This window comes from Sceloporus occidentalis, unplaced genomic scaffold (genome assembly GCF_023333645.1).
Source record: "Sceloporus occidentalis isolate IW3139 unplaced genomic scaffold, rSceOcc1.0.p SCAF_87, whole genome shotgun sequence".
Classification (NCBI taxonomy): domain Eukaryota; kingdom Metazoa; phylum Chordata; class Lepidosauria; order Squamata; family Phrynosomatidae; genus Sceloporus; species Sceloporus occidentalis.
In genome coordinates, this window is record NW_028317067.1 from 451,232 (window position 1) to 595,410 (window position 144,179).

The 144,179-nt window shown below is 43.7% G+C and overlaps 7 protein-coding genes and 1 pseudogene across 9 annotated transcripts; 7 read left to right on the forward strand and 1 right to left on the reverse strand.

Moving 5' to 3' along the window:
- Nucleotides 1–377: 377 nt before the first annotated feature.
- LOC149284841 (mitochondrial adenyl nucleotide antiporter SLC25A25) lies at nucleotides 378–11,144 on the reverse strand. 3 transcript variants are annotated; one of them, XM_089496078.1, is made up of 11 exons: nucleotides 5,244–5,402; nucleotides 4,284–4,410; nucleotides 3,968–4,055; nucleotides 3,603–3,638; nucleotides 3,372–3,483; nucleotides 2,792–2,950; nucleotides 1,664–1,816; nucleotides 1,355–1,462; nucleotides 1,089–1,256; nucleotides 756–906; nucleotides 378–562 (listed from the first exon to the last, which is right to left on the reverse strand). In XM_089496078.1, exons 1-11 carry the CDS (start codon nucleotides 5,400–5,402, stop codon nucleotides 378–380), a joined length of 1,446 nt encoding a protein of 481 aa, XP_089352204.1. The 3 variants fall into 3 exon arrangements, with proteins under 3 accessions (XP_089352204.1, XP_089352203.1, XP_089352206.1); XM_089496077.1 differs by lacking the exons at nucleotides 3,603–3,638; nucleotides 5,244–5,402 and adding an exon at nucleotides 10,845–11,144; XM_089496080.1 differs by lacking the exon at nucleotides 3,603–3,638.
- A 726-nt stretch (nucleotides 11,145–11,870) lies between these two features.
- On the forward strand, nucleotides 11,871–13,655 carry LOC149284842 (nuclear apoptosis-inducing factor 1 pseudogene; annotated as a pseudogene).
- Nucleotides 13,656–23,043: 9,388 nt separating this feature from the next.
- LOC149284843 (early estrogen-induced gene 1 protein-like) lies at nucleotides 23,044–43,446 on the forward strand. The gene is made up of 11 exons (XM_089496119.1): nucleotides 23,044–23,189; nucleotides 36,000–36,120; nucleotides 36,900–36,929; nucleotides 38,119–38,235; nucleotides 38,552–38,598; nucleotides 38,699–38,838; nucleotides 39,039–39,143; nucleotides 39,686–39,872; nucleotides 40,954–41,075; nucleotides 41,778–41,847; nucleotides 43,401–43,446. Exons 1-11 carry the CDS (start codon nucleotides 23,044–23,046, stop codon nucleotides 43,444–43,446), a joined length of 1,131 nt encoding a protein of 376 aa, XP_089352245.1.
- An 18,320-nt stretch (nucleotides 43,447–61,766) lies between these two features.
- PIP5KL1 (phosphatidylinositol-4-phosphate 5-kinase like 1) lies at nucleotides 61,767–65,575 on the forward strand. Its single transcript, XM_089496016.1, has 8 exons — nucleotides 61,767–61,802; nucleotides 61,897–62,051; nucleotides 62,521–62,645; nucleotides 63,061–63,095; nucleotides 63,739–63,794; nucleotides 63,888–64,000; nucleotides 64,332–64,498; nucleotides 65,312–65,575. Exons 2-8 carry the CDS (start codon nucleotides 61,906–61,908, stop codon nucleotides 65,573–65,575), a joined length of 906 nt encoding a protein of 301 aa, XP_089352142.1. The 5' UTR covers nucleotides 61,767–61,802; nucleotides 61,897–61,905.
- Nucleotides 65,576–69,637: 4,062 nt separating this feature from the next.
- LOC149284845 (alpha-N-acetyl-neuraminyl-2,3-beta-galactosyl-1,3-N-acetyl-galactosaminide alpha-2,6-sialyltransferase-like) lies at nucleotides 69,638–71,847 on the forward strand. The gene is made up of 5 exons (XM_089496017.1): nucleotides 69,638–69,649; nucleotides 70,190–70,339; nucleotides 70,728–71,137; nucleotides 71,313–71,420; nucleotides 71,661–71,847. The coding sequence occupies exons 1-5, from the start codon at nucleotides 69,638–69,640 to the stop codon at nucleotides 71,845–71,847; spliced, it is 867 nt and encodes a 288-aa protein (XP_089352143.1).
- A 10,357-nt stretch (nucleotides 71,848–82,204) lies between these two features.
- LOC149284846 (alpha-N-acetylgalactosaminide alpha-2,6-sialyltransferase 6-like) lies at nucleotides 82,205–84,640 on the forward strand. Its single transcript, XM_089496019.1, has 5 exons — nucleotides 82,205–82,240; nucleotides 82,763–82,939; nucleotides 83,128–83,537; nucleotides 83,945–84,052; nucleotides 84,433–84,640. Exons 1-5 carry the CDS (start codon nucleotides 82,205–82,207, stop codon nucleotides 84,638–84,640), a joined length of 939 nt encoding a protein of 312 aa, XP_089352145.1.
- Nucleotides 84,641–89,284: 4,644 nt separating this feature from the next.
- Nucleotides 89,285–115,028, forward strand: LOC149284847 (adenylate kinase isoenzyme 5-like). Its single transcript, XM_089496020.1, has 14 exons — nucleotides 89,285–89,344; nucleotides 91,184–91,357; nucleotides 91,499–91,661; nucleotides 91,806–91,978; nucleotides 93,013–93,126; nucleotides 93,237–93,428; nucleotides 94,779–94,869; nucleotides 96,521–96,580; nucleotides 108,365–108,466; nucleotides 112,021–112,071; nucleotides 112,469–112,632; nucleotides 113,085–113,201; nucleotides 113,913–114,104; nucleotides 114,960–115,028. The coding sequence occupies exons 1-14, from the start codon at nucleotides 89,285–89,287 to the stop codon at nucleotides 115,026–115,028; spliced, it is 1,722 nt and encodes a 573-aa protein (XP_089352146.1).
- Nucleotides 115,029–132,789: 17,761 nt separating this feature from the next.
- On the forward strand, nucleotides 132,790–142,531 carry LOC149284848 (endoglin-like). Its single transcript, XM_089496021.1, has 12 exons — nucleotides 132,790–132,900; nucleotides 133,929–134,060; nucleotides 135,172–135,343; nucleotides 135,973–136,169; nucleotides 137,088–137,256; nucleotides 137,463–137,599; nucleotides 137,788–137,922; nucleotides 138,789–138,896; nucleotides 139,671–139,880; nucleotides 140,477–140,537; nucleotides 141,520–141,621; nucleotides 142,413–142,531. The coding sequence occupies exons 1-12, from the start codon at nucleotides 132,790–132,792 to the stop codon at nucleotides 142,529–142,531; spliced, it is 1,653 nt and encodes a 550-aa protein (XP_089352147.1).
- Nucleotides 142,532–144,179: the final 1,648 nt, after the last annotated feature.

Sequence of the window (144,179 nt, forward strand, 5' to 3'; positions counted from 1 at the left end):
GCACTCTGTGCCATCAGAGACTAAACAATGTATAAAAACAGGGCAGTGAGGGTTTGTAAAAAACAGATGACAACCTTAAAACAGAAATAAAAACAAAAAGAAAAAAACATACACAAATGTAAACAGCACTCCAGGTTGGAAGAAGCTACGGACCCCCATAGCCAGGGGTGGAAAGAAAGCAAGGGTCAATTGAGCTAATTTGTGGCAGTTCTAATGCCCACATTCTCACTTCCTTCTGTTTCTGGATCATCACAGCTTTACTCCATCGTTTTAGTGTTAAATGCATTCACAGAATGAAGACCGGACCTTCCGTATCCAGGGAGTTTACAACCCAAGACGGCAGTCTAATTTCCAACGATCGCTCTCGCCTGTACCCATCACCGGGACCTCACGCCAAGCGTCAGCTTTAGATTCTCATAGACTACGTAGCTGATGCTGACGGCAGGGATCACCTTCATGAAATTTGGGGCCAAGCCCCGGTACAGTCCAAACGCTCCCTCAGTCTTTACAATTTGCTTGAAGAGTTTGCACATTGTGGCTTGAGGAGCGCCCTCAATGGAAGCTGCCAAAGAACAGAGCGTTACTTCAAAATGGAACCGATTAAATATTAAATCCAATATTATATTATACAGATGGCAGATTCAACAGATCACAAAACTTGGCTTTTTAAGAAGTGGGTAGTTGCCAAATGGCACATTTTGGTGTCTTGTGGATAGCGATTTCCATTTAGATTATTTAGCGATAAAATATCTTACCCTGTGCCTGCATGCGTGTTCTGACTAGAGCCAGGGGGTAGCTGGCCAGTTGCCCGCATGTGCTTGACATGGTCCCGCAAGCCAACAAGACAAAGACGCCAGGATCAGCGCTGCTTGTAGCGTATCTCTGCAGCCAAGCGTTCTTCAGTGTCTGGGGAGGAATTAACAGTGAATTACTAGGAGCTCCATGGCAGCTGGAATGCTACACATTAAAAAATCCTAACACAAACTGCAGGCATTTACAAGCGCAAAATGCACAAGGTATCCTTCCCACCGGCATAATACACATAACCATGATGGTATTTGAAACGGATAAAGCAGAAGGGAGCTTACTTCATACACAGCCAAGTCAATGCCGGCATACGGGATGATCCCCAGCATATTTGGGACGTATCCTTTGTAAAAGGCCGACATCCCTTCTTTAAGCAGGATCTTTTTCCCACAATCCAGCACGCCTTGATATTGCCCAGTTTTGCGCAGCGCCATCCGTGTCTTCAGGACCTACAGCCAAAGGCAACAGAAAATGTTAGCGGACTTGGAAGGAAAGAAACAAATACGACCCCCAAAAAATTAACCCACCCTCCCCAAACGCAACTTACCTCCATGGGGTATATACTGCTTTGAGCAATCACACCAGCCAGAGATCCGGCCACCAGCCTCTCGCGAATCCCCAGTATCTCATGGTCACTGCCAATGAAACGCTTAATCTGCAGAAAACAGAATAGGAGGAAATTAGAGCAGATAAATGTTTATAACTAAACCGATATGACAAATAAAACAAAAATGTTTAATGCAGCCATCGAGACTACAGAAGTTAAGAGGGCGGCTGTATAAAGCTTTTAAAAGCCAAATTATACATATTTATAAACAGAAAGGCCACCAATATTCATATATAACGCCCGCCCTACCTGTTCGTATGCCATGAATTTGATTGCAGACTCTGGAGCAATTTTGATGACATTGATGCCGTTTCCGCGCCACAATGAGCGTAAGCCACCTTCACGGATCATGTGGGTGAAGCCGCCAACGATAGACATGTTATTGCTCCGGGAAGCGTGGACCTGGAAAAGCAAAGGCGAGGCACGTGATTAAAATTCGCCTAAATCCAGGGACAATGGCTTCTGGTTGTTTCAGGGAAGAACATGTAATCCGGACAGGAATGTTCATTAAATGGTTTAACAAAATAAGCAGCAAAGCGTACTTCGGGTAAAATACGGATATCGGAGCTGCCAGTGCGTCACAACTTTAATACCTGCTACCAAACAAAGCTAATAACAAAAACCCCAAATGCTCTCGGAGAACTGGGGACTCATTAAAATAGAAACAGTAAAGGGGTAAAAAAAATATCAAAGAATAAAAAAAAAAATTATATATAATATATATATTATACATACACGTATATATAAACATATAAAGCGTCAACATATTGTGCAGCACCATAGAAGGCGAGATATGTAAAACAGACGTTTCCTACAGTTATTCAGAGTAAGTCTGACCCGCACACTACAGAAAGTTACACAAAGAATCTGAGGCTTATGATGAACAAAGTCTTTTAGAGGTAGCTGCTGGCCAGCTGAGAAGAGAGCGTTCTTTAGTTTATTTAGCCAACGGGATGAGCTACTGGAAAGCCCTTTGGCACAGAACATGTTAGAAATCTGCTGTGGCAAACATCAGCTGGAGTCACGATATATACATTCACGGGACAGGATGGCAGCAAACTCCAGAGAGCGAAGATAAGGGCATCCAAGTTACACCACGTTCTTAACAGAGTGGCTACCGGCCAAAGGGAAGCGTGTTATGTTCAGTGTTCCGCAACATGTAAAGAACACACGGAAAATGCAGGTGCTTTTAAGAGCAAAGTCTACAATTCTTCCCTTTGACACCTTTAATAAAAGCTTACACAATTCTTGTTCAACAGTGAACTGTACAAAGGTATTGCGCAAAAGAGAACGATAACGGACTCTGCTTGCTATGTTTTACGCTGTGCCTGGAAAGTTTGGCACCCAATTACAAAAGATGCGGTCACGCAGACATACCTGCATGAGTACTTTGAGTCTATCCAGAGGTGCTGTGCAGGTCCGGGACACGGCACCCGCTCCTCCTCCAGCAACGAGGTGCCTCCACCACATGCCAGTCTGAATCTCTTCCACCGTAAACTCGTCCGGGACGATCAGATTTTCCCCCACATCGAAAATCTGCAAAGGGAGAAGAGACATCTGATCAGTGTTGCTTTGATCTGCGGTGTCTATCCAATAGATATAAGCCATGCTCTCCTCAACAAGCACGGTGCCGATAACTCCAAGCGCTTTACTTCCAAGTACTTTCATGATGCCTGTACTCGCATTACATATCTGGTTGGGAAACAATTAGCATCAACCATCCAGCCTTCTTAACGCGTACATTGGTCGCTCCAGGGGGTGGAAAAAAACCAGTGCAGACTGACTGGGACCAGTGATGGTTTGCTCCATTTGCATATCAGTTCCTGAAGATTCGTCTCCTGTCACTTGAACCGATTACCCCACGATCATTCAACAGACAACATGGCAAGGAGGTACTGTTTGAGCCCCTAGGTAAGGTTTACTAACCGCGGATCGTTCTATGGAGCACGACACTTACTGTAGAATGTTTCCAGTACAGGATGATCTCCGGAATGTTCTCTGCGGGATGCAGAAGATGATAGTCTCTCCACTCATTCCAGTCTATTGTCATCGTTCCGTTCTTATCCATGCTGCAAAATAAAAAGACAACCCCATATGTAAGAGAAGAGACGGTAAGAGCAATGAAGCATCCCCTAAACACGCAGCACAAGATGGGGGAGGGAAAGAGACAAGAGGAGAACATACTTACTGGGCAACCGGACCCCATCGGTGGCCCATCCTAATTCTGGCAGTCACACAGACAGAAGCAAGAGGGGAGGAAAAAAACAGGACAAGCGACACTGTTATTCCTTCCAGTACTAGACAAAGTCCAGGTGAATTGCTTTAAACAGATTGTCCAGAGCAATACACGTTAAAGCACAAAACACTATATGCCCAACCAGGCAATATCTGGGGCAGATTTTGGTTTATTGCACAATCCTGTTACCCCTCTCGGTAGGTCACCCGTATAACGCCATAGTGTAACATGAGACGGGGGGGGGTTCTCACAGACCGCACGACACAGGGGGAAAGGAAAGAGACGAAGTTGGATCTAATGAAGGCCGTCACACTGACCTTTTGAGAATCTTCTCTGCTTGCTGCTCGGAGATGTTCACTCCAAGGTCTCGGAGCGATTGCATTATCTCCTGGGCATCGATTCGGCCTGAGCAGAGAGAATTAGACAAAAGTTAGTAAAAAAACACCGTGCAACTAGAACAAGGTTACAACAAGAGGAATTACAGGAATAAGAAAGTTCAAGAGAAGAAAAAAATGCAACAACCGTACTGCCTGATCATTTTGTTCTCCACACTTTGACCCAAGTCAGTTGAAGAATAATTTAGTATATGCTGAATTACGTCAATAGATTATTTTTTCTTTTCTTTAAACGTACCATCATTTTTCTTGTCCAAACTCTTAAAAACCAGCCTGAGCTTCTTCTCGTGATCGCGAAGGTAATGCACAAACTCCTCAAAGTCCAGCTGCCCATCTCGGTCTTTATCGCCAGCTTTGACAATTTTCTGTTGGGAAGAACACAAAAAAAGCTTAGTTACTTCATCTAGGTTTTAGGCCACCTATAAAAAGGACTTAAACCAGCCCAAGCTGAAAGGGGGCAAAGCGTGCATTTTTATCGGTAAAGATATGAGCCTTTAGAGAGAAAATGAAAATGACGGGTGCGAGTCAAAGAGGAGATAAAGAAACCCTTTCAAGCTTAAACCAGTCTGAGCGATTGTCAAACGACCAACGGGTCTCACGGCAATGAAGGGGTTAATAGGATTAGGACTCTGCCATCTATAGGCTGAAAGGGGAGATTTGCGGTGACCTTTGTAAACTGTCTGACTGCTGTCACAGGACTCTCAGGGGACACGGAGTGCCGAATAGCTAAAGTTAGGCTGAGTGTGACATGAGGCAAGACCCGCGGGCTCCGAGCCAAGAGCTTCACGAGGAATGGATAGTGAAAGAATATCGGCAGAAACACGAAACCAGCCTGAAAATAGGAAAATGCAAGAGCCGAAGGTTTGGACCATTGCGTGTTATATCGAGTAGTTAAAACATCTCCCCATTCAGACCACAGTCCCCAGACACTTCGGGAAATCACACAAATCCTTAAGGTTTCAGTAGGTCCGGAAGACAGTATCAGGACCAACTACAAGCCATTAACATTCATATGTGTACAATTAAGCAGGTAAGTGCCTTCCTTGGGAACAGGTGGCCATAGACACCTTTTTAACGCGCAGGGAAGTCAGACATTTAAAGCGTTAAATGCATATAACATACGGCCCGTAGTCTATTCTGCACGCACATCTACAACTATGCTGCTCAGCAACCCACCAATAAGGAAAGCCCGACTCACCTGTCGCCACTGACGATAGGTAGAAAACTCCTGGGACGGAATAAAAAGACTGAGTCTAAAGATAGATTTTAGCTCCGCCGGCAGCCCCTCGGACTCAAAGCACTGGAATTCGGCCTGAGATTGGTCCAGCACCGGCACGTAGAGACTCAGACACAGCATTCTGGAGGTGCCGGTCACACCTGCGCAGAGATCACACAGCACGCTCGATACACTATCTGCCGAAAGCCGGCAAGTAGCAGCCCTAAGAGGCAGCTGTGCTCTGCTCCTATTGGCTGATGCCGACCAGCCCCACTCCTGTATAATGCAGCACAGGGGCCAGAGGCCCAGCCCTCTTAGACCAGCCAATCCCGTAAGAGGCGAGGAGAATCCCTTGTGGTACTCGGACACGTACAGAGTAACAGATACCGGGAGCCAAACGGCAGACAAGGGAACTCCCGGCAGACATCCTCGTGACAAAGTAATTCAAGGAGCTCATCGTATGCTTCCTTACAGGCGAACGCCGCTTCCCACCTAAATATTATGATACAGAACACAGCAGGCACAGCACACGCTGCATCTTGGACGAGGTTTCCACAACTTGAAGGGATATTAACACAACAGATACGAGCCCTCTTATCAAGCCCATCAATCTATTATTCAGGGGCGCTTAGCAAACGAGTTTATTGTCAGTCTCAATGACACGTGCGCACCCTTTCATTGCCGAACTGATCTGCAAAGGATCAACTACAGCGGATCTTCATTGAGCGACTCTCACCTTTCTGTGTATATCTACTGGGAATCTCTGGGGGTCCAGACACGGACCTCCAAGCTTACTGGGCTGGGGTTCTCAACTGAACCTCATGGATAAGGACCAGGAGAGGCAAAATGTATGGGGTTGTAGTTAGTTTAGAGCGCATTTGTAAGGAGACAAGTCTGATACACCAATGCTAGCACAGTCCATCTAATGCCACTAGCTTATGGGCAACAGAAGGATGAGCATGCAGGTGCCACGTAGGTTTTTTAATGCCAACTTTAGATTTCATAAAATCATAATATTTAGAACAGACATGAAATAGGGGAGATCCAACCCTTTTCATCACTCTGCAAGAGGAGTAACAGCACCCATACAGCACGTGTTAAACCAGTGCTTCTCGCCAATCTAAAATACAAATTGTATTATAAACGTATTGACAGGACCTTTAAATAGCACCCCCCCCACAACACACAAATGGTAAAATCCTACATGGCTGACACATAACGGAAGTCCATTGAGTTTTAACCCACTACGGACCCCTCCAAGTTGACCTTTTAAAAACACCAAGTGAAGACATCCGGAAGTCTGAGGAAACGGTCTGAGGAAGTGTCTCACCGGGGATGGAAAAAAGCTCTGGAGCGAGGCAGCCATGCTTTTTAATATTTCACTGCTGGCGGCAAGCTATTTTAGAATTTCTTACAATGATATAGGCTTTGACAAACAGAGAGAAACACAAGAGCTTACAATCTAAGCTCTGTTGAAGGAGAAGAAGAAGAAAAAAAAAAGGCATAGGCCAGTGCCCCCTGAGTTGGAACATGTATGATGTCACGAGATTGAGGAACAGCAAATATTGCAAGTATTTCCCTATAAAATCTGGAACGAGCTTTAGGTCACAGGATAGAGCTGAAGTTAATAATTAGGAGATGCAAGAGCTCTGATGCAAGATAAATCAAGATTACGCGGGCAGGTGACAGATAAGGGACAGATCAGTAATCCGCCGCATCCACGTGAGCTGCATCAACGGCTCTGCCAGGAATTCTCCAAACAAGCAGCGCAACCAAATAATACATCGAACATAAAAAATAAATACGTTAAACCAGCACTTCGTTATAACCATAAGGTGTGGGGAGGAAAGAGGTGATCCACTTAGAGAGTGGCTACTCACGCTGCGTTGAAAGGACCGGCGGGGCACTCCGCATCCCATTTTATTCTGAGCGAGAAAATATTTAGATGGCGAACAAGAAGAGTTCAGCAAGTTTTCACTCAATTATTGCAATTGAACCCCAGTGCCCTCTAGCGAGCAGAACAAGGAGGCTGTTAATTAGCAGATCAAAGGGAAGCTGGAGAGCGCCGGGTTCGTGCAGGAACACTATTTACCCTGCGTGTACACAAACAGCCGCACAATCCGCATATCTCAAGTGCCTGCTATACACACGGCCCGTTTCCATGGTTACAGACAACAGAGGGTTACCTGCTGGAAGGGCTTCTTAGGACCCACTACCAAGAGGATGATCCGGCCCTCGTCTTTTGATTCATCGGCTTCGGGATTTTGCCTTTCAGAGTCCTGAGGGCCGGTTTGGCTCTTTTTGGTATCTGGGCCCTTGCAGGACACCCAGGGAAAATATGCTCCTAGGAAGCGCCGGAACGCCTGCATCCTTCTGCCGGCTGTTTAAAGGCTTCGGAGCGCAAAAGGGATCTCAGTCTGGACGTACGGTCACCTCAAAAAGCCCCAACTGCCACTTTCCACGACGCAACCCGGAAAGCAGCCCCAGAAGCCCCGGCTTCCGCCTGAATCAGCAAACGCATAACCTGAAGCCGGCAGCACTTAGTCTGCATCCACACTGCAGCAGGGTCCGGCCAATCACAGCTCGGAACACTACCACATCCAGCACGCGAGCCAATGGAAATCAGGCAATTAGAGACATTTTTTGCATCTCTCGTCATTCATCATGACCAAGTGCATCAGATCGTTCAGCCTCTGCCACAAGTGCCGGCCAAGGGCCAAATAACTTGGGGGGGGGGGGGGCATCACAACCACCCAATGCTGCATCTCACGGTAACCGAATTGTCCCCATTGATCACAAATAGGGGGGATATTTTATGAAGATCCTTCACTTGGAGAGCCTGAATCAGCTGTCTTCTCCCTGCCCCCTTCTCAGGGTCATTAACAGACCAGTTAATTTTACCGATCTTGCCAGCCAAAGAAAGGGCCTGGACTACTTTACATGCGTACCGTTCCTCTTTCATTACAGAAAGCCTGTAAGTATTCTTATCGCGCAGGCCCTCTCCGACAAGGGACAATTAACCCATTCATTAACAGAACGGAGGGATCGACTACACTTTTACCAATTGAGGATTGCTGTGTCCTCTGCAAATGACCCCAACCCTGTTAATCTGCCTCACTGCTAGTCCATTCAGCAGTTTATAACCTCCAACAAGATTACCCCGCTTCTCAATGAACGGACGGGACTTGGAGGGCAGACGGTCTTAGCGAGGAAGATGACGGGGTACCGAGTGTAAGCGGTGGGGAGGAAATGGAAAAGTGTTTTAATAGGATCACAGAGGATTAAATGAAGGATATCATGACAAAAGATCATTAAGAAAGCCTCTTATCTCCTGCACACGAGACACTGATCCCTTGCTACCCTCAGCTGCATATAACGAGAGAACGGAAGGCCCTGACAATGACCCTTATGAATGAAATAAAACAGAGTTCTCTACAGAGCATTGACACGACCGCTCCAGGTGGAATCCGTTGGCAATTAGAGCTGCCCGTGAATTTATGACGACCTGGTGTCAGGAGCCGCGTCTCCTCCGAGGTCCCGTGGAAGCCCCTCTGTAGGCAGATCTCACACCCGGCCGCCCGTACAGGTTTATAAATGGGGATTTAAACTACACTGCTTAGGGGACAAAGCCCAGAGACTTTTAATGACTAATGATCGCCATGAAAGGCGCGGAATGCTGAAGTTCTGCATCACGCCGGCTCTAACTTTGCACACCTGTTTTAATTACGCCGGTGGCAGCTGATTTGTATTTCAGAGATTCCTTTCTCTCGTTGCTTGTGTAAGCAAAAATCTGAAAAAAGGCACATTTTGGAAATTGTCCAAATTGTGCTTCTTATTTCCCTGAACCAAAGCTTGAGGAGCTGAAGAACAGAAAAGTAAGGACTTCTCACGTTTCAGCAAATGTAGAAAGCGGGTGGATCTTTTATTTATTAAGCGCCAACAGCTTACGCAGCACTTCTTACGATACATATATTCAGGGTATATGGGAAGACTGACCAATATATCAGGTAGAAAGGGGCACTGGTTGTCTGTCTATACCCTTAATGTGCTTCACAAATTCCCTTGAATGTCATTATGCCCGGCGCTGTACGGAATGCCTAAGTCTTGTGGTGTCCAACCTGTGGCCCTCCAGCTGCTACATCTGCCATAATGCTCTTTCAGCTAAGGGGCTGGCTGAGGAGTATGGGAGATGTAGTCCTGCATCAGCTGGAGAGCCGCAGGTACATTGTATGATGTAGTTGGCACGTTACACCGGGCGACAGACAGAGGACATCTGAGAACATCAGAACTCACCAAGTCAGACCTTCTCCACTTAAAATCTAGCCATGTTTCTCATTTACTTTAAGCAGGGAAGAGCATATAATGTTTAAAATAAGAAAATATTAATATATAAAGCTGGGAAACGCTCTGCTCTCCAATCAAATAAAGGGTCAGCAGAACAGTCGTGGGGGGAGGGGGCATTAGCATCTTCATTATGGAGCTGACACACGCCAGAGATATTTCAGACATTCCTGGAATACAACGGCCCCGGGGCCAGGAAGCCTCGCAAGCACCTCAGGAGAATACTGGCAGGTAGAGCGGCCCCATTGGCAAGCGCCGTCACACCGCCACACAGACTGAACTACCCGCAGATCACTTATCTCAAACGGTCACCCCCGTCTCTGGAGCCATCCGCAGGACAGACAGACAAATAGAAACGCTGGACTTAAACCAACGTCACGGGATGCTTATTTTTCCACCTTTTGTTCTGCTGTTCCTTGGAAAGGACAACAGTGCTGTGTTTATCAGTGTTTGCCGAGCTTTACCGGGTAAACAGCTCAGAGCGTTTGTAAACAGAAGCACACAAAGCCAGGTTACGGGATCCACAGGGAGACCCCCAAACCACAACTGCGTGCTCCAAATCCATAACCAGCCCAACACCGATACAGTCAGGATTCCAACCCACTCAATCCCATCCTGACCTCAAGAGCCGACATTCTATTTGACGACAACCAAAGATTTAAGTCAGATAGCACGATTGTTTGATCACGGCCTCCATCACGTTTCTGTAAGCCAAATTGTTATAATATACACTAATGTTCCATCTACCCATGTACAGTGCTACAGAATATGATGGCGCTATATAAAAATTAGGCAGCAGCCCAACGCTCACATACCACCAATAAATACGCCAACGCATTTATTGCTACTAAAGCAAAAAAATATATATAATAAAATAGGAAGTTAGTCACAAAACAAGGTATGTTAATATACACAGAGCTGTACAAACTCCTGTGACAGATATATATATATACACAAATTGCTAGCGCTGTATAAGTAGATTATATACATTTTGTTTATATAGTCCCAACAATTCCTGCAGCACTACAGTTACAGTCCCTGCGTTCAAATAAACGAATAGATTCAGCGCAGACAGAGAAACGCTAATCGAGAAGAATCTAGAATAAAACAAGGAAAGCCCGCGCTTTGCAACGCATGTAGGCCGTAAAAATAGCATCTGTGGGCATTTACATCGCTAAAAGCTGGGACTCTAGACAGTAGAGGCCCGAGCCCTCCACCCTTGCCCCGTCCACTGTTGCTCACCCTCAGCTCCAGCTCTGTCCGATGCACCCCGAGCCGTTTAAGCCCCACAGTCAGATCGTTCATGCAGATGGCGCCATCTTTGTTGACGTCTAGCTCCTGGAAGAGGATCTGGAGCCTGCGTTCGTGCTCCGGGCCGCCACACAGAGCTCCTCCGCATAGGTCGGAGGCCAAGGCAGATGCCAGGGACTGCGGGGCTGATGCAGACGAGGCCTCGTGCGTGTGAGGGGCGCCTCCCAATGTGTCACACTGACAGAACACCCCGCTCAGCAGCGGCGACACCAGCGAGCGAGGACGGGCCATAGACAGTGGAAGCCTCAAAGGGAACCGGTTCGGTAATTGAAACTTCACCCCACGAGAAGCTCGGTTCCACACTCTATCAAACGCCGGTATATGGCGGCAGGAAACGCGTCAGCCCCACACCTCCCTGACGTAATGCATACCATCAACGCGCGCCCCCTTCCGGCAACTGACTAATCAAAAAGCCCTTTGTATCGGGGGCGGGACATCACACTGAGACACTAACTCAATTGGCTACATAGGTTTTGATTGGCAAGTACATTATTCAATGAGAGACTAACAATTAGGAGGGAAAAAAAGAACAGGACGAGTTTTATTTAATAATATAAAGATTCTTTATTATGTTAACGGCCCATATAATCATTGCATTACAGCCTCTTAATTTTTGCCACGAATATTGAAAGAGTCAAGCTGCCAGCAAAGCATTTTGCTAACAATATCCAATGAGAAGTTCTATTTTTTTGACAGACAAGAAGTATATCCAATCGCGTACAAGTCGTACTCCTACGATAGCTTGAACAGGGCATTGGCTTGACGAGCCAGATTGACGTTCATTTCTACCAATCGCAGTGTAAACCTTTTGTGTGGGGCTTGCCCCGCAGTCTGCAAGATTGCGTATAGAAACGATAAAGAGGCAGATTCTGGAAACGGTTACGCTGCGTAGATTGCTTGTTCATCAGCTTACGCAATTTACGTATTGCGGCCTATTCCACATTGTTGGCGGGGGCAATGGCTACGCCAGCCAAGAAAAGAAAGATGAATTTCTCAGAACAGGAGGTGGAAATCATCATGGAGGAGATGGAGAAACAAAAGCACATCCTCATTAACCACTTTAATGCTGGCGTGCCACTGCTGGCCAAGAGCAATGCTTGGCATGAGATTCTGAAGCGGGTTAATGCCATCAGCACGTGCCACAGAGAGTTGGCGGAAGTGAAGAAGAAGTGGTCTGATCTTAAGACTGAAGTCCGCAGGAAGATGTCGCTGGCACGTGCCGCAATGGAAGGTGAAGGAGAGGCTCTAGCCATGCTCACCCCGATGCAGCAGCGTATCTGCAACTTGTTGGGTGAAAGCACCATTCTCAGCTTGCCCACCCAAGACTGCCCAACGGAGATAGCGGGCCAAGTGGCCATCAGCTCGCCGGGCACCGTCACCCTTTCTCAGAGTGAGTGGTAAATGCTTCAAGGTACCCCCTTGGTAGGGTTGTCAATTATCATGGCAGTAACTTCCATGGGGCTTTCAGAAGCGGGTGTGATGCCGGCACGGGGCAGGATCTCCAGCATTACCCCAGGTGCCAAGAGCCCTAGTTACAGCTTTGATTTATTATAAGTAGGCCAATTGTGTCCATGGGGGAAAAAAATCAACATGGCTGGCATTGTTTGGAAAAGTTGGCATCCCTGCCTGAGATTCTGAAATCTTATTGGCTGGCGGCGCTTCGGTTAAGCAGGCCGAATACATCGCTAGTGCAGTTTCTACTTATGGCAAACCAAATAATTAACAACATTGGTTTTATTGGCAATTTTGTTTTATCCAATGTTTTCCCCCATTAATGAACTTCTACCGCAAAACAACTAGCCTAGGTGGGGTGTACAGAGATGTTTATTAGTTATGAATCTCTAGGTCATGAAGGGGAAATATTAGCTCAGGGCACATTGGGACAATAGTTGTGAAATCAACAAATTCAAACAATGGCAATTATCCTCTGTAAACTAGAATAACATTGCGAGGCCGTTCATATAGTGTTCAGGACCAAATCCTACACCGAGGGATGTATGAAATTCAGATATGACACCGGGACATAGACCGTTCTCTTTAGGCCACCAACTTCATAGGATGGTTTTCCATAATTGTGGCTTGGCTCTTAGAATGTGAAAGCATTTTTTTTTTCCAATCAAAACCTGTGATAGCCCCCCGTATGGATCAAACGGCCCAAAGGTCAAGAGAGCATGGCAGACGGCTTGTGCTTTTAACGGTGGGCCTAGTGATGCCGCAGGGACGCATTAGGGGAATGTTATGGATGCCTAAATGAAAACAGATATATTTATCTAACATTATTTTGCTCTTTCAGTCCCATCAGAAACAACGTATCACACCCTGGAAGACAACGTAGTAGAGTATTGCACAACGGAGACCCCTGCCACAGTTTCGTCCGAAACCCCTGTAGAGATTATATCGCCTTCTCCAGAAGTCACAGTTAAACCTCAGGAACTGAAGAATCGGATCGCTTTAAACTCAGCCCGGCTGCTACAGGAGCAGAAAGTAACCAACTTGCACGTGAAGGAGATCGTTCAGCACCTTGAACAGCAGAATAACATCCTGCAGATGATTCGCCGTTCACAGGAAGTGCAGGCCAGCGCCCAAGAGCGCCAAGCACATGCCTTGGAGGGAACCCAAGCCGCACTGAGTGCGCTCATCCAAGTGCTCAGGCCAATGATTAAGGACATGCGCAGGTATCTGCAGAGTGTTGTCCCCAACTCACAAGAAGGCAATGACAACTCTGGAACTCAAAATGGGTAGTCAGATAGCCCTGACCAGTGACAGGAATGGACCACCTAAAACCCAAACCATTACAATAGTGTCGTAATAGGAAAAGTAGAGAGGAGTGGAAGACCTTTGGAAGTGTGATGAGAGGGTAGAATGAATTGCCTTGTTTATTTCAGGAGTTATGAAATCTTAAGCTTGAAAAGCTAAAGCCCTTCCTAAATCCTGGGTAGAAGAAACAGTTTTAATAAAATTAATCAGTTTTTTTTACATTTCTGCTAGAACTGCTTGACAATTTAGTTTTCCCTGAAGTTTGAACCGTTTTGATAACCTCATTTTTTCGCAGCTGGACAACCTTCTGGTCAATATAGCATCATCCCCAATGTAGAGGTGGTTAAGGTGGACACCTTGTTCCAGTCTGGGTCAGGACACATTGTCTCCAAGGAATGTTATAAAGGAAGGCCTTCAGGACTTTGCATGTGAATACAGACATGGACGCCCTTTAAAAACAAGCAATTTGAATTGCAAACTATGTGGGTGAATGCAAAGCTGTTAAGAGGCTTTTAACCTCAATTTGCCTGTGTTTAGGGTTCTTTTATATTCCAAAATGTGTATTATGGGTGCCTGGGAAGCGCTACAATCACCCGTTAGTATCAAATCTTTAGTTCTAAATTTATTTTGAATGTTTTATTTAGTACCATTCATCAAGAACACTCTATAGATCTTTCTTTCTATGCAGATATATCAAGTAACCAAATGCCTTGTTAAGACCTCACTATGTCTGATCATCCTCAACGTCATATGAATACTGCTTGCGTGTTCTTTATATTTTTTTTAAATTAATAAAACCAGGCTGTGTTTCTCAAGTTGTTGCATTTCACGAAAATACTGATTGAATGACTTCTATAAAATGCCTCTAATCCAGCCCACTAAAAGGGAAAAAACTATATATATACTACCGTTTCAAAATGTGTGAACTTTTAAAAGAAACATTTCCAAAACGATCACATTGATTGAGAACCAAAATACAAAAGCTACACTATATGGACAAAAGTATTGGGACATCTGACAATTACACCAAAACAGGGACTTTGATGATGTCCCATTCTTAAATCCTCGGGAATACATGTGAGAGCAAAACTGACAAATTATATCTCACCAGTACATGCCCTGATGGAAAATCTACCCCATACACGGATTCCAAAGTCTGTAACACTGTAAGTATGATGCCCTTTATACATCTGTTGTTAAAGACACAACAAGAAAATACTTTGCTCGCAGTCGAAAACATCGAGCAACCTTTGCCCCGTGACTTCAAACCTCCAAATCTGACTCCAAAACATAATACATACGCAGGGCCGGCCTTAGGGGTGTGCGACCGCACAGGGCGTCATGGTTGCAGGGGCGCCTGACCGGGACTTAGATTAAAGCATCGGGGGTTTTTTTGTGTTTTTTTTTAAAAACTTTATTTAACATCATTCATGTTAAATAAAGTTTTTAAAAAAAACCGATGCTTAAATCTAAGTCCTGGTCAGGGGCGCCGAGCGGTTGCTCGTGAAGTTCTCGGCAACCGCTCGGCGCCCCTTACTCTCCGTGACTCCGTCGCTGTGCCGGCATCTCATATTGAGCGCCGGACTATTCCGGCTCTCAACATGAAATGCCGGCACCGCGGCAGAGCGAGAAGACGGATGCCTCCCGCTCTCACCGCAGGACTCCGGCAACAAGGTAAGTGGGGGGGGGTGTAGTTTGAAGGGGCAGAGGGGGGGGTGTAGTTTGAAGGGGCAGGGGGGGTGTAGTTTGAAGGGGCAGAGGGGGGGTGTAGTTTGAAGGGGCAGAGGGGGGGTGTAGTTTGAAGGGGCAGAGGGGGGGTGTAGTTTGAAGGGGCAGGGGGGGTGTAGTTTGAAGGGGCAGAGGGGGGGTGTAGTTTGAAGGGGCAGAGGGGGGGTGTAGTTTGAAGGGGCAGGGGGGGTGTAGTTTGAAGGGGCAGAGGGGGGGTGTAGTTTGAAGGGGCAGAGGGGGGGGTGTAGTTTGAAGGGGCAGGGGGGGTGTAGTTTGAAGGGGCAGGGGGGGTGTAGTTTGAAGGGGCAGAGGGGGGGTGTAGTTTGAAGGGGCAGAGGGGGGGTGTAGTTTGAAGGGGCAGAGGGGGGGGTGTAGTTTGAAGGGGCAGAGGGAGGGGGGTGTAGTTTGAAGGGGCAGAGGGGGGGGTGTAGTTTGAAGGGGCAGAGGGGGGGGTGTAGTTTGAATGGGCAGGGGGGGTAGTTTGAAGGGGCAGAGGGGAGGGGTAGTTTGAAGGGGTAGTTTGAGGGGCGGTAGTTTGAAGGGGCAGAGAGGGCGGGTAGTTTGAAGGGGCAGAGGGGGGGGGTAGTGAGGGGGGGCGCCAGAGGAGTAGTCCGCACAGGGCGCCACAACGCCTAAGGCCGGCTCTGTACATACGTGTTATCTATAGTAAGTTTTTGAACTATACATACGTGACATACATGAGTGTTACACCCAAGGCCGTGCTTTGACCTTCCTAACCCGCAGGATCTTCGCGTTCCTCGTATGTCACACAAGCATTTTAAATCCCTGAAGTTATTAGTAGGTGGCACTACCAGTAAAACGCAGAATGTATATTGCATTTCCTATCTTGCTTGTTTAAAATAAAATTAATCATTTGTGCTAAAGAAGTGTCCCCTTAATTGTTCTTCATAAGGTCCCCCTTTTAATTTCATTTGGCTGCAGTTTCTGCTTCTGAACTGAGGGGGGCGCTCTTAGACCAGATTAATCAAAAGGAACGTGGCATAAACTGCGTTAACCTCACACCCTTCACCCGGTTCCTCCACGCTTGATGCAAAAGAGGAATACAAACAAGATGATTAAGAAATCCTTGGCTTGTGCGAACAACGTACCGTTTAGCCATTTGGCAATGCTCTTCAGGTTTTTTTTTTTGTGCTGAAAATTGAATTATTGGAATAATAGTCATTATCTTAAGGTTGCCATGAGTAAAACCTCTCATGGAAGATGACCCCCAGTTGTTTTCCCAGATCAGTTAGTTGGGCCCTGTCCTGCTGTCCCTGGTAGTTGCTCTACTGTCCTGCTTTTGCGGGTAACGGGGAGCATCGGCTGCTTGGGGAAGTCCTCTCGTCTATCCTGGCCTCCATTGCTGTCCCCCACTTTGCCTCCTGACGACACTAGCTATTGACAATGGCTAGTTGGGTAAGGCGGGCAGGTGGGCCATGTCTCCCACCCCACCCACTTCCAAACTGGCCCTGCTTACTGCGACCCCCCCAACAAAAGTCTCCCAATTTGGACACCAGAAACGTTGGGACACGTCTCATTTCAAGGGGGGTCCACATACCTTTGGCTATATAGAGTGGATACAAAAGGGAGAGTTGGGAGGAGTGCAAATCCCTCACTTCACCATTCATTATGAAGGGCTAACAAGGGCTGAGCTGACCCTGCATAATGCATAATTGCTCAGTTGGTGAAGAGCTAAGGTTTTCACCCAGAGACTCCGGGAGAAGCGTCACTTCCCTGGGTCGCCACCAGAATACTCCGGGTCGCAGCAGCAGCAGCGTTCTGACGCGCCCCATTCCCAACCTATTTCCCCCTTAAACAGCAGCAGCGGGACCGCTTACCAATGTCTCGGGGGCTTCCTGCCCGCAAGGAGGGGGGCTTGGGGGAACTACTAGGTATGGTGAGGAGGGCCAGCCAAGCATGTCCAGCTGCAGATGATCACTGTGGTCGGACCTTCAAAATTAATATTGCAGTTGAGGGGGTAAAAACCACAACTCTCTCTTTAGAGAATAGTCATCGGTGTGGTAGCCTAACTCCAATTCCGGATTGGCCACTGAGCAAACGCTGCAATTGCCCGGTGAGCTGGGTCCTGATGGTGCCTCTAACTCGCCTTTATGCACCAGATTCTGTCCTTCGCCGTATAGCTGCTGGTTGTATATATTGTATATAGCCTTAATGCTGCCGCTGGCTGTATATATTGTATATAGCCTTAATGCTGCCGCTGGATGTATATACTGTATATAGCCTTAATGCTGCCGCTGGCTGTAAATACTGTATATAGCATTAATGCTGCATGCCAATACACAGGTCATTTTGCTGGCCACTGGCCTTAAAGTGCCAGCACTGACTTTAATGCCAAATTTGTTGCTTTTGATCTGGAGGCACAATCTCAATTTGCTATAGAGTAACTATATTGAGCAATAAGGCACATATCAGCTGTTCCCATATATTAGTGCATATATATGAAATTATACATCTGGGTAAGCTGTTGTCACTCATTATTTTCATTTGTTTTGCAGCGGCGTTATCCCCCCCCAAAGGACTGAGGCTCCCCTGTCCTATCTCCAAGGCGGCCCCAAGAAATTCAGTCAGCGCTTTATCTGGATAATTTTTAAGCAACCACCAATGAGGGAACGTCTTTACATGTTTCCCTCCAATCAAAACCTCGCACTGTCTGTTACCAGCCAATAGTCACCCACTGAATTGAAGATGACCAATCATCGCGCTGTTTCTATATCTGCGTCAGCGCAGCTCTGATTTCAGCGAAGAGAGTCGGTATTCTAGAAGATGAGCGGTTGGCGAAGTTACGGAGTAAGCGCAAATCCCCGAATAGAACCCTGTGGACGCTGTGTGGCGCCGTGGCGCTTCTCACGCAGATTACGTAGTGAGCCTGTGGTTGCCGTGGTGAGATAGCGGCTGGAGGTGAGAGACTGCACTCCGGGAACCCGAAATACAGCAACGCAATTAGGTATGTCACAGACACAGCCCCCGGGCACTGCTTTCAGGAGATTGGGGACGCAGTCGATACATTTTAGGGACAGTCACGGGTTTGGTGTAGGCGATAGTCACTCTACAGCGTTAGTGACAGGAAGTGTCCCTCACTGGGGGCCAGTCACTCACATACAGAGGCTGACACTCACAGTCTGGGGTTCTCACTCATTGGCAGGGAATGTCACTCACCCGCTTGTGGTGATTCTAACTGGCAGCGACTGTCACTCACATGCTTGCAGTGACTCTCATTGGCAGGAGCTGTCACCCGCTTATAGTGGTTCTCACTGCAATGACTGTCACTCACCTGCTTGTAGCGATTGTCACTCGCAGTGACTGTCACTCACCGGCTTGTAGTGATTGTCCCTAGCAGGGACTGTCACTCATCCGCTTGTAGCGATTGTCACCGGCAGGGACAGTCACTCACCCTGTTTTAGCGATTGACACCAGCAGGGACAGTCACTCATCCTGTTTTAGCGATTCACACCAGCAGGGACTGTTGCTCACACGGTTGTAGCGATTGTCACCGGCAGGGACAGTCACTCATCCACTTGTAGCGATTGTCACCGGCAGGGACTGTCACTCACCCGGTTGTAGCGATTGTCACCGGCAGGGACAGTCACTCATCCGCTTGTAGCGATTGTCACCGGCAGGGACTGTCACTCACCCGGTTGTAGCGATTGTCACCGGCAGGGACAGTCACTCATCCGCTTGTAGCGATTGTCACCGGCAGGGACTGTCACTCACCTGGTTGTAGCGATTGTCACCGGCAGGGACTGTCACTCACCCGGTTGTAGCGATTGTCACTGTCAAATAGCTCATCACTGGTAGACGGTCACATTTACTGGAAGTGATTCTCAGGAAGGTCAGTGGTCTTCAGCTTGCGGTCCCTTACTTTGGGGGTCTCAGGTTAATTATGTGGTTTATGATACAAACATGAACAGCTTTCTTTAACTCTTTGTTTGTGTTATCCTTATTTTTGATATTCACATTTATAAAATAGAAGAAAGAGGGCCCAGCGGGACTTTTAACAAAAAAAGTCAAATATTTAATAACAAATTAAGAAACAAGAGGTTTAAAAGTCAAATATTTAATAACAAATTAAGAAAAACAAAAGGTTTACATAAACCAAACAAACTCAATGTATCGGTCCCACCTGGGGGCTTTTATCAGGATAATTCATATATCTGGGCTGTTACATTGTTACAGATAGCGTTAGTAACCCTTTAGTCACTGCTATAGACTAGCTTTGGCATTTCACTTCGTGACTAAACATCATCATTGTCAGTAATCCATCTCGTGTGTCACATATGAGAGATGCCACTCTGTGCCATTCCTTAGGAGTCACTGTCACACACACTGAAATGTCATACTGCTTGGTTATGATGTCATTATTCTCTGAAAGATCAGGTTTTAGTTTCGCTATCAAAGTGCGGATCATCAGTCTATAAAAATCCCCCGTAGCCACGTCAGCTCTTACTGCTCGGAACGTGGAAATTCTAACACGGGTTGCGTGGGTTTTTAACTGGAATTGTTACATATTCGAGTTATATATACACTTTATAGGTTCCCGACCATACACTATAGGGGAAGCATGTGTGGAAAATGTGGAAAAATGTTCAGTGGCGTGGGCAATCGTTCTGTGCCAGAGGTACCCAAGTACCAAAATAACATTATAGCTGGGATAATCATACATGGGTCACAGAAAGGGCCACACTTGGTAAAAAAGTCCCTGGCCTTGTAGATGTACCACGTATAGTGTGAGAAGTGACTATGAGGGTGGGGAGTGCAGGGTTAGGGTCATCTGAAAGCCCCAAAACCAAACCAGAAAGCAAACTAACCTGTATACTGTTTTACTCCTGTAACCTTGGGTGGGTGATGTGGAATCTCTGGCACAGCGGCGGAGTTTTTCTCCAGCTCTGGCACAGCGCGGGGGTATTTCTCCAGCTCTGGCACAGCGCGGGGGTATTTCTCCAGCTCTGGCACAGCGCGGGGGTATTTCTCCAGCTCTGGCACAGCGCGGGAGTTTTTCTCTAGCTCTGGCACAGCGCGGGGGTATTTCTCTAGTTCTGGCACAGCGCGGGGGTATTTCTCCAGCTCTGGCACAGCGCGGGGGTATTTCTCTAGTTCTGGCACAGCGCGGGGGTATTTCTCCAGCTCTGGCACAGCGCGGGGGTATTTCTCTAGTTCTGGCACAGCGCGGGGGTATTTCTCCAGCTCTGGCACAGCGCGGGGGTATTTCTCTAGTTCTGGCACAGCGCGGGGGTATTTCTCTAGTTCTGGCACAGCGCGGGGGTATTTCTCTAGTTCTGGCACAGCGCGGGGGTATTTCTCTAGTTCTGGCACAGCGCGGGGGTATTTGCAGACTAAATAGACAATTGCTTGTAATTTCGTTCTTGACACGGCTCATAAACGGTTGTATAAACCTCACAGGCCCCCGGGTCTAGACTGTGTCTTTAAGGTATATGTGAACAATGATGGAGGGTAGTCCGTAACCGTTCTGCTGCTTCATCGCTGCAACTCTCATCACTCCTTTCAAGCCAAAAGTCAATACACGTAACAAGCCTGGCAATAATAATTTCATCCAATGTGCCCAGGAAGTAAACGGTTCTAATAATCTCATTTAACAACCGCATCTCAAGCTTCATGATATGACGTTATTATATTAGGCTCTCATAAACCACCAAGTGGAACAGCCTCCCAGCAGAAGTGGTAGAGTTTAGTACGGTGAATTTAAACACGCATGGGACGACTGATTAAGGTTTGAGTCTTTACAGCAGGAGAAACGGGTGACTAGACGGGCCGAATGGGTCCGATCTGCCGACAAATTTAGATATAAATCTAAAAAGGTATTCTGCTCGGCCTTTAATAACGTTTTAAAGCCTCGCTATTATGGAGGCTGCGGGTGGAGGAGTACAAGGGGAGCCTTTGTCCGTCCTGCATGCTGCAGATTATTATGCCGCTCGGATGCTGGCAGTGGAGGGTAAACGGGGGAGATTATAATGCAGATCTAATACGTAATGGTTTTAAGTACAGGGTCTGTCTTCGATTTTTTTTCTATTGCTTCTTCTCTTTTCCACATGCCTAACCCTTTGTAAACAAGAGAACTAAGCAACGGATCAGTTCAAAAAAGGGGCTATTTAAACAAGGGGATCTTGATTTTCATACCGGTTAGGCATAGACTGGAACCACGTCAATAAGCTGTGCTCCGCGTGGCTTGTGTATCAGTCTCGGGCTGCACGGTTTGTATGGTCTTTGTACTATTGATGAGGAATAGGATCGGCCGGTAACGGGTACAGACGGTTGCATTATCCGGTTCTCATATAGTGGCCGACATGTGACGCGCTTCCCAGCATTACTTATCATCGCGCATGTTATACCGTCACCTATAGGCCCTTCCCTGTATCCACCTACAAACTTAGCGTGTTCACAGTCTTTCGGATATACAAACAGAAACACGCGTGTTTGCGTGTCCCCGAAGATTCATCATGCTCTGCTCTCCTATACCCAGAGACATGTCCTCGTGCCTCTATATTTATACCTTTTGTGGTAAAATCCGGCGATGAGATCCTATTTTAGCCACTAGGGGCATTAAATTGTTAAAAACATTTCAGGGAGCATGTCGACGTTAACCCTTTTCGTCCCGCATTAGCCTCTTCTGGCATTTAACTTGTGAAGCTTTCCCTGTAGTGCTCAAGGATTTTTTTTTCTTCTTGTTTGAATATATATATATATAGTGTGTGTGTGTGTGTGTGTGTATATATATATATATATATATATATATATATATATATATATATATATATATATGTGTGATTTTATTCCCTGTGGCCTGCGAACAATTGATTTCATATTAAAACATATTTTCTATACGTGTGATAAGGCATCTTAATGTAGATGGAAAATGATATGGAAAGTAACAGATCTGTATCTGGGAACAGCTGACGTTTTTGTTTCCAACAGATAGTTTTTTTCTCTTCTGTGTGTTTTTCTGTCATTTTTTTCTCTCTCCATCCAGACAGTGATGTGTTTGTTTTGTTGCAGCTCTGGTGATGATGTGCGCTTGAGAAGGGTGCCGGAATCAGTGATCAGTGCTCTCCTCCCCCTCCACCTCCCATAGAGCCGGTAGAGGAGGAGTCTTTAGCAGCATACAGCTGAGTTCAGATTCCTGCTGATCACAGCCTCAGGAGGACATCAAGCTTCCCTCGTCCCGCCGCTCCACCGACCAACAGCCGCCGAATAAAAAGAACGGGGATTTGTAATAGACTCTATAATCACCGCTTATTGCTGAGAGGAGAGCGCCTTCGTCTTTTCACAGGGAAAAGGGCTGGAGAGAAAAGTTTTGAGGACCCCATCTCTGCTGGTTTGGAGCTTGCGGGTCCTCTCCTTCTACCCCTGGAGATGCTCCAAAGATTCTTCATCTCCGTGAAATCTTGGGGCATTCATTCCCAAGGGAGGCTCGGACACCCCAGGCACAGATACTTCAAAGTTGACGGAAGATAAATAAAACCATATTTGTAAGTTCTGAACTTAAGTTTATTTTTTTTTTTGTTTTTCTTTAAATCCAAGGACTAACATTGCTTCCTACCCCGAGCCATCTGCTTTTTTTAAACCCGACGACTTGAGGTTTTTTGTTTTTTTTCCCGTCTTGGGGTCACTCATGGCTTTCCTGACCAAAAAGAAGAAATTTAAGTTCCAGACCAGCTTTACACTGGAAGAACTGACAGCTGTCCCGTTTGTGAATGGCGTCCTCTTCTGTAAAGTCAGGCTGCTGGATGGAGGGGATTTTGTCTGCCTTTCCAGTAGGTAAGTACAGGCCACGTTGGGAATCAATGTTCTGCATGTGACCATTTAGAAACAATAAACAGGTCTGTCGTACTGGGATGGGTTGGTGGAATCATGAACTTTGTGCGGTCGCAGTCCCTCCTGATCGACGTGATAGCTCAATTAATTGTACGTAAATCTGGGTTCTTGTTCTCGGTCCATTCTGTTCCACTGACTTGATCTTTAAATTAAAAAAATAACAAAACAAGCAGCGAAAAGAAATTCAAACCTAGATGCTGTTGAGTTGCGTTTATGAAGTGTAGGCTCTGCAAACAGAGGCTGAGGATTTATATTAAAGTCACGAGGTTAAGGGTTTTGTTGTCTGCACACCAGGCGAGTCCACATGTGTTTCAGTACAAGTCATGTGTCTGCTTTGCATTAGGACTTAATTGAAATGGAGCATTTTAAGTATTGTGTCGATCTGAGTTTGAGTAAGCATCTCATGCAGTTGGTGGTGAGACTAGAAGTCCAGATGATAAAGAGGTACTCAAGGCCCTCGGCAACCCCCTGGGATTTTAGCAATCCAATACACTTCTTATTTTTAGACTGTACCTATCAAGTAAGTAACACGGCATAATTAATATTCATAACATCATCGTTTTGCCACAAAAAGGCTGTCAGAAGGAGACAAGTCGGCTGAAGTTCTGCCAGCCACAGACCCAAAAGGCTGCTCTGCTCAGAACTATGCGAGTAGAATACGATCTAGCTAAAAAATATAAAACAGGATACCAGACACGGAAAGGAATCTCTAAACAGCTATGAAGCTGACAGGTTTGTGTTATGAGTTATTTTAGCCATGCGTTCAGTGCAAGTGCCGTCACACTCAAACGGGATCGCTGTCACGGAACAACTCTCATCAGCCTTAACTAGCCTGGTGGGAGTTGTAGTCCACAAGCAGGTGGATAGTTGCTTTTTCAATGTACCTGCTCAGGTGAAACGGTGTACATTTCCATGACGTGCAGTTCACTGGCGTTAAGTTGTTCTGTACACGTGCGCACATGTATGGGCCTTGCCTCTGTTTGTACAGGTGAGGCCGGTACCTGCCGGTCCCAACCTGCCTTCACTCCCCCTGTTAGTTCATTCCACATCTGAGGAAGGCTCGGCCAGCGGCGGTCTGCATAGGAAGACATCTGTCATTCCAGGCATTTCTAACCTGCAAGCAGCGTTGCCTTGTTACCAAGTTGTTGATTATAGAACTAAAAAGACATTTTTGAGATTCTGGCAAGAAATCAGATGAGAGGAAAGAAGATATCGTGTGCTTTCAGTGTAAATTACACCTCAATACTCGACTTGTCAATCTGGCTTTACATTATAAAAAGTTAAAAGCCACATGCTTATAATATCTATATATTGGCATGACAAGTGCAATAAGGCTTATCCCTGAAAGTGAATGGGTTAATGGTGCTCTAACCACAGGAGAACACTATTGTCCTATTATTGTCCTCACTTACATCCTCTTTTTTTTAATTAGGTTCTTCATTGCCTTTTGTGTTCAATGCAAATTCTTTGGTCCTTTTTTTATTTGATTCCGTAGAAGGTTTAAGACAGCAATGGCTCCTAAAACTTTACTCTGCTGCATGACTTATATTTAATACATATTTGCCCAACCCTAGCATGTTTTTTTTTTTTTCTCAGACACTCCTATTATTAGGGTTTTTGTAAAAAATGTACCACTCGTTATAAACGACCTTTTTATTGGCATCTGCGCGATCGTTGCGAGAAGGGTGTACGCGGTTTAACCTATAAAACTCACTGCAATATTTCTTAACATTTCTTAGCAAGTGTTATTGCAACAACAGGTAATTACGTAACACATCGAGCCCTGAAAAATATTTGTTCCTGTTAACAGCTTCTCATTTATGGTCCTCGGCTGGTAGCACTGGATACGTAGTAGCGTTTCTACTTTCGGAGATTCAAAAGGAGATTATCTGCCATATGCGATCCATGTTTTACTCATTATGTATCAAAAACATAACTTTGGACCTCAACTCTGCTGATGTGGAAACCTTGGCATCCTTGTTAAAGTGGAATGAAGATGATTTCCTTGAAATATGGGTTTTCCAATGCAAATTCTTCCTACGCTTTAACTCATTTCTTCCCAAGCTGTTCTGACAGCAGGTGCTTCCGTTCTTCTGTCCGCTTATGTAGCGTTTTCACCGCTGTCGGGTAGGACCAAGCCAGGGATCTTGATATTTGACCTCTTTTAAATAATATATTTCTTGATCATTTTGTAACGAGCAGAAAACATCCTCTTTACCGTTTCTGTGAGCATTTTGTATATTCGAAGAAAAAAACATCCAAAAGGAACCTTTTCTATGTTGTATTTAAAGTAAGGGTTGCACAGTCATTATTTAAAGGGATTCAACAACCAAAGGTGAGTCGCTTACTGCGCGGCACCTTTTCTACCTGTCCCAATGGGCCGCGGCACCTTCTATCTGTCCCAATGGGCTGCGGCACCTTTTCTATCTGTCCCAATGGGCCGCGGCACCTTCTATCTGTCCCAATGGGCCGCGGCACCTTCTATCTGTCCCAATGGGCCGCGGCACCTTCTATCTGTCCCAATGGGCCGCGGCACCTTCTATCTGTCCCAATGGGCCGCGGGACCTTCTATCTGTCCCAATGGGCCACGGCACCTTCTATCTGTCCCAATGGGCTGCGGAACCTTCTATATCTGTCCTAATGGGCTGCGGCACCTTCTTTATCTGTCCCAATGGGCTGCGGCACCTTCTTTATCTGTCCCAATGGGCTGCGGCACCTTCTATCTGTCCCAATGGGCTGCGGCACCTTCTATATCTGTCCCAATGGGCTGCGGCACCTTCTATCTGTCCTAGTGGGGAGAACTATGCTGGCGGAGAACAGGGGGAGAACAGATGCTGGCGGTACAGTACAGTACAGAAGACACAAACCAATTTTAAGCAATTGAGAGCTCAGCGTCTGAGACAACTACCAGCACTAGATATTAATACCATGTAAAACGGGACACTCTGGGTCTTGGGGTTTGGCAAGGTCTGTATTGTATTAAATCAGTCTTGGCAATGCTAAGTCTTCTGAGATCTTTGTGCGGGAACATTCACAGAAATACCCAAGGGGGGGAAGTACATCAGTTCTTGTCCGCTGCAAGGTCACATGATTTGAAGATCTGACGTTGAGGAACGAAGGGAAAAGCTCAAGGCAACTGGTATAGTCGTTCGGTAGACGTGCCATGTCTGGGATATGTACAAGGCTATCCCGAAAAAGCAAAATGTATCAGGTGTGGAAAACCAGCTCTCTAGATTGTCCAGTTGTTGTCTCTGGTCCCATTTAGCTATGCTTCTGAACATGTTGCTAAGCTCAGTACGTGCTGAGTTTACAGAGGTGTGTTGGCAGGGCTGCTCATCACACATAATAGGTTCTGCACTCTATGTTCAGATCCTTAGATACCAGGCTGGAATACCTGACGTTCTTTCTGACGTCCTTTCTCATTCACCTTGAAGGTTTTTGTTTTTTAGGTACATAAGGTCCCCTGCCAGGGAAACCAGATACATTTGTTGTTTGATTCTCTCCGCACGTCAGCGAAGGGTGTAGCACCTTTGCCAGATTTAAACGTTTAGCAATTGTATGCACAGAAAGGAATCCTAATCTGGTACGTGCAGTTCTCCGATATAACGTCGATCATACGTGTCTTCCCCGGAACACTGAAGTGGTAATGGAATGAGGAAGGAAGGCGAATGAATTATTGGGGCAAATTGGTGTCCATCAAAAACCAAAGTTGTTCTTTCTCCAGAGTCAATGCATATTTATTAATGATGATATTAGACACATGTAATACATGGAATCATCTCAATAGTTATAGTCATACAGATTAGGGGGCCGCTAATGTATAGAAGGTAAAGTTATTATTTATTATTTATTGTTTTATATAGTGCCATCAAATTCCATAGCGCTGTACAATGGGATTAGAACCGTATTACCAGCATGTATATGCAAATATATGTGTGTGATCTGTAACTTTGTCCTTAAGTAGGATGAGTACTTTCATATTTGTGTGTTTATGTGTAACATTGTGGTTTGGCCTTGTTTGTTATGCAAAAGAGCAGCCTTTGTTTCGTTTACAAGTTGCATAGTCTTTCCTGCCACCATTATTTCGGTCTATAGAGCCACAAGTTATATACCACGTCCATGAATAAATGTGATGTGATACTGTGGGCTGGCTACGTACTATGCTGAGTAATACAAATACCGTTTTTTGGAGGATTTCCATCAATTTTTATGTAAATTACAGCCATTTTTATTTGTTAGACTGAATAATTGATCCTGTAATCAATAGAAGAGATGCCTTCTGCATTATTCAGCACTTACACCCCTTATTATACTACTGTTCAAAGGTTTGGGGTCACTTTGCTGTTTTCTGGCTGTAACATAATTGCAAAAGGGTTTTCTGACGATCAATTAGCCTTTTTAACTTAAACTTAGATCAGCGAACACAACGTGCCATCGGAACACAGGAGTGATGGGAGTGATCTTTGAACGCTAGCGTATAAGCTAAGTATCACCTTTTGGTGTCAGTTACATTTTCTCGCTTCTTTTTCTATGGCACAATGTCAAATGGAGAGATTGAACGCCAGAGTGTGGAGTTTATGGCTCCACGTGGGAAGTGTTGGCTATCCTTGCGTGACTGCAGAACAGCGGGCCGTACTAACCCCTTTGTACGGCATCATCCGTGTTATCTCTAACCACATGTTGATTAAAACACCACCATAAAAAAATAAACCCACCTAGTCTCCAGCGCCTCTGGGTTTTGCGTGTCGTCATTGTGTGCCTGTTGTGTTCCGTGCAAACATTTGCTATCTCACTTGGCTCTTTGAATTCAATCAGTTGTGTAACATATAAACAAAGTGCGGTGTCAAAGCTGTTTAGTACACAGGGCTCCTTTCAGCCCACCTGTCGTGGAACTAATTGGCACCTCTGGCTGTCTAACGTAAGACTTGTTTAAAAAAACGTCCTCTTGGGTCGATCGTATCGGCCCTTTTTTTTCCCCAGGACCCGTATTTCCCGTGCGGCCGATCAGCACATGTAGAGTGCTGCCCTGCCGTATGTGTGGTGCGTGTCGCTAAATAACCTATTCCCATCGGTGAATTCATACGTCCCACGTTTGTCGTGGAAAACACGGCTGATTGGTCACCTTAAAAGACACCAGATGTGGCCAGATGGGGATGGATTGCTTAACGGTAGGTTTATTTTCCCCGCTACGCTTGACTTCCCTCCATCAACTAGAATTTGCAGCCAACTGGGATGGTGAGGCCACGTTCATTCTGAAACACACTAATTAAAAAAAATATATATATGATATTATCAGTCCGATAAAATAAAGCCATTAAACCCAAATGTAGACAAACCTATTACTTTTACTTTCAATAAATGCTCGTCGGCTTTTTTTTAAACAAAGCCATGTTCTTAGATGTACCTTGCGATATTAGCATATCATCGTATTCATTCATTGTGTCGTTTCCCGCAAAGGTATCAAGTCTGAATGTATAGCCCATTGTTATAGTTTTATCAGTGCGTTTCCTTGAAGATAACTATAGATATATGACTGATACGTGCTGGTAAAAAAAAAGGTGATTAAACCTTTGAACGCACGTTGTAAAGTTTCAGGGTCACTCAGCTGTTTTCATGGAAAACAAGGAAATTTGTAACATAATTGTAAAAGGGTTTTCTAACCATCAATTAGCCTTTTAAACGTAAACTTGGATTAGTGAACACAACGTGCCATTGGAACACAGGAGTGATGGAAGTGATAAAGGGCCATTGGAACGCAGGAGTGATGGGAGTGATAAAGGGCCATTGGAACACAGGAGTGATGGGAGTGATAAAGGGCCATTGGAACGCAGGAGTGATGGGAGTGATAAAGGGTCACTGACACACAGGAGTGATGGGAGTGATAAAGGGCCTTCCATTAAAAATCAGGTTAATTTAACCAACAAAATGTGCTTTTCTTTACAAAAGAGGACATTTGTAAGTGACCCCAAACTTTTGAATGGTAGTGTGTATGTGATGCAGGTGAGCTGGGTATCATTAATGCTTTGCTAGAGGTGTCCAAACCCAGGGAAAAGTCCCACAACATCTCAGTCCTCTTGTCCTTCCTCCCTGACTTCCTGTTGTTTGGGAAGTTGCTGGCTTTATCATAAGAATCCTTCCTGCTATCCGGCCCCCGAACCTCGGGCCTGGGGGAGCTTATCTCAGGAATGTGCAGTCCCTATCAAACTAGCGAGCTGGGCCACCCCCTCCGCTGCTCTCCTACACGTATCAACACCTACGTGCATTCACAAAAACTCACACGCTACCGAGGATTTATAGGAAACCTGATGACTGGCAAGATGCGTGTTCCCTAAAGTAAAATCTCTCCTGGACTGAAGAAGGGTTTGCCCGTAGCTTGTGCCCTGCAGCGTTCCATATGATGTCTATAGGGAGCTGACTTTGATAGGAAGGGGTGCTACTATGTTTAGTTTCTACTTCCTACCAAGATCTGCGGCAGAGATTCTGGGTCCCGTTAAGACCGTGAAAACATCTCGGCAGAAGGACTTTGAGAGACCCTGACCTGTCACGAGTCACATAAATGCTGGGCATAGCCCGATTCAAAGAGAGAAACAAGTCCTCTCTGGTCCTAAATGGTCTGGGAGCCCCAGCTTAACCAGAGCAATAAAAGTAGTGCCTACCGCTGGCACTTGAGTCGCCTTTCTCCACTGGAACCCATCATGGCTGTGGAAAGAAGCCATTTATTGATCCAAGTCGCTTGGAGTGTTAATAAACACATGAAGTATGGAACTGTATGGACTACATCCTAAGGGGTGGATAATAGCGCACGCGGTGGTGCAGCGAGACCGTATATACAGGTAGCCTTCAGCCTGTGCTAATGTGAAAAAGGAAATGTATAGAACGGGGGGAACCCCACGTAAAACTTTCCCTTTGGGAATATGCAAATCATCTGATAAATTTTATTACCTAATTTTTTTCTCTGTCTGGACACGGCTTTCCTTGAAATTGCAAAATCATAATAATTTTATGGTAGGCAGCTAAATGAAGCGTGTTGCATGACACACCAGAAACGAATTGTATGCGTGTCCCAGAGAACAGCCCTCTCCAGAATTAACCAAAAGCTAACCGTAAAGTGGTTTGGATCCTCGGCTTGCCTTAATCTCTCTGGCTTCTTCTGTTCCTGTTCATGCTTTTTTCTTTCTTACTCAAGTGGCTTAAACCGATGCACTTTGGTAATATTGTGCACTTGTGACATCACCGTTTGCTTGTATAATGGCTAGCTTGGTATCATGGGCTATCAGCAGTTTATAATGGGCTGTTCATTATTAGGCATACCTGGGAGCATTCAGGCTCAAGCTACCTGGAGCCCTCTTTTTTGGGGAGGCTGTTCCATTGGCATCAGTCGGCAGTCCCGTTGGCATCAGTCGGCGGTCCCGCTGACGTTTCATGCAGGGCTAGCCCCACACTAAGGAAAAAGTGGTTGAAGGGGGAGTGTGCCGCGCCGCCAGTCCCATGTTTCAGCTTTCTTACCTGCTTTTCTTCATTGTAAATGTATTAATACTGGGAAAGAACTGAAGAAAGTCTGGATCTCACCCTGCAGATCAGAATCTTAGCTTCACCTATTGTAAGAAGCGCTGTGGAAATTGTTGGCGCTATGTAAATAAAAAGTTAATCATTGAACAAAGTACAGGAAGGAAGTTTTTGGAGAAATGTCACAAGGGGCAATGATCTAAAACTAGAGAGTCAGAGTCTTAGAAGTATTGTAAGAAAGTCTTACTTTACTGAGAGAGTGGTAGATAATGGAACAGCCTCCCATCAGGAGTGGTAGAGGCAGTTAGGGAATTTAACCATGCATGGCATAGGTCAAGTATGAATGAATGTTGGACTAGATGGGTCCTATTCTCTGTCAAAGTCTGTGTTTCTAGAGAACTAGTAGCTTTCCATCTAATAACCCACTCTAAATCTCATAATCCATGGTTCATGGGGGGGGCTGTAGTCTATTCCAAGCTGGAGAACCACTGATTGCCCCCCCCCTTTTTTTTTTTTTTTAGCAAGGTCTAGCATAGAGATCTGGGCCTAACCCCTCCAGATCAGAATGGAAGCGCTAAGAAATGTACCGACTGAAATCTGACACCGACATGGGGGGCTTGGAGGGAGAAGGCGAGAGCCAAACATCTGAATGCAATTAGCGCAACACAGCCCTGCACCTTGTAAAGCCCCAGCACCAGTGCAAAGCCTCCTCCTCCATCCGCGTGGGCCCAGTGCTTTGTTATCTCCAGCTATTTTGGTGCTAAATACCCAAAGAAAGGGGAAAAAAAGGTGAAACAGCAGCACAGTTCCAGTACAGCTCAAATCACCATGGTAACCAGAAAATCTCTTTGCGCAATCTCCCTATAACCCTTTCTATGCCATGAGACGGGTGGAGGATAGTTTCGAAGCTTTGTGCTGAGCACGAGTTAGGTTGGCCAGATCCCGCGCTCGTGCTATGGTGTTACAGTTTGCTAATCCCTAATTCTTGAAATGTAAGAACATCTCCTTTGCATTCATATTGTCCTTTTGTACCCATCTGTCACCTCTTTGTGATTGTACCCAGCCCCCTCCTGCTTCATGACCCCGATTCAAAGGTCCACTGGAAAGGTGTATATACGGAAGCTGAACGAAGACATGGCTCCGGAACGCTCAGGTTCAGGGCCGGATGGTATGATAGGAGTTCAGGGCATCTTTGAAAGGAATCCGAGAAGAAAGAAAGTTAATTATGTATCACGTGCCACAAACCTGTGGCCGACAGACAGGTTAAGTAACAATGTTGCTTGCTGTGTCACCATTGTGACCTGTCCTCTGGTGCAGTACTGTACAGGTCGTATAATCCATACTATTGTCATTACTCACCAAAATCTGCATATCAATGCATTCTTATCCTGGAATCCTCCTCCTCTAATAAGGTGACATATAGAACATCAGCAAAGGCTGAAAGGTCCAAGCCCTCTTTACACGTAAAGTGCATGTTGGAGCCACGCGTTTGTGGAGACGTTCCTTAGTTGTTAGATTATTTCATTTTTCTTACACTGTGTAAAGTATAAGGATCTCTACAGTATCAAGGCTGTTTTTACATCCAGAGATGTTTTGAGGCAGCGCTGTCACTTTAAATGGAAAAGGCGACGTTCGATGAATAATGTAGGAACTTTGTAAAGATGTACGCTAAGCCTCCGAGAGCGAGGTTCATTACACTTGGTGAGACCGAGCCACCGTCGGAGCAGTTAATGGAGCACCTGCTGTTTGGGAGCAGGAGCGTTCCTGAGTAGATATTTCCCATGGCCCCATCTGCGAGTACAGGGATCCCCGCTCTGCCGCTCCCAGTGGTCCCGTACCAGGCAGCTGCCCCCTCAGGTCCGCTCGGTCACACTGAGGGGATTGTGGCATCCTCCTTGACGTCCCTTTGTGTTCTCCAGCAGGAGGAGGGGGCTGTTATTGTTCTGCAAGTAGTTTGGAGAAATTCCATCCAGCTTGTCCATAATGTGGCTTTGTTTTCCCAAACAGGCTAGGCCAAAAAAAAAGATCCCACACATAGGACCGAAACAGGCTAGAGGGGGGCAGTAAGATTGCTGTGTTTATGGTGTTTCCAATCATCAAAGATTCGCTTCTGTAAGAATCTTGAATAGGCCAACCTTTTCTGGATGGATCCCGGCGGTCGGTAACAGGTAGAATGTCTGAATATGTTCATATCATGCGGTTTGGACTCGGTGTATATGTATGATCATATACTTTTCTTTAAACAACTTTATACTAAATGTTACAATTAACAGTTATCTTCTACTTGCACGTATTCCCTAATGCGTCTTTTATTATCTTACCTGCATCGCATCCTTCCTTTTCTAAACTCGTTGGCCTAGAAACTACCAGTCTACAGAGAACTTACCTTACTTACGGGAAATGCATCTTTATATGAGTGTATACATGCTTCTAGATAAAATAGTGAAATAGGGGTGTTCTATCGCTTCACTTTTCTTAACAAGAGCATGGAACCCCGTCTCACTTCTCTATACCGGCTTCCTGTTCGCTGCAAACCACAGAAAAGGCTTTTTTTTTTCTAGTCTCACATTTCAATGTCCTGTCCTTTCTCCTGCTCTCTGAGGTCGGACTTTGACCTTCTGCAATCCGTGAAGAATTTGAGGAATGTGTTCATTGGCAATTTGTTCCTCCTCGCAGCCCTAGGAATCTGGATTGTCCACCTCTTAAAAAAAAATACTGTTGATTTGGAAGGAGATCAGCTGGGTATATCTGCCTGAGAGAACCTGTTTGATTACGCGGGGGACATAAATACCCCCCCACACACACACACACACACACATCTAAGGTATTATGTTTACAGTTCTAGATCTCTCATGACTTCTAATAACACTTCAGACCAACGTTCCCAGCCATGTTTTAGCGCATCTATGGAGTCGGCCTTGACATCACCGGAGAAACAATTGAAACTGTTATGTCTTGTGCTAATTATATCAAAAACTGTCACAATAGCTCTTTGTGTAAGACGTCCACACGAAAAGCCTTGTGCTTCAAGCGTAAAGTATTATTACTATGTTAGTCCACTCAAAGGTATTAAGGATCTGGTTTGCTAAGTCAGCTTCAGGCTCTGTAGGACCAAACGTCTCCGTCTCAAGTCACCGGTCCGCGAGATGCTGTATCTTTGGGTCATTAATATTGTTATATATGATCTGATGTAGATAGCTTAACATCTTACACGGAATAAGAATCACCTTTCTTCACCAGGGTTCTGTCCCCATGTGTACAAATCTTATTTATTGATTGTTATTAGGAATTAACATATGGAATTCTAAAGCGAGGACCGTGCATTGTTCTCATACTAGCAGGGAAACTGGTCAAGGTTCTAGATTGCACAAGGACGGATATAAACACCGGGGTCTCGAGATGTAATCGCTTCTATATGATGTCACATCAACATGTTTTAGTGCTGCGCAGGCTCTGGTTTGATCTTAGCCCCATATCCTTGGCTTCTTTCTCTAACCGACCAGTTTCGCTGCTGAACTTTAAGACTTTTTTTTTTGTTCCCTCACATTTTCCATCACACGTTCTTCCTGCGAACAGACATGATGTTTATATTGATTCTGTTTCAGATGCTCATTAGCCGACTCTCCCCATGCACCCAAGTGTGTCCCTTAGCAGCGGAGGGAGGGCGACGTAGGCTCCTGTTTACGCTTCGCTGGGTCCCCGATGGCCGGTTGCATCACGTTGCCCTTATCTTATCTTTGTTGCTTAAAGGATAATAAGATAGATAGGGGTAGATATTTATTTCCCCTCCCTGATCAGAGCTTGAACAGCTTAACCCCTTTCGTTGCTAGAATTTGAGGCATCCGTTTTTCTGTTTTTAATCTTCTTTTTATTGCTTGACGTTCATGTGATTGTTAAAGAGACAGTAAAGTCCCAGAATGAGTAAGACTTATTGTGAAGGCAATGAAGGTTCCTATTTGTGTCACAGATCATGAAATAAACATGCGTAAATGAATATTCGTTATATATCGCTCACTTCTTTTATAAGCGTTCCTAGTGCCGGTAGAATAGTTTCATGTGACGCTTTATAGCCTCTCTCTCTTCGGCTCTACTTTTAGTATTCTCAGTTTCACCTTAATTTGGTACACATGGTATATAAATGAACCCAAAATGTATTATCATAATTTATTTAATAATAATAATTGTGCTGCCCGTGATGCTCCATTGACTACTCTAATGGTCTTTGGATGACCCGTCACGGTGGCTGCATCATGCGGAGGATCGTGCTGAGAGCAGGGGCTCTGCCGGCCGTCTGACGGGAGTATTTCTCACCTGAGATTGGAAATCACCCACCGATTCCTAGCAAAGGCCACAATTTATAGAGAAGGACAGCAGAGGTTGAAGCAGTCGCTGGGATCGAGATGTTCTTCTCAGCCCCTGTACTTGCCGCTAGCTGCCTGGTGGGTTCTCATGGGTTCATTGGCCTTATCAGGTTCCTCAAGGAAGTCCTGCTTAGACACGACTCGGCGGCCTCCCGTCACCTGCTGTCACGTTTCCGCGGTTTGCCGTTCATCGTGAACTTTGTCACCAGGCGGAAATAAACAAAAAGAAGCCAACATTTAGTGCGATTAACAATTACCGGTCATAATGAATGAGATAAGCAGGGGGAATGCCAGGGTCTGTCGGTCAGGATCTTGGGCAGAATTAAGCAAGCGCCAGATGATGTTACTGTTTTGTGTAAAGTATGTATATTATTAAAGATAACCGGATCGGGATGTATTTCTTTTCTACTTCTCCTTTTTTAAGGCAGCTGGTGTGGCAGCAGAGCCGCATTTTCACATCAGACCTCATTGTTCCGGAATTTTTACGTTTCGTTTTTTATTGGGCTTTTTCAAAAAGCAATTACAAAATTACAAAGTCTTGTGGTTTTGTGTAGTGACAGAAATAATGAAAATGCATATTTTTTTAAACTGGTGTTAGTTGATAACTTTTATTGAGCCAACATAGAAAAAGATGTAAAGCCGCATACGGACATTAGAGGTCTCCTCCTCAGATGGAATGACGTACGATGCGATAGAATTTATAAATAAAGGCGGTTTTTCGTATTTATCATCTGCCATTGGCCACACCACCTATTAATTTTGGACTCCGTTATTCATAACGCCCAAACGAGAAGCGTAACTGTATGTTATATTGGTTCTTGGCTGGTTAACCTGCTAATAGTTACCGCTCTTTGGCTTATCTTGTCAACTCTCACCCCAAATGCAGGGAAGAAGTGCAAGAAAACTGCGTGCGCTGGAATAAGAAGCTGACCTTTGTCTGCAAAATGAGCGCCAATCCGGCAACCGGCGTGCTGGACCCGTGCATCTGCAGAGTCTCTGTACGCAAGGTGAGCGTCCGCCCCGCATGTGATCCGGGGGGTAAGGGAGACTTTTGGTGTTTGCATGTCCAGGGGCAAATCTTTGGTCATGTTCCCTAAACAGTATCCCCCCCCCCCTATACACCCAACAGGGGATTTGAATCTGAGCTGAAGGGGCCTTGTACTCCACAATGGCATTTATTTATTTGTTCATTTTTGGACCGTTTCACTAAAAGTATATATATAATTGTGGCTGAAATTACCAGGCACATTTCCAGGGATCACGGTGAGCAGTCAGCACCACCGGTCCTGCGTCACCTGCTTCCAGTCCAACTCATTCAAACGGAAATCACTGTTTTTCGTGCATTGTGTGTTTTCAGAAATACCCCGGCCATATGTTTCATTCCGTTTCTGTTTATTGCTGTTCTCGGCATGTGTGATAGATTTATGTCCGTTGCGTGTTAATGGAATAAGCCGTGGCGAGATCTGTGTGGTGTTGGCAGGGTATGTGGTATTTCTGCGTTGCGTGGGATGCTTTTTCTATGATGTGAGGCGCTGCGTGTGAGTTGCTTTGTATTCGATGCGGTGCGTGTGTGATTATGTGGGTTGCCGTCTATACCGCAGAGATTTGAATGCGACAGAATTATTTAACCCATCGCCAGGGACCTCGCGTGCAGTTTAGCAGACCGTTCCTTCCCAGGCTCAAGCCCATATAACAGCTGTCCATGAAGTGTTTGGTGACGTGAAGTTCATGATGTTTACTGTGTGCTGTCACAATGGAAATCATAATCTGTCTTTTCCTGTTACAGGAACTAAAGGGTGGAAAAACATTTTCAAAGGTAAGAGGGGAGGCCATCAATCTCTCAGATACTCATTCCCAGTCCTCTCCCTGGAACTTATAACGTAGAATGCCCCATTTCCTACTATATGTGAAATACAAAAACAGCATTATTGACACACATGGCAGCTATAGGGTTAAATGCTTGCTTTGATTTTCAGTCCTACATGTAGATTTGTTCTCGTTGCTTTACGGTCCTGATGTCACAACGTGGAAGCCTTTCCACCTACACCATCCAGGTCGCTTGCATTTGTCATCCATAGCTGTCCAGTTAGTCACTCGGACGTGCGCTGGGTTATAGTAATCTCGGTGGGCTATGAGTGTTTACAGGGCTGCGAAAACAAACCAGAAAGGATTGTTGCGCTGCCGATTCCTACGGTGCAGGAAGGGTTAGCGCTCCACGTGAGTTTGTCACAAAGTCAAACAGCAAAGAACAGAAAAAAACCAGGGTCAGCAGCTTGGAGGAAGACGCTCAGGGTAGAGCATCCTTCCAGCACCGGCCTCTTCCTCCACGGGTTTCCTGCCAGGGTGGTGGATATCAGGGGCACGGTGCCAATAATACAGCGTGACGCAGTCTGGAAGTGGTGCGGAAGCTTACTGAGGGTATCCGTATATAAAGGGACGCTCCAACCATCGCATGCACTTGATATGGTGTCCCCCTTACTAATGCACAGGGAGATCCTGCAGAATCCCCCCCATATACATCCACCCCTCCCCCACTCCTCCAGCTATTTAAAATGCATTCTTCTTTGTTGGGGCATTAAACTTTCCCTATAAAATCATTGTCCCGCACACTCCTGCGAAGCCCAGCATATTTCTCTATATAATGACTAAAGCTACTTGTAGCACAGGGCTTCATCAGCTTGAAACAATCCGTCAAAATACCTTTGAGACCAAGGTAAGGGAGTTGCCCGTCCCCGTCGAGATTAAAACCCTAAGAGTTTAGGTCAAGGTCTGAGACATACCCGGAAGGTTTTTTGAGGTCTGGTGCTGGGTGTGAGTCAAAGAGAACGCTTTAACACCCCAGATTAGGACTGCACTGAGCGTCGTTTGATAATAGCACCGTTTCCAATCTCCTTGTTAAAAGATTTAGGGAGGCGTGACGCGCTCTGCAGAGGTGCTGCTTTAGATGCGTTCGGTTTACCTGCCTCCATGATAAATAACCACGTCTTTTGTGTTCGCGTTTGCAGCTGGGCTTTGCCGATTTGAACCTGGCTGAATTTGCTGGCTCTGGCTCCACCGGACGCCGCTGCCTGCTGGAAGGATATGATACAAGGAACACCAGGCAGGACAACTCCATTCTGAAGGTAACATAGGCCACTGCGCTGTCTTCCCCTGTTCTTTTATCATTCACTTTTCCTACCTATACAAGACCCGCTGGTTGACACCTTCTTCGTTATGAAGACAGTCTCTCTGTCACACCTATCCCAGGTCTCCCCCAGCTTATCTTATCCTGCTTGACCAGCCACAGTTCTTCTCCCGGTTTTCTTTTTTCCCCTGACCAACAACACTGTCACATACTCTTTTTCCTCTCATCACATTCTTTTTGCTATCTTCCCTTCTCTATATTCTATTTCTGAACCCAAACCCTCTCCGTGTAAACAGTACCCCTTTCTTTGGCAGGTCACCATTGGCATGTCGCTGCTGTCTGGGGACCCCTGTTTCAAAACGTAAGTAACTGTAATTTTATAAACATATTCAAACAAAAAAAAAAAAAATCCTGAAATTTAGCTTAACAAGTTTGTTGACTAAACTTAATTTATTTTCCAGACCTCCTTCTACAGCCAAAACCGTTTCTGCTCCAGGTCAAGACTCTTCGCTACAGATGACCTGCAAAGGTGAGGGTACAGTGCGTTCCACCAGCGGCACAGTGCGGCAGAACCGGAGTCGACAGGCCATACTCAGCTCGGGTAAGATGACTTGCCTACTCCATGTGCCCTCCTCTGAATAATCACCTTCAATTCCAACAATACATTCCAGAATTTTGTAGCCAATGATTCTGGGACTGACGCCAGATACACCAGCTGTATTCTTACTACCAGCGTGTTATTTCTTCATCTCTCATGTATGTTTTTTTTTTTTGTTTTTTTTTATTTATTTAACATTCTAGGGGTTTTTGAAGAAACAGATCAAAATCTTTCAAGTCCGGAGGAAACGTCCCACTCTGGACATTCTCGGAACTCCAGCCAGGCCAGCCAACAATCCAAAGTATCTGGTAATTAATGTGTTACTTTCTCAGAAGGACGGAATGTCTGCCAAATCTTTATATACAAACTGCAGTGGCTCCCAGTTTAGGGAAAACGCTCATTCTAGTATTTAAGGCACAATGTCGATGTCTATCATACCCTGAGGAGCATGTTGAATTAGACACCAAATTTTGGTGGAACTGTAGGCGTTAGCACCTCCCAACTGAAATAGCTGTACAAAAAAAAGACAGCACTCTAAAGTGACTATGATGGAAAATAAAGCTCTATAAAGCACGCTTATTCTTGTTTTGTGGTCCCTTTATGTAAGTGTAGATGGGGCAGTGCCTGTTGGCCAACATCCCTTGGTGGTTGGTTGGAAACCTCCTCTGTTTCTCTTGTAAGGAGCTGCATAGAACCAAGATGGAGAGTTCTCGATGTGGAAGGGATAAACTTTATATACTATCATATAAAGAATATTTTTACTTTATTAAATCTATTAATATATCTAAGCAGATGCTTTGTTCCTGTTGAATTTTGCCTTGATTATTGAAGGCCTTACGTGTCTTTGCAGGCCACAGCTCTGAACACTCCCGCTGTTCCAGTGTGTCGGATTTGACTCATAGACGAAACACGTCCACCAGCTCCAGCGCCTCTGGAGGAGTCAGCCTCACAAACGATGGACCTGATGAGAGAGAATCTAAGCCTGAGAAGCCTCCTCGGCCTTTGAGACCCCCGATTAACTTAGACAGACAGTCACGGTAGGGTATAGCAATTAGCGGCATGGTTCATTTTTAACCATTGATGTTAGTTCCTCTTCAAAAAAAAAAAAAGGAAGTACTATTAACTGTATCAATGAAGTACCCTAATGGCACATCCTAAAGTTCTTCAACCAGTACAGGTGGCTACTTCAATACCTCAGGGATGTTGTTCAGCGATTATAAGAAACTGACTGTTCCAGCTGTGCTCACTTGAGTAGGTCCTGTATCAGGTTAGCTGATGACCAATACTGAGGACTTTAATCCTTTTCCGGTTTAATTTGCCTAATGTGATTCGGCCTCAAGTCTGGCAGACCCATGACCGCTAAGTAACATAATTATTTTACTATTTAATTATTTTATCGGTAGCTGAGATGTAATTTTTACACCACCCAAGCTCTCTGCAGATGCAAGACTACAAAACATACCCTGTCTTTCAAATGTCAAGCCCGTGACAGGGCTGTGAGTGTTCCTCTCCGTTCTGAGCTGCTCTGTGGAACTTTTGATGTGACTCAGCCCTGCCTGAGTCAGACTGGAATTTTGGATGAGTGCTCCCTGGTCTCTCGAGCCAAGTCCCGTTGACACAGAACAGCGCGTGACTTTCTGTTTTGGCTTTTTAGTGACGGATCATATTATACGCTCCATACTGCCCTGAGGCATAATTTATTAATGCTGTCATGTCAAAGTTTAGGTTTTTTTTTTTTAAGCCATTCTTAAAAATTTTAAATGGATGTTAAAACCATAATGACCAGTGGAATTCTTCAATAAGCAGGAGCATTCTGTTGGTTGCTATGATTAGATGACTTTTACTTTGCACAACAAACACAAAATGTGTCTTTCTGGATAGAACGTGGAGTAAGAGAGTGCCTAAGTAGATACCTTAATGCTGTTATTGAAATCAATTTACTGAAATGTACTTATTTTACTGAAATTTGAGTTTGAATGTGTGTTCCTGTTGTTCGGTGGGATTTTGTGTGTCATTTCCATTGTTACACAACTCTTGAAGCTTTCTCTTTTTTAAACAAACATCTCCTTTTTTTATAGTTTTATTTTTAAGTTCTTTTTATTTTTTATACTCGTGCAGGAGAAAGAAAGATTCCGTGGAAAGTCACCCAAATAGGGTAGATGACACCAGAATTGATGCTGATGACATTGTGGAGAAGATCATGCAAAGTCAGGACTTTACAGATGTCAGCAACAATGAAGGTAAGCGAGTCAGACTAAGAAGATCCATAGGTTTGTGTTTAAATGTACCCTAAAGGTACTGTTAAACCGTCCTTTACCTCATTAACCCTTCCCTTTGCATTCTCTAAATGCTCGTTACCTTTGCTGTGATCCTTTTGGGTCGATGGCTGTCCCTGTAGTACTAGCTGTATCCTCTCCCTGCCCTGTCATATGAATAACAGTCGGGAATGCCGTTTCACCTGATGGATGTGTATCCGCAGTCATCTACAGGAACAGTCTGTAGCGAGTAGTGGCTGCAGCTTTTAACTCTGGAACGGAGAAGGGGGAGATCGGCCAAAAAGCCCAGGTGGCTATCACAGAAAGCTGACTTTTTACCTCCAACAGCAAAGTTCAGGCCAGGGCTTGTTGTCAGCTCTTGCCCCTTGTGATGATAACAATATTAAATGACATCACTTTTTATTCCAGGCTGAGATCCAGTAATTCTGTCTGCCTTTATGAATGTGTGTGGTAGAGGGTGTGCTTGGCAGTGCTGTTTCGTTTTTATTTCAGGTTTATTTTAAGGATACCCACATTAATTTTGTCTCCATCCCTCCCTTGCTTTTATTGCCAAAGCACCACTGTGTGTAATAGTAAACCATAGACCAATATCTTCATGCCTTGTTCATTTCCCAGTATCTCGCGTATAGGTTTCTCTCACAGCTTTGTATCTCTCTTTTTATTTAGACAGTCACCTGAGGCTGTTTGTAAGCAGAGACGGGTCAACCACGTTAAGCGGGATACAGCTGGTTAACAGGTAAACAGCTTCAATGTCCTACAGATCTGTAAGCCCGACATTAGACAAATACTAGTCTAACAGGCTTTCACGCACTTTGAGGCTTTTTCGGCAAGTGCTAAAGATTATGCAACTCTGGCTGTATCTGTCACTAGGTGAATGGAATATGGGTGACTAAAAGGTACACTATATGGACAAAAGTATTGGGACACTTGACCATTACACCAACCGGGACTTTGAGGACATCGCATTCTAAATACATAGACATTAATATGTCGTTGGTCCCCCTTTCCGCTCTTCTGGGAAGGTTTTCCACAAGATTTTGGGGAGTTTCTGTGGGATTTTTCCCCATTCATCCAGTAGAGTATTTGTGAGGTCAGGCACTGATGTTGGACGAGACGCCCGGCTCCCAATCTCTGTTCCAGTTCATCCCAAAGGTGTTCGATGGGGTTGAGGTCAGGGCTCTGTGCGGCCGGTCGAGTTCTCCCACCCCAAACTCATCCCACCATGTCTTTATGGCGCTTGCTTTACTGGGGCTCAGTCATGCTGGAATAGAAACCGATCTTCCCTAAACTGTTCCCACAAGGTCGGAAGCAGAGCCTTGTCCAAAATGTCTTGGTATGCTGAAGCATTAAGATTTCCCTTCGCTGATTCCAGTAATTCAGAGGTGTGTCCCAATACTTTTGTTCATATATTGTATCTCCCCAGCAGTTACTCATGGCTATTGTCAGCCATTAGCCGGCATAAGGTTTTTGGAGGATCATGGAAGTTGAAGTCAAGCAAGAAAGATCTGATGTTTTTTGGGGGTTTTTTGTCCAAAAGTAAGCCGGAGTAAAGTCAGGCTTCTCTCGCTACAAGAGCTATGAGAGGAACTCGATGACAGCATGAGAAAGGGTCAGATTGCAGTCTGTTTAAATCTATTAGCTAGAGAGAAAAAGACAAGCAAGGGTTTTTTTTTTTAATAAACACAAACAAGAAAGTACATTTGTTTCATGGTCTTATAAATGCTGCTTGAAAAGTATGGGAAGCATAAATGCTAAATATTCACTTCCATACTAGAGAGGAGTTTAAACGTTTCATCTGATTCTGATCGCCTCGGTAACATCCTTGCCTTCCGGGGTGGTTTTCCGCGGGGCAGCTAATTGCATTCCTTTGGTTTAAACATCACAGGATTCCCATGGGAAATTTCTTTTGCTTTCCCATAGTCCACATTAGTGACTTTTTTACTCAACACCTGGGTCATATAACACTTTTAGTGCTAGGAGGCCATACAAGGCAGTTCTTTAACTTAACCTATAAATACTAACTTCATGGACTTCCTCGAGTCTACGCAGTGTATATTGTGCCTCTTGGGCGTGCGCGTTCTTTGATTCGCTTGCGGCATTTGAAGTGTATGCTATCCGTAAAACAGCCAGGTTCCCATGCCAAGTTCTCTCAGGTAGATTGAACTAAATTACGTGAACCTAATATGGTAAAAAATGTCACCTTATGTATATGGAGTGGGATTCGCTGCCGCCAAGCAAGTAGTATGTAAGAACTTCTTGTATAAATGCCCTTTTCTGTCTCCCTTTTAGGATCTCTGCCGGAGTGTTTGAGCCAGTGGTGATTGAAATCCACTAAGTCCTGTGGAACCAGACAGCACTCCCAGAATCTAAATGTTACCATTCCGGGTGACGAAGCTGGGGCTTCTCCGCGGATGAGAAGAGACAGGACGCATCAGGCTTTGTGCTTTGTAGGGTTGGATCCCACCATAGGCCTCCCTCGCTCAGGTCCGCTCCTGGCACTCGTCCAGATGATGTCCACGACTCCCTCACGTTTCTGCTATCCAGTGTGTGTCGGCAAATCCGCCTGCTTCTAATCACTGTGAATCTAACCAGGCTTCTGAAAGAGCCGCTGACTCCAAATGCTCAGCATTCCAGACTCCACTCACAGCTCCTTACTGCCGTGAGCTGGGGCCAAGCATCCCATGAGCTGGGGCCAAGCATCTTTTCCCTGCATACCACTTTAAGCTAACACTTTCCCTTCGTATCTGGTTACTTTTTTGAGCGGTGGTTTGTAGGCAAAACGTTGCAGGGAACATTAATAGAATTATATGTGCACCGCGACGTGACGTTGCAGATCCAGGAGCTCTTATCAGTCCACAGAAGACAACCATCTTTGGAGGCAGGAAAATAAGGGAATAGGTTAATAAGTGTTCCTGGCAACAAAAACGATACACTCCCTGTCCCAGACATAAAGTTTAACCCCTTAAGGACAATGGGCGGTCCCTAATCCCATTGAAAACAATGCATTTTGAGCCCGTACATGTACGGGCTTTGTCATTAAGGGGTTAATGGCAGCATCTCATTGATTTATCTGCATACAGCTAGGAAATTTTTACAGATAATCACAGGTCAGGCTACAATTCTCAAATATCAAAAAATCAAACACAAGTGAGCCTTAACTGCAAAGGCAGTCATGGGTTAAGGCACTCCAGCTTTTAAATTTCACTGAAAATGCAGCCTTTCTGGAATCTTGGGTTAACAGATTCATTTCTGGGATATTAGCCTGCAGTTTATTAACCTTTAAGCTTTAGGTTGAGTTTAAATCTAGCCCGCCGCAGTAATGCAGAAAAAAAAAATGTCCGCGTCACCCAAAGTTCCTGGATCTGCAACCTCATCATTTTGGTGTTTGCTGTATAATGTATATATTTACTGGGGTTCACAGTGAGCGAACAGGTCAGCCTTTCTGCCTCCTCTTACTACACGGTACTATTCCATTGCTCCTCACAGCCCGGCTTAACGACTTTCTCCTTAACGACCTCGCCACAAGCTACAGAAAGAAGCCAGTGCAGAACAGAAGCAAATCCCTAAATATGTTAAACAGCGGGACTGTTAAGGCAATAAGGCACCCTCTGGCAGGGGCCGTGTAATACAGCTGGTCTGTAGACACCCTCAAGTAGGGGGGTCACATAACACAGCTGGTCTGTATTTAACTCCTAAGGACTCCGCGGGAAGGGGTAACGAGACACAGCGGTGCTGTGGACTTCCTTAGGAGAATGAAGAGAAAAAAAACAAAACAGCAGGACTGTGAAAATCGTTTAGGGAACAAGCTCCGGGGTGGCACGGCTGGACAGTGCAACCCCTACGTGGGTCTCTGGCATCTCTGGTCAGATGAGGAAGGTCCACTTATTCTGTACTGGAATCTCTCTGCACGACGTTCCACCAAACTAAAGACCTAAGAGGCTGCTGTCACCGGAGGTCACCTGTGCTGGCCACGGTTCCTGCCTCCCAGGTCTCCATCCGGCTTGACCGTTCGCACCGTCGCTCGTAAAACTGCGCAATTATTTCAAAAGCCAGCAGGCTGGTGGATTTTTTTTTCTTTTCTTCTTCGTTTCATTCCTGCTTTATGATCTAGATTTTCGATGTGAACTCTTGGTGAAACCTTCCTTGTTGGAGCTGCTACGGGCAGTTTTGTTCGTCTTGCTTCCAAAGCATTTTCACCGTCAAGGGAAAGGAAAAGGTCCTCCTTGACTAAAAAGTTGGGTTCAAAGTAATACACAGTGAGTCGCACTCTATTCCGGCCCCCGTGCTGTCTCGGGTGGTTTCTGAGACGGACACAGGGAGCCACCAAGGAATTCTCGTTTGTCAACCACATCTTGTCTCTATTGAGTGTCACCCTGAAACAGTCACTCGTTCCCACTATCTCTTGATGTTAAATTGTGTGTATGTGTTTCACTGACTCTTGGAGTGCTGGTGTGCGCATTTTTCCCCGTAACGCACCGGCACTTCAAGAATTATAACATGAACTGTAATGGAGCGGCATCAGTCAGCCATCTGCCTGTCCTCCTCGTTCCACTTAACGACCACTTTTACATTCTGGGCACTTTAGTAATTGTTGAACATGGTGCAGGGACTTTAATCGCGTGTTTAGTCCTCGACGTCTTATGAGGGTTTCGGTATAATAAGTTTGTAAGACTGCAAAATGTTTTTTTTTTTCTCCTTTTCCCCATCTTCCAAACTGCGTGGAGCTTGTTAACCCTTTAAAATAACCACCGATCCGCTTTGAATCAAAAAAAAGATTATCCACTTGCTGCCCTGTTTGGTGTACGTGAATATAATGTATGGATCAAATCACTGCCACCCTGTTTGCTTGGCAGGTATACTTTTATATTTGCAGTCTGACTCCAGAAGCATCTCTGTCAATCCATGCTACTGCTGGTTAACACAAAGGGTTAAGGCTGAAATACAGCGTTAAGGATTAATCTAATAGACCAGAGTTACGAAATAACATAATTATCGGGGTGTGGCGTTACAACACGTAATTACGCGTGGCTTCCATGTGAGAGCAGGACTCTGCAGCGGTAACCTTTGGATGTCCTTTAAGGGCAGACAGGTTAATGTCTGTAATATTCCAATTTATTCCAGTTTAGTTGTCATGGAAGTGCCAACCAGTTGTAATATATATATAATTTTCACCAGAAACCCAACGTTGGGGGCCAGCGGACCCCACAGCTGGAGAAGCCAGGTTCTAGATCACACGGCACATGCTTTCGGTCTAGCTCAAAAAACATCTTCTTGCCAGGCTTTCGTGTAGAGGGCGGCTGATCATTACTGATCTAATATGCTGATTTCCGCCAGTTTGGGGGCCGCTACGTTTATTAACGGACACCGCGGCGATCTGCTGGTCAGGCTGTGTGCTGATGATCGCAGCCATCCAAACCCATAACCTCGGAGATACCACTTCATGGCAAACAGAACCATATTCTCAGGACTTTATGGTCAGACTATGAATTTGGGTTTAACCCAAAAAAAAAAAAAAGGCAAAATCATATGTTAAAAAAAAACATACTTTTTACATACTACACACAGGAGCCTGTGTACCCTACAAATAATAAAAAAGTAATGTGACAAGGTAGTATTTCACTAAAATAGTGAAATTTGACAAAGGGGGATTCACCCTATTTCCCCATTATTTGGTCAGACATTAGTATACACACACAGCAATGATTCAGTGAGACTATATGTTTTACGACCGTAGGTTTTGTACATGGACTCCTTTCTAGAGCATAAATTATTAAATTTAATTAAATTCGCCTCATTCTGTACAATGATAAAAGTACTTTTGCATAATTGAGCGTTTCTGCTTATTAAAAAAAAGAGTATTTAACATAACCTTTGAAAATTAATGCCTAGATAAATCTCCTTTCAAAAATAATTGATGTAGAATCAATGTTTCATCTCAAAATGTAACTCTGGAGTCCGACCATTTCTCCCAAAACACAAAATGTATTTTTTTATTTTATTTTAATATTATCGTAATTCCGGAATTAAACACCTAGTTTAAATAAAATGCAGTATGTAAATCTGCACTATTTTTTTGGTTACTCCTAAATTCATACTTTATGCATACACGAAAACCACTATTTTTGTCGCTCACCTATTTTCTCCTTTTTTCTTAATTTAGAAATGACCAACAAGAAATTCCAATGAAAAAAAAATGTTTATATTCAGATGGTAAGATATATACAGAGAATATATAAAGGAAATAAAGCTATTTTTTGCAAAAATAAATTGTCCAGAGCTGCACATAATTCAGAATCTATTGGCAACGCGGAGAGAATCGATTTATAGTTTTTCACAAAAGGAAAATGTGATTTCTATTTTTTCAGAGCTTTTAGAAGGCTCAGAACGGCGCATTTCATGGTATCTGCATCTCGCCTGTCGTAATTTGTACCTCTAATTCCATTGTACCTGTGTGATCAGATATTGGTAGCCTTTGGGGAGAGGTTTAAGCGAAATAAAGACTTCTTTTGGTAATGTCCCTGCGGTTGTCTTGGTGTCTTTTTCGGATTTTGAGATTTCAGATGGTCGCCCCCAACGTGGTAACGTCAAGGACCCTGATGCTTACTAAGTCCAAGCAGATCAAGATACCCAATGCATCGTCCTGTCAATAATAAGTAATAATAATTTAACTTACCATTTTCTGTATTATTTTATGAAAATATTTGAAAAATATGGATTTTATTGATTTCTATATTTTTCTATAGTTGATTCTTTTTCCACAAAGGGGATAAATGGTAGAACCCTTGAACAGTGGATCAAATACATATAGGGAAGTATTTTATAGTTTTTTAATATATTTATAGGTGTTTTTGTATTCATAATCCTTGTTATCTCCCATATAAACCTTTTATTTAATAAGTGAATGTCCTGTTTTAATAATTCCTTCTCCTGAATCAAAATGTAATGCTTTCTTGATGACAATTTGTCAAACATATCTGCTGATGTTACACAAGGTTTTAATGTATAGTCTACCTGTCTCTTGGGGAGTTTACAAGTGAAATTATAATTGAGGAATTAAATAATACACGATCCGGGTGTCTTTAACCTGGGACAGCACCCTGAAAGTAAATTTACTCGGTTGCAGTTATTCAGCGTGTCCTTTTGATTACTTAATGTTGTTGGTAACAGACGCTGACACAAATAACTACATACCTAGGACTTACTCCACCCATGGGAGAACAGGGGTATTGTAATCTAGAATTGATGGCGGTAACCTAGCCCAGATATTTACCCTACAACCCAAGAACGCCCAACACCTCCGTCTATAGATAAAGCACATTCTTTAAACCGTGACGATCCGATCACCTCCGTTTCACCTTTGTATTTATGATTGCTATTTCTTAGGGCTAGGTGGACTCTCATTCCAGAGCGGGGCAGTCCAAAGGGTTCTATGTGTAATCCATTTCACCCTCAGTCCAACCGCCCTTATTAAGGTAATATTGAACCTATCTGGGCTATTAACCCCCCTTCTGTTCCAGCCAGGGGTAATAACTTTTTGTTTTTATGACTTACTTCCATTGTATTTTTTTAATTGCTGATTAAATACAAACAAGTAGACCATTTAATGTGACATCCAAACAGAAGATTGTGTTAAATTATCAAAAATGTTATCTGTGGTCCCTCAACACGTACATATAATGCATACATTTCTACACTGGAGTATTTGGTATGTTTTCCCCATCTGATCAAATCATTGTCTACACCGTGAAAGCGTCTCTGGAACTGCTGACCATCCGGCCCTTCCTAAGTGCGCTCTCTTTTGGGAACATAAAGCAGATCCAGCACCAGATGTGAGGTTCGGGGGAGATCTGGATACCCTCTGATGTTTGAATGGAACGCAGAGAGCAGGTACCTAAGTTCATAAGAAAGACGGGTATGAGTTAGGTCCAGAAATGTCTTCTTGGTGTTCAGTAAAAGCTAAAATTTAGCTTGTGTAACTTAAAAATATATTCATAAGAGATTTCAAACATTTATTTGCTGTCACGGCTCACAGGGGACTATTTTTTCCACCCTGGTTCCCAAAAACAGGGCTGGAAATACACAGAGCGTATTTTTTTTCCCAGCACTCGCGACCTTAGCCGCAGATACTGGGGTCAACCGGTGATGTCAATGACACGTCCGACTCCAAACTCACCAAACAGAAAGTAAACTGCGGTAGATAGAGCAAACATGATTAGAATGATGGTGGCAGGACCGACATCCTCGGTCTGGCAGCTGCTGGGACAGGCACAAGGACTTTCCACCACGATTTCCAGGATGTGAGGACTCGGAGTGTCCTGGAGGAAAGTGATGGAGCTGGTCGGACTACAGTTGAAATGGACAACGCTTTTCAAGTAGCTGGATGTTATATCTGGAAAAGTAAAGAAAAACAAGATCAAGTTCCCATCCATTAGTGTAGCCAAGAACATTGGTAGGTGTCCCTAAACATCATGAAAGCTTTCACTATGATTCTACTCAATAAAAGTATCACGTTGATTCTATTTGTGTCCTAGCAAGAATTTCACCGTGTTTCCAGGTATTGGAAATGGTTTACTATGGTATGGTTGGGCGTTCTGGCAATGATTAGCTAGAATGACAAGGCCAACCATTCCTGTTCAACCAAAGCCCAGCGATCACCAAGAACGGGCTGCGTAGAACACTCTGATGAACTTCACTTATTCTCGGTCATGAGACTCTGTCTGTACCATTATGTGCGCCTCCCTCCTGTGGCAGTATTTAGAAGTACTTTTACTTCCCACTAAACCATCGTTTGCTCAGATGACACCATTATATCTAAAAAGAAAAAGGGGACAATGAGACTTAACAATGATTTATTGCCCCAAACCTCAATATTTCAATCCTACTCAGGTATTTTGGTTGCGTTGTGTTCCCAAGAATAAATCATCAAACCGGTTATATTACAGAATTATGACTAATGCAAAGTTTGGTGTAACGTTCTTTTCCAAGACTGATTAAATTAAAATTTCCCCCCCAATGACGTATAATGTTCATATTTTAAAGTGTCATCTGCACATTCCTAAATGAATGAGCTACATATTACCATGTAGAACCTTCAAATACATATCTTATAAAAAGACCCTCTTTCTCTCGAGCCAAGTCCAGAACACTCCTCTCACCTTGATAGGTGACAGACAGGATTTTGCTTGCGTTGTCGTAGGAGAAGTCACTGTTACCCTGCTCTCCAAACCCCAGGTAATGGGGGACATCCCTCTGAGCCAGCAGATGTCTGCAAATGGAGCACGTTGGGAATATTGGGTAATTCTCAAGTGGCAGATTTGTCAGGCATTTGTAAATTAGATGAGACGATGAACATGTAAACTGAGACACACGCTATTTTCTAGTAATGCTTGAAGTCAGGGACTGTCTTATGTTACCTTGAGGGTCCAACCACACTGGATCTCCTGCATTCTGGTCCGATACTTGGTGATACTTTGTCTATCTTCATGCACAAATCTCTCTTTCTTATCTCAGAGGGCTTCATTCACCAAAGTCGGTGGCAGAATAGTTTGCAGCACAGTTTTGACTTCAACTACTTCACATCATTATTCATTGCGAAAGGGCCGACAATGGCAATATCTCCAGGAAGACGGGCTGAGCGGCCATTTGTAATGCATAACTCAGACAAGGAGACTTAAAATTCTCGCTGGTTTAACTATACATTATACAGGGCCAACCAAGGTCATCTTGCAGCAGAAGCTCATGTCAAGGAGGTGAAACCATAACTCTCCTCCAAACTTTACTGTCAGCTCTTCTTTAGTGAATAAACCCTACAGTGTCGCCCCAATATGCCAGGTGACATCATAACACTGAGAAGAAGGAAACACACAAGCCGAAATACAGTTCTTGCTTTACCCCAAAACAGCAATAGGTCGGAAATCACTCCTCCTAGTCTAACAGGTAAGTGAAAAAGGGGAGAGGGGCTGGAGGTCTTATAGCGCACATCCAGAGACGTATTATTACGCTGTTGGTTGCGCTTTGAGCCACAAAAAGCCATTTCCTCCCACAGTAAATATGTTCAGTAAATTAAGTGAGTCTGTTACCTGGTTTTAATACACAAAGCCACACGTGAGCAATTCACAGAAGCCTCTGGTTCGATGAAGAAGTGACAGGGGCTAAAAGTAACGAATTCCTCCACCTCGCTGCCCTCCGTTACACGCTGGAGCTTTCTATCCCTTAGCAGGAATCCTTCGGAGTCCCCCAGGGCAGCCAGGTTAATGACCCCTGACCCGTCCTTCATCAGACATTTGCAGGGGTTCACTTTGATGCAGCCAGAAGGTTCCCCCAAAACCAGCCCCACGCAACAAAGCAGGCAAACGAAGGAGGAATCCATCATTACGGGGACAAAAAAAGCACTTGGACCTCAAAGCCGAAAAATGTGTAGCACCCGAGTGTCAAATAGCAGGAGAAGACCCAGCCCTGGGAATACCACGAGGATGGACAGCGTAAGACTATTAACCAGGCACAATATTTGGGCGCTGGAAATGGGGGTCATCAGAGTAACACAGCAGAGTAGGGCAACATATATGAACCCACCGCTACAACCCACATTCCACATGCCCTTTACATACATGTGGAGGGAGAGACAATACGTGTATCATGCCAATCAACATCTAATAACATAATATATTATTTTTCTTAACGCTTGGCTATTGATACAATGTCACATTAAAGCCACTGTCCCCTCGCCATGCCTCTAACCGGACACCCAAAATCATGGATCATGGAAGTATGTGTAGGTACGAGATAGAATTGGCAATTATATTCACAAAGACGTTAAAAGCCGTTACCAATGATACTGACGCAGCCGGGCGTGGGTTAAGCTGGTATAGCGCAATGATGCCAGCAGCCTATGTCTATTAAATGCTTTAAATTTCTGTATCGACGTAAAAATAAGGGGAAAGATCTAATTTTAGCCAGAATTATTTTGGTGCATGTGGGCGCGTAACTCTGTGTTGGACGTGATTAGCTCCTTTGCGGGAAGAACCATCTGGCAGGAACAGGTTGAAAAAAAAGGAATCCTTTAATCTTTTCTTCTGCAGCATGAAAGCAGAAATTTGCCTGTTAAACGCTCAAAGGCTCCGTACAATTACAGGGAATTAAATGACTGGGTGCCAGCGCGCCAAAATTATACCCCACGCACACAGGGGGCAGCTCAAAATAACAGGGAAAACAAAAATAAAGCATTATTGCAGGTTTGGGATACAGAAGCAACTTGTAAGGATGATCATTGTAAACAAAGAGCATGGTGTCTAAAGCCTCACTATTAGTTTATCTAAAGGAATACCAGTATTCGTATGTTTAGATACATCGGGGTAATGGTAGAGAAGGGTCATGGTTGAAGGAGCTTACACTCTAGTGTAACCAACGAGATTTTATTTATTGACATGTAATGCACAGAAGTCCTAGTTGTCCCAGTTTTGGACCCATTCTAAAAAGTATCTCTCTAGCATCCTGGGAATCACCACCACCACTCGTGGCAGTTCTCTGGTTTTGCCCCAGAAGCATCATTTACTGGAGTTCAAAAGGGCTTTGGATGCCCTTTTGGTTTCCAGGGGGGGGGGTACAGGGGCTTTATTGCCCAAGACGAGTCATGTCTTCAGCTCCCCGCTTCAGCCTGCTACCAAAGAGGAGAACCTGGTGATGGCGCCCAGGCAGATCAGCTCCTTAGGCAGAAGCAGCAAACCAAGCCCCTTCCTTTTGCCCTCACCTGCACTTTATCTGCCCTCTTCCACCTAGCGCCACCACCCCTGTTTCTACTCTGTATCTTCCTGGCTGTCACATGGACAATTAAAGACGAGATGTCTAGGATGTCTCATTGAAGGTCACCTCACCTGGTGGGATGACAGGGGAGAGATAGCATCTTGTAGCCTGGGGATGAAGAAGCCCTGCCAAGAAGCCCAATAATATAGTTGCCTATAACCAGTGGCGTATTCACCTGAGGAGCTGCCCTATGCCTAACCAAGGGCAGCGATGTCTGCCGTCTCCTCCACGTTGCTGTCGTAAAGGGTATCGGGATATGACATCATATCCTAGTGACCCACCAGGGCAGGAAACTCTGGCGGACAGTGATGAGTCGGCACTACCTCCATGGTATTAACGGCCCGTTGGGGAGGTCAGCCCATTGGGTAGCGGTGTTTCAGGGAGCCGAGTCAGGCTGACAGACTTTATATGTGACTATATCCCACAGATACATAACTACATAGCAGAAGAATATGTTATGTACACCATTTAATGTATAAACCCATTTCCTGCTGATTCTATACACATTATTGGGGCTTTTAAGAACCCTGTTATACCCTCATACCCAGCAAACACTCTGCCCTCCTAGAAAAGAGGGGGCATGAGGGGAGGAAAAACGTACATTAGAGTTTGGGGACCAACATGGGAGGCATCCACCCCCTCTAAGTCACACCCCCGAGGTTCCCCTTATAGCCAACCTCAAGGCCAGGAGACATAAATTTAGTCTGTGATTGTTTTGATAGTTATTATTATTATTTATGCATGTTTCAGTGACCATAACCGCACATTCGCTGACAGCAGCTCATTTCCTTTCCACAGCCGAAAGCCATCACAGTTTTTACTACGTGGCTCAATCTATCGCGTCGTCCTCGAAACTACCACTCCCAAGATGCTCTGCGCGTCGCGGGATATGTGATTGGTGCTTGGATGAACCCGGAAGTGCGGAAGTTTCCTACGGGCTGAGATGGTGAGTCGGGTTTCATTGATTTATTGCTGCGTGTGTTTCTGTCACGGTCGTGTTTTTGGTGAACCTGCCGTCTGTTCCTTGTCTCTTACAGGCCACAGGCAGTGACAGGGCGGCGGGAGCCGGGCTGGTGGCGTTCAGCTCGCTGCTGTTTGTTTATTACACCGTGTGGGTCATCTGCCTGGTACGTGAAGCACAACTATACGGTGTAATGGCCTGTGTGTCATTCGCAGGGACACAGTAATACAACACAACACAACACAACACTGTATTACTACACTGCTTGTTACATGCAGCCATCCTTTGCATTAGTGCTTCTGCTGCAGTGACACGCTGGTGCAATGTATGTTTACACATGTATTGTTATACATTAACATGGACTTTCCCCATGTTAATGTCCTGTACAAGCCGTGCAATATGGATCCCTCGTACGGAAGCATAAATCACTATGGCAACCGCAATATGATGCCGGTACATTGTGTGGCACATCGGGGATTATTCACTAAGCGGAGAGCTGTGCTTTTAACTGCTCAGCTTCACTATGCGTTATGAAGGTCCAACCTTCGTGAGCTGCTTCTCCTGAAGGATGAGCTTGGCTGGCCCTGTAAAATGTATAGATACATCTGAGATTTTTGCTCCAAGTCTCCTTATACATTATACGGGGTTGTTTCGGGCCTTTTTGCTGGAAAACCTGCCTGTGCTGGCCCTTCATAATGAATAGTTTGAGGGAATTGAAACCGGTGTGGCAGCTACAGTAATGTGGTACGTTTTACTAGATATACCTGAAAACTCATCGATGTGGACCTTTAACTTCTGTGCGTTCACATCTGTTTGCCTCGGGGATGGTGGACACACGCAGCTGCGCATGGTCATTATCCGTGACTGTTTGATAAGACAAATACAGCATACGTGTTGATATTTAATTAACGGAATCTCTTTTATTTCCAGCCGTTTATTGACAGTGACCACGTGATCCACACCTTTTTCCTGCCGCGCGAGTACTCAGTCATATTGCCCTTGTTGGCTGCCCTGATTCTGCTGCTTTTCATTGGTGAGTGACACTCGTTTCAGAGTCCCAGCTGCTGAGTTTAGTGAGGATTCAGACCCTGAAGGTGTAACATCCTATTGATACGGATCTGGAAACAGTTCCCTTTATAGATGAGATAGCATTAAACTCAGCGGTAGTGAGCGGGAACTGCGTCCAGGTCGTAGGTTCTGATTTTTATTTAGGTTTCTGTTTCTGTAGCAAAAAAATACCCCAATCCCCTGTAGGATGGTAGCAATGCTGGTGAAACCCATTCAAGTTGTGGCTGGTATGTACTTTAAATGTCTATAATTTTTCTTCTTTAGGAGTCTTTGTGACGTTTGTCATGTGGAAAGGCCGGAGCTCAAAGAATAAATCAAACTGAAGGCGGGAGATCAGAAGTCCCTCCGTGTGTTTTTGATCTTGATGACAGACTTATATCTTATATGCTCGGAGACCAGATGTCTCATGTAATATGACATTCCTCATCTCAAATCTAGGGTATCGGGACCGCAGGACACCCCTTCCTAAATACAGAACTCCATCTTTGCTCCAGAACACTGCGTTCAGACAGCGAACGTTAGCCACATTTTGAAACCTTTGTTAAAGCGACACTGACACTTAGTGGTGAAACGGTAAAATCTCTACTGTTGAGAGCCAAACGTGGCTAGGAGTACGTATCTCATTTGAATGGTAGCTCATTGATCAAAGGATAGGCAGCATCTGTTTTAAGGTGCCATTAAAATACCTGTTTTTCTTTATGTTCTGCACTGAGAACAGGTAGCCCATATTTCTTGTGATAATGATAAATACGTAGGTGCAGGAGAATACAAATGTAAACCTGCGCTGCTTAAATGAGTAACATCTGCAAATTCGTTAGAAATCTTATAACTCAGTACATTAACGGTTTCCCATTGCATCATTCAAAACGTTACATAGAAATATATATGTTTTTGCTAGTGATACATCCAATTAAAGGCATAAGAAGTGTGAAGCTGTTGGAGAAAATACTTAAAAATCCTTAATACTGTATTTACTTTTATTAATAGACTTGTGTTTCTGTGTGTTTTCCTGAACAAGAATGGCTTACAGGAATTAGGGCGACTGGTGGGACGCTCACACTGATAGTTATCATGTAAAATAAGTCTTTTGGACTTTCCCGTGCGTAAAAAAAAACACGATAACGCATGCTGAACACGCGGTCATCCCCACCGTGTACGCTGAATTTCAAACCAAGCATCAGTTTGAAGGTTTATTTTACCGCCTGTGTTTTTATGGGAAGAGCAGTAAGAGATCATCAGTGTAATATGTTGGATAAAATACAAAGTAATATTTTTTTCCTGTTTTTCCCCCTTCTTTTGCATATATCTGTACAGGAAACAGAAAGCATTAAAAAATTAAAATTAGAAAGCATTGTTTAAATTTAAAAAAAGCCTATTCTCGTAGTGTATATTAGTTTTGACGCTTTTTATTCAATTTTCCCATCCTGCAAATATTTTAAAGATTTTCAAGACGCATGTCTGTTAACCGGGTGTTTTTTTTTTTGCTGATTAAACCATTGCAGAATTAAAGCAGGAGGGGAATAAACAATGGATTTGTAAAGAGTATTAAACGTTTGTAACTGTAACATGAAAATCCCGCACAAAAAAATATCCTTTGTAGGTGCCGTTATTTAAAAATAGAACAGTATGGGAGGTAATGAGCCAGGCGGCCCGTTCCCTTTTGCGTCTCTTTGGTTACACTCGGTGTGTCAGATCGCTCATTTGTACGCTGATTGCTGTAAATAAACACCGTATTATAGCGTCCCGCGAGACGTATGTAAGTGTTTCCTTGTGGTCTGCTTCCCCAACGCAAACAATGGAGGATTGTTAAAGTTTCCAGTTTTCTATTTCTTTTCATCCTTTGGCGGTCAGTGTGGTAAAAGCCGACATCTCGATCAGCAGTGAAGTCTTCTCCGTCTCTCCAGAGGTTAAGGGGGTCTTAGGATGTGGGCTCTGTGATTTAGGACTGCGTAGCTGCTGCTGTATTCTGCTTATTTATAGAGCTTGTTGTGCAGGTCCTGATAAACCCTCAGAGTCTTTTAGTTAAACACAGGGGAAGTCAAACAAACCAGTCACCTGGCAACCAGACACAAGCTGGAAACGCCATGCCGGCTGCAGACCCTGCCTCTCGCTCAGGACTCCCTTTAACTCCACTCTTACTCGTTCCATTTGAGCCTTGTCGAGATCCACCTGGGGTACATTGTATCTCAAGGTCCACATACTTTCTTCTGCATCAACAACTCGAATCTCCCGTCCAGGATCTCCCCAGTTCGCCTGCGTTGCCTTCTGCTCAATTCGCCTACATTTCCAGGTCCTTCCAAGTAGCTGAGGCTGATCTGTAGGTACCCATGAAGTCCTCCTTACATTTTATCTTCTTGGATTCTGCCCATTGCCCCCTTTTTTTAGACCTTGACATCTTCTACCGCCTGCCATCCAGCTGTCTATGGTGATAGTGAACCCAGAGAAATGGAAAGGATTAACAAGACGAGGTCCCACACTGGCAGCCGAGTGTCGGTAAGTATGGACCTTTTGGGCCAGGGCTACCTCTGCTTTGCTGGATCATAGAACGTCTTTATTACTTTATTACATATCTGCGCTATAATCATAGATGGCTTTTGGGGCACTTTCTATAATCATAGATGGCTCTTGGCAATTGGTGTATTAGTAGAATCATGTTCCTTTTGCCAATGTATTTTCTATTGTTACCTCCTGGCTGAATAGATCCCCTCCAGTCTATTTTGAGAATTGACCCATATGGGGCTGTTATATGAGGAGCGGATATGTATATAAAGTTCAGCCTTCACCCCTTTCTCGGTAAGGCTTGCCGTGTAAAAACTCATTAAAAGGATCTCATTCCCACTGATACATCCACACCTACAGGCATCCAGCCATCACCACTAGGACCATGTATCAATCTTCTGTATGATACGTAACCCATCGCTCAGCGCTAGAGAATGCCTGGCAAGCTTAGGTAGGACATCCCTGTGGTAAAACAACTCAAATATGAATGTAGGTGTGAATAACGACCTGTTTGCAGGCAGGGGGTTCCCCTAAATAATTTCATAAACAGCATTAGGTTGATGACGTTTATTTATATGGCGCCAGCAGATTTTCATCGTGCTTTCAGGGTTCTGATGAGGGTTATTTATATTCAACAAACAGATACCTTTGAGGTGTTGCTGAGTCCAGCCGGCATCTCTCACTGCTGCCGAGGGATTTAACCGCTTTCTGACGAAGCCGCCAAAGCATGATGGAACTCTGACATCTCCAGGCTTAGAATAAAAAAAAGATGTGTCCCAAGGGCCTGTAAATATACCCCCCTCACATTGTGGAAAACGTGTAGAGATGTACATCTACTCCACAGCCACTTAGAATTATTAGTGATCAAGAAATTGTTAATTATAAGTCAAGCCTCTAGTCTTTGATGTCATCATCGGTTAATGCCATCCGTGTTAAGGAGTTTGGGAAGATGTTTGATGAAACGTGTGGGTGCAATAGGCTGTCCAAAGGTGCAAGGTGTGTAACTGATTATCTTGACAGCATTGTACACAAACGTTAAACACGCTGTATCCATGTCTGGTCTTCCTGTTGCCTAGAAAGCCATTTACAATGGGAGTTACGATTAGGGTTACCTGGGTGTTAAAATCCTAGATGTTTGGACTCTGTATGTAGGAAGTAATGATAGATAATAAGAGAGAGTAACGGAGTGATTCACGGCTGTGGGCGGAACAGGAAGTCTGGCCCCTTGCCCCCCTTACCCAAATAGACACAAAGTGGGGGGCATAAAACCATAGGCTTTGAGGAACAGCCTCATCGCCAGTTCAGCCCTGACCAACACATTCACACTTACACACACTCACAAACACTCACACTAACACACACATACACTAAAACATACTCACTCCATCTCACTTCACTCAATCAATCACACTCAGGGCCGGCGCCACCTATAGGCAAACGAGGCGCCCGACTAGGTCATTCAATTAGCGCGGCTCGCAGTCATTATGTTGTGGGGGTGGAGCCAAGGGGGGCAGCAAAATTATGTTTTGGCTAGGGTGGCAAAAATCCTTGCACCAGCCCTGATCACACTACTTCTTTACCATGCCTGAATCTCTTCCTTATAGCAGCCTTGCTATTACAGTGGGATGCTGTGACCCTTCCGTGCTCCCACCTCCACAAGTGGGCCAGTCTAAGCTGGACGATCTCTGTTTGAAGAATGTTGGACCGGACCGTCCCTTGTCGGGAGCAAATAACTATTCATGGATCACATAAAAGGATTTGGCAAAGCCCTGCAGCCACAGCTATGACCCCCCCCCCCCCCACACCCCACAACAAAAGGGGACATTTCAAATGTTGGGAGATATATTACACTACAATTTTATGTGAGGCAGACCAGACATGTGCCTATAGTGCTCTTTTTTTATGGGGGCCATAGGAAGTAAATGGTAAGCGCTTAATTAATATACACCTACCTTGAGGGACCTGTGTTAGGGATGTGTGACAAAGACATGAGCGAGTGGGGCTGGGTGGCAGTAAGCAGGGCCAAGCACTCACCCTACCCAAAGTGCCATAGCAAAGTGTCTCGAGGTGGCCACGTGGGAGCTTTAATGGCGGTGTGTGCTGCAGAAGATTGATTTATTTGTCAGGGGAGAGAAGAGGATCTCGCTAACTGGGCCATTATTCCCGCTGCCTGCAAAAGTGTCAGAGTACCTGAAAAACAGGACTGTCCCATGAAAAATAGGACGCTTGGAAGGTATGATTTCAGTCCTGTCCACTCTTGCTTGTGGTCCACCAACTTTAAACTGTGTTCCACTCATTTCAGTTTATATCTGTCCATTTTTCGGCTTCTGGCCGAAATGCCAACCAGTTCCATGCTGGCCTTCCCCAAGCCATACCTGTTTGAGGGACACTAGGGGAGGAAAGAGGGACAGGGTTGTTTGGGGCCCAAAGAAGGACTGTCCATCCACTTGGGAGGTATTAAAAGATCCACAGATACTTTTTTAATTGTTACCCTGAAAAATAACACTAGGTCACCATGTAACTGATTTGGATGTGATTTTCTAAGATGGTTTAATGCTTAATTGTTAGCTGTGACTTTGCGAGAGATCTCATCTGTAGCAGAGCAGTCGCTCCCCTTTTAAATTATCAATGGGACATCTCTTATGTCATCCACTTCGGGCTGCAGGGATTTTAATGGAACAGTCTATTTCACAGCAGGGGGAGGCATGAGCTAGTGTTGTGAAGCTGCAGAATCAGGTGTTGCTGATTCCTCTCTAGCATTTAGCTCCCTAAATAAGTCCCATCTGGTCCCTTTAAAAGAGGATGATGGGCATACGTAAAGCTGTGGTTACGAGGAACCCTCTCAAAGCCACACATGGTACATGCCTGGCTGGAGTAATTGCCATCCAGTTTGCGCTAGGGGGGTTTGTGCAGTGGAATCAGAGACAGGGCAGTGGTGAGAGGAGACTGAGCCGGACAGGGATGTTTGGGGAAAATACTTGGTATGGGGCAGTAACCGTTTGAATAAGTATAGGAAGAAGGGGTAAAGCAAGGTAGTGACAGCACGAGCATAACAATGAAGTAACTATATGTAAGAGGAATAGTTGGGGGAGAGATAGTTAATGATACGGTAGACGGGTATGTGAGGACAGGTGGACTGGACTGATAATGGACGGGGAAGGAAGACATTGCTCAGCTAACACTGACATGGTGACTAAGCAGGTGAGTGTTCGGTGACCGTCTTGCTATGCCCTAGTATTTGCCCATCTCCCATATTTATTAATGGAGTGTGGACTGTGTGTCCTCTCTCATAGCTTCTGTAACTCACCTAAGCCTGACTTGAAGCCCCCCTTACTCCTGGCCATCTCCACGCCAAAGACTCCTACCTATGCTGTGCAGACAAGCCCCTATGCCTGCGTACTGGGTACAAGTTCTGTGTGTGCCTGCGCTTAGTATCTCTGACCCTCCAGCTTTTGCCCATATCTGGGCCGGCAGTTCCTGAAATAGCCCCAGCTACAGACTGAGACCTGATATGTTGTCTGCACCCAACCCTCTGAGCCTGTAGATATCCGGCCCCCAGGGCCTGGGTATAGCTCTGTGTACGGCTCTCATGCGCGAGTGCTTTGCTGTGATATATTTTCATTGTGTGAGCTTGGTGTTCGTGCAGAGAGCTGACACACCGCTCACATGTTTAGCTACGCTCCCTCCTACGAATCCTCCTGACTGTGCAGGACCAGCCCAGGCCCTTTGTATGTCTCTGTCACCTCCTCATTCATTGTCCCTTGTGCATGGAGGACTCTATGGTACTGCCACCCATAAAATAAACCATCTTCACTATATAAAATCCTGTTTTACTTTATTCCTGCCCTAGCAGTGCTGGTCTTCTACTATATCTCCACCTGAATGCCAAGGTTCCTGGCAGAATGCAAGCAGCGCTAATACGATGGTTACCTGGCGTTACCTGGCGTGTACCAATACTTCTTTATCAGAGTTCCTTTACTTCTTCTTTCCCTTCAGGGAGAGTCCCGAGGCAGCTCCAGGAGGCGCCGGCTCTTCTGGAAGCTTCGGCAGCGCTGGAAGCTCTTGGGCCTTTTCGAGATTGACAGAGAACATGAGTTCTACCCGTTGACATGTGATTTAAAGGAAGGACTTAAAGATGCCATTCAGGACACCATTTGCAGTGACCCAACGGTGAGAACCCATCCACGAAGTACTTATGTATATAAATCTTAGCAACTTCAGAAGCACCTTAACGGTGATCTTTCACCTGTAATCAAATCGAGTATTAAACCTTTATTGGAACATCTGTTACCTACACTTTTTTCTCTCTATAGCCAACACTCACAGATGAAGATTATAGTGCTAAGATCACTCAAGGCCACAAGGTAGGATGCTGGAACAATCAGTCTGCCATTACCCATTTCATGCACACACATTGATGACCCCCCCCCCGTCCCTCTTGCCATTTTCGTCCATTAGGGCTATGTGATGAGGACCTACGCTGGACCCGTGTTTGCTCATTTTCGACAGTCTCTTGGGCTGTCAGAGGACAGTTACCGTAGGTCTCTCTCCTCCTGTGGCTTGTACCTACAGTTCATTAGCAACTCCAAAAGCAAAGCTGACTTCTTCCTAACGTAAGTGTACATACACCTGCGTGTATCTCCTCAGAGTCTAGGTGCTCTCCACCTGTAGGAGGTCCCATCATCCTTGGCTAGAATCTGAGGTCAGTGATAATTGTGGAGGAGTAATTGTCCTGTAACCACCAAAATTCAGTTTCCTTATGCAGGGGCTCGGGAAGCAGTGAATTTAGGTCCACAGAGTTGGCTCCAGGCCAAAGAGTAGATTAGGAGAGAAATATATACAATGCGTTATTTTGTAGGTGTTGTAATAAACATCCACCTGCCTCCTGTAGTAGAATCCTACACATGTAAGGAGCAATGGTTGTAGCCACCTGGACAAAAAGGCACAATGAGAAATTATTATGTTACTCATGAAATCCAATTAGAATGGTTGGTGGTGCCCGGATAACAGCTGCCCTCTTTTTAGTGTAGGAACACTTTTATATGCCAACACTGTTCATTTTTACATATACTGCATTTTTAGAAACGACAAGAGGTTCTTCCTGAAGACCCAAAGCAAGCGGGAGGTCCACTTTCTTCTGCAGATACTTCCAAAATACATTCAGCATTTCCAGGCGTACCCACATACCTTACTTGTCAAGATATTAGGTGAGACTTACAAGCAAGGATGTGCCCGGTAAAGCACATGTAATCACGTTGCATGGCAGAGGCCTGCATGTCAGCCTTTTCCTAAGCTGGTGCTGAACTGCAAGTTAATTGTCTACGGAAAAAAAAAAATTGTTCCTTTGACAGAATGGAATGCTATTTTTTTACAGCCTGGGGGAAGCAGTTTTCTGCTGTACCTGCTTACTTGAGCACTTCCTGAACGGGAAGATTTCATATCAATGAAGCCAGCAAATGTATAGCTTGAGTTCAGACACTCAATGGCAATGGCTCCATCAACAACAAAAAACACAATGGAGAAAATATAAAATAATATTGCTTCCTCAATGCTTCGAGGCAAATGAGAAAAAGTTATATGTATATATATTTATAGTCCTCTAATTCTTGGTTTGTATTTTAGGTGTACACAGTATCACCAGAGCTCAACATAAAAAGGTGAGATTTTTCGGCCTTTGTGAAGCACTAAAGACCATCATTGAGTACTAAAGCAAAGGCTTGACCTACACAGATTGACCTATGCCTCCCTTTGTGCAGGTTACGAGTACTGTTACGTGATACCCATTCATAACCAGGTCATGCTCTTGATTAAATGTATAATTCCATTGGTGCCATAGGCTGCTCAAAGAGTTTGCGTAGGTTGTTTAGTATGATTTATCGTTTTGCTGCTTCTGGGGTTGCTTTTAAACCGGCTCTGTCCCAAGAAAGCAGCAGGAAACCAGACTTGACCTTAGGCTGCTTACCACTTGTTCTTCTGATTTTTACCCGTCCTGTCTGACCCTTAAAACACTCCTTTTGGCTGGTGTCTCTGTAGGTGGTCCCAGAAACGTTGGAGCGTCAGGATATAGTTGTTTGTTAGCGTTATCTGGCGTATTTAGGGTCGTTTAGTCGTCGATGTTCTTGGGGTCTCAGCTGGATGTCCAGTGTTGGGATTAATCATTGGGTCTCTGATGGCAAGGAACCCTGACATTTTCAACTTCATTCTGCACGATTCATTGTAGAAAATGCAAGTCTCAAGACATAGGACGCAAACACCCTATTTCCATTGTGTCATTGACTCAATTTTAAACATCTTCCCCAGAAATACTTCATCATCATGCAGAGCGTGTTCTTCCCGGATGAAAGAATCTTAGGGCGGTGAGTGCGCTTCATTTATTTTTCTGTAGCGGGTTCATTTGGGTTGTAGTTTGTCCATGACGCTCTCTGATGTTCTATTTGTCCTACCTGTAGTTATGATATTAAGGGCTGCCAGGTGAGTCGCTGGACAGAACCAGAGCTGGAGGGCAGCAGGGTGCTCCAGGTCTTTAAGGATCTCAACTTTGAAGGAAGCGTTATCTGTCTGGGTAAGTAAAACCTCATGGGGCAGACACCTATATAATAGACAATAATTTGTATCAATAAATAACCCACACAGTGCGAGACCCTGAAACCCACACTGTAGGGAGGTCCCTGGAAGTGACATTGAAATGTTCCATTTGAAGATCTCTTATTCTTCCAATGCTGCTTGCTTTCTGAACTCAAACTCCTTAATAAAGATTTCTAGCTTCATGTTTAAGTTAAAATTCCATTATTTCAAGCTCCTACTGCCAATGGAGGCATTACTCCTCACCATTCCCTCCTCACTCATGTTCCACGATTCTTCACCCCCTGAAGCTGTTGCTCTTTCTTTATCAGATCAGCAGCGTCAGTGGCTGCTGCGTCAGACCGAGCTGGACACTCGCTTCCTACAGAGTCTCAATGTGTTAGACTACAGCCTTCTGGTGGGCTTCCAGCCGCTGCACCCCGACGAGAAGAATCAGAGTTGGTCCCTTGCAAACCTCATTGTCAGGACAAAAAGGTGGGTAAAACCTCATGGGGCAGACACTCATATAATAGCTGAAACAAGATGTATTTTCATATATAGACTCCTCCAACCAAGTGTTTATCAGCTCTATTCTTCTGGTTATTAAATGAATGGGATTTTATATACGCAGTATTATATAGGATCGGTTTAGATTTTCATTTGACAAATAAGATTGACCTTTTTTGACTCAAAGTTCTAAATTAGTGTTCTTAAATTTTATCAATAAAGAACCCACAGAGTGCGAATGCACAAGATCTCCCGGGAACTGGTAACTTTTGAAATAGAACAAGTCTAGACAGGCAACAGAAAAGGCATGTGTTGGCGATTGGGCATGGAGATAATTAAATCCGGGAGGGCGCGGGTGGGTGAGATGAGTCCTTCTATAGGAAAAAAGGCACCTTCTTTTATATTGTGTATGTAAGTCTGAACTTGGTGACATCTGTGTAAAAGCTCTGTGGACGCAAAGGTAGAAAACAAAAAAAGCCAAGAATGACATGAATAAAATGGACATTTTAAACACTAAATTGCTCTACAAAATGGACACATGGGAATCTTATAGTTCTGAGTGATGTGAGATTATTTTGGGGTACAGATTCACTAATAATAAATAGAAGGGACATAAAGCCAAAGTGTCTCGTCAATCCTTAGGTCGATAAACGGGACGGGCAGTCCCACAACCTCTCACTGCGCATCCGTTCCTGGAACTGTAGAGGAAGAAGGCGATTCCATGGACATGGAAGGGTCTGAAGCCAGTGACGCCCCAGAAGCGCCACCTGGGAATCGGGTTCCCCTGAAGAAGATCGGGCCTCAGTTCAGCACCGTGTCGAATATTTCAGACGTTATGGCGCAGAATCGCAGACTGCTCCCAAATTACAAAAACCCGCTGCACGTCATGGACGGCCCGGAGTTGAGGTATTTCGTTGGTATCATTGACATCTTTACAGTCTACGGCCTGAAGAAACGGCTCGAGCATCTATGGAAGAGTATACGTTATCGGGGGCAGGAATTCTCCACTGTGAGCCCTGCGCGCTACTCCCGAAGGCTCTATCGCTGGGTGGAAGCTCACACGGTGTGACATTCTGCAGGACACATCACGCTACCGCGTGGCTTCTCCCTGCCGCCCTTCGACTTGTTTATTCTCCAAATGGGATTTGTTTTGCAACCATCAAATATAAACATTTTACGATGGAGGTAGACTTCAAAATCACTTTTTTTAATGTAAAATACAGAAAATAAATATCGTGATTAAAACAAAAAAAACCATGTTTGTTAAAAATCGTTATATTGCATTTTGGATCTAACATAGCAAAAAAAAAAAAAAAAAGACTACTCGAAACAAGACAAAAACTATGCATGCAACCTCGTGTTGTAGATATATATAAGAAATATGTGCCTGATTACTGATTATTTGGAACGCTGCTTGCGACTTGCTTGATATGATGCATTTAGAAGAACAATAACCAGAGGAGAAGTTTGCATTTACCTGCTCCTCAAATAATCCAAACAAAAGTTTGATGGGCTAATGAATTTATTTTCTATACATTACATCTAAAGCACCGAGGTCACCATTCCTGTTTCTTTTTTCACTCACAAAACATCACAGGAAGACCTCCTTGTAAAATGAATAAATAAATAAAATACCCAGAGCACAAGCCTCCCTTGACTGGATTATTTCTGTTTTGGTGCTTAATAGGTATGGAGTCACTAGAAAGCAAGTGGGACACATTAATTAGAGCTTTAAGGAGCGTCACAAAAATCTAATTTTATATATATATATATATATATATACACTGATAAGATGCCTCCCCTGGTTCAGCTGTCAGTCCATACTACCTACTGTTGGGTTCAGTAGTGGATCCAGTTCTTAATGATGGACCATGGATGCCTACAGGCTAAAGCAACCCTTGTTCTTTGCTTCTCAATGACTTGGAGAAACCTTCTAGACATATAAAAGCACTCCATCCAGCCTTTGCGCCCAAAATGCAAATGGCGGTGCTGTTACTGGCCAAAATCAGCTCTAGCTCAGATGGATACCATTATCTTGCCCTTTTCACCACGCAGGTTGCTAAGACCATCTAAGCGTACCAACTCCTACAATCTTGAGAGGTCCGAGAACAAGTTAGTTAGGGTTTGAAGTTGATCTTTGAGCAAAACGTGAACTGTAAATTTGCAGAGTTGAAAATCAGTAAAGAGTTGGTATGAGGACCGCTTTTTGTTCGACGAGAGGGCTTCCAATAAAAATATGAGCAGAAAATCTGGTCCTCAGTTGAGGGTTTTGCCCAGAGTACGATATAATATGGCCACAAGGGGTCATAAAGAGTATAATTCAGGCAGGCCCTTAGACAGCAATGTGTCACATGATTCCATCACAGGTGACAGAGATAATTCATTTTTTATTGCTTTTTAAATAATATATGGAATAAACGTCAGTCTCTTGCCAATGTATGTTTTCAACGAATGGTTCATATATTTCTAATAATGATGCTTGATATGTTTATCACTTTTGTATCGTGTCCGTAACCTGGCTGAAGCCCTTGCGATAACATGTTGAAAAAGCTTTGCTGCATTGGTTCTCATTCATGTTATTCCAAATAGACTGCACCACAGGTTGTGCCCAATACACATACACAATATGGACAAAAGTATTGGGACACCTGACCCAACAGGGACATTGATGGCATCACGTTCTAAATACATAGACATTAATAGGTCGTTGGTCCCCCTTTGCAGCTATAACGGCTTCCGCTCTTCTGAGAAGGCTTTGCACAAGATTTTGGGGAGTCTCTGTGGGAATTTTTCCCATTCACCCAGTAGAGCGTTTGAGGTCTTTTGTTGCTGCGGTCAACTCACGCCACACATTCTGAGTTCTGGAAAAACTAGGGTATGAAAAGAGACAGAGGGGGTTTGGCTCCAAACGCAGGAGGTCTGGAGTTATTATACTAGTCTAAGTTCCCAAAAGGAACTGCCCTCTAAAAGAGGCACATAGGGGGTCTGTATTCAATATACTAGTCTAGGTTCCTAAAAGGAACTGCCCCTCTAAACGGGACACCTAGGGGGTCTGTATTCATTACACTAGTCTAGGCACCTCCTCTAGTATTGTCAGCTCATCCCCACATACTGTGACCCACTCTGCCAACCCATTTTCCTCTACTAGCACTTCCTAACAGCTCCACATCACTTCCTGTGACAGCACATCCTACAGCCATGTCTCCATCACCTCCTGCTGCCTGGTGGCCGGCTCTGCTCCCGATGTCCCCACCGGGCACTAAGGAGTTATACTGCCTCCTTCTCCTCTGATACCCCGCACCGGTACATCCCCGCCGGCTTCCTGGACCTCGGTGCAGCACAAAATAAGGTTAGGTTTCTCTACTTCCGCCGTGCTCTCTACGGGGGCCAGCAGCGCCCATCTCTCAGCGCGAAGCCACGCCCATAAGGCTTCAGGCTACGCTATATTTTGCGGCGTAGGAACAGCTATGCTGCAGATGCTGTTGCTTAGCAACCCAATATATTGTATTACATGAGTTTTTTGGGTCTGCAGTCATCATTCAAAGAAATACAATTATTAGGTGGAGGCAAAGAACAATTATTTGTCAGCCTGGTGGCACTGGTGTCAGAATGCCTATTTTATTTAATAAAATTAATATAGTTATGATTGGTGTGTTGCTGTGGTGCTGAAAGAGTTCATTTTATTTAAGTTGGGGAGTTATTTAAACCGGTATTTGTGTTTGCCCTTTAACTACAACTCCCACTATTCTCATCCAGAGTGTAGATCTGCGGCTGTGTTGAGAGTAAATGCTGTGGTAGTTGTGTTTGTAGTAAATAGTTTGACATCCTGTTGTGTTTTTTTGGGTCATGTGTGGTTTGTTGTGCCCTGTTGAGACAGGCTTCAGGGTACTTTGTACTGAGAGGAAATCGCTCTTAAATAAGGGTGTATCGTGTGTTTGTACCAGGAGCTGGTTATCGGCAGGGCGAAAGTGAAGAGATGGCTATGAGATGGTCATTTAAATTGTGCCGTGGACTTTGTGACTTGGAAAATAGTCTTTAATAGTCTGCCACGTAATGTGTGATCTCTTAACAATCTGACACTGACTCTGTCTGTGCCCGGAATGTGTGATCTCTAACACTCTGTCTGTCTGACCCTGTCTGCCACGGAATGTGCGTGCGATCTCTAAGAATCTGCCATTGACTCGGACAGTGCCAGAAACTATCTAACGGGAGTCGGGGTTTACTACACAAAAGGTACAACCGCAGGGATAGACCAGCCACGTTAGTATAAGTATTGTCCGAAGGCAGGAGACTAGGAAAGGTGACCTGGAGGAAGGAAGTTAACGTGTAAGGTTGCAGGCGTCCTTTAAGAAGTTCGTCTTGACTTTTTTAAGGACCGATTCGATAATTCAGACAGTCTACCCCTCTGTTTTCCGATTGTGGCCGTGCTCTGCAACAATGCTCAGCAACTCACTGTGTATTATATCCAGCAATCTACCCCTTGGCTTCCTCCATCTATTTTGTGGCCGCTAGTGTCTGTATTTCCAATAATCCGAGGCGTGGAACATAATGTGTTTTTACTACAGGTTAATCACCCCAGTAGCTCAGTCTGTGACTTGCTGTAACAATAGATCTTTGGTCTGTGTACAGTAAAGCGACTGCCTGCGTGGTTGTCTCATGACTTTGTTTGGATCCTGGCTAGAAGTCATCTAAACGCTGCAGTAACAAATGATACAATGACTACAAAGCTATGTGTGGCAGTGATAACAATGGCTGTTTATCTGTTTATGTCCAATAAATAAAAGTTTAGCAGCTGACGTGATAAAGAACAATGATCCATCCATGTTATATTACCGCTTGGACCATTTCCATCTCTGCCTGTTAACTCCATGCATACATCTAGAAGCACCAATGACACCGTAAGTCATCGTTGGCCAACATGTGGTCTTCCAGCTACAGCTTCCATCCACCCTTGCCAGTGATGAGCAGTCAGTGGCTGAGCATGCTGGGAAGCAAAAGCGTCCAACCGATGGAGCGCAACAGTTTGCGTTCTTTTGCTTTACTTTGCTATCCTAACTGATCTGTATTTTTTTCTCCCCTTGGTCAGCCCCTTTGGCCGTGTTTCCGAGGAGTCCAGTTGGCGGATGAAATAATGAAGATCTTAGTAAGTAATTCCAGAATCTGCTCAAATTTATTGGATTGTAATTTGCGACTTGGCAAGAAACAAGAGCTAGGAAGCCACGATTCCCAAAAGAGCGAAATCTCCTGAATTATCCAGGAGGAGCAGCACCAGATTTGTGGTGGGATGGTGGGCTTTCTCTTGGGTTTAATGGTTACATGTTCTCAAACGTTTATGGGCCTCCAGCGAGTTCATATTCATCTCCAGTAATCTGTGGTAACTGGGACCCATGGTTGGCTAATGCTTCTAATAGATATGAACAGGAGCTCTTTCAAGACTGTCTGGCTGTGCGCAGCCATGTAATGCCAGGACTAGAAGTTCATTATCCCTTGCATGTTTTTATCAGTACATTGGGTCCAGAAACCTCATCCAAGGGAAGGACAATGTCTTTTGGATTTCTGGGACCATTCTAGTTTAATTTGATTGAGTATACTTCATTTTCCATGTGTAAGTGTCACTGGTGGCCCACTGGTTACTCTGGGCTTCCACTCGTTGTACTCACCACATTGCTTGCTTTGCCAACAGGCCCGCGTGTGTCTGGGAGGCCTTCTGCTGTGTGCTGTTCTGTGGATATGCTGGATCAGAGCAAACACCAAGGAGAAGCTTGACAGGCCACCCTCCTTTCTGCCCCATATTCTGCAGCTTTGGGGTTACACTCGACTGCCCGATGGAGAGGTAATTGTTAACAAGTGGTGATGAGGTTCAGGCTGGGTTATAACTGGGGGCAATGTGGATTATATCCCTGTTATGTGCTACACGTTAATTAAGTACATATACCAGGAGGGTACATTTTGAGGGGGATTTAAATGTATCCTATGGAAGGTTTTTATGGGTGTTGATTGTCTTTGTAAATGAACCTTTAGAACTTGAAGAGAAACTCTGGACATTTATAAGGGTTTGCTCTGGCAGCGACCACTTTTTGGTGGTTCCCCCCTTGCCTTCTCCCCAAGTGTGCGATTGGACGCGTAGTCGCTGCGTATTCCTAAAGCAGTGTATTTTGTCCCCATGAAGCGAAACCCTAATATTCTAATTTATTTTTCCGTCTTCTTTCCCTTTCCCTCAGCCATTGGTCCGGAACCCATGCGAGACGTGCGCTGTGGTGTCCAGCTCAGGGCAAATGCTTCAGTCCGGCTTGGGAGATCAGATAGACCAGGCTGAATGCGTACTGCGCATGAACACCGCCCCCACTGTGGGGTACGAGTCGGACGTGGGCAGCCGTAGTACCATAAGGGTTGTGTCTCACACGAGCGTCCCACTCCTGCTCCGCAATCAGACCTACTTCTTCCAGCAGTCTCAGGACACGGTGTACGTGGTCTGGGGACCTCCTCGACAGATGGATGTTGATAACGGCATCACATATCGCACCCTTCTGCAGGTCAAGGGGAAATACCCTGGGGTGCAAATCTATACGCTTACTCAGAACATGATGGCGCATTGTGACCAGATCTTCCAGAATGAAACTGGAAAGAACAGGTAGGATAATTAAAGCAGTAACACTACCCAAACCCCATAAGAGTGATCTATACATGTTATGATCTTATGATCTATGTAAACTTTTTTTAGACTTGGTCTCTTTTAGTTAAAGTATTAGCATTTGATTGATTGCAGTGAGAAATATTTAATAGTAAGATATTCTCTGTTGTTGCAGGGCAATGTCAGGAGCCTTCCTGAGCACTGGATGGTTCACCATGATTTTGGCCATGGAGTTGTGCGAAGAGATATCTGTGTATGGAATGGTCAGCGAAAACTACTGCAGGTAAAAAAAAACCTAGGGGCAAATACACAGATGGGGCAAATGTTTACAGGTATGTGGGTAGGAGGTAAGGTCGGGGCGTTTAAGGGATTAATGGAAGACAGGTAGGACACAGGAAGGAGAGAACCTTGATTGAGATAATGAATGGGGCTGTATTGAAACACATGTAGATGGATAGCTCTAGAATGGTACGATAAAGTGTAAGTGGTGCATAGTCACCAAGTTTCCCTTTTCTCCCTGCAGAGAGCGTTCGCACCCCCCTGTGCCTTATCACTACTACGAAAAGGGGCGCCTGGATGAGTGCAGTATGTACGTGATGCATGAGAGAGCGTTACGCGGAGCTCACCGCTTCATCACGGAGAAAGCCATCTTCTCCCGCTGGGCTCGGAGGAAGCGGATCCATTTTACCCACCCCTCCTGGGGGCCTTGAGTTAGATAACGGCGTCCACTTCATATGTCAAGTACAACCACTCCCTCTGACATTACAAGGACCCACCAGCACCAACAATGGTCACACTGGTCAGTATTCACGAGAGGTGGGATTGTGTAGGACCAACAGCGTGACCAATGCTGACGATGATCTTACGGTCTATTCTGTGAATACTGGAACATACAGGAGAAGAGATTCCTCGCACTCCAAAAGCGCCGGGCATCCTGTGTGCAAAAACGAGAACGTTTCCCACTCCAGCTCCAGTTTGGTACTGGGTATCGCTATAAACATATAGCTGTTACCGAGGCTAAGAATATATGATGGGGTTATGTACTTCAATTATCTGCGAAGCTTGAAAAGTGGTCTCATTGCCCACCAATGAAATGGTCCAGTCGGCAGGAACATTTTATTGGTTTCTATAGCAATTAGACCGCTTTTCAAACTTTGTCATATAAACCAACAGAACGTTCCTGCCGAGTGGACCATTTCGTTGGTTGCTATGGTGACAAGACCACTTTAAAAATATGGTTATAGAGATAAGCCCTGCATTGTATCTTATCCTTTCTAGATTGTTTGGTCTTTGTGGGTTCATAGCTCTGAAATTTGTGGTTTTACATTTCACAGGACGACCCTTTTCTAACCCGTTTACAATGCATAGAAGTCACGGAGAGAGATGCTCTTCTGTTTGCTTCTACAGGTTGTTTTTAAGAAATCTCAGAATGTCATGAAATGCGTTGGGGAAGCAGAGAATCCTTTGATTAATACATCGGCCATACTTTGGGGTTATAACATACTCCACGTGGCATGCATCGGGTGTCCTTACCCAGTGTAGTTTAAAGTGTCTGCGGTGACTTTCTGTGGTTTCTGTTTACATTTCTCAGTTTGTCAGGTAAGGGTTAATTCTGCGTTACAGTTCAAAAAACCACACAATCCAGTATTTTGGGCTTTTATTTGTTTTATACGGTTTTATTTCTGCATGTGTATTGTATTTTTAGCTCGTGTAAGTGTATTACGTGCCTTCACCTGTGGACAGCTGGAAATTATTTTTTTTTTACGTTTTATTTTAGATTTATTTTTTATTGGACTGTTCATCCCAGAATGCTTTGCAGTTTTGGCCTCTGGAATCTTATCTTTATTCTGCATACAAAAATGTGTTACAAATAGAGTTGCGTAATTCTGGAATTATTTATTAAGAGGGAGGAGAAGTGTTCTGTATCTACAAAAAAGCACAAACGCGTCGGGAATTAAAATATTAAAATGTGTCAGCTGCAGCTCCAGAGAGGGAATGGAGGAGAAGCGGATCAAAGGTAGCAGTCCCGTAAGACACATCAGTCTCTCGTTTGCTTTGATGGCTTTGCTAGCGAATGGTTTAATTAGAATATTAATTGGCGTGCCTTCAGGCGGAAAAGCGGGGAGGGTTAGGGAAAGAAACAAAAAATTGTTCTTTGTACATAAAAGTGTTTTTTTGCTACTAAAAGAGTTACAGGGAGGTTTTTTTTAACCTCTTAAAGGGACAGTAACGTCTCTAACTTGTTGCCGGAAAATGTTGGACCTGCTTATCATATCCGCGAAACTGATTGTTGAGGATGTAGTCCAAAGAGCTGAGCCCCCTAAACAAACATTGTTCAGAGTAAAACATGTACTTGCCTTAGGGAGAAGCTGCAGGATCCCCTCCGTCCATTTTAATAGGGAATAGCGTTTAAATTTAAAGTGCATATAAAGGCTGGAGTGTCCCTTTAATGATTTTAACGGGCAAATCATAATTCCTGATTGTGTGAAAAGAAACTGATCCATTTTTGCCCTCTCGGCTGTTCTGCGATTCAGCAACTTAGCAAATCCCCCCCCCACACACACACACAGCACAGCCTGGAACGAATTTTAAGTTACTATCCCTTTAAATGCTGTACCGTCTGCAAAATCTGTAAATAAGTCCAATCTAAAGGTGGTAGCCGAGAGGCTACTAGCTCAGGTTTGATCTGTATGAGTACTCGTCAGCCTGATTCGAGGTGCAGTCCCCCGCGGGAACTTTTTGATCCATTATTTGAGAATGAAAAACTGCGAATAACGATAAAAATAATAATAATGCATTTTTAACTGCCGGGAAGTTTTCATTAAAAGTAAATGAAGCGGCACCAAACGAACCTCCTCTGAGGGTTGGTTCTTTCTTTCCCTCGTAAACCCAGTTACAGAAATTTAAGAACATGGAAGATCATCATCCATCCATCCAGGAAGATGAAGCCAGGTGCATGCTGGGAAAAGCCTATAGATACTAAGTGGACCACCACCTTTAAAATTACGGCAAATCACCATTTTTAGCAAAAAGTGTTTTTTTTGTGCACATTTGAAAAGGTGCCGGTTTCTCAACACTGATTGGTTGGGTAGGATTGGCAAAATATTACCTTTTATACATTTACTCTTTTGCATTCTTGTCCATGCGCCATCCACTTCCCACCTGAGGTCTGATTGCCATGGCAACAAAAGAGCGGTCAATTAGTAGGAAAAATTCAATTGTAACTATGGTGATAAGACCTCATTAAAAGCTTTTTTTTAAAACAGTTTTATTGTTTAGAATTAACCCCCCTTGTGTCAACAGGATTTCAGTGGGGAAAAAAAGTGGCTCCACCCACCGCGTCTGTTCTGTATGGCAAACCTGCTAAATCCCTCCACGGGGCCGCGATATTCCCGCAAAACTAATGTTTACATTTTTTTTTTTTTTTTACGGGACATAAAAATATGCATTTCCATGTTAAATGTTACAAGTTTACAAAAAAAATGTTGTGAAATTTGCGGCTGTTTCAATGTAAAATTGCTATTTTGACTTTTGGTTTAACGGGCTTAGCGTATGGGTTTTTAAAATTCGGAAATATTCCAAAGAAGCGATAAAAAGTAATGCCTGTTGGAGATCAGATTTCTTAGTATTAACAGTGAAATTGTTTGCTTTTCATATCACGCCACGGGATTAAAAGATTAATGTTCCTAAAATAGCCGTTGACTCTCTTTTTTTCCCCTTTTTACTGTACATGAAATAGTGTTTATTTTCATTCTTTTTATTCCGATGCGCTGTAAAAAGAATATTTTTGAAATTCATTTTCTAGGCTAGGGATTGAGGGATCAAAGAAAAGGGCCTTCCTCAAACTGTTCCCACAAAGTTGGAAGCATAGCATTGTCCAAAATATCTTGGTATATCACCTTCAGCCTAGGAAGACATGTTGGGCAATGCAATGCTTCCAACTTTGGTGAAGACCCCAGTGTACAAAGAAAAGTCCATAAAGACATGGTGGGATGAGTTTGGGGTGGGAGAACTCGACCGGCCGCACAGAGCCCTGACCTCAACCCCATCGAACACCTTTGGGATGAACTGGAACAGAGATTGCGAGCCGGGCGTCTCGTCCAACATCAGTGCCTGACCTCACAAATGCTCTACTGGATGAATGGGGAAAAATCCCACAGAAACTCCCCAAAATCTTGTGGAAAGCCTTCCCAGAAGAGCGGAAAGGGGGACCAACGACATATTAATGTCTATGTATTTAGAATGTGATGTCATCAAAGTCCCTGTTGGCGTAATCAGGTGTCCCAATACTTTTGTCCATATAGTGTGTCTTAGGGTACATCCAATGTGTTATTGTGGTCTTGGCTCAACACAGACAGAGGTTGTCTTATATTCACCATGTTTTCTTTTTCATGATGGCCATTTTTGTAATCATAGAGCTATATTAAACACTTAACGCTATATAAAATGTTCAAAATGTGCATCACTAGTAGAGTCCCTCGAGAAGAAATCTTGTAGGGAAGGATCTGTCTGTTTCGTTGGAGTGACACAGGGCTAACTGTTGGTTGCTGCGACTGTCTAGCCTGGTGTATAAGAGCTTTCATAACCGTCCTAAACCAGAGAAACTTAACTGGGTCAAGTGGTTCTTATCTGCTCTGATTTCTGTGTTAGTAGCTCTGAGCATCTAATGTGCAAATGCTGTACTGGAAATCTGATATAATGGGGAGGGGGGGAGAGGTTCTATTGAAAGACAGAAGAGTCTATTCACTAACAGGAGAGATGTGATGTTAACTCTCTCACATCCCTATTTCGAAGCATCCCCAGTTTGTAATGTTACATGTTGGAAAATGCAGCACAGTAAGTGGAACAGCACCTTTAAAAGTGATCTTTTGGTGCCCAAACACATTTACTGTTTTTTTAGAGAAGTAGATCACTGTTTCCCTAAACCATAAATATTTCATTTCGTGTGATTTGTCTACATTTTATGTATGAAAACCTTTACTTGTGGCTAAGAAACAAGCAAAAAAAAAACACCAAAAAATGTTTAAAGGGACCACACAGTCATATGCATAAAGATGGCTTGAGTGTCCCTTTAACACTGAAGACACCACATTGTAGGGGTGTGTCTCCCGAGATACCGCCCACCATTTAAACTGACCAATCACACTTGTTTTAGGGGGTGTGGCTAGAAGTTTTAATACCTTTTACACCGTTAAATACAGTATCTCACAAAAGTGAGTACACCCCTCACATTTTTGTAAATATTTTATTATATTATTATTTTCATGTGACAACACTGAAGAAATGGCGCTCGGCTACAATGTAACGCAGCGAGTGTACAGCCTGGATAACTCAACACAACAGCAAATTTACACTGTTACTCGCTATGTTACATCGTAGCCGAGCGTTGTTTCTTCAGTGCTGATGGGGATAGTGATGATGGGGATAAGAATCTGATGGTAATATTCAACTGTGATGGGTAAAATATTAAATTTTTGGGGCATGTTTTGCGGCATTCCTACTGATCCCACGACATGAGACGCCTTGGCTCCAATGACCTAGGTTACCGGGTTAAATAAGCAGCTCAAACTTGTAGCGGACGCCTGTTTTTGGTAGCACCGCCTAGCCTACTACCCATCTGCCCATGTCTATGGGCCATAGAAGCATCCCTGTTTGTCCTCTCTAGACATTTGCCCCTAGCGGTAGGGTTCGGCATTGAAACGTGTTAGAAACGTGTTAGATCTGCCATCTATATCTGCCGGTACCGTCGCTTTAAAAAAAATATATTTCCGTGTAAAGGACCTGTATAGCTTTCCCTGTGCAGAATCTCATAAGAGTGGCCCCGGCCCAAACCACAACCAATTAGTATTAGAGAATAGTGACTCGTCAGCGGTTCTCGAGCGCGGATCAATAGATTCCTGCTTAAGCTTCAGGACTCGTCGGCTTCTGCTCTGCTCTCCATCACTGGTCCACATCCTTCTGCATCATTTATAAAGCGTTGGCAAAGGGACAGACTGGCAATTGTTAGCTCGGTGATGCGAATCCATTAAAACGAGTATTAGTGTGGCCTCTATCTCAGATTTGGCACAAAGACCTTAGAACGAGACACACACCCAGTATCCCCATCCAACCCATATTGACATTGGTGGCCAAATTGGATCTTGCGACACCACTGTCTACATTTTACCAGGTGTGGCAGTATGTGGCCAGGTGTAAACGTGCATGTACGAACCAGGTGGCCGAAAATCCCTTATATATAAGTCTAGGGGGCAATTAGCCCCCCCCTCCACCTGGTCTTCCCCCTGTTTATAGCAGAACCACTGATTCCACGTGCTTGAGATATTTGGAGTTCCTGATCCTAAATGCACATACAGGTAACACAAATAGAGTCAAGATAGCCGACCAATGAGAATTAGAGTGCAAGCTTTTAGGGCAACTCTACAGGATGTCGGTCTTGTCTTAACAGACAGATTTTACATGAGCCTTTGGAAACCTGTTTTCAATCCAGCAGGTAAGAATATTTGCTGAATCCAGAAAACTTTTATCCGAGATCAGTAAGAATAGTTTTGAAAAGTGCTTTTTAGATGAACGTATTAAATTAATAAAACGTAAACAAAATCATCAAAAAACGCAAGAATTCAGAGCGTGACTGGCGAACTTCATTCGAAGACCCCTATCTGCGGCATAAATATTGGGGATCCCATCACGCTCTACGGCCGTATATAGCCTCGCCCGCCACTACGTCAAAGTACCCCAAGTTTGGCGAGCCCTGCAAAATTATTGTTTTATATAGCGCCATCATATTCTGCAGCGCCGTACAATGGATATATATATATATATGGTGAAGATTTCTATCTCGCTGAATACGGTAAAAACGTTTAGTGCTGCTTTTGACATATAATTTATCTTTAGACTTTTTGGGGGTCACACCGCGTCCCCATGCATACCTCCCAACTGTCCCTTTTTTGCGTAAGGCAGTCCAGATTTTGCCACTCTACCTCTACCTCTACCGCTGCAGGCTTTCCGGGACATGCATAAATCATGTATGTGTGATGTATCATGTGCGAGAGCAGTCTGAGGAGGGGTGTATACCTAGTTCAGATCCCGAAATAACACCAACACACTCTATTCAAGAACAAATGCAATTTTATTACATCAACAACAACAAAAAAAATGACCTTTTATTACAAGGCGGTGCCAGATTCTAATTGGACAATAGCCCAAAGTTCGCAAGCGAACTAAGGAGCCACAGAAAATCAACTCCCATCACACAGTGATGTCCCCGTCCTGCGTGTGGCTTTGATTTGGTGGGGGTGTTGAACCTAATGGTTAAAAAAAAGTCTAAAAAGCCCATTAGTGAGTTCAGGTCTGCCAGGCACTAGGACCCAGAAGTGAGAGCATTCTGTCCTCTCCTTTAGGAGCTGCAGCCTGGGAGAGACAGCACAGACCCTTCAGCCTTTGACTGGGGCTGCAGGGACCCCCTCCCCAACCTGGCATAAAAGGACCTGAGACCCCCAGTCTGGGCCAGGGAGAGGAACCAGGTCCTCCCAGCAGAGACAGAGAGAGAGAGAGAGAGAGAGACCCCCTCAAGGTGACCAGAGACCCTTAACTTGGAACAGAGCAGAGACCCCCAGCCTAGGAGAGAGAGATCATATCCCTGGAATGGGAGAGACAGCTTGGCACAGAACATAGACCCCCAGCCTGAGAAAGTGGGGCTAAGACCTCCATCCTGCATATAAAGACCCTCATCTTTAAAGGGAGATACCCCCCCCCCCCCAGAACATTGAACTGGAGACAGAAGTAATCCCTGACACAGAGCTAAACATCTAGGAAATAATAATAAGTGAAGGCAGAAGAGGACCCCCCTGTCTGGAATGGAGGAGTGTGAAGCCAGAGACCCCCAGCCAGAAGCACAGACACTCACCCTCAGCCAGCCAAGCAGCAGGAGAGACCCTCACTAAGGGGAGGGGTGGTGGGCAGTCCCAGAGACAGAGGAGTCCTGACATTTAAAGAGACATCTAAAGTAGGAACACAGAGCGAGAGATCTACAGCTAACGAAATACCAGGAGACTGCCAGAACCCACACGAAGTGACAGTGACTGCCCAGCTGCGAGAGACGAGCAGATCGATCGAGAGAGAGAGAGAGGCTGGAGGGAGGACTTTACAGGAGAGACATCCAGACATCAGGAGAGGAGGCCCAAGCAATCTGCTGGAGGAGGGAGCCTGCCTTGGCTGCACAGACACAGCAAGCCCCCTCTCATACTGATGGCCCGGGTGAGTCCTGAGATCGGGTGATACCCCTGCACCGGGCACTAAGATTCTACAATCGCCCCTCCTGCCTTTGGGAGGCTTGGATATGTACTGGGATGCACTGGGATGAACTGGGATTGTCATTAGGCTGGATCCAGTTTATGTATGTGGGATGCATTGTATGCTGTAATGGTGACCTATGGTGTGTTTGTCAATTTACTATTAGGACAAATTGGTGCCCTGGCACAGGGTAAATACCTGGTGTTTGTACTGATGAATGTCTAGATTACTGGGGCATCTTCGGTACCCTCTACGAAAAAAAAAGGAACAAGTCTTTGCAACAACCGTCTGATACAAATGCTCATAATGCAGTCTAATCATTCTTTATGTTGCCACCACCTTGGGGTCCATGCCGTGGACCGGTTAGTGCCACAGTTCCTCCGTCAGCGTGGCACCCGTAAGGATGGCCGAGTCAGGATACAGTTTTCATGTGTTATGAAAGGGTTAGACACTCCTTCAGGGTTTGATAAGAGTTTGGTTTAGTATAGGACGCGATTGTAGTTCTGGATGGAATTCTTCTCATGGGTCGGATGCTGGTCTGGAAAGCTGAAGATGTATTCCATGTGATATGGGGTTGGTACATTGTTTCAGTTCTAGCCTGGGGCACCACTGCCCTGGAATGGTCCGCTGACTGGTGATATGACAGGCTGGAGATAGGATGGGGTGCTAATAATGCTGGTGGGATGTGGACGGGCAATCAGCCTCCTTTGATTGGTCTGAGTTTAAGAACTTGAGCCACCATCATTAGCCTTTTGCCAGTGCCAGGATTGGGCTAGCTGTACGCCATCATCCTGGCTAAGAGTTACCAGTCTATCCTTGGTTTTGCTGGTCCAAGATTTCTGCAGAGTAACATTACTTACTTCAGCTATGGATGAGCACCATAAGGTTTGTGAACGATCAATAGCTGGAAGGATCTGAGACGTAAGTATGGCCCTGGTTCTGGAAGGATTGAATGATGAAGCTGAGTATGGTCCATACTGAAACAAAATGCTGGTTTTGCTGGCACATCTTGAAAGGACCATACATTAACGTGTCTAATGGAAAATGATACATTGTTGATCATCAGTGGGATAGTTACATAGTTACATAGGCTGAAAAAAGACATGCGTCCATCAAGTTCAGCCTTTCCTATATCTTAGTAAGCAGATTTAAGAAAACCCATGAACCCAACGTTAGCATGGATTATGACTGGATTCTAGAATGGTTATAGACAGGATAATAGTTTTGTTGTGAATATTAGTGCAATAATGGGTTATTGGCTCTGCATGGGATGTACGGTAATTCTGATCAATTGGGATGATTGTCCAAGATAGGATTTGATTTGATGGTTTGCCATGATAATATATAACTGTTTTCGCATATTGATCCACGTCGGTCTGTGATGAGTGGTCCATTTATTGTGGAATGAGAAGAGGAAATGTTCTATAAGGGGATATTATTAAGGTTTATGAAGGTATAGGATGTTGGCACATAGAGCTAATGCTGGTTCATGATAGGACCTGACGTTAAGAACAGAAATGTTTAATGGATGCTAGCTAGTGATTGGTTAGATGTTATGATACAACATGATGAGGTCAGATGCTGAAGCATCCGGACATGGGGCGGAAATGTAATGAGCTGGGATGCTGAGCCATGGTGGACGCTACTATGGGGTGTGATTGGGTGGAAGAAACTTGAGTGACATTGGATTTGGGTGGTAATATCATAGTATGAACATAAAGCGATAGGTGTTCTTAGGTTTATATAGGTAGTATAAAAATATATATTGACTCTGCATGACCTCCTTGGCTTCTGCCTGTCAAAATGTGTCTCCAAAATCTCTTTTCATCTTCTCTTTATACAAACTCAACCAGCGTTATCTTACTTATGTATTATACATCCTACTCAGTGTCTTAGTTCTGCTGTGTCATAATCGCCCTCTTTCCTATAATGACTCCCACCCCCGCTTTTCACTTTGATCGTTGTAGGGTGGGGGTTGGATACAACCTCATAGGCTCCTGATTCTGTTACCATAGAAACACATTCAGCTTCTGGTAACACCGAGAGCTGAACAGGGTCCATGCACTATAATCAGGAAGTGCAATTATTGTTTTTTAACTCAGTAGGTCGGGTAGGAGGGAGCCCTGTGTTGCAGTAATAAGGGGCAAAACAGCCAATTCTGTGCAAATGGGTGTAATAAATCCATATTTAACTGATCTAAATATTAACATTAGTTACAGGTTAAACACGAGTGCAAGAAACATATATTTTTACTAATAATATCGCAGAACTCTTAGAGAGTCTTAAAAATCGTCCAGTAGGAACATGAATAGCCAGATATCGCCATATAAGGTCGTTGATTTTTATTGCCATATAAGGTAGGAGATTATCCAATATTATGAAACGAATAGAAACTCATAGAAGGAGAATGATAAATTTTTTATACAAATTCACCAAAGGTGGAACAGTGCGTCAGGTTACCCATGACATACGTCTTGCTCGCCAATTGCCAGGACATGCGCAGAATCATTATGACACAGAATAATTGTATTACCCATTATTTTCCTTTTTCCTTAGGTGAAAGACTCAAGAACGTGACAAAATCACAATAGGAGCAAGCCTGCGTGGGAAATGACTAACACTGCTGTAATAACCGCAATTATCTCACCGTGTTATTCAAATGTATATTCCAGCAGCGAAGTCCTATGCGTATACTGCACGGTTGTTATAATGCATTGTGTAGATTGACACTAAATCTCACAATACGTCCTTCGCCTTTTACATTTCATTAAAGAGAACATGAGGAGACATCTCTATAACGGCGAACTTCCCAGGGTAGGCTACCTGGAGCTCTTTCTCTTCTGGGGGAGTGGCTTCATGTAGGGGCGGGGGCTAACCCCAAAGATCTTCTAGTGGCAGGGAAGTAGGCGAGGAGCAGGTAAAAGTGGGCGTGGCCACATGCTGCTCTTCTACCCGGAGAAAGAAGATACTGACTTGGAGACTCTGGGTCAAACCCATAGAGTTCCCAACCATGGACAACTCTGCCTATCAGTTAATTCATTGCAATTATTCTATGTGTTTCCCCCTACAATAACAAATTTAGTTACCTTTAAAAACATTAAATTATCTTAAAACTCTGGGATTATGTTCTGTCTGTAGAACAGCATACAGAACCCTAACAGTCAATATGCAATATGAATGCAACAAGCAATTAATAGCTGACCATTAGACCGTATTACATAGGTTTATTGCATATACTGAACAGTGTTGAATTTTTATCATCAAATGCCGAAAATGATCTTACGGTGTTATGTAAATACATATTTCTGTGTCCTTTTTCCTGGGGGTGACCTGCAGGGCCGTACCGCTGCCCTCCTCTTGATCTTCGCATTGGTGACCTTCCTCATTATTTTGAGCTCCAACAACAACGAAGAACCATTCAACTACAAGGATTTAAAAGTCAAGCACCACAACCCACCCGACATAAGGAAATGGCGAGTGCAGGACGGTTACATATCGGTTTCAGTGAACAAGGTGGGTATGTGCCATTCTGGTTTCATGTATAGAGAGCAGCATATTCTGACCACTGGAATATATATATAGTCCTGGCCCTCTGCACACATCAGAGACCCCCAGCCTATATGAACCCCGCTGGCGCAGCTTAGTTCCTCCAATCAAGGTTTTTGAATGTTTTCTTAAACGACAACCATTCTTTTCGGCAGACACTACACCCCAAGTGCAACAGCTGCGTCATTGTGACAAGCTCTAGCCACCTGCTTAACACTGGTCTGGGACCCACGATTGACCAATCAGAATGCACCATCCGTATGAACGATGCCCCCACCAGCGGCTATGAAAAGGACGTGGGTAATAAAACCACATTCCGGGTGGTGGCGCACTCAAGCGTTTACCGAGTCCTACGGAGACCTCAGGAGTTCCTCAGCCGAGCCCCAGGGCAGACGCTCATTTTTTGGGGCCCCCCCAGCAAGATGCAGCAGAACAGCAAGGCCAACCTGTACCACATCATTCAACGCGCCAGCTCGGCTTTCCCTAACGTGTCCACGTTTGTAGTGTCGTCCCGAAACATGGCGAGATTTGATGAGCTGTTCAGGGCAGAGACTGGGAGAGACAGGTCAGTACAAAACCCGCAGGAATAATAGGTGTTCTTGGGTACAGCTGACCAGCTCGCCTACAGATATGGATGCAGCTTATTCAGGGTAGGGTTAATAATGGTACAACAGAAGTGGCTGATCATGGCCACCATATTTGGCCACCTCCCTGGTCAAGTAACTGGAAAAGTCACCGGTCTCTTGTGTCCTAGGAGGTGACAGCAAAGTAGGATCCCGTGGGTCAGATTATTCTTAATCACTTATCCATGTGCAACCTGACAGTATGTGCGGTGGCCGCAGAACCCCATTGAGATGTATAAATCAAGAGAATAAGAATGTTGGCCCTGTTGGTTTATAAGATTAGCATGCCGACTCACTGGAGACTAATTAATTTGCATTTAATGGATATTGCGTTCATTTGACTCCATAGAGAGAAGTCTCACTCGTGGCTGAGTACTGGCTGGTTCACCATGGTGATTGCGGTGGAACTGTGCAACAATGTCCATGTTTACGGCATGGTACCTCCTAACTACTGCAGGTAATACTCAGGCGTTCTACCTGGGGACACGTCACAATCTACATTCATCTGGATATATACGTATAGCCTCCTATGCAGTCTATATTCATCAAAACATCTGCATTCTTGGATTAAAAATTATGTTTTTAGCCCTAAAAAATGTTGATTTACTCAATTTAGTGAAACATGGACCCATAAGAGCCAAGTACCAACGTTCGACTTGAATGTACATTTCCTTATGACGTCCCTTTTCAAGACCCCCACACACCATAGATCAGTCATTTTTTAGTTCATCGTTTTTTTAATCATTTTCCAAGCATTATTGGCAGATGTAATCCTGCTTAATGATCTTTTATGTCTGGATTTGTTGAATTGTTTTATTGTCTTGTTCCATCACGCAGTAACCGCCAGCATAAGATGCCGTATCATTATTACGAGCCGAGGGGTTCGGACGAGTGCACCACGTACATTCAGAATGAGAGGGGACGCAGAGGAAATCATCATCGGTTTATCACGGAGAAGCTGGTGTTTGCCCGGTGGGCATCTGTGTACAACATCTCTTTTTCACACCCACAGTGGTTCAACAGCCCAGAGGCTGAATCTATCTAAAGCACCGAATGCCTCCCACATGGGAAGGGCCCATACCCCTGTGTATCCCACTCACACTGGTGTCCTGTGCGTTGTATGCCGTTGGGTGCACCCCGACTCAAAGCTGAAGCCGAGTCTGTGGTAGACACAGGACATTGTCTGTGACCGGCGTTTTACCTGGAATGGTCTTTGTGTTGGAACGGGTCCTTTTCTAGGTCTGTAATGTGTTGGTCCTCTGGAGAACCCCCGGAACACCTGCCGTTAAACTGTGCCTGTGAAGATAGCTGGTACCATCCCAGTGAATTTGGGGTCTAGGAAAGAGGGTGCGAAGGAGAAAGTGTTTGTGAGCATTATGTTTTGAATACAGATTATATCATCATGCCTTTAAAGGGGCATCTTCTGAATAGAAGGTTCCTTTAAGCAGTCCCACGTTGCCAAAGGCCAGTTCTCCTCCTTAGCATCTAAGGTGTAGAGGCTCTTCTTTCTCCTTGTTGACCCACGGCTCATTATTTTTAATCTGGGGCTGAAACGTTCCAAAACCATGTGAAATTTACCAACATGGAACTATAGGGTACACCAAGGACAGGGAAGTGATTTTGAAATGGACTATGAAATAGCAAGTGTGGAGAATTATGAGATAGACATGAGAGGGCACAGCAGGCAATAAGAGAGACGGGCGCAGGGCAACATGTTGGGTGAGACACACCCAGGGCCGGGGATAACAAGGTGACCTTGGCAGCTTAAGTGGGCACCGTAAGTGCGGCCGATGGCTGGATATGGCAGGCCACGCTTTATGTTTTATGCTCATATCCAGCCAAAAGCCTCACACTGGCAATGGCCCACCAGGCATTTGCCTATTGTGCCCGATGACAGGCACTCCTATGCAAAAGTTCCAGAAGTCATTGTTTAGCCTTTGGTCTCTCTACGCGTCATGAATGGCTTATTAGCCATTAATGAAGCGTATTATTAGCCATCTGAGAAGCCACCAGATTTAACTACAAAGTAATTTAATAGTATCTGCCATGCAAGTGCTTGTTTTTGGTCTAAAGCCCACAGTATTTGCCCCATGCTTGCACCTATCCTTTGAATGTGCACCATGGTTATTGTATGCTGTGGCCCCTGGGAGCCCCCTTCTTTGCAAGTATCCCAGTGGTGGTTGATCACATCTTAGTAAAGGATAGTAGTAATGGGAAATCTGGTTGGGGTGTTATCCACATGGAGCAGAAAACGCATCATTTTGACGCAAAATGATGTCATACTAGCCGGAGCTTGCAGGGGTTTATACATTTCTCCGTGCAAACAGTTAACACAGCTGTACATTACGGAACAGCCCCGCCATTGTCCCGAACCCATGATACACAAAGACGGGGCTTTAATCACCATCGCCTGGTTCCAATGTCTGTCTCCTGTGATTGGTCGATGCAATGGAGGAGGCGTGGCAAGCTGAAAAGAAGACAAAAGGCCATTTTTTTGTGTTGCTATTTATATAGTTCTACTGTAAATTGTGTGTTCCGTGATAAAACTATTTCTGATGCTTGTGGAGACACACTGGGACTGTTTCGAGGAAAAGAATATAAATAAAATTTAATTTTAATATAAAAACTATCTTGTGTCTGCTTTGTGATTTTAATGCGTGTTAATGCTTATGGCAGATCAATCTAATTGCAAAAGAAGGAGTTAGTATCTTATGACCTGATTTGGGGGACGTGAAAGCTCACCTAATACATTTGGGGTTATATATATGAAAACTCATTAAGGTGCGAGGTAGGTGGTCTTATCACTATAGCAACAATAGAAAGGTCCAATCAGGAGGAAGCAGTCTGATGAGCCGAGATGGGACTATGTTACTAGAACATGCCGTTCTAGGCATATGTCTGGTGGTGGTGGGGGGGGAATCTGCTCCCAACGCATTTCCAATGGCTTCCAAAAGGGCCGGACAGGGGGTGAATAAGCTGGACATAAAGAACAAATAAGATACGTTGAACTTTAATATATTGGAAAATATATATCTAAAAAAGTAATAATGTTTCTATTTGATTATTTTTGGGGGTTCACTGTTCTGTTAACAGAATTCCGAGATATTTGTAAGTGATACGTTTCTAAAGCCACGAGGGCTTCCGCTGTGAGCTTGAAATTTAAAAGGAAATCACTGCGAGGAGCCGTCACCTCCTAGGGGATTCCAGTTAATGAAGGTTTTATATTTGGAGGAATACCATCCACTTAATGCTTTGCTGACTGCTGTAAATACGTTACGGCTGTTACAATCATTCACAGTGTATTATTTATAATCCATGTGACCATATAATCTATATATATACCCATATAATCCATGTACCCATATAATCTATATACCCATATAATCCATGTACCCATATAATCCATGTACCCATATAATCTATATACCCATATAATCCACGTACCCATATTATCCATGTACCCATATAATCTATATATCCATATACCCATATAATCCATGTACCCATATAATCCATGTACCCATATCATCTATATACCCATATAATCCACGTACCCATATTATCCATGTACCCATATAATCTATATACCCATATAATCCATGTGTCTATATAATCTATATATATACCCAAATAATCCATGTACCCATATAATCTATATACCCATATCATCTATATACCCATATAATCCATGTACCGATATTATACATATACCCATATAATCCGTGTGTCTATATAATCTATATATATACCCATATAATCCATGTACCCATATAATCTATATACCCATATAATCCATGTACCCATATAATACATGTACCCATATAATCTATATACCCATATAATCCATGTGTCTATATAATCTATATGTATACCCATATAATCCATGTACCCATATAATCTATATACCCATATAATCCATGTACCCATATAATCTATATACCCATATAATCCACGTACCCATATAATCCATGTACCCATATAATCTATATACCCATATAATCCATGTACCCATATAATCTATATACCCATATAATCCACGTACCCATATAATCCATGTACCCATATAATCCATGTACCCATATAATCTATATACCCATATAATCCATGTACCCATATAATCCATGTGTCCATATAACCCAAATACCCATATAATCCATGTGTCCATACAAAACATATGCCCATAATCCATATACCAATAAAATCCATATGCCTGGTGATAGATAAATTATTATTAATATTTTATTTCTATAGCGCCAACAATTCCCGCAGCGCTTCTTACAGTCCCTACGTTCAAAGGGTCTGACAAATCCGGAACTGGTGGACTAAGACGAACCGATACATTAGGTACAGAGGGTCCGGCTCACAATCTTACTCTATAGAGGGAATCAATAATGATGCCTCTGGCCCCGGTCCTCCCTCTCCATTATTGTAATTGCATCAGTGATACGGTTGATGTAAAGCAGAAGAGCCTGGCAGGCAGTGGCCATTGTCTGGTGCACTTGATGTCTATAATGAACACCATGTTTCTGCCTGTGTCTGCGGCAATAACTCAGAATAGAACACGAAAGATCTGCTTGCCAAGAGGTACTGCAGCAGCTGAGGTGTTGTGTCTGTAATATGCAAGGATGGTGTCATGACTGATTCTTCCCCTTCACGCTGTAGCAGGACATGAGGAGTAGATAAGTGGAACAGCCTCCTAGCAGGAATGGTAGAATTAAAACATGCATGGGATAGACATAAAGCTATCATGACTTTAAGATGGGACCAAGGACTCATTACGGTTTCGGGCTGAATCAGTCCGATCTGCCGGCGGGGTTCTCTCTCTCTATGTCACAAGCATAAATTATTGCATGTATTTTATTGAAACATATCACATGACAGCCCTTTGAAGCCAGAGTGGTGGATACATGGAATGCCCAGCAGAGGTGGTGGTGGCAGGATGATATAACAGGATGGGTGCATAGCTTGCATTAATTGGGGCTGAAATAAAGAATGAAAGTCCACATATTTAAATATTAGTAAATAAGACCTTCCTGATTATTTAACTATCACAATGTAATAATAATAATAATAAACAATAATAATAATAACAATCGTGAACAATAACAACAACAACAATAAGAACAATAATAATAAAATAAATAATAACAATAATAATAATATAAATCATACACAATAATAATAACAACCACAATTATAATAATAATCATTATAATAATAATCATTATAATAAAATATAAACATGAATTATATTTGAGTAAAAATAAAAAACCGTATTTGGAATGCTCTTAATATGATAATATCAAAAGCGACGTAAATATACTTCAGTAATCACAGTATATAAAATAATGATAACACTATATATTGACTAATAATATATATATATATACCGGTATATATGAGTCATTGTACACGGTCAGTGTCATACGGTGTAATCACTGAGTGTCCCCAGCCCCACGCAGCGGCACTGTGAGGGTTAAGCGGTGCTTGCTGTGTTTCCCGCACATTGCAGGCAGGCAGTGAGGAGCAGGCAGCGCTCTCACCCCGGGCCACACCGGGGACTGACAGGAAAAGGAAGCTCGGGAGCCCGGGCCCCAGAGCGGGACAGAGGGGCACAGGGGGTGCGAGCCGGGGATTTCCGGGGGATCCAGACCGGAGGAGCAGGGAGGGGACGGGCCGGAGCTGCAGCATGAACACCGCGGAGGCGAAGGATTACCTGGCAGACAGGCACATCCCCGGGCTCTTTGAGGTGAGCAAGTGCCGTCTGTGGAGCTGTCAATCAACCGACATGTCAATCAATGTGACAGACAGTTAACCCTCTGTGTACCAGTCACTGCATGCGTCGGCCTGTCCCTGTATATATATATTTATATATTTATATATGTTATAAACTGGACAGCACTCGACTAATATAGCTTTAAATATACATTCAGTCTATTCCTATCTATCTATTTCTCTATCCATCCATCCATCTATTATATCTGTCTGTCTAAATCTATTATATCTATCTATCTATCTATCTATCTATCTATCTATCTATCAATAATCTATATCTATCTATTTATCTATCTTTGGGATTGTAGAAATATGTGTAGGTTTAGTGAATGGTATTTCATTATTTTTAGTATTGCGTTGTTCTGTGCTCTGGTTACCTCTCATTTTAAGTGGTTTCCCTGTGATTTAACTTGTTTTTCAGCCCCTTTAAACCGTACTCCGCGTCGGAGTATGTTGTTGCTCTCTAAGTGAATAGAGAATGATGTTGTGTATATTGAGCTTGTATAAAGGTCATTGTATAAGGGTTTCTTTTTGCTAATATATTTTGGAATTCTGTGCATGCAACACGCGTGTAACTGCCTGGCGTGTGGCCCTTATTAACCATATACAACTTGTAATTACGCGTCACACAAATGTCCGCTGCCCCTCCCCCATCTACACGCTCTTTCAGCAGACCCTTATTGCTTATTTTACTCCACTTGAAACACATGAGTAGACATCAGCAAAGAACAAATGCAAATGTGATATGCAGAGTTTAACCCTTTAAATGTCGGGACAATCAACCTTGGGCTCGTGGCACTCCGTGGGTTAAATTGGAATGTAATGGAGCAAGCAAGCAAGAGGTTTAAAAAATAAAGGCAGGAGCCGTCATAATCAAAGGCGATTTTAAACATTTTGGTGGATCAGATTAAATAACCCTTTGGATTCTTGGGGTTAATTCACCAATTTACCACTTTGTGCAACAATTGCCCCATTTTTGCCAGTTAGTAAAAATCCCATAAACATGCAGATGAGGATCCATCCATCAGTCATGCCAACATCCTCGTATATTATCTCTCAGTCCTTGCCACCACTTTACATGCCTTGTGAGTAATACCTCGGGATTATTACTACACTAGCTGGAAGCAGCTGCCGCGCATACACATTATGACTTTTTTTATTACTTACAATATTTTTGATTGCCCGGCCGCATCTCCCGGCATAAACAGTGATTTGTTTTTAAGTTTCAATAATTGTGATTGAGCCACCTGTTCACAAGCAGGGCTATTAAGACGCTCTGGACTGTGTATATATATATATACTGAGTTTTAGGCAAATGAGAAACATTGTATTGTATTAATAATTACGTATTTTCATGGTTACTGGGGTCTATTATTAAAGGGCTCGTATCGTGAAACACCGTCAAGGTCAAGCTGTTCTTATTCACGGTGATGGCTGAGATCTTGGAGAATGGCATGTGCTAAGATGTGATCCCAGTGTACATAAACACGCAAGCGGGAGAGTTCAGGGAATTCACATCTCGAGCTAAGGTGACCCTCTGGATGAAAGAAGGACAAACATGTTCCAGGACTTGTACGGTTCCTTAGCAGATCACAACCTTAGAAATGGACTTTTGGATGATGGACAGCTATGGACCTTGTGGGGATCCATAGCAGGCCATGACTGATGGCTTTTAGTCCGAGGGATACGGTCCAGTAATAAAGCCAAGCATAGAATAGAATTTGACGACAGATAAGATCTATTTGGGCCGTTCTTCCTACAGACTCAGACCTTAAGGTGTCTCCTCTTCACAATGAGTATTTTGTGTCTACAGAGCCTGCTTACCGGCCTCATGTATTACCGGCCAGAGGACCCCATTAACTACCTGGAGCTGTGTCTGCAGAGGGTTCGGGATCTGGGGGGTCCGGAAAAAGTGCAGTGGGACACATTCTTAACTCGCACTTTGCCACCCATCAATGGAGGGCAGGGGAAGAAAGCAGCGCACCGGGCAGGTGAGTGACTCTAAAATGGAATACAGTGAGATGGAAAAATAAATACAATGTATCGCCTGTTCTGTTGAGTTGCAATTGATGATGATGACAGAATGCCTGCAGTTACTAGTTAATAGGCATCTTCTATCATTTCAGAGGCGATCCCTCCACCTCAAATACGCCGCTATGAGCGTCTACCTCCCATCCAATCACAGTTCTCTATTGACAGTGATTCAGATATGACGGAATCTTCAGGCCTCATCCAGGAATATGATGTATTTGACCCCAACAGACAGAGACCTAAAATCATTTTTGTCATCGGTAAGACAAGTGTTGCTTTAAGTGTCTCTAATGCGGTGACCAAGAAGTCTACAACCTTCCATGGGAAGGATTTGTTTGCTTTTTTTTTGGAATTTGGGGTTGTTTTGGAACTATTTGGGCTAACTCTTCTTCCTTGTGTCTCAGGTGGTCCAGGCAGCGGGAAGGGGACCCAGAGCTCAAAAATGGCATCCCATTTTGGGTTTGTCTGCGTCTCTGTTGGAGAAATTCTGCGCAAACAGCTGATCCATCATGCCAGCAGCGACCGAAAATGGGAACTTATCGCCCAGATTATATCCAAGGGTGAACTTGCTCCTCCTGTATGTGTGTTACTTCTCTGGCTTAGTAACGCCATCTGAAATAATTATCCCGCAGGGCATAAGTGCTTGAATTAATTATCACATTCTTATGAATTAGATACTATTAAAGATAAACAAATAGGTTGTGGGCACTAATTGACATACTTTCAAATGTTGCTCTGTATATTTCAAGAGGCGTTTGGCTGCCTGAAATTTTTAACTGATATTCTCCAATATTGCTCCTGTTGGGAAACTATACTGTTTACATTAATTTAATTAAAATGGGCTACTAGCCTGTTCATATATAAACAGCTCATTGCACTAGCCTGGTGATTAGTAAGTGGACCATGGAGTAGAAGGTTCCATAACCATACATCATGGAATGCTGGACTATTTGGTGCATACCAAGAGAGTTCCTCTGTTTAAAGACCCCAATCATCTATCTTACAGACATGCATTACCAATAGGTCTATTCACTAACAGAATATTGGGAAACTTTGTAAAAAAGAATGGGCCATTGCAACGTAAACACCTTAGGGATTCATCAACTCTAGGTAATCTTAGCTCTTAGTAAATAAACCTCCTTTCCTAGAATATTTTGCTTAATATCTAATTAATGCAGACATGCGGTTAGTCCTTCGCAGTCACGTCATGCCTACTTCCGCAAGTGAAATATTATTATTATTTCTCGTATAACATTTTTCCATGACCTTGAAAGTCTGCTTGGTTGTGAAAAGCTACGTCAGCGCCTTAATTATTGGCTACAGTTCATCAGAAAAGTTTACTGCTAACAAGACGAAGATAATTGTAGCATCGGCAATGCCTGTTTTTGTCTCTCATGGACATGACCCGATCTCCATCGTCTTCTTCATAGACCATATAAAGCTGTTGACCTGACATTGGATAGATGGAGCGGACTGATGTAGACCAAAGGCTTTGTCACCTAAAACAAATGTCCAGGGCTGTGCACCCCACTGATATGCACCCATCTGATACCCTATTAAATTAAAATTACATAATGTATCTGATTAATGTTTTCTTGGTGTCTTTTACAGGAGACAACAATAGAGGAGCTGAAACAACAGTTTATAAACCATCGGGATGCACCTGGCTTTGTGGTTGACGGTTTTCCAAGGGACATTGGACAAGCATTTACCTTTGAGGAACAGGTAAGGGCTTGGCACTAACTTTCCAGATCTGAAAGTATCCCTTTATAAAGTATTTTACAGACTTATCAGAATATTTAAATTATTTTTTATCTTTTTTTAACTACCTGTAGATCGGTTCTCCAGACCTGGTGATCTTCTTGGCCTGTTCGAGCCAACGTCTCCGCCAGAGATTAGAGAGACGCTCCGCTCAGCAAGGCCGTCCCGATGACAACTTTCATGCCATCGACAGGAGGCTTGAGACCTTTAAACAAAATCTGCCCCTGATTGTGAAATATTACCAAGAGAAAGGGCTTATTGCCAGGGTAAAAAAAAAAAACACCAAACAAGCCTAGACACAAAGACCAAGGTGTCATCACTTCTTCAAGATAAAAACATAGGCTAGAAACATGGTAGGGCATGGAAGGTATAGATTTAAGTGGATGGTCAACTTCTGATTTTAGTCTGAAAACTGGGTGGAAAATTACTGTCTTTTTGTTAGAATAACTTTCCATAAAAAAAAAACCCTAAATGGTTATATAAGAGATATTTGCATTTGATCTAATGTAGAAAGTTACGGCATTATCTGATTTTGAGGAACAGATGAGAGAAAGGATTAATTCTCCTGATGGACAGCCATGTTTAGGGAGATTATAATTGGAGGATTATTTTAGGAATTCACATGGAGCAATGGTTCCACTATTAGAAAATATAATAGCCTTTTTTACTCCACACAGTGAGAAACAAAAATCAGATATACAAAAATATAGAAGACCATGCCATCTCTATAAAGCAAAATTTTAAGCAATCATGACGCCAAATGAAAAGTAGCCAAAACAAGGTTATAGCTTTACATTTTACCATAGGACCGGGGGAAGCTAATTCCCGTTGCACGTCTCACTTCCTGTGCAGCGTTCTGTATCCTGCTGCAAAGCAAGCGGGTGTGAAGAATAAATCACTCCCTCCATCCAACACAAAATCCACACGCAATATCTGCCATTACCAGGGCCGGCCCAAGGCAAAATGCCGCCTGGGGCGAATTTTAAAATGCCGCCCCCCCCTTATCTACCCTTCCTCTCCCTCCGTCCCTGCCGCCCCCCCCCCATTATCTACCCTTCCTCTCCCTCCGTCCCTGCCGCCCCCCCCTTCTACTTACCTTTCAGCAGTCCTGCAGCGAGTCTCCCTGTTCGGTCTCGGTGCCGGCTTGTAATGCTGACCGCCGGAAATCTTCCGGCACTCAGCATTACAAGCCGGCACCGAGACCGAACAGGAAGACTCGCCGCAGAGGGCTTGGGGCGGCAAAGTGCCGCCCCTTTAAAAGTGCCGCCTGGAGCGGTTGCCCCACTCGGCTCCATTGTCGGGCCGGCTCTGGCCATTACGCTATGGAAACCCAATAGAAATGCATATCTGCGAACACTACACGGTGCTCTTTTAAGTAGGTTAAAGGGTTCGCAGCTTCTAAAAAAAATCCCATTTTAAAGCAAAAAAAAGACGGTAATCAGAAATTCACAATAACAGCGAGTCGAGGATTATCCCAACACAATGAATAACAACAGGTAACATCCAGGAGTCGTATAAACCCTAGAAAAGGATCGCCTTACACCTTTCACAGCTTGCGGCTATTATTCATGGAAAATCTTTTGTAACGAGTACTTTTCCGTTCTCTTCGCCTACAGTTTGACGCAGACAGAGATGAGAATTTTATTTTTGAAGATATTTGCTGTGCGGTACAGGGTCTGCTCTTCCCAGACGGCTTGGGGGTGCAAGGTGAGCATCGCGATCTGCTAACGTCCAGGGTACCTGTGACAAGGGTGTGCAAATCAGACGATTGTAGACCATAATGATTAGAGAAAAAAAAAGAAGTTCTATCAACAAAGGGTTAATATTAATTATACCTTAAATGTATTAATTAGAGATGCTGCCTATATGCTGTGTCCTTCAGCACACTGGGAAACTAAGTGTGATTAAAATACTGTAAGAACGGCTGAACACGGTTATAATGTCAGCAAAATATTTAAATTGTTTATATTATTATTTTTGAGGCAATAAATAATAATTTTTAGTCTGCAACCCTAATGATTACTCAAGACCCTGATTTCGCTATAGCCCTTGAGGTATGAAATTGGACATCTAAGATTATATATATATATATATATATATATATATATATATATGTTGTTGTGTTTATCTGTTACACTCCAGACTTTTCGGCCGAATTGTCTCAAAACTTGCGTTCTGCCAAGCGCAGAGAAGAGGGAAATGAGGTGAAACGCACAGAACAGGTTAGTGCTCTTCCTTCTAACAACCTGTAAGCCTGCGAGTCTACCATTATTTCTATATGGACAAAGTTATTGGGACGAAATGACTTGTGGCAACGGTGGCTTCCTATGACGTGCCATGCTTAACGTCACTGAGCCATTCTCCTGCCAGTGTCTGTCTATGGAGACTGCTGCCCGTGGGCTTGATTTCATTTATCTCTTAGCAATGGGGGCAGCTAAAAACCTAAATTCAGTAATTAGGAGAGCTGTCCCAATACTGCTGTCCATATATTATATGTATATACTATATGCCTGGTTTAATTCATATAGATGTGCAGTTTCATAACTGGCCACAGGGTGGCACTGTTGTTTTAAGGGGCATTAACGAAGAAGGAGAGGCTGAAATGTTTTAGGTGACTTAATGACTTATTTTCGAACAATTGTCCTATTGAAAACATGTTATATAAAGTCTGCATCGCGCCTCTGTGTCTGTAAGAACCTTTGCAGACTCCAACACACATACTGACCTCTTAGGAAAATAAGAAAGAAGAAAAATGTGATTTTGGGTGAAAAAGAGGGACTTTCTCGCAAAACTGACAATACGCATTATATGAGGTTTCTTTAAATTCAGAAAAGGAAAGCTACTTTTTTTTTTTTACAGTATTTTGGACATTTAGAGCAATATATATAAATCTGATGGGGAAGGGAAGCCACCCTCCAGGGCAGGTAACTTTATACGACAACTACAGCAGACTTATTATCTACGACACGTTGGATTCTTTGCTGTTATGTACACAGGGCAATTCTGGTGCCAAGTGAGTAAAAGGTGCAATCGCCATAACAACCAATGGGAAGTTCTTCTGGGTGTTTCGCTTTTACTACTTCTGGCCATGATTGCCCTTTATACACAGCTCAGTGAATTTATGATAGATTTCGACATCCATCTAAGCGCTGACAGCGAATTGCGTCTGAATTGTATTTCTTTTGTCTCGAGGACAGAGCGGCCAGCAGAGATCTTCTGCTGGTTGGCTTATGATCTGCTTTTAATATTAACAAAAATCTAACTGTATGGCCTCAATCAGATTACTTCTGCTCGGAAAGGCTGTCACTTCTGCTCGGAAAGGCTGAACATTTGATGGAATGACGTTTCTTCTAAACAGATACACAGCAGGATGCTTTGATGGAGAACCTGGAAGCTCCACGGCTGCTGCTGAGAGGCAGTGAGTTCTCTAGCAATGGGGCTTTTCAGTAGAAAAACTAATAATTCCAAGTTTGATTCATGTAGAAATTGTTCTAAGACCACTGGTTGTGGGGCGACTATTGTTGGTCCTCGAAATTTCATTCCCTACAGTTGGGGAGCTGACAGTAGCCTATCAAACCATTAGATCAGACAGGACGATCTATATGCCCCCTTAGACTTTGGTCGAGTATTCTATGGAGACAACCAGCATGTTGCTGGTTTCTGATGTCACCCTTACCTATGATGCATCACCAAGAACCCTGTGTTTCCCCAGCTGTTGATGGGTTGACAATTTACTTCCAGCATCTCCCAAAGTCCTCATATCGTCTCCAGCTTCAAAGTTGGGGACCTACTGCCATCGTGGTTGAGTGATGATTGCCCCACATGATCAGATGATTCTTGGTCGTTGCTCTTTACCCTGGAGGTCCAGTAATGTCTGCGTAGGATGTGTGGTACGAGTCCTCTGTATATATTCTGTAATACTCCAACAAAGGCCTGTTTCATGAGTTTGTTGGGCAGAACTGGTCCATATTGTTGAAGAAGTTTGCCTGTCCCTATTGTGTATTTGAGCTGAGTTTCTCTATCCTTGGTTGTCCCTGAACCCTTACAGAGAGGAGATTGTAAGCTTGTGAGCCTAATGTATCAGTTTGTCTTAGTCCGTCAATTCTCGTCTGGTCAGACCCCTTGTTTTGTAAGAAATGCTGCGTAGTCATTTAAGGGCAGGAATAAGATGGGCTTGCAAAACCTTTATAATGCTCATTTTAATTTATTCAGTGTATTGAACTGCGAAGCAGGATCCGGGGGAACGACAAATCCTCATTGAAGCTGCCGTGTTGTGTTTTGACAGAGAAGCGGCTTCCCATCTGCCAGATTGATAGAGCGCTGCCATAGCACTTAGAGCAAAAGATAAGGGCAAGGGAATACATGAAGGACATAGACAGATCACTTCCAGGAATTCAATTCACATTTCAGCAATTGGCAGATGGAGAAATATTTCTCCATATGTAATGTACGGTCTGGCATCAATGTCCTGAGAGTATCTGTGCAGTCTCGTAACGATGAATATCCGTGCACTCTCGTAACGATGAATCTCTGTGCACTCTCGTAACGATGAATCTCTGTGCAGTCTCGTAACGATGAATATCCGTGCACTCTCGTAACGATGAATCTCTGTGCAGTCTCGTAACGATGAATATCCGTGCACTCTCGTAACGATGAATATCTGTGCAGTCTCGTAACGATGAATCTCTGTGCAGTCTCGTAACGATGAATATCTGTGCACTCTCGTAAGGGTTATACTTAGTACTTGTCTATTTTGTGTCCATGCGCGCAGTATAAAATCTGTGAATCCATCGTAGAGTTCAGATACAGTAACTTTGTCTACATGCTGCAGAACAGGAATACGAAGGCACCGTCCAGCTATTATGTATAGGGAATGTGCAGATATATCATATGCAACGTATACAGGGCAGATCTATATTATACTAAGGTCCATATTTACTGCGGTGTAAAACATACCTCCCAAGTATCCCAGTTTAAGAGGGGCCAGTCCCATTTTGGAACCCAAATGCCTCTGTTCCCTCTGTCAAGCATGTAGGCAGATCCATATTACCTGCAGTATGAGGGTAGATCTCTGTTACTCTGCAGTATGCGGGTAGATCTGTTACTCTGCAGTATGAGGGTAGATCTCTGTTACTCTGCAGTATGCGGGTAGATCTCTGTTACTCTGCAGTATGAGGGTAGATCTCTGTTACTCTGCAGTATGCGGGTAGATCTCTGTTACTCTGCAGTATGCGGGTAGATCTCTGTTACTCTGCAGTATGAGGGTAGATCTCTGTTACTCTGCAGTATGCAGGTAGATCTCTGTTACTCTGCAGTATGCGGGTAGATCTGTTACTCTGCAGTATGAGGGTAGATCTCTGTTACTCTGCAGTATGAGGGTAGATCTCTGTTACTCTGCAGTATGAGGGTAGATCTCTGTTACTCTGCAGTATGAGGGTAGATCTCTGTTACTCTGCAGTATGCGGGTAGATCTCTGTTACTCTGCAGTATGAGGGTAGATCTCTGTTACTCTGCAGTATGAGGGTAGATCTCTGTTACTCTGCAGTATGAGGGTAGATCTCTGTTACTCTGCAGTATGCGGGTAGATCTCTGTTACTCTGCAGTATGAGGGTAGATCTCTGTTACTCTGCAGTATGAGGGTAGATCTCTGTTACTCTGCAGTATGCGGGTAGATCTCTGTTACTCTGCAGTATGAGGGTAGATCTCTGTTACTCTGCAGTATGAGGGTAGATCTCTGTTACTCTGCAGTATGAGGGTAGATCTCTGTTACTCTGCAGTATGAGGGTAGATCTCTGTTACTCTGCAGTATGCGGGTAGATCTCTGTTACTCTGCAGTATGAGGGTAGATCTCTGTTACTCTGCAGTATGAGGGTAGATCTCTGTTACTCTGCAGTATGCGGGTAGATCTCTGTTACTCTGCAGTATGCGGGTAGATCTCTGTTACTCTGCAGTATGCGGGTAGATCTCTGTTACTCTGCAGTATATGGGTAGATCTCTGTTACTATGCAGTATGAGGGTAGATCTCTGTTACTCTGCAGTATGCGGGTAGATCTCTGTTACTCTGCAGTATATGGGTAGATCTCTGTTACTCTGCAGTATGAGGGTAGATCTCTGTTACTCTGCAGTATGCGGGTAGATCTCTGTTACTCTGCAGTATATGGGTAGATCTCTGTTACTCTGCAGTATGAGGGTAGATCTCTGTTACTCTGGAGTATGCGGGTAGATCTCTGTTACTCTGCAGTATGCGGGTAGATCTCTGTTACTCTGCAGTATGCGGGTAGATCTCTGTTACTCTGCAGTATATGGGTAGATCTCTGTTACTCTGCAGTATGAGGGTAGATCTCTGTTACTCTGCATTATGCGGGTAGATCTCTGTTACTCTGCATTATGCGGGTAGATCTCTGTTACTCTGCAGTATATGGGTAGATCTCTGTTACTCTGCAGTATGCGGGTAGATCTCTGTTACTCTGCAGTATATGAGTAGATCTCTGTTACTCTGCAGTATGCGGGTAGATCTCTGTTACTCTGCAGTATGAGGGTAGATCTCTGTTACTCTGCAGTATGCGGGTAGATCTCTGTTACTCTGCAGTATGCGGGTAGATCTCTGTTACTCTGCAGTATGCGGGTAGATCTCTGTTACTCTGCAGTATGCGGGTAGATATCTGTTACTCTGCAGTATGAGGGTAGATCTCTGTTACTCTGCAGTATGCGGGTAGATCTCTGTTACTCTGCAGTATGCGGGTAGATCTCTGTTACTCTGCAGTATGCGGGTAGATCTCTGTTACTCTGCAGTATGAGGGTAGATCTCTGTTACTCTGCAGTATGCGGGTAGATCTCTGTTACTCTGCAGTATGCGGGTAGATCTCTGTTACTCTGCAGTATGAGGGTAGATCTCTGTTACTCTGCAGTATGCGGGTAGATCTCTGTTACTCTGCAGTATGCGGGTAGATCTCTGTTACTCTGCAGTATGCGGGTAGATCTCTGTTACTCTGCAGTATGCGGGTAGATCTCTGTTACTCTGCAGTATGCGGGTAGATCTCTGTTACTCTGCAGTATGCGGGTAGATCTCTGTTACTCTGCAGTATGTGGGTAGATCTCTGTTACTCTGCAGTATGCGGGTAGATCTCTGTTACTCTGCAGTATATGGGTAGATCTCTGTTACTCTGCAGTATGCGGGTAGATCTCTGTTACTCTGCAGTATGCGGGTAGATCTCTGTTACTCTGCAGTATGGGGTAGATCTCTGTTACTCTGCAGTATGAGGGTAGATCTCTGTTACTCTGCAGTATGAGGGTAGATCTCTGTTACTCTGCAGTATATGGGTAGATCTCTGTTACTCTGCAGTATGCGGGTAGATCTCTGTTACTCTGCAGTATGCGGGTAGATCTCTGTTACTCTGCAGTATGCGGGTAGATCTCTGTTACTCTGCAGTATGGGGTAGATCTCTGTTACTCTGCAGTATGAGGGTAGATCTCTGTTACTCTGCAGTATGAGGGTAGATCTCTGTTACTCTGCAGTATGAGGGTAGATCTCTGTTACTCTGCAGTATGAGGGTAGATCTCTGTTACTCTGCAGTATATGGGTAGATCTCTGTTACTCTGCAGTATGCGGGTAGATCTCTGTTACTCTGCAGTATGCGGGTAGATCTCTGTTACTCTGCAGTATGCGGGTAGATCTCTGTTACTCTGCAGTATGGGGTAGATCTCTGTTACTCTGCAGTATGAGGGTAGATCTCTGTTACTCTGCAGTATGAGGGTAGATCTCTGTTACTCTGCAGTATATGGGTAGATCTCTGTTACTCTGCAGTATGCGGGTAGATCTCTGTTACTCTGCAGTATGCGGGTAGATCTCTGTTACTCTGCAGTATGGGGTAGATCTCTGTTACTCTGCAGTATGAGGGTAGATCTCTGTTACTCTGCAGTATGAGGGTAGATCTCTGTTACTCTGCAGTATATGGGTAGATCTCTGTTACTCTGCATTATGCGGGTAGATCTCTGTTACTCTGCAGTATGCGGGTTGATCTCTGTTACTCTGCAGTATGAGGGTAGATCTCTGTTACTCTGCAGTATGCGGGTAGATCTCTGTTACTCTGCAGTATGAGGGTAGATCTCTGTTACTCTGCAGTATGAGGGTAGATCTCTGTTACTCTGCAGTATGCGGGTAGATCTCTGTTACTCTGCAGTATGCGGGTTGATCTCTGTTACTCTGCAGTATGAGGGTAGATCTCTGTTACTCTGCAGTATGAGGGTAGATCTCTGTTACTCTGCAGTATGAGGGTAGATCTCTGTTACTCTGCAGTATATGGGTAGATCTCTGTTACTCTGCAGTATGCGGGTAGATCTCTGTTACTCTGCAGTATGAGGGTAGATCTCTGTTACTCTGCAGTATGGGGTAGATCTCTGTTACTCTGCAGTATATGGGTAGATCTCTGTTACTCTGCAGTATGGGGTAGATCTCTGTTACTCTGCAGTATGCGGGTAGATCTCTGTTACTCTGCAGAGAATTGATTTCATTATATCAGAGTATAAATTAGACGCAGTGTTGGTATCCAGGCTTTTTTATATATATGTGACGTATAGATACAGTAACAATATTGCTGTGAATATCAGCGACTTGGGTTAAGATTTGGCTCAGACAGACTTATCATGTTCCTCCTTCCGCTCTTGGCTGTTCGCTCCCTCCCTTCTGTGTTCGCTCGCTCACATTAATATGCAGGTCACATCTTAGCAGCCTGCTGTCCTTTACAGGCTGTGATGTGAAGTGAAATCCTGCTCCCAGCATGCTGTGCCGCTCTCCGCTATATATAGAGGCAGTATAGCTGGGGCAGCTGCTTGAAGGTCCCAAGCACTCTCCTTCTGGTTCTTGGTGTCCCCCCTGCGTAGGCACGGACAGGTCAGTACAGAATCCGTGACACCCGTCTCATGCTAACAGTCTCTTTACGTTTTATTTGCTGGGGTCAAATGATACCACAACCCTGTGTCATTTTATTATTATTTTTATTATTTATTGTTTTATATAGCGCCATCATATGCCGCAGCGATGTACAATGGGTCAACAGGACATGGCAAATAATATATAACAATTAGACTTATGGAAACAACAGGTGGGGAGGGCTCTGCTAAAAGGAGCTTACAAATGATCTAACCCTGGGATATTATTTAAAGCCCTGTTGGCTTGGAAATAGAAACTGTAGACCAGTAGAGACTCTGTTTGTAGATACCAGTCATGGTGTGAAGACCACCTGTTGCACTCTTCTGCTTCGGGCGAGAACAATATATTTTACAGATGGCGGATAAATGGAACAGTCTCCCAGCACAAGTGGTAGAGTTTAGTACAGTGAGGGAATTTATATTTATATTATATTTTATACGTATGGGAGAGACGTATGACTCCTGAATCTAAGACGAGACCAACGACTGATTAAGGTTTGAGACTTTACGGCAGGAAAAATGGTTGAATGGGTCTGATCAATGCGGGGATGAGCCATGGTGACAGCTAAAGGCACCCTTAGCTTTAGGCGGGTAATTTATAGACTAAAGTCAGATTTCCTAAAAGTGTCACTTTTTAACTGCTTTCTTCACATATTGCTGTTGATCTGATATTTATCTTGTTGCCCCTGCAAAAAAAAACCACCTTAAAACCTTAAATCACTATATTAAACACTATTAAGCCTGAGCGTGATCTACTCTATCTCCGTAGTAGATTATAAACCGTACAATAAGATCCAGTGGCAGATTATAGAGAGGACATGACGTGTTACATGTTACCAGTCAAGTGAAAGAACCAAAACAAATTAGTAGTCAAAAACAAAACAAAAATAACTCAAAAACCCTAAAGTACACAAATAGTTAACCAAAAAAGATACTTTATTAATAAAATATAACCAAACCCTGTCCTGGGAGACTATCAATTCAATAATATGTTTGGGAGATGTGGCTCTTCTGACATCCAGTCCTTGTCCCCTTACCCCAACCATTTCTAAATAAAACATATGCAACGGTGTTTATAGATAATTATATTTACAATAGATATAGTTATTATAAATCCTAATTATCTGTATACCATAGGAGCAGTCGTCTTCACCTCCGGTTCTCTGGATCTGCATGATTATTGCTGAGCGTTGATCAAGTTGCTTTTTGTAAGGGTGCTCCAGGGTAGGAAACCGAGGAGATACATTGAGCCACCTTTTGCCACATATCTTTTCAACAAATTATCTCCAAAAAAACAATTAACTGAGTGGAAAAAAAATTACATACAAGCTACACGTGGAAATATCTCCCAAATTTGAGGGCCATGTTTGCCCTCCGTGACACTGCTGTCACTAAAACGTTGCGCTACTCCATTCTAGAAGTAAGAGGAGTTCTGCAAAACTCCAAGTGTTTGGTTTTAAGTTCCGTGTTACAGGGGCACCTCGCTTGTGAACATGCTTCAGCTCACGTGGCATTCTCACATATATGTTGTGTAGAAGGTTAACTTTACCCGATAAGCGAACACTATCTACACCACCTTCAGATAACTCACCACCTTGCCTTCCAGGGTGACTTCACATTCAGTTCTTCAACAAGAGCTTTTGTGATACAAAAGGCAGACTCCGGAGAGTCCGAGCGCCCTGCAGAGTATGACTTAGTATACCAGGTACTGACTTGTGCCATGTTGGCTTCATACCCATGAAGACGAGGCCTAGATAGTCTTTAAAGTTTGCAATCTATTATAGGTCCGTACCAAGTATACTACAAACCCAAATAAAAAAAATGAGACATACCCTCTGAAAGCCAAGCGTGGATCGACACCAGGCAGTAGCTCAGTGCGAGTAATATTTTGACACTGTCACACTTTTAAATGTTTCTTTGTGTAGGTGCCTGTATGTTATGTTATGTCATTGTGCATAAGGCCGTATTGATTAAAAGATGATGGTTTCGATCGCGTATTTGCCCAGAAATTTATGACCGTGGACATAGGGCGAGGGAGACCGTAGGCGATCCATACTTAGAAGCTGTATTTGCACTGCAGTCGATGACATCACAGCCTTATTAGGAAAGGGGTTTGAGGCGAGGGGGTAAGGTGACCTCTATCTCGGAGTCTGGATGGAGGACAAGGAGCCAGGTTTCATGTTCAGCAGACATCTGTGAAAATCAAACTTTCATCCACTCACCCCCCCCCCCAGCAACCCACGGAGAGTATCCTGCGTGCCGAGAGCTCTCACGTTTTATTATTCTGCACTTTGTAGGGAAAAAAAGAGGTTTAGCTTTTTCATTAAATATTTTTTATTTAGAAAGCAATGCGATTTAACGTGGTAAAAAAAAAACAAAGGAGAAGAAAAAAAAAATATATACACACGTAAAGTTTGGGGTCACTTAGAAATGTTCTTGTTTTCGAAAGAAAAGCAAATGTTATCCATTAAAATAACATGAAATGGATCAGAAATCCAGCGCAGACGGTGTTAATATTGTAAATAACTGTTTTAATGTAATCATTGTGAATGCTGTCTTGTGATTTTTATTCTTTTTTTTTTTCTTGATAATGGGGGCTTGATGACTGTAGGCCAGAAGATAGGTGATGATATCAAGGTTGGTGGCCTACACATTTAGGTGATCGGCCCCTCACTCTTCCTCTGCCACAGTAGTCCATGATGTGGTTAATTCTGTCTGTGTCCGTGGTTGTGACTTCATGTGTTAACTGATTTTAGCTGCTAAGTCTGGATCTCCCGAGTGATTTATAGGAGAGACGTGCAGCAGGCTCCTAGCACGGGATTGAGTATCACACGTATGTATTTGGGGGATCGAGTGCGCTAGAGAAGGGCAGGTGCGACGTGTCCGAGTCCCACCAGCAACTCCTGACTTTGGAACTGCTAGTTGTGACCTTTACCCTTATCTGCTTCTTACGGGTTCAAAGTTCATAACCCCAAATCCCAATGCCAGGGGCAGCAGCTGCCGTCTTCATCATGTTCCCTGCGTGCGTACTCACACTCCTGTGTCCCAAAATACTGTGCGAGTGAGGGCACTTGGCATTCCCTAGAGACCTCATATGAACTGCTGCCTTTATAATGGATGTTGACTTACGCCTCATCAAAGGCCTCCCCCAGCTTCTCTCACATTTACCGTGTAGACGGGGGTCCCCTGTTTATGGTCGGCAATGCAAATACAAGTACCTCTTCCAGCGCATATCTCTACAACTTATTCCCTCTAGCATCTAATGCTGGGGTGCAGTATGACATCATAACCTGCCACTCCGCTCAGTGCAGTGACAACATACGGCAAATTAGGGCGATAAGTGATGGAGACCTGCAGATCTCTGCTCTTTGCGCTGCCTTAAGCCCAAGCCTAGTGTTAATTTGTGTTTTCGGGTCAGTGTAGAGCTCTATCTGATGCCTTTAGTGAATAAAGATATATTTGGCAGCTGTAGGTGAATGGTATAGAATTCCTCCATTACTGTCAACAGGCGCCATGTGTAGGGAGAGAAGTGAAATGAAGCTGGAAGGAAACGTGACTAGAAGTGGAAAGCGGAGAAATACTGATGTCAGAAATGAGGTTTATTCTTTCATCTCATTAAATATACATAGAGAGCTCATCGCAGCGCTGTCAACAGCTGATTCATACGAGGGAAGCTAGCAGGAGACAGCACGGGAACACGGAAAGGTAGGATGCGGGCCGACATCATGCAACGTATATAAAGTATAGAGCAGTATTGAAGATAACGGCAGATATTGCGTTACGGAGTATTTTTTGGTGATAAAACGTAAGTGCTTGATACAAAAGGGCCTAGCAGTGGGAAAAAAAAGATAAAATGAGAAAGGTTGTATAAAGATAATACCAGTTGTATGTGAGCATGACACAGATTCCCCATACTATAACCGTAATATTATTGCGCATGTGCATTTCTTAGTCCAGACTGGGACGACTCCAGTCCTTAAGGGCTGCCAACAGGTCCCAGCTCGATCACAGACATCTCATTAAAGATATACATTAAGGATACATAAAATTTCTCCCCAGGACTGCAAAGGGGTGCCTTATATCCTGCAACCTATATAATTGGCTATAATATAAAAGGGACATGGCGCATGTATGCTGAGGCAAGGCGACAAAGGGACTGCTTGCCTGGGGTGCTCGTTTGGCTGTGGACTGGCCCTCAAGGACTGGGGTTGTGCTGCCACTGAACTTAACTTTAATGATATAAAAAATAGTCCACGTAGTTGTAATGCTAGTGAAAGCTTTGTAGGTTTCATTGACTTCTGGGGTTCAGACTACGGGGACATCAGCTGTGATACACCAGCTCAAAAGCAGCCCCGGACTGTGTATATGGGAACTGGACCAGTAGTAGAAAAAAAATTTCGGCTGTGGACGAAACCGTAGATGTTAGCAGGTATGTAGAAAAATATTAAACGGGAAAAAAAATGACTATACGAACTGGGTGAGCTGGGTGTTTGTGCAACGTACCTTAATGTTTAGGGTGCCCAACAACTAACTAGGCATACCTGGTGCCAGCAGCCCCCCCCCAAATACAACACATATAAAAGTACTTTAAGAGGAATTCTTCCAAAATGACAAAAAGTCAGGAGTTTCAGCCCTGCTGCTGCAGCTTCTCTCCTCTTGTGAGGTCTGGCATTGGAGGTGGAAACAGACGAAACAGTGTATCGCGTGGTGGGATTTGTTCAGCTGAAAAATAGCTGGGGGACGGGGCTAATGCATATAGAAGGGGCTAATGCATATAGAGGGGCTAATGCTAATGCATATAGAGGGGCTAATGCATATAGAGGGGCTAATGCATATAGAGGGGCTAATGCAGAATCCTCCATGCAGGTATCATTAAAGTGCATATGACGGCTGGAGTGTTCCATTAAGTACAAGAGGAGATTGTTTAGCAATGGTTTGAGAGCATGTCTGGTCCACAAATGGTTAATTCTGCTGTGTTTCCGAGAAAGCACAGTCACAGTTTCTAATAGACCGTAAGTCGGAGGAAGGCCCCGCTCCCCGTCCGTACCTATCTCTACGTGTACCTGTATGTTTATTCCTGCCATTCTAAATTTTGGATGCTGTTAATGTTTTTGTTATTTTTTTTCTCCGGTCTAAATAAAAAAAAAAAAAAAAATGTAATAATAATAATAATTCTCCGCCATGATAAAAGGGGTTAAGAGTCCTTGTGACTTCATCCCTCCCTGCGTCACACTTCGTCTGGTTACCCGCCTCCCACTTCCCCGCATCTCCAGCCCTCTACAATTTGGCAGCGGTTGCCATGGAGACGGCTGCCAGATTGCCATCTTTCACCTGTCGGTGAAGAAGGTGCCCCGTGAGAGGTGAACATGTGTCTTGTGAACTGGCATTCCACAAAGATCATTTGGCATCCATGTGTATGTATGTATGTATGCATGATCATGTGACAGTTTACATGTATGTTCATATGCATTATCCTTATGTATACAGCCTGTATCCAAATTTTTTGCCTTATTTTTAGCTTTTTTTTGTATGTGAAGCAACGTGTGCCACCGTTGTTTATTTGTTCATCCATACGTGTGTTGTATGTTTCTGTCTTGTATGTATGACGGCGATGATATCTATACATTCCTTGGCGGCTCTGAAATATAAGCAGCTCAATCGGCTTCATGGGGCCCTATCAGAGCGAGGAGATGTTTATTATTTTATATCACTGTATTAAAAAGTGTTTTCTTCTATAGTACCCTTAAGGACTTTAATGAGATTGTGGTAGATAAGTGGAAGAGCCTACCAGCAACAGTGGTAGGGGTAAATACAGTAAGGGAATTTCAAAAAATGCATAGAATAGGCGTATCGCTCCTGAATCTATGAGACCAAGGACTGATTAGGGTTCGAAGAGTCAAAATTATGGTTTTTATCTGCCGTTCTTTGTTCCTGAAATCCCCAACCCGTGTAAATGAATGGATATCGGCATATGTTCCAGTGCATGCGTGTGTTACTATGTATGTGATTTTAGATGAAGCCGCGGGATTATAGGAGGATGCAGGATTCTATAAATCGGTTATTATTCTACCAAGAGAAAAGGTTATTTGTTATTTCTTCCCCCTGGGCCTGGAACACATCGTTAATTGGAAAGGAAACACTTTTGTTGCCTTTTTGGCAGAGAAACTCTGTAATTAGAACAATTTTTTTTTGTTAATGGAAGGGTTGAGCGCCGGCAGCTCTAGAGAGAGAGTTTATTAGCGCCATTCACCCCGTGCCCTTTTGTGCTTTCTAGCTAGGAGCAGTGGCGAGGAAATTGGATTTATTGAAATGATTGTGAGTCCAGTATGTCCTGACGGACAACGAGAAATACAGAACGCAGAGGATTCAGAAGCAAGTATGGGGTCAGAAGCAAGTATGGGGTCAGGTCAGGCTTTCACTTGAGAGGCTCCCAAGCCGAGATCCACCATAGGACAGGCTATGAAGCAGCTGCCCGTTCTTGCTTGAGCGTCTCATATTTTTATGATGTTTTTCCCTTTGGGGATCTCTTGGGGTTCACCCACAAGTGAAAGGGTGGATTGAGAGGTGGACCTCCTTGTGTCTAGAGAGATACCAACCGGACTCCACTGATGAGACCAATGTAGGCAGAAACGTACGTCTGGGGTTGTTGGTTCCCTTGTGCAGGGGAACACGTTTCGGTTCAGGACGAGACTGATATGATGACGGAGATTTTCCTCTGTAATGGCACAAAAGAGACAAACCTTGAGATGCTCCGAAGTGTGGACTCACCGTGGGACAGGCTGTGGAGCGGTTGTCCATTCTTGGTTGAGCGTCTTGTATTTGTTTTGTATGACAGGTCAGGCTTTCAGCTTCATGATTGAGGACAGATCGTTTTTAATTTCCCAAATCAGTCAGCAGTAACTTGTTTCTCTTCCTCGGTATAAATAAATTGAAGAAAACAGGAAAGGGATGAATTACGTTGGGGATTCTGTGTTTTCTGGAATATAAGACTAGAAACATAGAATCCATCTAGTCTGCCTGTTTATCCTGACATTAAGACTCATAATCAGTCCTTATATTCCAGATACAACCAGTTAGTAAATTTTTGTAAAAAAAAACTTGATTTAGAAATCTGGGGCATCATTCAAGCAGGTGTGTCTTATTTTTAAGAAAAGATAACTTGTTACCAATAATAATAAAAAAAATAAATCTGCAGCGATGTTCCAGTTCCTTACCTGGCAAATTTCCCTATTTAAAAGGAACAGTCCCACTTTGGGACCCAAATCCCACTTTCTCTCTTTTGTCCCCGGATGTCCCTCTTTTCTAGGCGTTCAGAATGTTTGCTGGGGATGAGGGTATCACAGGGTTCTACAGCCCTAAAAGCCCCGATAATGTGTATAGAAACAGAATAAGATATGTTCATTCATGTAAGTAAAATACATTCTTATTGTAAGCCTCTAACTACATGCCTTAAAGGAAAAGTATCCATTTGGCAATTTGAAATGTTGGAACAAAATATGCGGTTGAGTTCAGGGTAGTCCCTCTAGTTATTAAGTGCCAGATATTAATTCAGAGAACAATCCTTGGGCTTCTGGAATAGACCCCTCAAGATGGCCAAGATCCCTTTTCAAGGTTGATTCCTACTGATCATGGATTTTGCTTTCTTGCAGACAGAGGTTGCCTTCCCCACAGAAGCTACAGAAATGGCAGGTAAGACCATACATCAGTCCTGTGATTCCTGCTTCTGACTATCTGTCTGCGCCGTCCTTGCTTTTTGGGCAAATCCCAGTAGAAGTGATGTCACAAGCCCCTCTCCTGCCAAATTAAATGGGATGACGAGTGACATATTGGTTCAAGGTGAAGAGCCACATAAGTTCATAAAGATGTGCATTTCTGCTCATGTGATGCTTTGTTATATTTTTTTTATGTTAAACAAAGTTGGATCCCCATCCTCTCAAACAACCTTTTTTTTTATAAAAAAGCTAAATTGTATGGTTCAAGAAAGGATTCGAGTGACGACATAGCAGTGAAACGTGCTCTCCCCCCCCCATCCAAAGTGAGTAGGGAGAGGAGGTAATGGTAAATGTCTAAAGTGACAATTTTGTTGGTAAGAGAATGCATATACATAACCTTTTTAATATGAATAAAGTCATATGTGTAATTAAATTAAATTAAAACATAACATGGCGTGGAAAATACCCACAGGGCGGTGTGGGATTTTTTTGGAGTTGTTTATATACAGTTACAGCATGTACATGTTAGCCAAAGCCACATCAGAAGAAGCGTCTCCCCGGTAAACCAAGCAAACCCTATTTATAGATACACTTCGGTGACCGCATGCGGCAAACTGGGCCGATCTCCTACAAACATTCTGCTATGTAGAATTCGGAACAGAATTCCTTTAACTCTGTCCGGCTGGGCTAAAGAAACTCCTGCATCCAGGCCAGGGATGGCTCGGTAGAGGCCAGGAGTAAATGTTTCAAAACCTGAATAATTGCAACAATAACTGGCAACAAGGTAATTAAAATCTTAAAGCAAAATAAAACACACTTACGTCAATGCGGATATGTGTACAAATAAGACATTCACATAAACCCTTTTTGATTCCTTGCTTATGGTTACATGGGCTCCATGAAATGCAAAAAAATATTAAAGTATTAATTAGTTATTTTTTAGTAATGAGCTAATCTCTCCATGATGCATCGTATTTAAGAATTGTGAGCATTTGATGCATAAAAAGCGACATTATTTACACAGTCATTACTTTAGAGCTCTCGGCTCACAATGGCCATTGTTGTTATGTATATAATAGCTTGTGTAATAAGTTGACATATAGTGGATGTTTCATGAGATTGAAGGTAATGAGGGTCTGCATTCGTAGGAGTGAATAATGTAGTCCTTAGTTATAGACGATTGTAAGCTTGCAAACCGAGCCCTCTCTACTTAATGTATGCGTTTGTCTTAGTCTGCCTATTCTAGTCTTGTCAGACCCCTTGAATATATGTATTGCATATTGCAGATTGTTTTCGCTATAAAGTAAAATATAATATAATAATAGTGTATTTAGCTGTATTAATGAACCCATGCGGTGTGACTGCTACTTGGCTCCCCCTTGTGGCATTTGGATGGAATTGTTTATTGGGAATGACAGGGGAACAAGTATTTGTTGGGTGCAATGTATCCATGGACGATCTGTGTACAGGGTGAGGCAGGACTGAAAAACAGAATCAATGACTGTTTGCAGTGATTGTTTGCTGCTGGCCACGGTTACTGGTTAGGGCTCGGTGAAGTGTTCTCAGACGTCTCCTTAGAAACAGGCTGAGTGCCACTGACCACAAGGACTAACCCAAGGGAGGAGAGAAGGAAAGAGACTGGGAGAGACACCACGAAAAAGACTCTGTGCCACCGCGAGCTTAAGAAACTGAGTTTTTCCAGAATTATAGAAAGGGCTAAGGGAGGAAGGATAGCACCCTGAGCTGGAAGTGTGAGTCTGAGTGCACATTGCCAGGGTGCATGTGGTCTTCTCAGGCTAAGGAATTCCACAAGTGCTACGTAGATAGACAGTAATCACAGACCGAGCTAACTAGCCTGGCTAGTCTGCCCTTATAGATACATAAACAGTTTGATTAAAGAGGACATTGGGTTGACCAGAGACCACCTAAACATGGGAGCCGGCTGTTCAAGGCGTTCCAGGACACAGCCCTCCAAACCTAATCCAGGTAACTGAACTAGAAAGCAGCCAACTTACAAATGGTCAAGTTAACTTGGATGGAAGGAATCCCCTTTTAATTCTGGTGGGTTTTACGTCTACATTACGGGGAAAGGTGGAACATGAACTGAGTGGACACGATGGTGATCTCCAGGTTATAAGAAGTTATAAGAAGTTCATGGCTCCTAACTGTGTCCGACTTTGATTCTCACTGCTGTAGTCATCCTACTAATTGCCTCCTTTATTTCCTTCCTCAGACAAATTAAAGAACAGCAAAATCATATTCGTAGTGGGTGAGTCACTCTTTTATGTATTTAGAATAACTAAACTAAAATAACTAAAAATTGGGTGAATGTCAAAATGACCTTGTTGAGCAGTAACTAATTACTATATAATTACATTGAATGCATAAACTCTGCTTCTGGCACTTGTGTCTCGGATTAATGGTTGATGTGGAGTGCAGACCTACCTGTGGTCTCTATCTTCTCATTAGAAGTGCAGACATCAAGTCATCAAACTTGCTCAGATCTTGTGAAGTCAGTTGGCTCAATGTTGACGAGAAAGTGGCCAAACACGGATTCTTCAATTTGAGGAATTACAACATTTCCTTTTCCCTGTCAGTTATTGAGTAATAGCTACATGTGTCCAGTCTGTGTCTCGTGTTATATTATACCGTGGGATCACTTTTAGGAGGACCAGGTTCGGGCAAGGGCACCCAGTGTGAGAAGATTGTACAGAAATATGGCTACACCCATTTATCTACTGGCGACCTTCTCAGAGCAGAGGTGTCCTCTGGCTCGGAACGAGGCAAGACTCTGTCTGCCATCATGGAGAGAGGAGAATTAGTTCCCTTGGTGAGTTTTTTTTGTACTTAGTGGGCACAGAACAAACCCTGAGCTCATTGCACAGACACTTCCAATGTTATATACCTGTAAAGGCTTGTTAAATCTTCTATTTTTTGTGATTAACGAAAAACATCACAGATTTGTTTACACGTGTAGATATATATATATATATATAATTATAAATAATGATTTCCCAACCCCACCAGTAGGTGGCGGTCTTGACTTTTGACAATGACAAGTAGTCCACCATATTTTTTTTATTTAGTTTGCTCATAACATACTGTAGAGATATTGCTCTCTACTCCTTAGCAGAGGTTTATTGGCCCTATAAACACTCACCAATGGCCTTGATGTAGCTGAACTCCACTAAAAATACACAATAAGCTAGACAAATACAGAGTTGATGGTTTATATAGAGAGAAAAAAATGAAGCTGTTCATGACTGTCCCTGCCTATCACAGGACACCGTTCTGGATATGTTGAAGGACGCCATGATTGCAAAGGCTGACAGCTCGAATGGCTTTCTGATCGATGGCTACCCTCGAGAGGTCAAACAAGGAGAAGAATTCGAGAAGAAGGTGAGGAACGTGCGGTCTGACATCTATCCTCGCTGTAGATTTCCTGTTCTCACCTTTTTTTATATACACGCCATTAAGCATCACAATCTTTATTTGGCTCGTCTGGATTTAAGTGGGGCATCCTGCTGGGACTTTACTAGATTTTAATTATAGCTGCTCCAATGGCTTACTAGCAGTCATCCGGTACAATGGGAAATTATGCATAGTTGGGACATTTAAACAGACACGGAAGGTGTGCACTAGAGCTAACAATCTAAAGATAATACATAAAATAGAATGCGATATACAGCCGTTGTGTTTAAAATCTGGTTCCCACCAGCTGCTTCAGCTGCTTCAGCTTTGTCTAATACTCATCCATTAGCAGATATTTTAACTATTTTTTTATATTTTCAGCGGGAATAAAGCAGTGAAGTTGACCCATGGGCAATCCAGGTATTTTAATGTACAGATTAAACCCAGGTCCAAATTAAGTGGACTTTGCAATAAACTAGTCAAATGTCCAATAAATAAATAATAATAAATAATAAACTAATAATAATAAACTAGTCAGGGTCCAATCCAGAGGTCCAAATGAGTAGGTATGAATCTTTCGCTGAACGGCAGGTGGCGGCTGTGCTTGTGACCGACGGGCCAGTTTGGCTTCTAGAAAGAGCTTGACAACAAGTATTGACCTGACAAATTGTGACAGACTTGCTCTTGATCTGACTCTAGATTGCTTCTCCATCACTGCTGCTGTACATCGATGCCGGGTCTGACACCATGGTGAAAAGGTTGCTGAAACGTGGTGAGACTAGTGGCCGGGCAGATGACAATGAAGACACCATCAAGAAGCGGCTGGAGACCTATTACAAAGCTACGGAGCCTGTGATTGCTTTGTATGAAGGAAGGGGAATTGTCCGAAAGGTAGGAATCGGTCGAAGGGAAGAAAATACGAAGGAGAAGGTCTAAATTTACTAATATAAATATAAAGTTAGTTCCAGAGTTCCCATATTCTTGGGTATGGGCAGGACAGGGAATTGATTAATCACAGTAGGTCCATTGGACTCCCACTGCGTAAAGGACACTGCAGTATTCCATTTCGGCAGATAACACCGAAACCACAAATACTGTTTATGTACAGGCCAGTAGGTGTCATAAAGCCACAAAAACGGGGATAGTTTAATTTAACCGCAGTGTCACGGTTTGGGATACTTACAGCCTTTCTTATGGGAGGGCGCACATTTATGCTTACTTAATGTAGAAGCGGGTCACAGGGGCAATCCTGGACTAATTGGCTCAGTGGGTTATATATAACATTTTATTTTGTTGCAAAGTTTGAAACCTAGCCTTATCACCGTAGCAAATGGTGTAATCAGCAGGGACATTCCATTGGTCGCTATGGCAACAAGACACTTTTCACACTTTACCCCCATGCAGTTCCACAGAAGGTGTGCACTAGAGCTAACAATCTGAAGATAATACATAAAATAGGATGCGATATACAGATATATTATGCCAATACAGAGCAAGATGGTTTTCAGATATACCCTAATTGCCGCTGTCCCACTTTTGTAGGTAGTGGGCATCATGGGCCAGTTACGGACATCCTCCTATTGGTTCTATACTGCCTCTGGGTACATTTAGGATTGATACTGAAGAAGAATTAAATTTTTAGGCATCTTAACTGATTTGGCAAGAAAGACACAGTCGCATTACCCCAATCGTGTCTTCCTATTAAATCAAATATTGTCTAATTATATACTTTTATTCCTCCCGCAGATAAACGCAGAAGGCTCTGTAGACGATGTCTTCAAACAAGTCAGTGAAGCCCTGGATGCACTTAAATGAAGCAAGAAGGAAAGCAGAATATGCCTTATTTAACACCATTCGCGTCCCAAGTTATAGGGCCAAATAAGAAACCCCTATCAGTATGGTTCATTAAAACAAACTGATGAGACACGCAGTGCTTTTCTATCGTGGCACGCACACCTTGCCCAATCTCATTCTGTCTGCCTATCACTGGTCTCACACGTCAATCCACCCCTCAAGAGACTTGAAAGAATTTGCCCTCCTTCCGCCAGGAAGGTGCAATCTGTAACCCTGATCCCCCTCTGTCTGTCCCCAGAGTGGTGATATCCTCATTCTCTTCCTGTTTTCTTCAACAGTAAACTATTTCAAGGAAACGTGCAACGTCTTATTCCTTGGCTTCTAGTTTGTCTTCTTTTTTTTTTTTTCCTCCTACCTCTGGCTGGAGACATAACCTTCCAGAACAGGAAAAATATCTTCCGAAGAATGTGTCGTACAAAGCTCCGTCCCTTTGTGTGTTCGCGTGGCCCCTGACGGCGACGGGATTATTAATTCCCTGCCGAAACCCGTATGTCTGCCGAAGGGGTTAAAAACCAGAGTTCAAAATACAATATTTCCTTTTAATTCTTTTTTATATCCTTGTAGAATTCTGCAGAAGAACCTCTGACCTTGATATGAAGGGCCATGCTGAAGGGTGGGAGTGGAAAGGAAGGACAAAGCCACTGGAATTTATATTACTTTCTTATTCTTGCTGTAGAATTAACTTTTTCAGTATATTTTTTTTTTAAAACGCTGATCCTGTAGGGTCGTTACCCTTTCTGCAGCGAGGGGTTTGAATAAACTAATATTATTTGGGGGCGATAACAGCGGTGATGTTCTAGAGAAAGTCAGTGTGGACAGTTTAATGGAGGAAACACATCTCCAGTTGCCATGTTCTGTAGATGTTTGGGACACTATTGACACCTAATGAGGATTGGGGTAAGGTAGGGTGCGAAATAACAGGCCTACATAATTAGTGGGTATGATCCAAATCTCATCTTTTGATCTTAATTGCAAGATAAGGAGTTGTCAAAAAAAGAAAAGATGGAGAAGAGCTACAAATGTCGTAACGTTGGGGAGGTAGACTAAAAAGTTGGGTCATTGGGCTGAAGATTTTTAAACCAGTCCAGTTCTTCTGACCTTCAGAATGATTTGGGAGAAGAACTGGCGTAGCTGGGAACTGTCGAGGAGAATCTCTGGGGGTCTTTTACTTAGTGTTTGGGTGAAGAGGTGCCTGGTGTCATTAAACAGAGCTAACCGATTTTGGAAACTTGAGAAAAGAAGCAGAGCCGAGCAGCAACTGGCCAAACATCCCACCTTTACTGCCTGAAAACCTCCATAGAGGCTGCCAAATGAGTCTTAGGGACATAATGGGGCCAGTGGGCCAGCCAACCGAACCGGCTCTGACCCCTGGAGAAACAGCTACCAAACACAATGTTACCTGCACAATGCGACAGCTTCAGGGAGCCCCAACATAAACCTGGGCCTGGGGAGCTGCCCTTTTCTCCTGCATTCCCACTGGTGAATAGTGAAGTTCATGCACTAAGCAGAGACTTGTAGGTTAGTTGCTTGACCCAGGCACTGGATATCGGGTTCTCCTTTCCACCCTAATAGAGACAGGAGACTGTAATCTTTTGAAATGTGTAAAGCTATAGTCCCATTAGATAATCACCATATCATAACACGCCAAATATAGTAAAATGAGAAATACTTCTCATAACCCCCATTGCGCCTAATATTTTCATTACATTAATTGGTTAAACCCATCTGTGACTTACTGGGGGGGGATACCAACACTAACCCTTAACTTACTTTAACAACCATGTAACCAAAAACTCAATTCCACTCAAGGGGCACTCTACAAACAGTTACAGCACCAATATTTCCCACATGTTGCCCCTCTACATGTGGATCAGTACTGCAAGACTTCCCTTGGACCCAGCTTGCGGAAAACGGCCAATAACCACACCAAACTTAACTGCCACGGCTACCACACCTCCGGCGAACCTAAAGTAAAGACTGGGACCCTTCAACCTCCGCCTATCTTGCAACCCAAACCTGATAAGAGGAGGGCAAAGAGAAATCCTCCTGTCTGATCAGGCCACTGGGCTAAATATCTAATCCCTCATACCATTGGCTGACCTGTCTTTCTCCTCCCAAGATAGTTAATGCAGTAAGATTGGATTCCATCCTGCTGCTCACTGTTAAGTGAATAAGCCCCACAGTTTAAAACCCGATCTGCTTATTTTCATGCTTTTCTGTCTGGGGACCACATTGCAAAGCAAGGACCACCTCTTACCCAATGCCATGAAAATAAACAGATATGGCTTTAGAAGTAAACAAAGCACAGCTGTATAGCACAACGGCAAAAAAGGGACACGTTTTAGGGAGCTGTGATTAGGGATGGCTAGGGGTCCACAGAAGAATACTGTATTGTAATTACACCGCCTTGTTACTGTACCCATTAGTGGAGTTGTTAGCGATACAAAAACAGTAAAAGAAACATTATGACGTAAGAAGGAAACAGAAGAATTTAGGTCCCAAAGAGACACTGCTCCTTATTAACAGGGACACTTGGCAGCGTGTGTAAGAGGACCGCATTGTAGAATTTAGGAGACAATGGTAGGCACCAGCAGTAGACTGGCTCCTGGGGTTACAGCCCTAGACCAAATAGCCCCCCCGACACTTTATTCTTACCTAGAGCAGTACATACCACGTCTTTTTATACTTACAGGCATAGATATCTTGTACATGTCCTCCATCATTATGGAGGCTTCCAGCGCTCCCCTGTTATGCACTAGACAGACTTGGGGGCAATTTCTGGGATCGCTGTCAGCAACCCACTCCCAGTCCGGGCACCCCAAACATCTGCCTGACTCATCTGGGACCAAGGCAGGACCTGGGCAAAATGTACTAAACTATTAGAAAATATAAAGTTCTAGTAATACACGGGGAGGGGGGAGCTTAAAAAAAGAAATGTACAGTTTAACCAGAAAGGGGAATTAAAGAGTTAAAGGCGCATAATTTATTTAAAATTCCAGAAATTGCAGATAACAATATAAATGCGCCGTTAAAGCCATAACATATGTGGAAAATCAAAATGTTATGATTTCCACGGTCTCAGTGTGAGTTACGTTGGAAAGATACCAGGTATGACGTTCAATTTTTGTTATTTAAGGGCAGACAATGGTAATTATCAAGAGGAAATGGAAAAATAAGCAGGGGAGGTGGGTGATATACCCATCAAATTGGCCATGTTGGTTCTCTATGGGTTGGGAAGGTGTGAGAATGTATCCCATGTGCCTTATCATACAACAAGGTAGGTTTAAAGGGAAAAACATTCCCCACTTAAGACATAGCGGCCAACTGTCCCGGATTTTCATTGCTTATAGCCAAGCCATTGCTTACAGACACATTCTGCCCCAAAGAGCTCTGCCTGGGGTCCCATTAGAACGTAAATACCCCTGGAGCTGTACAGTCTCCACCATACTCTCCCGTGCATTGTTGCTGTCACATTGTGTCCAACATCTGGATCATCTGGCTCGTTGGATCATCACCGTCAGTAAAGTTACTTAGCTCCCAAAACAAATGAGACCTTTATCAATCCAAACAAACGCCGACAGTCTTTGGGAATAAGTACGATAAAATAACGAGTCTGGGAAGAAACACATACTGCCAAATCTGAAACGTCTGCTGCGATGAGATATATTATCTCATCGCGAAGAAAAACATCTTAAAAATGTTCCAACCATCAAGTGTCCCAAAGTCCTCGTGCGTTTCTCTCTCTATGGGATACAAAGGAGATAAGCAATGATGTCAAAGAAATCCATAACAACGCAAAGGGAGAAAAGAAAAAAAAATTTAATTATAAAATAAATAGAAAAATCCAGTACTAGACACTAATTATTCCAAATATTAGTAGTAATAATAATAATAATATTAAGAAGTATAGTTCTAAACAAGGGTCTATGTTTTAATTAATTAAGGCCGTTATTTATTTCTCTTTACCGAAGATCGTCGGATGACACGTTGACCTAAGTAACTGACGCAGGTCAGAATGTCTCTTTTACTTAGAACAGGAAATATAACAATGAAAAAATAGATAATGAACTGAGCAGCCAAGTTATTAATATTATGAGTTATATCCTCTGCTGTCTAGAAGTGAAGGATATAAGAAGGGAGGGCGAGCCATGTGTCTGCCCCGTAGCCGACCATCCCCTCCGACTTTAACCACCGACCGCGACGTACAGATACGTTAAGCCACCAATATTTACTGTGATCTTGTGAAAGCAGCTCTTACCTACAAATAACGATCAATTAAAATGTATTACAGACCCCCCCAACCCATAATAATTACTCAAAGGTTCCAAAATGTCTTACTATGTTCTACCAAGTTCAAGTAAATATGTATATATGACTTCTGAACCTGTATCTAGCAAAGGTTATGAGCGCCCAGAAAAGAGGGGCATCAAGGAGGGGAGAAGGAAGGAGGGGAGAAGGACAAACTGGTTTTAGTTCCAAAAAGAGACTGTCACTCCTGAAAAAGAGACACTTGGGAGATGTGCTCACCAGATAAACGATCATGTATAATGTTACTGTCATGACCGTAATGTTCATGGCAAGATAATCCATGATCTGGATACGTTAAGAGTGCTCTTCCACGTATAATATACCAAATCTAACACGTTTGAACATGATTCCAAGCTGTGACCTATCCTGGCCTCAGCCGATCTGGGTCTGGGGTGGCAGATCCGAGGTGCCACACTAACGGTTACCCCGTTAGATGATCAAGCTCTTGGGAAGGCCACTTACTGCCACTTACTGAATGGTGTGGAGATGTAACAAGCCCATTTGCCCCTAGCTGGCACAGCCCCTGCAGAACTCTCGCCCCGGGGCGACATATTGAAGGGCCCTTCCCAATCTATACATCACTGGAATGTGTGAAATGCTCCGAGTTTGACCCTGAGTCTCGGGTTTTTTGCCCCAATAGTAACAAAATACATACCAGCCACTAGAACAGAGAACCTACTCAACGCGTTTCGCACCAAAGGCGCTTTAAGCTTTACGGGCCTTTGGTGCGAAACGAAAGTGCGGTTCTAGTACTGGAGTAACATGTTTCCCTGTCCCCCCGACACACAGTATCCTCCATGGAAATATACCGAGCATTTCCATATAGTTGCATAGTTGCTGCGGTTAAATTTTTTTCTTTTTTTATTCCCATTATTTTGATGAGGGTAAAGTACGTATTGCCCCGATGTAAATAGAAAAGATTGCTCAGAATTTTGGGAAGTCTCCCTGTTTTCGTCGCCTGAGCCTGCTTGGTGTTGTGATCTGATCTGTTTCTCCCAATTCTCCAGTTCTGCGGCTCCCAGACCTCGGTTTCCCTCCGACTCGGTGCGTTTCATTGACTTAACTCGCATATCTATACAATTACACACGACGCAAGTAATAAGGGACGCAGACAGGGCACTTCCTGACCCTTAGCTGTCGCCAGTCATATGCTGGGTGACAGACAGGAAGTGCCCCCTGCCATTTAATTTCTATTGTAAGTCTGTTACACAATCAAAACCCAAAAATATCTGTCTCTCGGTTTCCTGAAAGGAGCGTTTGCAGATCAGTAACGTCTCCTAACCCTCTCGAAAAGCACCCGGAGTCCAGGATTATGGCACCAAACACATCGTCGGGGCCCTGTCGCCTCATTCATTCCTCATGCATGGCCCCTTTATCAGAGCTTTCCACCGGCTCTGCAGTCTACGTCCGCCATTTTGTTTTTTATCTTCGGAGCCTCTGTGTGTTTAGATCTATACGTCAGTCTGTTCGACTTCAATTGTATTTATGGTCGCCGCCTTTTTTTCTGGTGAAAAACAGAACAGTGTGATTCTTTTGCCGGCCGGCACGTTACTGACTCATTGTTAACCCTTTCAGGGGGAAATCCCTCAACAATGTAGTTCTGGTTGGCGATCCCAAACACAAATCCTTCATAAATATATACTTCTTAATTGTTTTTTGATCTACAGTATTTTTACATTTTTACCAACACACTTTTAAAACACAGAGCTACACGGTGACTGTGAACTATTAATGCAACACACAGTACGGGGCCATTTCTTGTCTTATCCATGACACTGCTCCTGCAGTGGTGGGTCTAGGATTAGCAGCACTTGGGTGCAGTATTTCTTTAGGGACCCACTATAACTAATAACACATACACACATAATAACACTCAAACTTGCTGTAATACCATACACTTACATACACACTCTCACTTTGACAACACTCACTAAAACACCATATAATAACACACCCACACAAACTAACATCATACACTCACACATGCTCACTCCAACACCAAACACTAAGACAAACACCCACTCTAACATCATATGCTAACATATATTCATTAAAAAATGATGGTAGAGCCACAGTCAAAAATAAACATAACACTTAACTTTCATCATGTTCATTAACCATACTCTTACTCACATACGCTCACTCTAACACCATGTTAGATCACTCTAACAGAATACACTAACACCCACACACTCTAACATCATACATGAAAACACACCGTGACTATTACACTATGCACTTACACACACTTACTCTAACACCATTCACTAACATCCACACCCTCTCTCTTACACCCCTCACTCTAACACCATATACTAACTAACACACCCACACTAACATCATACACTCACACATGCTCACTCCAACACCAAACTCAAACTAACACCAGCTCTAACATCATACGCTAACACATATTCCTTCAAAACAACTTATGGTAGAGCCACAATCAAACTTAACTTTTAATGAATCTTAGTATAAAGAAAGCTTAAATAGGCGAATGGTTGATAATTAGGAAAAATATAATAATATATTTATTAAGTAATAAACTTTATTTATTATTTAATGAATTTAAGTTTTCATTGGGGATATCCTCCTGTGTGATATAAGTAAGAGGGCATTTATTCCCCTCCAAATACAGTGGGATGTCCCATTGCAGATGAGATTTACCATACACATATATACTTTTATATATTTATTCATACAAACCAAATATCTCTTGAGATACCTATTTAAGCTTTTTATACTAAGATTAGTTTAAAGTTAAGGTTTATATTCAGTTTGATTGTATATCTACCATCAGTTTTTTCCAGGGACTAGAGGGTTACACCTTAAAGTATAGCCACTGTATTTAATTGGTTAATTTATTACTTTCATTCATTCATTTACCATACAGTATTCTTACACACATATGTTCACGCTAACACCATACACACACTATTCCTCCATACACTTACACACACTAACTCTAACAACACACACACCCTTACTAAGTTACTATTACACCACTCACTCTAACACCATATACTAACACATCCACACAAACTAACATCATACACTCACACATGCTCGCTTAAACACCAAAACTACCATACACTTACACACACTTGCACACTCCTGCCATCCTCTTTAAAACATGTTTAAGGTCCCCAGCCTCATCATTGGCCCAGGGCCCCATCTAACAATTTTTAACCTAGTATCATTTTAGGGCATGGCTCCCTCTCCTTCAGTCTATCAATCCTACAAGGTGTTAACCCATAACCAGGTGTGGGGGGTGGAGTCAGTCTCAGAAGTGGGTGGGTGGGAGGTGTGGTCACCTGCCCACCTTACACAAATAGCCACCTAGTGACGCCAGCATCACGAAGAGGCAAAGCATGAGCTGCAACGGAGGTCGGTGCTGCAACAGTTCATACGTCAATAGATAATCCAGCTCTCTGGGCTGGTCGGGGGGAATCAGAGGGTCTTCCCAACTGGCCCATGATCCTCTCTGCCCACAAATGCAGGGCAGGTGGGCAGCTATCCAGGACAGCTTCTCTTCTCATGGGACCCAGGTGTTTACCTGTCTTCCCCATGGTCTCTTGTTAAAAAAAATGGTGGCAGAAGTAACATATATGATTATGTTACGGGACAAATAATCATGCATGTTATGATGGCTTCTTCCATGCAAGGGTATTTAAAACATACTTATTGCCTATTTTATTATATATATTTTTTCTGTACACTTTGTTACATAGATATATTTCTTATACTGAAATTTAGAATTTGAGAAAAGAGTTTTCTTTTAAACTTTTTACCCAAATGCCCCTACCACTTCCGCTGGGTGCCTGTCCCATGTATCTACTGCTCCCTTAGTAAAGCAGTAAAAATATATACATCGGATATAAATAGAATATAATATACAAGGTTTTATCTCCCATTATGAAGCCTCCTTTCTTGCAGTATTTAACGCTCCAGGGGGCTCATTCGAGACAATACAAAATCCTAAAATAACAGAGCTTTAAAAGAAATGGCATGGCCATCGAGCCGATCTCAAAGCCCCCCCCCCCCCCTGTAGGGGTCCAGCTCCTTAAAGACCACGCCGCGCCTTTTGGAAGTGTGTTAGAAAGAGGGGGGTCTGTTTTTCTGGCCCCTGCTCTGGTATTTGGGTCCCTTGGAGATTTTATTTTTTTGAAAGTTCTGTAAAAAAGGCATTTCCTTCTTGGCGAGTGACTCTCCGCTACATAAGACCTCCTTCAGCTCCAGCGGTTTCCTGCATCCTTGGAGTAGGGAGTGCTGAGTGTAGTCTCAGAGCTCTCGAGACAGCTGTCCTCTTACCACCTCCTATCTCCTCTCCCGTTGCATCACAAACTTCCTCTCTTTCCTTCCTTATCTCTCTCTCTCTTTTGCTTTCTCTGTGTTTATGACCGGCGAATCTCACCGAAAAGAATAAAATCTGGATTTCTGTGTCCGCGCGCCCTCGCCTTCCTCCGTGCCGGTGCGCCCAGCTGCCCTGCCGCCCTGCCGCCTGCACATAACCTGTACCAAGCCTTCACCGCTGGACACGGGTTAAAAGCCGTCATTCCTCGCAAAGACGGAGCGTCAGCGACAGAATGAAGGGTCTCCAGCTGCTGGTTCTCGCCATCTGCTTCGCTGCTGGACAGTCATGTAAGTCTCCCGTCTCATTCGTGATGTATAGATCCCTGGAGCCAAGTCCCATCACCCATACCACATTTCTATATTCATTTATCAAACCGCCACACCCAGCCTATAAAAATAATATAAACCGGAATTAGCGCAGTCATGGATTAGATTGTGAGCTCTGCTGGTTTCTTTTGATTTGTTTCTGAACAGCTACCATCAGCTCATAGAGTTACGGCTTACAGACTTCCCTAAAACTCATTATTAAAGGGGTCTCTTTATAGAAAATGCATTTTGCAGGACTAGGACGGGGGGGGGGGTGTCTCTTTTATTTCTATAAAACACAGAAAAGATGTTAGATTTGCTAGACGTTTCTTGACTTTTTCCGCACAGACCTGGTCATCTTATAGGGAACACGAATGGTTGGTTTATCTTCATTGACCTAAGTTAGTCCAAAACTAGTTATTATTCCCTTATTGTGTCAATGACTTTCATATCTTACCGTGACGAAAAAAAAAAACATATGAATGTATCGGGTTAAAAAATCCAATATTTATGTGTCTGACGTGATGGGAAAGGAGTTTGGTGAAGAGGAGAACGCTCTCCAGATGTCCTCACTCTGATCTTTAATGTCTAAGGATAATGGGAATTCGGTCATGGCATAAAAAGCAGGAACGGGACACTTAAATAACGACTCTCTCTCTCCCACGCTAAAATTCCTCCAACTTCCTGCCGGACCCCGTGAGATCGAGCGGCTTTTGGTACGGGATCCGCTTACGTTTTTTGTCCTAGAACTTTGCTGGAGAAAAAGTTTTTCTGATATATATATATATACAGACCTCATGTCCTTCCTTAATAACTAGAGAGCGGGCATCGTCTTCATCTGGATGAGTTGCAATATTAAGCGCAGCCGTCACGTCTGGCTGCGGGTAACGGGAGTTTGAATCGCTGGGTCACATGTGAAAATAAATCGCAGGGACTCTTAAATTCCTGGGCTTTTTATGTTGGGGGAAGACCGTCTCAGTAACGCGTTGGACGGGTTGTAATGTATCCCAGCTGCAGGGACACAAAATTGAATTCATATGTCGGCACCATATGCTACAGCTGGCAAAAACAGCAGAACCACCACTCCTATCATTTTCATCAAGTATAAGACGGCTGCAGAAAGATGTAGGAACGATAGGGTTGATAGTTATCTGCCGTGGGTACACGAATTGTAGGCGACATTCTGTTTTTCCTTAATCCCGAGCAGTCACATTATTCTCAGCTCCTGTTGTTGATGTTGCGGGGATGATGGGATTTATAATCCAATAACAGCTGTTGTTGTCGTCTCTTTGTAAATGACCCTCGGAGGCCGATGCTCTGCGCCTCCACTTCCCTTTTTCTGATTTGTGCTTGCCTACAATTTTTTTTCGTGTAAAAAAAAAAAGATCTTAGACACGATAACACAAACATAAAAAAACCCAAAACCCCCAGAAACTCCCAGATGTGGGCCAGCGATGATCATCCAAAAATATGCGACTGCTCTAATCTAGATAAACTCTGAGAACGATGGAAATGTTAGCTTAACGACCACAAGAGTCTTTTCTAAGATTATTATTCTTTTATATTTTATAAGGTAATGAGCTTTGCTTATGGCAATGATTGGAGATCCTAACTCGATGTTACCCATAAACGTGTTATTATTCTTTTAGTGTAACGGGTCCCGCCATCTTCTTATTCAGAGCCCACCAAAACTTTAAAGGATTTGATTACGATCTAGAGGATACGACATTTACAAAAATACTTATACGGAAGAAGAGGGCCCTGTTCCTGCAAGCTTACAATCTATTCTCATAACGCACATTGCACTGAGTTGGCTGGGGCTAAAGTGGTCCATTTATCTGCTACCAAACTCTCTCATCTCTTGTGTTATTAGGAATGATGGAGCAGACAGTTTGGTGCCTGGTCTGTTAAAAACAGCTTTGTCTGATTCAGACATCATTAATTATTGTCAATATACCCTCCCCAGGGCTCATAGTTCTTGAACCCTATGGCCTAGATAGTCTAGAAAGCTTGCAATCCATTAGACTTCAGGGATCATCTTTACCAAATTTGCGCTCACTCTCTCTCTCTCTCTGTCGCTCCCCTTCCCTCTTTCTCTCTCTCCCTCTGTCGCTCCCCTTCTCTCTCTCCCTCTGTCGCTGCCCTTCTCTCTCTCTCCCTCTGTCTCTCTCCTTCTCTCTCCCTCTGTCGCTCCCCTTCTCTCTCTCTCCCTCTGTCGCTCCCTTTCTCTCTCTCTCTCTCCCTCTGTCGCTCTCCTTCTCTCTCTCTCTCTCTCTCCCTCTGTCGCTCCCCTTCTCTCTCTCTCTCTCTCTCTCTATCTCTCATGTTCCAGCTCTATACCTTTCACCCCATTAGTGAGTGAAGAATACCGTATATTGTAATCTGGAACATCTAAGATTTAAGAACATCTTTTACCACATTCTAAAACACTGTTAGAAGCTCTTTACAGGCAAATTTATTTATTTTCTCCATAAACGTTTGGCATGAAAAAAGCGATAATCGGCGGTAACGTAAGGTGTTTCTCACATATAAGTTAATTGCCCCAATACGCAATGTTGTTTTGATCACTCCATAGCACTGGAGGTCTCTCTGTATGGACTATCCATGCGTTTAGGTGATGGTAAAACACAGTCTGAAACACCCAGAGAACGCTCCCGCGGTGGCTCGTTCCATGGGCTGCGTCCGCCGTCTGGCTGGCTCCATCCTGTTAACATTTACTTCGGCCTGAAGTGCTCGTCCATCCTGTCCCTCGCTCAGCTGTGAGGATTGGGAGTTCGTGGAGCGGCTCTCAAAGGAAAAGGAACCGATTAAAGCCTCTCGCTGCTCTGCGCTTTCTTCATTAACACTCTTTGCTCTCTCTGGACCCTTCTGGACGCGTTGATGTTCAGTCGGTGAAGGTTTCTTGTGTCCTCCCTGATCTTTGTTTCTTTTTCTGCTCATTTTCTCATCTTATCTTTCTCGATGTGATTCTTCGGTCACTCTCTTCTTGTAATTTACTTCAACGTCTGTCTCTGTTTTTCATGTGTCCTTAATGCTGTTATCAGCCCCCCCCTCATTAAGATTTTTGCTTCTATTTAATTAACCCAGTCTGTCCTCTGCTCTGTCTCTTCCTGCGATCCTTAATGCTCTTTCTATCTTCATCTGGTGAGCTTCTCCTCCCCTTGTGTGACCTTGTCTTTTACTTTTGAATGATTTCGTTTTATTAATCCCATTAAACTTCTTCTGGTTTCTTTCCGCTTCTCCAGTCCCTCTGTGACAATCATTTGGCTCTTTAATTTCCTGTCTTCCTTGTGCCCCACCTCACTAACCATTGTTACCTCCATATCTCATCTCCCCATCTCCAATTGCCTCCACATCTCCCCTTATCACCCCATATTACCTCCACACCTCCCCTTATCACCCCATATTACCTCCACATCTCCCCTTATCACCCCATATTACCTCCACACCTCCCCTTATCACCCCATATTACCTCCACATCTCCCCTTATCACCCCATATTACCTCCACATCTCCCCATATCACCCCATATTACCTCCACACCTCCCCTTATCACCCCATATTACCTCCATATCTCCCCATATTACCTCCACAACTCCCCATATCACCCCATATTACCTCCACACCTCCCCTTATCACCACATATTACATCCACATCTCCCCTTATCACCCCATATTACCTCTATACCTCCACATCTCCCCTTATCACCCCATATTACCTCCACATCTCCCCATATTACCTCCACATCTCCCCTTATCACCCCATATTACCTCCACACCTCCCCTTATCACCCCATATTACCTCCACATCTCCCCTTATCACCCCATATTACCTCTATACCTCCACATCTCCCCTTATCACCCCATATTACCTCCACATCTCCCCATATTACCTCCACATCTCCCCTTATCACCCCATATTACCTCCACACCTCCCCTTATCACCCCATATTACCTCCACATCTCCCCTTATCACCCCATATTACCTCCACACCTCCCCTTATCACCCCATATTACCTCCACATCTCCCCATATCACCCCATATTACCTCCACACCTCCCCTTATCACCCCATATTACCTCCACATCTCCCCATATCACCCCATATTACCTCCACACCTCCCCTTATCACCCCATATTACCTCCACATCTCCCCTTATCACCACATATTACCTCCACATCTCCCCTTATCACCCCATATTACCTCCACATCTCCCCTTATCACCCCATATTACCTCCACATCTCCCCATATCACCCCATATTACCTCCACACCTCCCCTTATCACCCCATATTACCTCCACATCTCCCCTTATCACCCCATATTACCTCCACATCTCCCCTTATCACCCCATATTACCTCCACACCTCCCCTTATCACCACATATTACCTCCACATCTCCCCTTATCACCCCATATTACCTCCACATCTCCCCTTATCACCCCATATTACCTCCACATCTCCCCTTATCACCCCATATTACCTCCACATCTCCCCTTATCACCTCCACACCTCCCCTTATCACCCCATATTACCTCCACATCTCCCCATATCACCCTATATTACCTCCACACCTCCCCTTATCACCACATATTACCTCCACATCTCCCAGTATTACCTCTACACCTCCCCATATCACCCCATATTACCTCCACACCTCCCCTTATCACCCCATATTACCTCCACATCTCCCCTTATCACCCCATATTACCTCCACATCTCCCCTTATCACCCCATATTACCTCCACACCTCCCCTTATCACCACATATTACCTCCACACCTCCCCTTATCACCCCATATTACCTCCACATCTCCCCTTATCACCCCATATTACCTCCACACCTCCCCTTATCACCCCATATTACCTCCACATCTCCCCTTATCACCCCATATTACCTCCACATCTCCCCATATCACCCCATATTACCTCCACACCTCCCCTTATCACCCCATATTACCTCCACATCTCCCCATATCACCCCATATTACCTCCACATCTCCCCTTATCACCCCATATTACCTCCACACCTCCCCTTATCACCACATATTACCTCCACATCTCCCCTTATCACCCCATATTACCTCCACATCTCCCCTTATCACCCCATATTACCTCCACATCTCCCCTTATCACCCCATATTACCTCCACATCTCCCCATATCACCCTATATTACCTCCACACCTCCCCTTATCACCACATATTACCTCCACATCTCCCAGTATTACCTCTACACCTCCCCATATCACCCCATATTACCTCCACATCTCCCCTTATCACCCCATATTACCTCCACATCTCCCCTCACTTTTTCCAGTTGCTTCCACATCTCACCTATCTCCTTTTGTCTCCATATCTCACCTCACTACCCATTGTTACTTCTACACCTTATCCAACTACCTTTCTTTTGGCTGCCCACCAGCTCTCTATTCCCTCCACATCTTATCTAGCCACCTCTCCTCCATACCCACCTTTTATTATCTGGACTCTTGTTGTCTTCTTTCCCTTTGACGCATTCATCTGGCTGATCTCCCTCTTTGGCCCTCAGTATACTCTGCGTACATGCCCACCCAGGACTCTGGTTCATACGCATTGGCAGCGCATGCATTGTTGTAATGATCTGCTGCACCGCCACGCACACCATCACCTCTTAACTCTTTATTATTATTATTATCTTTGATTCATATAGCACCAACAATGTACGCAGCTCTTAATACAATATATATATTTAAGGGGTCTGACAAGACGTATCTGTAACTGGCCCTCTGTCGTCTCCCTGCCCCTGTCTGAACCCGTCTGGCATCCCCAATTCCTTGTTGATTTCTTTCTGGACTCTCGGCTCTAGGGAGTCACTGAGTCGAGTCGTGACGTTTAATTTTGTGCCTGAAGGGGGTTGGGGGGCGACTGTATTTATTTTTGAATCCAGAGAACTTCCTTTTTGCATTTTCTTTCCTATCTGCTCCGCTGAGCGCCTCTCTCCCGGCACCCGCCTGCGTGGCTTTATCTGATAATGACATAATGTGGTGCCTGCCGGCCCATGAGTGACGCAGGGGATACAGTAAGGGGCAGGCTGGGGTTTTCTGGTCGGGACTGCCCCTTACTATCACCGCCTTAAATAGATCGGAACCCCCGTCCACAGACTTATTTCTCCCCTCCGAACCTAGAACTGCACAAAAGCCGAGCACCATCATAAAAGGACACGATACGCCAACATGTATTTATTAAAAAAACTCATTTATACGCTAGTTTTAAGAAAATATTACAGAAGTTCACTAACCCAGGGGAAAGGTAGCAGCCATGCACACACTTTCATGCACGCTAACACCACACACACCTTCTAGACTGTAATCCCTCCGTACCGCCGTATTTTTGGCAGACATCACACACAATGCGGGAGGTCTAGTCTTGCCCAACAGATATTAAGCAACGGGAACGGTGCTGTACCCTATAGATGGACGATATAAAGGATCCAGTCACGGTGCCAAAACTCTGTGTAACTTACTAGACACCATGGTGGCTATATTCGGAACCACAAATCACGCTTGTAACTCTTGCCTTGTGACGGGTAAACCTCTGTGTCATTATAATAAGTTAACCACGTAACGTGCTTAAATTCTGTGCGCCATGAGTGCCGAGTCAATGTATATGATGTATACAGCAGACCGAGACAGGGGCTATATGGTGACTCTCTGTTGCATCCAGATAAGAGATGTTTGCTCTGCTGGCAGGAAGCAAAGCACAATAGTACAGTTTCAGGTCTGCGACCCCGTGCAGAACGTTGGATCAGAGCCGTCCTCATTAATTAAAACCTCTGTTAACCGTGTGTCCGTCCTCACCCCTCGAGCAGGAAGCTGCCCACACATCCAGAGGGAAGGGAGCTATTTTTACGGCCGAGACCCAATGTGTCTGACTTCAGGGCATGTAGTCAAACAAAGGGGAACTCCAGTTATAAGAGCGGGCCTCCCGCTGCCGAACGGCACACAGTGACTGCCCCAACTATAGCATGGTGACAACAGGAAGCCTTCAGCGCAGGCTGTCCCATCAAAGGGTCCAAGAAGATACATTTTATATTTGGCCTCCTACAGGACACTTACTTACTGGAGAGGGTTAATTGTCCATAGACAACAAGTACCTTTACATATAATGACATATTTAACCACTCGGGTCTTTCCATTATTGCTGTCTTCGATACACAATGGATGTGTGATACATTGTCACAAAAGAGTTTGACCCAAGAAGGACACCGAGACCTCCGCTCTGTAGAGAGTTTGGGTGCTGGGCGAGAGCATCAAAAACTATCATCTGAAAGAGTGTTAAGTTGTTATGTTGAAAAGAATCCAAAAATGAAACATTTTTGAATATCATGAGCAATAAAACTCCTACGGCATCTTAAATTGATTTGTGGTTTTATCATTTTGATAATTGTATTATAATTAATGATAATTTTTGACACAATAGCACTACTGTTGAATATTTTTACATATTACACGACACGGATGTTCCTCGCTCTTTACTGCCCGTCTTTATTTTACTAAATGGCCCTTGATGTTTTGTTTGCTACCTACAGATCCAGTACATGTTGAGAAATGTGAAATGAGGGATGCATATGAGGACAGCAGAATCGTTTCAATCACCCAGGCCGACCTTGCTCAGAAGGGATGTGTGAGCTCTGGAGCCAACAGGGAGGTTTTCGTCCTAAATGTTATGGCGACAGAAAACCCCTTTGTGAGTATCCAAAATCTGTTAATATATTTGTAATGGACTAACGCAGATTCGTATGCTTTGAAGCCGTATGTCTACCTACAGCTTTACAGATAATTGAATATTGCAGTTTGGGTAGACCGAGTTCTTTTCAACGTAGTTATTCATGACTACTTTGGGGTATTCTTCACGTGATGATCATAAAGTATGCAGGTCTATATTGGACATCAACAGTGTAACCCAGGGCTCTACGGGGAATATTGGTTTTGCCAAAAAGCACTTTCCAACAAGGTCATGGATGTTACATGTAAGTTAAACATGGTCTGAAGAAAGTAAAAGCACTCAATAGGGTTTAGCTGCTGAAATATAACAGTGAAAACCAGCAGAGCACTCTTACCCCAAAAAGGTTAGATTGTAGTCAAAGGAACACAGTATAAATATATATATATATATATATTTATATATATATATATATATATATATATATATATATATAAACATACTGTATATTAAGTATTTATGTAATAACATAGAACATTGAAAGTTGTCTTAGAGTTCCATAAAGCTGTGCAGCCAATGAGAGACGAGCAGGGCAGGTTTCCCGTCCACCATTGGCTGCATACAGTTGTGTATATAATATCATTGTGATGGGTTTATAATCCTCGTTCTTGGTCTTCGACTGCTGGGGACTCACCAAGTAACTATATACAAAGGCAGGTTATTTTGGAAGTGAGTGTATGGAGCTACATGTGGAGGGCACTGTCATTTAGAGGAGGAGGGGGGCATTATTGGCTCACAAAAGAATTACTGGAAGTGGAGATGAAGTTACTGTGTTAATTCAGTTAACGGGAAACAATGTCTACAGACTACAAGGGGTAAAAATAGAAAGTGAGTCGGATCACGAGACGGCATCATTGAAGGCGACACTTTGTCGTTACAGAATGCACCTCGCGGGGTCATTTCGCTGACAAAACGCCTTGTTTTTAAGTGGACTGGAAAATTCTGGCGTGTTACATTTCAGTGAAACATGGCTTGGTGAGGTCGCACAAAATCCAAATGGACTACCACCACCATAATTCTTCCCATGATCCTCTACTGCTGTATCAGTGCATAGACTTCATGAAGTCCTTACTTACAGAATGTCCTTACCAGCCCCCGATGAACTCCGTACCTGTGACAAGTTCACCAAACTCTCAAAAAAACTGATTTCCATCTTTAGTAACATCAACTGGCAACTGGACAAACATACTAATAGCGTGTAGAACTACACTGAACCCACAAGAACCCACTAAATCGCAAAATTCCTTCATTTTGAGTTTTTTTTAAAAAATACTAATTAAAAACAAATGTTATAACGTCAGCAAGAGAGGCCTTCAGAAGGAAAGATTCAGACAGGATAAAAGCTGATTTCTTGTTAGTAATGATCTCATGTAAAATCTGTATAAAACATTCCTTCTCGGATCAAGAGAAACGGACCGGTTCACTTACAATGGAGATACATAGTAAAATATTCCTACAGATAGTAACGGAGCTAAAGTTACTAAGAAGTACATTGACGGAGTTTGCTGGAGGGTTGGGCATTTTAGAGGATCGGCCCTGGTGATCTTCTTCTGCACGGTAAGCATCGTTGACCCACCACGAAGCATAGTTAATGTAGGGAGTAACAGTGATGACAAAGAGATGACGGGATGTGATGCAGACTCCCTTGTATCCACTTCGTTATGAAGCAGCATATCCAGGGGTCCGATCCCTCAAGAGGGCTTCCTCCATCTGACGCATGGACCCGCCGCTCTAGGTGTAATTGGCCGAAGTCAGAGTATGTTTCAGCTCTGTAATCAAATAATAATAGCGGAATGTTGAGGAACTTTCTCCTGGACAACTCCAGGTCTAATCTGATGCTCCCCAAATTGAGACGTTTCATTATATTTAGATTTGACACTTTAAGCCAAATCTCTGCCCCCCAACAAACAGGCCCTGAAAATAAATCCACATGTCCGCATCCATGCTAACCCGCGCCAACTCTCTCCTTGGAACACGTGTGCAGTCATTCAACAGCCATCCTACACTGACGGGTGTAAATGTTCTATTTACCTCTCCAGCTTTGACCAATTAGTGTCCGTCTTACCCTGTTGGGCTGAGGGATATGTGACTTGCCGTCTAATTTTTTAATCTAATCATTGTTTGTTTCATTCAAGATTCTAAACTTGGAGCTGACGTTTAATGAGCAAGAGAAGACAAGTGAACTACCAGGAGTACTGATAGTCAATGCTGGCGTATCTGTCCTTCAAATTACTGTTAATGGATCCAGTATGCCGCTAATAGTCCATGTGAGTATCCTCATGACGTCATTCACCTGGGAGCATGAATTCCTTCTGTAATTATAACTATTATATATTATACGGAACCTCTTTCCACAAAGTCAGTTCCTAGACAAAGCAACCGTAGCATCTTCATTAACATTGCGTCATTGTGTCATTGTCCAGATCCGTTAATCCAGGGGTTCCTTACCTGTGAGCCCAAGACATGCCTTCCCCATCTGCACAAATAATTGTCTTCGTCTATCACAAATGCATCTCACGTTACATCTTCCGAGTGAAAGGGGTGATGTCTACTCTTTCTAGTTGGGTATTGATTCCTGTTAAAGCACCTCGTACCCCACTGTTCACAAACTTATAGGCTCCTCTCTCCATACATTTACCTGACCCCTAAAGCGATTATGTGTTTTTTGATGGCTGATAAGAACTTTTTCCATAATTTTTTTTGTTTTAATATGTTAAAAAACACATGGCTACCTATTTTAGGACAGAGCCACATACTCCAACATATAAATACCTATCCTTACTTCAGTTCCAATTACTGTCCAAAGTGACTCTGGCCCCACACCACCTCTTTCACCAGCACCTGAGACCCAAGTGATGAGGCCCAAGTGTGGATCCCAAGAATTTTCTTTCCCAGCGTACTTTTCAAAGATCGAAATGATTCCCCAACGTCCATGCCTTTCTTAATTTTAACCCATTATTGCTCTCATTTCTTTTTATTTCCTAAAATGCCCTACTCCTGATGACCCTTCCCCATCGACATGTTTGATTCTGGGCTCTTTTCTTGCCCCTGCCTGGAGAAGTCCATGTGGTCTAGTTAAGAAGCTTTCGACCAAAGGGCAAGATGTTAAACGAAAAGACCATCAATGGCGGTCCATTTCTAATTTTAACCTTATATAGTACAAGTAACTTTGAGAACAGATGAAACCAACTCAATCCTCAGTCCATCTGGTGGCATCTGCAGAGGCTTCTCACATTGTCCTTGTTATATAATTTGTCTGAAGGGGAATGGCTTAGTATTATGTATCCATATCACATGTGAAGTGTTACCCTCCGAGGTTAGGTGTCGGTCAATCTAACATTCACATGGGTTTCATCTATCTTTGCCTTTCTCCTTCAGCCTCGAGATGGTGTGCATGTCATGAGCTTACCGTCAACCTTTAACGTTGAAAACGAGGCACTTCCTACTGAAAGTGGGGAGCTCCTGACCTGGGTCCAAGAAAAATATGGAGGTGTCAGCTTCTTTGGGGAGCTGAGCAACAGCGGACAAATCTATCTCAACATGGGGATGGGTGAGTAGAGGGCCTGGATGTTGAGGATGGGTCAGGCAACTGAATGTAGCAGAGGATGCTGCAAGCGAGAAGGGGGAGAGCAGCCGAGATGACGGACAGAAGGGGGGTTCTAAGAATGAGGAAGAGCACCCAGTGGCCAAAATATATATAATTTGGCCACTATATATGGTGCTCTTCCTCATTCTTACAACCCCGCTTCCGAGTTTTAAAAGTTTATTTACTTTGTGCCTTAGTCTGAGAACGTGTACCTTGTAATTATGTCCCCTAAGTTCCGGCTTTTTGGGGGGTATTTTTTGTGCATTTAATTATTTTGGTGAATTTGAGAGTACTAGGAGTTATTTTTTCAATCTCTTCCGATTCATTGTTAATAATATATTACATTGTTTCACTAAAAGGTAGTTGAGAACTTGAGATGCTCACTAGAAAGCATTATATTCTTCTTCTTCTTCACCATGATTAGCCAGCCTAAGAAGTTTTTAATTCTAGACTTTCGTGAAAAGTTACGTTTACTGATCAAGATGTCTGCACTTTTACTTCTGAAGTTTCAAGTGATCGATTGTTGTAAGGCAACCTTACGTCAGCGATCCTTTACTTCTTCCCTATGGGCACTAATACCCTTTCCTTTACAGATCAGGGCGGCCCGGTGTCCTGCGTCCTTCAAAATGATTTTAAGGCCTCTGGAATCCTGAATTATATCTCTAAGAACGGAGGTGGAAAAAGCTGTGAGATCCCAAGACCCAATCCAGCAGCTACTAAATATGCATACATAGTACATGTGACCAACATGTTCTCTCAGCCAAGGTATACAGGGGTAACACTGAATGGGGTAAAACAAAGACATCTTACTCTTTATTACCTTTAAAGTTTGTTTTTGGCTAAGACAAAATACAGTATGAGTTTTCTAGTATACTAAAAAAAAACAAAAAAAAAACACATATTTTTTTCTGCTGCTATGGCAATAAAGCATTTTTACTTAGTGGATATATTTTCCACGCTAATCCTGCATTTTTATTTATTTATTATTATTTCCCCCCCCCCCCCCCCAGATTAAACCCAATAGATGTTACTATGAAAGCTGAAATAGATGATTGCCCATTGACTCCTAAAATTGCCCTGTACCTAAAAGGCAACAGAAACTATACCTGGTCAATCCATACGGAGGTTAACAGTGAAATACAGCTTCGGGTATGTATGGATAGTTAATAACATATGATATATATCTGTCTGTAACTCAACGAATAGTTAAATCCTGAGAAAATAATGTGGAACCTATGTGTGGCTTTCCATTGGTCCATACGTAAACCAGTAGTGGTCCAGAAGCCATAATGAGCTTAATAATATAGATATTAAGGGCGGAGCTAGTTATATGGCCACGCCCATCAAAAATACACTAACTATGGTTATTTTTATCAAAGTGTGCTCGGAATCCAAACTTTTACCCACCAAGAGCCCCCAACATCAACAGATTCCATTGAGTTCCAAAATCAAGTCAACTTTCTCCTCCATGTTATTGGGGTAGAGAGTGGCAGCGGTGCCATTGGTGGTTGGATTTGTAACGTTAAGTGGTTGTGCTTGGATGCTTCATTAGACTTATTACATTACGTTGCACGTCATGAGCATTGCACGTACATGTCAACGAAACCGGGACAGTTGTCAGTTATGGCGGACATCAGTCTCGGTTTTGGTAGTGAGTAAGGGCTAACACTACTTTTATACAGCTCTCAAAGTGTCCTTCTCTCTTTAGGTTACAGGCAATTATACCACTCCTGGGTTAGGCACTCACACTCACTTTATAGTGGATCTCCCCGACAACTCCGAGGAACTCATCCAATACGCTTTGGACGAAAACGCCACGAGCCTGTCGTACCTAGAGGTCACCGACACAAATTCCGTCACTATATCTGTGCCGTGCGGTAAGAGACATTCATGGATCTCGCTTTGCAAAAAATGTAAAGGACCTACAGTATTAACGTTAACAAGAAATTGTCAACCCAGATTTTGAGTAAATCACCCAAGATTTAGAAATAAAGTGAAAAGTTTTACCTTTTTTTGGTTAATTTAAGTAAATTGGGTCGAACCGAGAGTGCATTTTTGAGAATCTATTCTTTTCCCCCCCCAGTGGAGGAAACCACAACCGTTGTCTCGAAACCTACCTCTACCCCGGAGAAGCAATGCTTAGGAAGACTGCATGAGAATCAACCATGGAAGTGCACAGACAGCCACATGGTGGTGACCATAGAGAAGCAGAGCTACCAGGTAAGTTGGTCCATGGACATTCTTGAGGATGGATTTATTGCTTGTATATTTTTTGTTGATGCCCCTCTTAGCTCCTTTGGTACTTTACTGACCACTTTAGGCGTGCCCGTAGGTCTAGATGCCTTGGACCCAAATCCAATTTAACCCCCAGCATTTGATGTAGGTCTAACCTCTTCTTCTTGCTGTAGGAGTGCTATGAATCTATGCAAGTCACCCTTGAAGACCCCGAGTGCCGAGCCGAGGATACGGGGCATTCCCTGTTATTGGTCTCACCTTTGGAGAGTTGCCAGTTTAGGAAATACAACGATGGATACATTAACACGGTATGAATCGTGTCCTCCTTTCCCCGCAATGTTCCACCAATCACGTTAGGGCGAGACTCAACTCAGGGTCTCAACGTTTTTGCCTTTAACCCAAATCAGATACTTAATTTAACTTATATTTTGGAAAGTATGTACCGTTAACACATTATATAGAGCATTTTTTGGATCTAATTGTTGTGGACATATGAGCTGGATTTGTTATTCAGGAAATAGATTGATTTATTTATTTTTGTCTTTGTAGCTGCTAATAGGAAAAGATATAGGAACGGTGAGTACATCATTTATTACCATATTTAACGGTGTTTATGTCAAAAATACAAAAAATTCTCCTATATGTATATATTTCACATAAAAGTCCTGTTCTTGCAAGTTGCATGCCGATTCCTACTGAGCTTTACCCCCCCCCCCCTATTGTGTTGCTGACTATGATATGGTAGGTTTGCCACACATTTTGGCTTCCTTCAGCCAAAATAGCAATTTTTTAAACCAAATAAATCTTAAAACAGTTTCAGTGAACAAGAAAGTTATATGGAGTTTTAGACGGTAGTAATAGATGCGAAGGTGACAGTTTTACTTTAAGGACCTAAAATATTCTTAGCTTGATAATAAGACTAACGGAACGATCCTATGATTGGTGGGAAATCTTAATTATATATTTAGCCCTTTTAACCCTTTAAATTTCGGTAGCACCAAGAGAGTTAAACAGAATTGTTTTATTTTCACGTAAATAAAATTAATTTGTTTCATATTTAGAGAAATTAAGGAACCCACAAAAAAAAAAGCATTTTTTTAAAATAAAAATCATTAGTGCAGGATAAGGTTTTGCTTTCTGTCGTGACCGTTCTTATACTTTCTTTATCTCTAAGGCTATCACCTGGTGCGTTCCTCCCAAAATTGGGCTGAATGCCTCCGACTCTCCTGACTTCAACAGGACCACCGGTCAGCTGCAGGCCAACAAGATCATCTACATCAATGTAACTATCTTTTAACCGTTCCCATGCTTTTCATTTTTTACCTTATTAAAACCTGATATTTATGGGGGGTGTATCATGATCCTGGGAGTTGTGAGGCAGCTATACCTCCCTGTTGTGCATTACGAAGGGCCAGCCTCTATAAGCTTCCATTGGAAGAAGGGCCGAGTAAATAGCATTATCTGGTATTTGGGGGTTTTGCCATTCCTGCAGAGTCCTGTGTTAGTGAATAAACCCCATATTTAGTTTGCCCAATCTTAGGTGCACATTTAATATTATATCATATACGATATATACCGGTGTGTGTGTGTGTATATATATATATATATATATATACATATACATATATCATATACGATATATATATATTTATATACTGTATATTAATATATATATATATATGTTATATAAATTATATATATACTGTGTATATATATCTTGAGTATTCTCATCCTGTAATTCCATTCAGACTATACTCTGGTTTACGCGTTCCATAGTTAACGTGGATAGATGTAATATTTGGGCAGTTTTCTAGGGCACCGAAAATGTTGGGGTCTTGTTACTCGCTGGGATCCCCCACAATAAGTATAAAGGTACAGAGGTAGGAGCCTAATCCGATGCATTGCCTACAGCCCTGTATGGTTGGAATTCTGCACATGTGTCACGGGGTCTTACTCTGGTGCCCCTCGACGCTGGCAGAGCGGCCATCATGTATAAATAAGACTGCAATTAAACAACAAAATGATGTTTATGGAATTAATTTTCGATCTCCTGCAGGCAACGGTCCATGCAGAAAAATACGACTACCTATATCTGGAGACGTGTTGGTTACTCGTGGATGAGAAAAGGCTGGCAGTGAGCAATAGCCACAATCACACCAAGCTGACAGACCGGGCAGAGAGCTGGACTCTTACCCTGCGAGCTCCAGATACATCCGGTCCGGCTAAACTGACCTGCGCCTTTTGTTTGTCTGCTGACAACCCGACGGTGAGTGTGAGTCCGCACCGGGAAGGGAAGTGTTGTTTTGTCTGCTTTGTGCGAGCGGAAGAAGTGAAACACATTCCAGTATTTTTTTCCAAATTTATTTTGCTCCCACAGCTACCATTCTAAAAAAAAACCCTAACAAACAAAAAAAACCCCCAACCTATTTAGTTTATATATTTTATACACATTATATATTATATATATATGCCTTTCAAAGGGTTTTCCGCTATGTATAGAGTTAAAGAACCCTTTATGGATCTCTGGCCTGGCTATTATATTGCATCTGTGATCTAATAGGGTTATCCCCACCTGCATATACAGCATATACCATGTTATAAGTGGACAATGTCAAGTGAAATCATTTTCCTATAGGGGTTTTAGCAGTGGTCATGGCCACCATATTCCTCAGGCTCTATTGAAAAGAGCGCACATTCCTCAAACAAAAAACGCTATCTTCTCTTTTTTTGATCAACTTCTCCCTGACTGTCTATACCCCTGATGAATAATCATGGAGGTAATAAGGAATCTGACAGTGTTTGGGCCCTGGGTGGCTGCCATTATTTGGCCGTCTCTGACACGTTGTCCTCATGTTCTTCTAGGGATGCCCGGAGCACAGCACAATGCAGAAGTCAATGGACATAACCATCATCAATGGATCCGGTAAGTTACGGTATTAATCCGTTACAATTACATGGGATAACTGGGAAACTGGGTGCAGTCACCATAGCAACCATTGGAACATGCCTGCTAAATGCTTCACTGTAACCGCATTGTGTCAGAATTACTCCTCATCCTCGCTGTCTGCATTCAGGTGGTAGACCTTAGTCTTCATTCTTTCAAGGTTCAGAAGGCTTAGTCAGATCCCGCTCCAGCTCCAGTTGGAGATGTTATTTCCTTTAAATTAAGAGGCATAACACTCCGGCCATCGCCTCCCCGTCCTCGGGGCAATGTATGATGTCACAGACGGGGAGCGCTCAGCACGGGGGCAATGGGTGACCTCAGGAAAGCGTGTGTTCTGACCCCGCCAAATGTTACGAGGGAGATTAGAGCGGAGGAAGGAAGCCACCGGAAGCCAAAATAAACACCAGACTCATAAAACATAGAGAGGGGAAAAGACAGAAACGACTCATCACCCTGTGCAGGAGAGAGAGCGCCAGGGGCTAAGGAAGAGAACCGTGAAGGACAGCAACATCCATCACCCCGAAGAGACCTCAAAAACTAGCAGCGGGAGAGGGATTAAAAGCGCGGTTCCACTTAGACAAAACATTGCCGCACTCTCTAGCATGTTCAGCAAATAAACCTTCGCAGGTCTGTCGTTCTATTCTTTCTTCAAAGTGTTTTAATCCCACAAAAACAGCAAAGAAACGTTTACAATTGTTTTTCCACTTTCTATGGCAACAGCCAATCAGTACCAGCTGTTTTGTGCCACATGACAATTTGGTGTTCCGGTGAAAAACAAATTAAGGCAAAATCGTACTATTTTAACAAATTATTTCTGTGGAGGGTCTGCGCATCCAGCAGGACTCGGAATGATGTATCTAACGCTGCATTTAGTTACAGAAGTGCTACACTCAGCAGGGTGAGTGGATGGTGGCCGAGGGGGCAGAGTGCTTGTCCTGACTTGTGTTTATTGTCTCTTCAGATCATGGACTCGGCCTCGGGGCTGTTCTGGGGATCACATTTGGAGCATTTGCAATCGGCGTACTTCTCACAGCCGCCCTGTGGTTTATTTACATGCATACACGTAAGTGCGCACAGCTCGCAATCTTTTATCATGCCAGCAAATGAGATGACGGAAATGGCCCGGCCATTTATTATTCCTGCACATTACTCGGCTAGACATCCCACAATCATGTCCTCAAAGCCACCACCAGCAACATTATTGCAATCTGTTGATGAACTGTAGTGTTGAACGTGGCAACAGATTGCAATAATGTATCAATTGCAATACAAAGCCGGAAAAGATAACACTTAAGAAATTTACTAATAATAATAGACTTTATTACACTATTTTTAGTGTTTCCCTTTTAAGACTTGGTATTGCAATTGATACATTATTGCAATCTGTTGCCGCATTCAACACTACAGTTCATCATTTCCATCGGATTTTTAGTGTACTTTATAACAAGCGGTATCAGTTGTTTTATGGGTTTGCGTGTCATCCGTGTGCAGGGTTATTTGTATTTTTCTACGCAGTAATGTGTGTGTTATCGTCACGTGTGCTGCAGGTGTCAACACTTTTCACAGGCCGCTCCTTAACCCCTTAAGGACAACGGGCGGTCCCTAAACCCATTGAAAACAATGCATTTTGAGCCCGTACATGTACGGGCTTTGTCATTAAAGGGTTAATTTTTGTTCTTTAGGTATGTAATCATACCCGATCCACTGATTGTTCATGTTTTCGTTAAATCAAGTTGGTATCACTTTTTCAAAGGCGTCCCTTCTCACGTAAGATGAGGGCTCGGGGATCACAGATATCCTGATCTGCTGCCTAAACCGTATATACTGACACTCGGACACTTCTCTCTCATCCAGGGTCGACTGTTAAAATGCAGCCTGTACCGACAACAGCCGGAGGCTCGGAGAGCAGCAGCACAAACCACAGCATCGACAGCACGCAGAGCACACCCTGCTCCACCGGCAGCAGGGCATAGCGTACAGAGATCTACCCCCGAGAGACTAAGCCTGTTTGGGACCTTACCCACCCCTTCATTCATCATGATGACATGGGTCATCAACAGGAGCCGAGACGACAGCCTTCAAGCCTGACGGTTCTGTAGAACGAGCACCAGTAACGCACCCAAGATGGATTTCCACGTCCACGGCTAGGAACGCAAGGGCTACAGGCCAGAAAACGTCACCGGCTCCACCGGCGCTAAACCATTCCAACATGTCTCCAGTTGCACCTATCCTGGGCTTGAACTGATCTTACCAATTAAGAAGTGCTCTTTAATTTGTACAAATGTAATACAGGCACCTTGTACACCCCCCAAAAAAACAAAAAGATTCCTTTTTGTTTATTTAATGTCTATAGAAAGTATTTGTGATTATTGGATTGGTCATTTAGCCGGCGTTGCTACTAAAAAAATGTTATGAATGTAATAATGATCGCGGGGGGGGGGGGGGGGGTCGAGGATCCTAATGCTTGTTACAGCGGTCCATAGCCGGTCGCTCACCCATCACCGTAAAGGTCAAGCATTGCGGTTGTAAATATTTTTTTCAAAAGCATCTGTATTATTTGTAAGGTTGTAGAAAACGTATATCGGTGAGGTTAGACTCATGTTTATATATGTTGGTTGGTACAGTATATATAATATGTATTGTGTATAATCTTGACCATGCACGTCCTGCTTGTGTATATTTGGGGACATAAAAAGAAAATAGGTTAAAAAAAATTTCCTACAGAACCTTTATCTGAGACTGAGGTTAAAAAAAACAAATAAATAAGTAGCTATATAGTGAAAAACAGGAAAATTAGTCCGTCTTTCCGTCCAGAGAAAGATATGTTTGTCTCATTAAGGATTATTCCGATTTTGTAGTAAATGAGCGATGGCGCAGAATTTTACCTGTACATTGAGGTTGTGGTGTCATGGTCCATTTAACTATTATCGACCTCTGCATTAACCCTTCTGTGTCTGTAACTGAGGGAGAGAGGGCAGTGTGTTAATAGATTACAAGGGCTATCACTGCTACAAGAATCCAATTTAACCCTCTGAGTCCCAAAGGGACAAAAGCCCCATACGGTGCAGTTTTTCAGCTCTGGCACAGAAAGAGTTAAAATGTGGTCTACAGCACTTGAAGCCTTATAAGCTAAACTAAAAGCATTATATATATATATATATATATATATATATATATATATATATATATATGTGCGAGTGTGTACGTCTCTAAACATATATATATCTATGTATGTATATATATATATATATATATATATATATATATATATATATATATATATATATATATAATATCCACACACACCTGTGTACCATTAAGGAATGTTTGTTATTATTGAATATTGTTAATAAAATATGAAACAACATTTCTTTTTCTATGTAAATCATTTTATCCAGCTCAGGCCTGCTCTCTTTTACCTTTACATAGTGATATGTTGTCTTCATTGTCACGTAACGCTCAAACTTTATGCATACCTCCCAACAGCCCCGGTTTTGTCTGTTGCAGGCCGTGGGGTGCATGGCCGGGTTGGGGAAGTTCTCTGCTTCCCCCCCCGAACGGCCCAGAGAAGCAAAGAATCAACAAAACCCGGTGTTATTACAACACAGACCTCAGTTGCAC

Coding starts and splice junctions, on each gene's coding strand:
- LOC149284841 (XM_089496077.1), bottom strand. CDS start 11,144: ATGGCCCGTCCTCGCTCGCTGGTGTCGCCGCTGCTGAGCGGGGTGTTC. Junction 2,951..3,371: donor TGTACTGGAAACATTCTACA/GTAAGTGTCGTG, acceptor CTCCCTTTGCAG/ATTTTCGATGTGGGGGAAAA. Junction 563..755: donor AACACGCATGCAGGCACAGG/GTAAGATATTTT, acceptor GTTCTTTGGCAG/CTTCCATTGAGGGCGCTCCT.
- LOC149284843 (XM_089496119.1), top strand. CDS start 23,044: ATGGCTTTCCTGACCAAAAAGAAGAAATTTAAGTTCCAGACCAGCTTT. Junction 41,076..41,777: donor AGATGTCAGCAACAATGAAG/GTAAGCGAGTCA, acceptor CTTTTTATTTAG/ACAGTCACCTGAGGCTGTTT. Junction 41,848..43,400: donor GGGATACAGCTGGTTAACAG/GTAAACAGCTTC, acceptor TCTCCCTTTTAG/GATCTCTGCCGGAGTGTTTG.
- PIP5KL1 (XM_089496016.1), top strand. CDS start 61,906: ATGAGGACCTACGCTGGACCCGTGTTTGCTCATTTTCGACAGTCTCTT. Junction 62,052..62,520: donor AAAGCTGACTTCTTCCTAAC/GTAAGTGTACAT, acceptor CTGCATTTTTAG/AAACGACAAGAGGTTCTTCC. Junction 62,646..63,060: donor CTTACTTGTCAAGATATTAG/GTGAGACTTACA, acceptor TTTGTATTTTAG/GTGTACACAGTATCACCAGA.
- LOC149284845 (XM_089496017.1), top strand. Junction 70,340..70,727: donor CTCGACTGCCCGATGGAGAG/GTAATTGTTAAC, acceptor CCTTTCCCTCAG/CCATTGGTCCGGAACCCATG. Junction 71,138..71,312: donor AATGAAACTGGAAAGAACAG/GTAGGATAATTA, acceptor CTGTTGTTGCAG/GGCAATGTCAGGAGCCTTCC.
- LOC149284846 (XM_089496019.1), top strand. CDS start 82,205: ATGAGGAGACATCTCTATAACGGCGAACTTCCCAGG. Junction 82,241..82,762: donor ATAACGGCGAACTTCCCAGG/GTAGGCTACCTG, acceptor GGTGACCTGCAG/GGCCGTACCGCTGCCCTCCT. Junction 84,053..84,432: donor GTACCTCCTAACTACTGCAG/GTAATACTCAGG, acceptor TCCATCACGCAG/TAACCGCCAGCATAAGATGC.
- LOC149284847 (XM_089496020.1), top strand. CDS start 89,285: ATGAACACCGCGGAGGCGAAGGATTACCTGGCAGACAGGCACATCCCC. Junction 91,662..91,805: donor TAAAATCATTTTTGTCATCG/GTAAGACAAGTG, acceptor CTTGTGTCTCAG/GTGGTCCAGGCAGCGGGAAG. Junction 94,870..96,520: donor AGACGGCTTGGGGGTGCAAG/GTGAGCATCGCG, acceptor TCTTCTAAACAG/ATACACAGCAGGATGCTTTG.
- LOC149284848 (XM_089496021.1), top strand. CDS start 132,790: ATGGACTACCACCACCATAATTCTTCCCATGATCCTCTACTGCTGTAT. Junction 132,901..133,928: donor ACCAGCCCCCGATGAACTCC/GTACCTGTGACA, acceptor GTTTCATTCAAG/ATTCTAAACTTGGAGCTGAC. Junction 136,170..137,087: donor CAGGGGTAACACTGAATGGG/GTAAAACAAAGA, acceptor TTCTCTCTTTAG/GTTACAGGCAATTATACCAC.